This window comes from Salvelinus namaycush, chromosome 19 (genome assembly GCF_016432855.1).
Source record: "Salvelinus namaycush isolate Seneca chromosome 19, SaNama_1.0, whole genome shotgun sequence".
Lineage (NCBI taxonomy): Eukaryota > Metazoa > Chordata > Actinopteri > Salmoniformes > Salmonidae > Salvelinus > Salvelinus namaycush.
The window spans coordinates 21,250,586-21,394,764 of record NC_052325.1 but is presented as its reverse complement, the minus strand read 5'-3'; the positions used below and the strand labels follow the sequence as shown (position 1 = coordinate 21,394,764).

Sequence of the window (144,179 nt, the reverse complement as noted above, 5' to 3'; positions counted from 1 at the left end):
CCGCTAGCTTTCTGAACGCCGTGCCTCCCGCTCACCAACATAGTAGCGACTACCGAATGGCTCCCAGACTCACCTATTGCTGCTCATTGTACCCCACACACGGGGAGACCTCACCTGGCTTAGCTGGTGTCTCCAGAGATGCAAGCTCTATCATCGTCACTCAATGCCTAGGTTTACCCCCACCGTACTGTCATCCTACCATACCCTTGTCAGTACATTATGCCATGAATCTATTCTACCACGACCAGAAATCTGCTCCTTTTATTCTCTGTTCCCAATTCACTAGACGACCAGTTCTTATAGCCTTTAGCCGTACCATTATCCTGCTCCTCCTCTGTTTCTCTGGTGATGTAGAGGTTAACCCTGGCCCTGTAGCCCCCAGCATCACACCTATACACAGGCGCTCTCATTTGTTGACTTCTGTAACCTCCCTAAATTTGTTATATTCACTGCTTTAGCACACTCTGCCAAACCTGATGTCCTAGTCGTGTGTGAATCCTGGCTTAAGAAGGCCACCAAAAATTCTGAAATTTCCATCCCCAACTACAAAATTGTCCATCAAGATAGAACTGCCAAAGGGGGCGGAGTTGCAATCTACTGCAGAGATAGCCTGCAGAGTTCTGACATACTATCCTGGTCTGTACCCAAACAGTTTGAGCTTCTACTTTTAAAAATCCACCTTTCCAGAAACAAGTCTCTCACTGTTGCCGCATGATATAAACCCCCCTCAGCCCCCAGATGTGCCCTGGACACCATATGTGAATTGATTGCCCCTCATCTATCTTCAGAGTTCGTACAGTTAGGTGACCTAAACTGGGATATGTTTAGTTTAGCACCCCGGCCGTCCTACAATCTAAGATAGATGCCCACAATCTCACACAAATTATCAGGGAACCCTAAATCAGTAAACATGAGCACCCTCATAGATATCATCCTGACCAACTTGCCCTCTAAATACACCTCTGTTGTCTTCAACCAGGATCTCAGCGATCACTACCTCATTGCCTGTGTCCGTAAGGGGCCCGCGGTAAGATTACCACCCCTCATCACTGTCAAACGCTCCCTAAAACACTTCAGCGAGCAGGCCTTTCTAACCGACCTGGCCCGGGCATCCTGGAAGGATATTGACCTCATCCCGTCAGTAGAGGATGCCTGGTTGTTCTTTAAAAGTGCTTTCCTCACCATCTTAAATAAGCATGCCCCATTCAAAAAATGTAAACAACTAAGAACAGTTATAGCCCTTGGTTAACTCCAGACTTGACTGCCCTTGACCAGCACAAAAACATCCTGTGGTGTCCTGGATTAGCATCGAATAGCCCCCGCGATACGCAACTTTTCAGGGAAGTCAGGAACCAATATACACAGTCAGTTAGGAAAGCTAAGACTAGCTTTTCCAAACAGAAATTTGCATCCTGTAGCACTAATTCAAACAAGTTTTGGGACACCGTAAAGTCCATGGAGAGTAAGAACACCTCCTCCCAGCTGCCCACTGCACTGAGGCTAGGAAATACTGTCACCAACGATGAATCTACAATAATAGAGAATTTCAATATGCATTTTTCTACGGCTGGCCATGCTTTCCACCTGGCTACCCCTACCCCGGCCAATAGCTCTGCACCCCCCCGCAGCAACTTTCCCAAAACTCCCCCGCTTCTCCTTCACCCAGATCCAGATAGCTGATGTTCTGAAAGAGCTGCAAAATCTGGATCCCTACAAATCAGCTGGGATAGACAATTTGGACCCTCTCTTTCTAAAATTATCTGCCGTAATTGTTGCAATCCCTAATACTAGCCTGTTCAACCTCTCTTTCGTATCATCTGAGATCCCCAAAGATTGTAAAGCTGCCGCGATCATCCCCCTCTTCAAAGGGGGAGACACTCTAGACCCAAACTGCTACAGACCTATATCCATCCTGCCCTGCCTTTCTAAAGTCTTCAAAAGCTATGCAATCTGGTTTCCGAACTGGCCATGGGTGCACCTCAGCCATGCTCAAGGTCCTGAACAATATCATAACCGCCGTACATAAAAGACACTACTGTGCAGCCGTTTGTCGAACTGGCCAAGGCTTTCGACTCTGTCAATCACTGCATTCTTATTGGCAGACTCAATAGCCTTGGTTTCTCAAATGACTGCCTAGCCTGGTTCACCAACCACTTCTCAGATAGAGTTCAGTGTGTCAAATCGGAGGGCCTGTTTTCTGGATCTCTGGCAAACTCTATGGGGGTGCCACAGGGTTAAATTCTCGGGTCTACTCTTTTCTCTGTATACATCAATGATATCGCTCTTGCTGCTGGTGATTCTCTGATCCACCTCTACGCAGACTACACCATTCTGTATACATCTGGCCCTTCCTTGGACACTGTGTTAACAAACTTCCAACGGAGCTTCAATGCCATACAACACTCCTTCCGTGGCCCCCAACTGCTCTTAAATGCAAGTAAAACTAAATGCATGCTCTTCAACCAATTGCTGCCCGCACCTGCCCGCCCGCCTGCCTAGAATCACTACTCTGGACGGTTCTGACTTAGAATATGTGGACAACTACAAATACACTAAGTATCTGGTTAGACTGTAAACTGGTTAGACTGTTAGACTGTAAACTCTCCTTCCAGACTCACATTAACATCTCCAATCCAAAATTAAATCTAGAATCGGCTTCCTATTTCGCAACAAAGCCTCCTTCACTCATGCTACCAAACATACCCTCGTAAAACTGACTATCCTACCGATCCTAGACTTCGGCGATGTCATTTACAAAATAGCCTCCAACCTCTACTCAGCAAATTGGATGTAGTCTATCACAGTGCCATCCGTTTTGTCACCAAAGCCCCATATACTACCCATCACTGCAACCTGTATGCTCTCGTTGGCTGGCCCTCGCTACATATTTGTCGCCAAACCCACTGGCTCCAGGTCAACTATAAGTCTTTGCTAGGTGTAGCCCTGCCTTATCTCAGCTTTCTGGTCTCCATAGCAACACCCACCCATAGCACACGCTTCAGCAGGTATATTTCACTGGCGATCCCCAAAGCCAACACCTCCTTTGGCCGCCTTGCAAAAATCACAAAATAATTGCAAAACTCACTGAAGCTGAAGACTTATATCTCCCTCACTAACTTCAAGCATCAGCTGTCAGATCAGCTTACCTATCACTACTGTACCTGTACACAGCCCATCTGTAAATAGCACACCCAACTACCTCATCCCCATATCATTAAAAAATATATATTTTGCACCCCAGTATCTCTACTTGCACATCATCATCTGCACATCCATCACTCCAGTGTTAATTCTAAATTGTAATTATTTCGCCACTATGGCCTATCTATTGCCTTACCTCCCTAACCTTACTACATTTGCACACACTGTACATAGATTTTTCTATTGTGTTTTGACTGTACGTTTGTTTATCCCATGTTTAACTCTGTGTTGTTTTGCTTTCGCAGTGCTTTGCTTTATCTTGGCCAGGTCGCAGTTGTAAATGAGAATTTGTTCTCAACTGGCCTACCTGGTTAGCCCCATGTTGCAATTCCTGGAAGCTGAAAATGTCCCAGTTCTTCCATGGCCTGCATACTCACCAGACATGTCACCTTTTTAGCATGTTAAGGATGCTCTGGATTGATGTGTACTACCAAGTGTTCCAGTTCCTGCCAATATCCAGCAACTTCGCACAGCCTCTGAAGAGGAGTGGGACAACATTCCACAGGCCACAATCAACAGCCTGATCAACTCTATGCGAAGGAGATCGTGCTACATGAGGCAAATGGTGGTCACACCAGATACTGACTGGTTTTCTGATCCACGCCCCTACCTTTTTTTTAAGGTATCTGTAACCAACAGATGCATATCTGTATTCCCAGTGAGGTAAAATCCATTGATTAGGGCCTAATTAATTGATTTAAATGTACTGATTTCCTTAAATGAACTGTAACTCAGTAAAATCTTTGAAGTTGTTGCAGGTTTGCGTTTATATTTTCTTCCAGTATAGTTCGATTTAAACGTGTACATGCTTTGCAAGAACGATTTCCCTAATAATCTTGTTTACATGACACATCTGAAATCAGGCTACCTGATGGGATTTTGAGAAATGCACAAAATAGCCAATCAAAATAAATGTTATACTACAGCAACCATGTTATTTTGGGGAAGCTTATTTGATTCTGAATTCAGACATGTAAAGTTTGTATTTGAAAACAATTTCTGAAATGCATACTTTCAGAACTGACTTCACTCGCACATAAGCATAGAGGGAGTTTTGCGCATAAGCAGATGAAATACACCGCAGCAGTTGACATAGCCTACGTCGGTTGACGTAGCCTCGCAAGCCAATCGCAGAATGTGACGACGGAAATGAAGCATATCGTGCAATCTGGCCAGATTTTTATTTGGTAACATCGCACAGTGCGAGGTGATAATCGTAAAAGACTGAATCCAACATACAGTCTGCAAAGGACTTTACTTCAGTCTGGCTTATCTGGGTCTTGTCTAGGACCAACACACACACACACACACACACACACACACACACACACACACACACACACACACACACACACACACACACACACACACACACACACACACACACACACACACACACACACACACACACACACACACACACACACACACACACAGAAAACATGAAAACATCTCTTTGAAATGGGGTCCTTTGTTCCTGCTCGATTATTCTTTAAATAGTCAGTGATAACCACCTTCTTTTGGAAAACAATGTCACCTTTACATGTTGCAGTTTTACTGATACAGTCATACTGTGGTGGCTAATCTATCTTGAATCTCTCTCACACCCTCTTGGAGCCTATGCTTCTTTCTTCTTCCTTCTTTAACAATTACCTTTGGTGCTTTGGTTACTGGCATGGAATCAAGGAATGTTCAGAATACACCTGAGAATGTCAACAATCAAAGTATTTAGAAGACATAAAATCCCACACAATGGCTGCTTTTTACAAGAGATGCTTTTGTTGTGTGCTCTGCTCTTGCCCGGTGGTAGAGTGTGGGCATGTCTTCTCAGTTTCCGAGATAAAATAAAACATCTGATAAAAAAACTTTTGCAGAGGATTGGAAAACTGAAGATGGTATCGCAGCCTTTACATCGTCTAAGAAATCAGAGACCGTGTGTGGCATGGCACTCACTCTCTTCCCCTGGTCGCGATCAAATGATAACCACAACAAACTCTGGACTCCTGTCCACACCCAAAGGGAAACCACTCCAGTCAGCCTGCCAGACAGCCCCCCTCCCTGTATGCTTTGATTCCATGTCCTTTTCGGTAATGTCTCACAATGCCTAGTAAATGAATATGGAAAATCAAGCTGTATGTATACTCTCTCTGTGGAGCTATCTACCATCAGATACAGATCACAAGTAAACGTTCCTCCGTCATTATTCATCTTTCAGATACAGAGGATTTGTTTTTTCTCTCTCTCTTTCCTCCTAGCAGAAGGCAATCATGTGTTTGAAGAGCACTGTTGGCTTTTACCTACTGTCGCCGGAGAAAGAGAGAGAGAGAACGAGAGAGAGAGACTTCTGTTCAAGCCAGAAAAACTCAAACCAACTCAAGGAGCTGCGGTTTGTACAGTATAATATTGGTATTTGAGTAATCATGGCACCCAGGATCAAATCTTCTGCTATTAACATCTGTTATGAGAGTCTAGCATATGAGGGCATAAGATTTATTTTATTATATCAGTCAATACATCATTCATAACTGACTGCATGCCATAGGCCGTGCTGAAGGACCAATAGGACTTCACCATAAGGTCATCCATACACCAGGTATCAGCAGAACAACACCACAGCTCTCCTCTCCACATCAGATCAGTGCTGTGTTGTTGATACTGTCTGTTGGCTGGAATTATCTTGAGACATAGACATGTTTTGATAATCATGGTTGTATATTCCAATCATTCCCTGCCATAAAAAAGGACAAGTAGACAAGTAAACAACGAGTGAAGTGCAAAGGAATGGTGACTCCCCGTCTCTCTGTCTGACTCACTGAACCGATTTTGCTCTCACAGGGCTAATGATGAACCCTGATGCCCTGTTTAACACTATTATGCTCTCTCTCTCGCTCCTTCGCTAATACTATAATAATAATAATAACAACATATATGCTATTTAGCAGAAGCTTTTATCCAAAGCGACTTACAGTCACGTGTGCATACTTTTTACGTATCTCTCTGTCTGTCTCTTTCTCTCTCTTTCTCATTCTCCACCCAATGTGAGAAAATTGTCCGGCTCAGAATGTCCCTGCCTTTGTAGGTGTATGACTACAGAACCACATACAACATCCCAACTTTCTCTACCGTTTACATTTTTATCTCACCAGACATTCATACTTACTGGTAGGCCTAGCGTCCTTTTTCCCTTCTTTTGATGGGTCAAGTTACGTTGTGTTTTGGAGATGGGTGAGGATGAAAGTTAGGTTGTGTTTAGGAGAGGGGTGATGAAAGTTGTGTTGTGTTTTGGAGATCAGTCAGGATGAGAGTTAGGTTGTGTTGTGTTTTGGAGAGCGGTGAGGATGAAAGTTAGGTTGTGTTGTGTTTAGGAGAGGAGTGATGATTAAAGTTAGATTGTGTTTTGGAGATCGTCATGATTGTGTTATGTTAGGTTGTGTTATGTTTTGGCGAGGGGCAATGATGAAAGTTAGGTTGTGTTGTGTTTAGGAGAGAGGTGAGGGTGAAAGTAAGGTTGTGTTGTGTTTTGGAGAGAGGTGAGGGTGAAAGTTAGGTTGTGTTGTGTTTTGGAGAGAGGTGAGGGTGAAAGTAAGGTTGTGTTTTGGAGAGGGGTGAGGGTGAAAGTAAGGTTGTGTTGTGTTTTGGAGAGAGGTGAGGGTGAAAGTTAGGTTGTGTTGTGTTTTGGAGAGAGGTGAGGGTGAAAGTAAGGTTGTGTTTTGGAGAGGGGTGAGGATGAAAGTTAGGTTGTGTTGTGTTTTGGAGAGAGGTGAGGGTGAAAGTAAGGTTGTGTTGTGTTTTGGAGAGAGGTGAGGGTGAAAGTAAGGTTGTGTTTTGGAGAGGGGTGAGGATGAAAGTTAGGTTGTGTTGTGTTTAGAAGAGGAGTGATGATTAAAGTTAGATTGTGTTGTGTTTAGGAGAGCGGTGAGGATAAAAGTTAGGTTGTATTGTGTTTAGGAGAGCGGTGAGGATGAAAGTTAGGTTGTATTGTGTTTAGGAGAGCGGTGAGGATGAAAGTTAGGTTGTGTTGTGTTTTGGAGAGAGGTGAGGGTGAAAGTAAGGTTGTGTTTTGGAGAGGGGTGAGGATGAAAGTTAGGTTGTGTTGTGTTTAGGAGAGGAGTGATGATTAAAGTTAGATTGTGTTGTGTTTAGGAGAGCGGTGAGGATAAAAGTTAGGTTGTATTGTGTTTAGGAGAGCGGTGAGGATGAAAGTTAGGTTGTGTTGTGTTTTGGAGAGGGGTGAGGATGAAAGTTAGGTTGTGTTGTGTTTTGGAGAGAGGTGAGGATGAAAGTTAGATTGTGTTTTGGAGATGGGTGAAGGTGAAAGTAAGGTTGTGTTGTGTTTTGAAGATGGGTGAGGATGAAAGTTAGATTGTGTTGTGTTTTGGAGATGGGTGAGGATGAAAGTTAGGTTGTGTTTTGGAGAGGGGTGAGGATGAAAGTTAGGTTGTATTTTGGAGAGGGGTGAGGATGAAAGTTAGGTTGTATTTTGGAGAGGGGTGAGGATGAAAGTTAGGTTGTATTTTGGAGATGGGTGAGGATGAAAGTTAGGTTGTGTTTTGGAGAGGGGTGAGGATGAAAGTTAGGTTGTGTTTTGGAGAGGGGTGAGGATGAAAGTTAGGTTGTGTTTTGGAGAGAGGTGAGGGTCAAAGTTAGGTTGTGTTGTGTTTTGGAGAGGGGTGAGGATGAAAGTAAGGTTGTGTTTTGGAGAGGGGTGAGGATGAAAGTTAGGTTGTGTTTTGGAGATGGGTGAGGATGAAAGTTAGGTTGTATTTTGGAGAGGGGTGAGGATGAAAGTTAGGTTGTATTTTGGAGATGGGTGAGGATGAAAGTTAGGTTGTGTTTTGGAGAGGGGTGAGGATGAAAGTTAGGTTGTGTTTTGGAGAGGGGTGAGGATGAAAGTTAGGTTGTGTTTTGGAGAGAGGTGAGGGTCAAAGTTAGGTTGTGTTGTGTTTTGGAGAGGGGTGAGGATGAAAGTAAGGTTGTGTTTTGGAGAGGGTCAAAGTTAGGTTGTGTTGTGTTTTGGAGAGGGGTGAGGGTGAAAGTTAGGTTGTGTTTTGGAGAGGGGTGAGGATGAAAAGCACCACAAGGACAGAACAATGGAGCACCTGCACAATAATGAGCACTCAGACTGTACACACATGCAGATGGCTTGGCTGAGGAATCTCTCGCCACACACACACACACACACACACACACACACACACACACACACACACACACACACACACACACACACACACACACACACACACACACACACACACACACACACACACACACACACACACACACACACACAGACAGCTGGCTCTCTTTAAAGTGGTCAGAGATTATCCTCCACCACAACTTACCTTACATCTGCCTGGATGGAATTCCCCCTCTCACAACCACCCACACCAACGCTTCATTCTTCCCCTTTGTCGTATACTGGTATCTTCACAAAGGGAGAAACCGTATTTGTCTTTAGGCAGCCGGGCCATTCATTGGCGCTAGAGAGAGAGACAGGGCCTGAGCATGTTCATTCACACGTGTTGTCCGTGTCACTATCACTACCCACGCAAGTCACCCGTGATGCAAATCAGCATTCGACGTCCATCCACGTCTGAGGACGTCGGGAGAGGATGTGGAAACTGGCCACGAGGGGGAACAGTGAGTGCTGTTAACGGCATGTAGGTTTCGGTTTTGCTAGGGTGTTGTTTAATGGGGATGGCTGGTCGGCATAAGCATCTGCCTTAAGTTTCTAAAGGTTGCATGTTTGAATAGAGCAAAGTAGTTTTTATATATTTTCTGAGCCTATTCCAAACCTTAACCCTTACATTAACCATTTCGGAGTTAATGCCTAAACTAAACCTTAAACACTTAGAAATGTGATGTTTGGAACAACTTCGAAATTTGACGTTTGAGAAAATGAATGAACGTCTAATTCTGACGTTGAGGCTGTGAGAGCTTGTTGCACTACCAGCTATCAGCTTTCTATCACATGCACCACCTCACTTGAATGTCGTACAGAAACTATGTTCAGTTCAAGAGTGAACAAAAGACAGACTGTTTACTTCCTGCTTCTACTTTTAACTGCCAGCGAATGAGCGAGTCACCAAGAAGGATTTTCACTTTTAAAGGTAAAAAAAATCCCATCATCCAGAATACTGGGCTTTGAGCAGTTAAATTGACCCTGGCTGGTAAACAGGTCTCAGGCTAACAACAGCAAGATATCCAGACACGTGGATAACATAGATCGTATTGAAGGAATGAGGGGTGCCAGAGGGGTGACGTGAAGATAGGGCCGAGGGGTGAGGGGGAGTTGAGCGGCTCCCGGGCTCCATGGGGGCTCAGAGTCACAGTGAGGGAATCAGTCCTACCTGTCTAACCCTAATTCCCTGTCTAACCCTAATTCCCTGTCTAACCCTAATTCCCTGTCTAACCCTAATTCCCTGTCTAACCCTAATTCCCTGTCTAACCCTAAGCCCCTGTCTATGTGGCATATTGGACTATCAGCTCTTTCACAGCCATGGCCAGTGCTGTGGTCGGGGGGCTCCTGTGGAGGGTGGAGGTGATCCCTGAGCTGGCTGGTGCTGAGCTAGGCTAGCCACTGAACGACACACAAACGAAGGCTTTGTGGCCCTGAGTGTACCTCAGTGGTCTGGGAGTCAGGAGGTCAAGATGGAGGAAGGAGGGGGTGAGAGTTTAAGAGCTAGGGGGGGGTGAGGGGGAGTGGGGGATGGTTAGTGACAAGGCTCTAGTTGTTTTCCTACAGAGGGAAGAACCTTGACGTTATTGATTCACTGTGTCAACTCCCCCTTCAAGAAAATAACATTCCTGATGATACACTACATGACCAAAAGTATGTGGACACCTGCTCGTCGAACATCTCATTTCAAAATCATGGGCATTAATATGGAGTTGGTCCCCCCTTTGCTGCTATAACAGCCTCCACTCTTCTGGGAAGGCTTTCCACTAGATGTTGGAACATTGCTGCGGGGACTTGCTTCCATTCAGCCACAAGAGCATTAGTGAGGTTGGGCACTGATGTTGGGCGATTAGGCCTGGCTTGCAGTCGGCATTCCAATTCATCCCAGAGGTGTTCAATGGGGTTGAGGTCAGGGCTCTGTGCAGGCCAGTCAAGTTCTCCACACCGATCTCGAAAAACCATTTCTGTATGGACCTCGCTTTGTGCACGGGAGCATTGTCATGCTGAAACAGGAAAGGGCCTTCCCCAAACTGATGCCACAAAGTTGGAAGCACAGAATCGTCTAGAATCCTATTGTCTGCTGTAGCGTTAACATTTCCCTTCACTGGAACTAAGGGGCCCAAAACATGAAAAACAGCCCCAGACCATTATTCCTCCTCCAACAAACATTACAGTTGGCACTATGCATTGGGGAAGGTAGCGTTCTCCTGGCATCTGCCAAACCCAGATTCGTCCGTTGGACTGCCAGATCCTGAAGTGTGATTCATCACTACAGAGAGCTGCTCCAGAGTCCAATGGCGGCAAGTTTTACACCACTCCAGCTGACTCTTGGCATTGTGATCTTAGGCTTGTGTGGGGCAGCTCGGCCATGGAAATCCATTTCATGAAGCTTTCATGAATTCGGTATTGAGTGTTGCAACCGAGGGCAGACAATTTTTTATATGCTACGCGCTTCAGCACTCGGTGGTCCCATTCTGTGAGCTTATGTGGCCTACCACGTCGTGGCTGAGCCGTTGTTGCTCCTAGACATTTGCACTTCACAATAACAGCAGTTACAGTTGACCGGGGCAGCTCTAGCAGGGCAGAACTTTGACGAACTGAGCTGTTGAAAAGGTGGCATCCTCTGACGGTGCTACGTTGAAAGTCACTGAGCTCTTTAGTAAGGCCATTCCTATGCCAATGTTTGGCTATGGAGATTGCATGGCTGTGTGCTCGATTTTATACAACTGTCAACAACGGGTGTGGCTGAAATAGCCGAATCTACTAATTTGAAGGGGTGTCCACATACTTTTGTATATATAGTGTATCATGGTACTGCTGACCTGGCAAGGTGGTTCGTTCACTATCTACACCTGTAGGTCTCAAGAGGTCAGCCACTGTGGCGTGCTGATCTGGAGTGCAGCGTATATATTGTTTTTTGTTTCCTCCATTAACATGGTTGAAGAAGGGAGCGCAGGCAGCGCAGCCAGTAAGATGGATTTGATTAATGAACTTTCTGCTCATTAGCCGCTTGCAAATATGCTTTCAAGTCTCTTTTTCTCCGCTTTAATCCCCCTGTGAGAGTGTGCTAGTGGCTTTTAGTGCAGGTCGCTCCAAAGGTCACAATGTCACCCTGAGTTGGAGGGTGAGGTAAACAAGGGAAGAATAAGCCTTGAGGTTGATCCTATGGCCCTGAAGCCCAAATCAAACAAATGTGCGTGAACGAGTGTGTTCACACTGGAATTGCACTGTAGTGAATGAGATTAAACAGACGGGCCGCTAGCATCAAGAGCATCAACGGCGTCATGAGCTTCAAATTAGAAAGCAAGTCTATTTTCTCGCCTGTTTGCGAAGCAATGCTGGTAAATGAGTGGATAAATTGCCAGAATATAGACTCTTTGTGCATTGTTACGTCTGGATTTGTAACATGTATAGTTAAAAAGTTTATATTTAGTGTTGATAAGTTTAGCTGCCAGTGACAATAATATATATTTGAAAACAATAACTTTACGCCTACCTTTGTTGATTTCAAACACAGGCATATAGCTTAGGCAGGCTACGGCTGAGAAACTCCATTCAAGAGAGAATAGTTTTATGTAGAAAGAACGAGACTAGTTACATTTGTAATAAACTGCTAGGGTGTATTAGCTACAACTCTCCTCACATTTGTGAGCCAACATAACAGGAGGCAGGTACGGTGGCTCCCGTAGGACATATAAGGTGAGTCAAAAGGAACACACAACAATAATTAATATCGGCTACATAGTGAACACAACAAATACAACTGTTTGTTATGGATTCTCATGAGAATTAAGTTTGCATACGCTACGCAGTGTATGTGAATTGACACTCTCTACTCTTTCATACAAATTTTGACACCTGTGTGGTTTTGGCTTAAGACTGTTTATTCATGTCTGTGTTCTTAAGAAGAAAGGAACAGTTTATTTAAAGGGTATCTAAAGTACATATGTCCATCACACAGCTACACAGCTAACAAGCCCTAATATTACAGTAGGCCTAAGAAGAATCAGTTGTGAGAAGATCAGTGTTGCTCTATATAGTTATCCTGAGATCAAACACATTGGTGAACAGGCTGAGAATGGTTACTGTATTTTCACTGGAGATTATCTGTTGAATATTTGACGAAAAGCCAACACTGATAAAGTATGTTTCTAACAGGCAGGCAACTTGACCAACATAAAACTTGTATAACATAAAATGCTTTTACATGATTTCGTCAACAACAAAATGAATGCTCTGATCTCTACACAGCTGGGGAATGGTATGCCTCCTATTCCAGCCTATGCCAGGCAATGTATAGTCATTAATTTATTGGTGAATAATGTTGTCAAAGTCATTCTGAAGAATCATGTTTTTTTCACTCGACAATGAGCCTGTCAACAAGGCATCTGTCATGAGCACTGCAGGGTTGTGTTGTTGGAGTGAAAGTTGGCAGGGATAATATTTTGTTAGCTGATTGCTGAAGGTATGAGGTGTGTGTGTGTGTGTGTGTGTGTGTACTTGCGACTGCGTGTGTGTGTGTGTGTGCGCACACGTGTGTGTGTGTGTGCGCACACGTGTGTGTGTGTGTGTGTGTGTGCAGTACTACATGGCCCGGAGCGCTCCCCTGGTGTCATTAACATTCCTGTTGTGGCGGCTCCGCTAATATTGAGGTGCCTGACAAGACAGCTAACAGCTATAGCTCTTTCCCTGCAGCTTGCTGCTGTACAGAAACACATTCACTAAGTATTCAATCAATCATGGCGTTCTGTGAGCTTGTGTGGCCTACCACTTCGCGGCTGAGCCGTTGTTGCTCCAAAACGTTTTCCCTTCACAATAACAGCACTTAGAGTTGACCAGGGCAGCTCTAGCAGGGCATACATTTGATGAACTGACTTGTTGGGAAGGTGGCATCCTATGACGGTGCCACATTGAAAGTCACTGAGCAAGCCATTCTACTGCCAATGTTTGTCTGTGGAGATGGCATGGCTGTGTGCTCGATTATATACACCTATCAGCAACGGGTGTGGCTGAAATAGCCAAATCCACTAATTCGAAAGGGTGTCCACACAATGTAGTGCCATGTAGTGTATTTCTACTGTCTCTTAATGTGGCCCAGGAGTGACAGATCTGTTACTCATCACATTCACATTGATTCTACTTTTATTTCTTCCTCTCCCTTCTTTTTCTCTTTCTCTATTTTATTTTTCTCTCTTCCTCTCTTCCCCTCTCCCTCTCTCTCTCTCGCTCTTTCTTTCTGATTCATTCAGTTCAAGCAAAGTGTTAAATTGAACCGTCCCTCCCTCCCAGTCCCAAACATGTTATTCACGCTACAGGCCGGCGTCAGGTGTAGATATCTATCTCATCCACTTGGCACATCCACATGGACACATTTCAACCAATTATCTCAAGCAATGTTTTTGTGAACGTGTGGTTTGTGTTTGTGTATGTGTTGCTTGTGTTGCAAGAAGATTGTTGCATTGCAGAAACACTTGACGGGTTAGTAGGTGTGCAGGCCGCCCATTCTGTTTGCACATGGTATTTAGAGATAAAGGATCTTCATTTGATCACCCTGCTGCAATGCAAGACATTTAAAACTTGTAGTGTATCTACAAGTTTAAAAAGGCTTCTAAAGTTTGTAATTTCCACTTTGAAATTTCAGACTTGATTTTCCCTGACAAATGTTTTTTCAACCACTCCAAAAATGTCCATTAATTATAATCCACATAATAATTCACATTTACTGTTGCTGCAGGATTATTTTCCTGCTGTAGCTAACTGGCTCGAATTAAGATCCTACAAATGTACACATAGCTACAACTGTCATTCTGGCAACCTTAGCCCGTGGCTCTGATAAACAGCAACAGTCAAATAAGACTCTTTCAGGGGAACCCGTTGGCTGTAATGTAATAAGGCCATGTGGCTACACGCTGCTGCCCCTAGGATCTCTCAAATCTGTACTGTTCCCAAATGAAACCTACCCAACCCACCAGCACAGCACTGATCGGGGAGCATCAGGAATTAAGATGATATGTGACAGTCTGTCTCTCAGTTGTATTACATTCAGCAAATGACAGACAGCTAGGTACAACTAGTACTGTTCTGACAGACAGTTACATGCTTACCAGTTAGCGTTTTCACCACTTCAGCAAATGATGAGGAATAGTACAGCTAGTAAGCAAGGGGCACAGTCCTGACACTGACAGTGAGATGTTTTACATATATGGAGCAGTATAGATGCAGATTGCTATTGAAGTTCCTTTGTTTTCTTTCCACCTCTAGAAGCTGCTGAATGTTGAGTGCCTGAAAGGACTCACTAAAAGGATTTCGACCACAACACTGGAGAATACAATAATAATGCAGAGTAAGAATTTATTTTAAAATTACAAAATATTTTAAGAAAACACATTTTATTTTACATAAACTGTACAGATGACATTTACATGACTAAATTATTCTGAAACAGGAACTAAAAATATATTTTTATTAAATAGAAAAACTGAAAAAATAGAATTAAAGATGAAAAATTAAGTGTTCCACATGTTTATTGTACAAAATAGACAGAGAAAGGAAATAATAGAACTAAGAAATGGAATCATCATAGTGTACCCTGATACGTAGATTAGGCCTCTTATGATCAAGCTAAAATAATCTTGGCCTCTTTGGTTCCATTATTACACAGCAAATTCCCCAGAGTTAAATTAACACTGAAAGTGTGGACCCGTATAGACACTGAACAGTGTTGAATTAACACACTGCTTAGTGTAAAGCTTGATTTGCATATTTCCCAGAGTGCTTTGCATTTCGAGTGAATTGTGGAGTTACCACCCATGACTGAATTTGTTAGTGACAGAGACAAGATTGTTGCATTCATCCACTTACAACCCTATGGTCTTAACCAAGTGAAATCCTAAATTAAAATACCATTATTAAAATGTAATTATTTAAAAAATACAATATGTATATCATGAGTCCTTATTTTGAGGACATAAACAAAAGAATACTGGATTGTTTGCATGAACCAACTGCTGGGTTGCAGGCATTGGGTCACAGTTATTTTCTAAAAAAAATTAAGACATAGTTTGGTTTGTTGACGCTTGTTTATTGAGATATGACCCAGCAGGTCAGATCACAAGACAAGGAGGCTTGGCTTTTTAGGGGCGTGACTTTCAGCAAGTTATTTTTGCCACCCATGAGAGTAAATGTAATTCCAGTTAATCTGTTCTGTTGAATTGTTATTGCATGTTATGGTTGAACACTAACACTTTGGTAGCTTTAATGAAGCGTACAGAAATGTGTGAGTTCCTTAACAGCCTATGCAAATGTGATCTTCCCAGTAGGATAGTTAACACTTTCTTGCTATATGTATATCATAATGTTAATATTTTTGTATTAAAATATGTAATGTACAATAATATTTATAGAATTGTTACATTACAGTGTACAAACTTACATTATCAACAGGAATTACATTTAATCTCACATGACCAAAAATAACTTTCTAAAAGCCATGCCCTTAATAAGTCCTGCCTCCTGAAAATAACCGATAGATTACATTCAAAAAGACAGAGCTGTTTGGTCAACCCAGCATGAAGGTGAATAAAAACTAAATTCATGGTTAAATTAACCCATGTTGGGTAATCCAAACAACCCAACATTTTTGCCTTATTCATGCAACCTTGCTGGCTTGTATAATGCTGTGTAATTCCGATTGAACTCTAGCCAGAGTGGGGATATCCAACGTTCTGCATTTTTTATCATATGCAACTACCAGAGTTGGGAAGACTGAAATATGAGACTACCTAAAGCATCTAAACTGGAACAACCATTTCAGTAACAGGTGCAACAAATCCAAGTAACATATTGAATTAGTTAAGAAAATGTATCTCATTTATATTTGAGAAGCATAGGATTAATCAATCAATTAATGTACATGCAAAAACATAGATATTGAAACAAACAATTATTCAAATGAACCCGCAATAGACCATGCTGGGAAATATAATAATGATGAGCGCGGTTTTGGTTAAACTCCGGTTATTAACACCAACACTGGGTGTTATTTTAAACCAATAAGTGTTATAGAGTTAATTGTTATGTTTAGAGTGTAGTCTCTGAAATTAAGGCCTTATGAAATACGCATTGTATTGTGTTAAATACTACCATTTTAATCAAATATTCTCTCAGGATCTCACTTGCTGAAGTCCAGAAGACTGAAAATGGATGAATGCAACAACCATGTCTCTGTCACTAACAAAGACAGTCAGGAGTGGTAATTCTATAATTCACTCAAAGGCAAGGTATTCTGGGAAATTAGGCTTTACACCTATCAGTGTGTTAATTTAACACTGTTCCAGTGCCGATACGGGCCAACACATTCAGTGTTAATTTAACACTCTCAGTGTGGATTTAACACTGGAGAATTTGCTGTGTAGGTAAATTACTTTATTAAACAAAAAATGTAAATTTACTTCTATAAAAATAACTTTTCAATGGCAGTTTGTTTATTAACTAATCTCGCAACTTTTCAGTGCAAATGTCATAACAATCATTCGCTTTGAAAAAACGGAAGCGAAAGATCACATTTCAAGTATTTGATAGGAGATGCATTAGCATAGGAGGAGGAGAAAGTTCAGTTCAGTCTGGTATGTTCAGTTGTATGGGTGGGCATGGGTGGGTTACTATACATTGCATAGATCATGTGGCACTTATTTATGACAGGACACTCAGTACCACTTTGAAGGCATTTCAATATGCAAGTGCTATTAGGAGTGGGAGTGTGCATTTAAAGAGTTTAGTCTGCAAGTGCTGCACTGCACCATCATGCCCTGTTGGGCCCTAACAAAAAACTCATCACCACTTCGAGGTCCACTTTATCGGAACAAGTAGGGTCAGTGGGGACTCTCCGTTCTCAGGATTAAGTGTATGTAGTGCAGTTTGCACAAAGGTCCATCTTCACCTTTGAACTCAGTGAGCGATTGCTTGCAGCATGGTCACAGACAGACAGACAGACAGACAGACAGACAGACAGACAGACAGACAGACAGACAGACAGACAGACAGACAGACAGACAGACAGACAGACAGACAGACAGACAGACAGACAGACACTTACACAAGCAGGAGGAAAGAACGTGGTCCAATGTCAACAACAATATGTCAATGTTGTGTCGTTACCTCACTTGGACATGAGTGTAGTCCTGGAAAAGCTTAATTCAATAATAAGCACTTGCTGATACAGTTTATGTTATAATTCCACAGGATCAGACAGTCACAGTGTCTTTATGACTTTCTTTATGGAAGTGCTGGTGTTTCTGAATTATATAAGCTGATGAATTGTCATTGTCAGTGCTTTTGTTTTGTCAATGTCCTGGTGTGCTGTTTCCTTAAGCGCTTTTCTTTCCATCTTCATCGGAGAAGAGATGAAGGACCATTATTTTTCCTCTAGAAATGGCAAACTAGAAAAATGTTATCATTTGGTGATCAACCATTTCCTTCTCTTCCCAAAACTCTGGAACCGTTCTGAAGTTCTTAATATGGAATGGACAGAACCTGGCCTCACTCAGCCAGATAAATACAACAAACCATAAATACATCTTGTTTGTGTGTACCTGTTGGTGTGCTTCCATATAACTATATATTTATATGTGTGTCATACAAAAAGGTATTTTTGTACAAGACATTTTGACTATCGTCGTTTGATTTAACTTTCAAAGTTTAAAAAGTCACAGACACTCAGGCACAGCCACACTCTTCCACTATCATATTGGGCACGTCTCGTTTTACTATGTTGTACTCATCGTCGAAGTACAGCATAGACATGGTGCTGAGCTTGGTGGGGATACAACAGGAGTTGACCGAGCCGGGGCTCATGCCCCTCATCCGGTACTGGTTGACCACCGCCGTGTGGAACGATGACGCCGACCCCGGTACCCCCGCCATGTACGCCGGGCAGCTTCCCTCGCAGTAGTTACCGTAATAACCCGCGGGTGCGATGATCCAGTCGTTCCAGCCAATGAGGCGAAAGTCTATGTAGAACTGTCGTCTGCAGCACAGGCCTCCACTGCTCCCGTCACACTCCAGCCCCCTCTTCCTGATGCGGTGGTTCCCTTCCACCTGCCGTGCCCGGACCACCAGAAAGGGCCTGTGTGAGGGTTCTGCTGGGTCAACTAAGATAGGAACCACTTTGAATGCCTCACAGCCCTCACAACGCACCTCCAGGTCCTGCCGCCGGCCGCCCTTACCAAACAGGGCCCTCACTGCCTCTGACAGAGGGAAGGTGTGCCAGCCGCTGCGCTTTAGGTCCACACGCTTCTCCACTAGGGTCCACCGACCTCCTCCCCCTGCCCCTGGCCCTGTTCCTCCCCTGGCTCCACCTGCAGCTCCAGTCCCTGCCTCATGGTAGTGGATTTTAACTGTGACTCTCCGTCGAGGCCCTTTCTCGGAGCCGGTGGGCAGCAGCCTGAAGTAGAGCCACAGGTTGGCCTGAGACACATGCAGGTTCTGGTTCCCTTCACTGGAGATGAGGAAGTGGAGGCTGGACTTAGAGGCTTGAGAAGAAGCCAGCTCATCTGATCGAGAAGAGAGAGAAACGTGGGTTTAGTGATATATACCGTACAGTCAAGGGTCAAGAGAATAAACTGACCATTTTAAAGGGCAAGTTAGAAAAGCTGACAAGATTCACAAAGTAAAACAGGACAGGAGGATGAAATCCACACAGTTTTCCAACTTGTGTCTCTGTGATTAAAGTTATGTCACACTACATATGAGTGTCATTTGTAAGAGGGAAGAAAAGTGGACAAACATTCACAGGGAGCCCCAAGCAGGGAGACAGAAAGAGAGTACTTCAGTCACTTCTGTCCATCCTCTCCTCCATCACCACTCTCTTTCTCATACATCACATGCCGTTAGCCTAGTTCCTTATAGTCTGTTCCTCCTGACAGCCCAGTTCTGGGAGCAGGCCCAGTTGGCCTCAGGTCTGATTGTGAACACTATGAGAGTGGAGGAGGGGGGTGGACAAGGCCCGGGCCCCAGGGGGTTAATTGAGTTTGCTGTTTGTGTGTGTGCGTGCGTGCGTGCGTGTGTGTGTGTGTGTGTGTGTGTGTGTGTGTGTGTGAGGCACTGCTGTGAAACCCCCTGAGCTCCCCGGAGCCTCTGAGACTGACAGCATAAAGACTCCATTGAGGTATTAGGAGACAGCCTCGCTACTGCCTGGCATTGAGCGCGTGGCCCAACTAACCAATAGCATGATGAGGCAAAAATAAAATACATTTGCATGACATTGGCCACTTTCTAAAATGACACAATGAAGAGATTCCAAATGTCTACAGCATAATGGAGTTTGGAGTCGGCCGTATCTTTTTTGAAGCCTAATTATGTCTTCCAAATGACTGTGAAAACCGAGAGGGTTCTGTCTGGGGGTTAGCCAGGATCGGCTTCAGCTGAGCACATGTTGAAGCGGCCAAATTTCTTTGTTTACACACTGATTAGCGTGAGTTGGTGTCAACAGCTGACCACCAAAGATGGTCCTTTTAAAGCAATCCTACGTTTACAACGTACTCCAGTAACAGTGATTTTACATTCATTTCACCCAGACCTGTTCAGACTAGTTCTGCCTCCCGCTACAGTATGTCAGCTGGGAGCCAAAGTAACACACACACACACACACAAACAAACACATCCCTGTGGCAACAACAAAAGCACAAGGTGCATTCATTTCAGCAACATCGACATCGAACCCTCAGGGTGCAGTATCAAGAACGTAAGAAGAACTGTATGTATGGAAATGCATCAGAAGTGTAGATATAAAGGTATTGACTCAATAACAGTTTTCCCCTGTTTTAACTGCTGTCATGGCCCGAGGTAAGGAGTATCTAACCTCGCCTCATTTACTACCATGCCTTGCTGCTTGCCTCAACAGCTCCCAGTGATCAACAGGGGAGCTTCTAGGCCAGGGCGTTTCTCTATCTGTACCCTGAGTGACAGTGTATGTGAGGCAATGAAGTGCTGGGTGGGAGAGATGGCAGTCTGAATCTCTGACTACAAAGATACTCCAGTCTAAAGCATGGTCATATAGTCTTGTAAAAAAAAAATGTGGTGGAGTGTATCTGTAGCTTTATATCCCATCTGGGAAAAAAATAACATTTTTAATGACCCACAAGTTAGAGTATCTGAGACTGCCCACTGGCCACAGACGTAAATTCAACATCTATTCCACGTTGGTTCAATTTCATTGAAAAGCTGTGGAAACAACATTGATTCAACCAGTGTGTGCCCAGTGGGTGGCCACATTAAAATGGATGCTGAAGTGGATTGAGAATCATCCTTCTAGAAAACACTTCAACTATTTAGCTTTTCATTCATTTTCTAAAATACCACAAAAACACATAGCCAGGTGCTTTAACCCTGGTGTGCACTGACTGCAGGCTGTGGGAAGGTGAGGGGGGAAGCGAGGTGAGGAAGGAGGTTAGGGAGGAGACCAGTTAAACCAGGAGGTGTGCTGCCTGACTCGGAGTGTGCCTGGGGTCAATGTGCTCCTGGGCCAGGCATGGTTAGGGCAGGGCAGGTGAAGGGAGGGTGACATCTGGGTGGGCCTCTCTCTCTCTGGTGGAGCTAGCGCTGCTGGAGCTACAGCTGCCTCAGCGTGTCCCCACCTGCGCTATCAACACCAACAAGGCAGGCCGACAGGCAGACAGGTCGGTAAGCAGGCGGGAAATCAGGCAGACGGGTATGTAAACAGGCGGGAAATCAGGCAGACAGGTAGGTAAGCATGTGGGCAATCAGGCAGACAAAAAAATCAGGGAGGCAGGGAGGCAGATGCGCCGGCAGTCAGTGTGTGTATGTGTGTTTGTGTGTGCATGTGCGCAACATAGGCAGGGTGTATGTAGCAGGGTGCTATGCTGATTACTCAAAGTCTGTGTCAACAGAGACCGCACATCGCGGAGCACCGCTGCTTTGACAGGAGCCTCGCCTCGCAGTGACACACACACACGGCTCTGACAGGCATCCCTTAGGCTGCTGGAGCACAGCGCTCAGCTCAGCACTCCAGGAATTCCACACAGGGAAATAGGAGAGGGGGAAAGAGCACAGCAGGTCAGGGTGAGCTCCATTTGGCCAGCAGTTAGTAAGCTGCTTTGGTGGTAGTGGTGGAGAAATGACACACAGGGAGGGGGTTGGAGGGGGGGGTGCATGGATTGAGTGTGATGTGGAAAATGCCTGGAGCGGCTCCAGACAGGGCATGATTGATGTTTCTTCATGAAAGACTGTGTCCCAGAGTAAACCCAGAAGCCAGCCCTATAGCCCTGCAGGGTTGCATCCCAAATGGCACCCTATTCACTCTATAGTGCACACATTTTTACCAGGGCCCATATAGCTCTGGTCAAAAGTAGTGCACTATATAGGGAATAGGGTGCCATTTGGGATACAACCCGGGGACTGGGCCAGAGTTAATGACATCCAATAATGAAGTCTTAATTCCGTTACTTGGACCGGAGTCACAGGGAGTTCAACCGGTCCAAGCGGCTATACCAACGACAATCGAGATGCTCACATCTCCCCCTGCCCTCCGCTTCGCTCCCGTGGTTACGGGACACCGAATACCGCCGCCAAAGCGAGGGCCCGCGGGACCGTGTCATAAGAGACGGGAGGTTGGCACTGTTCCTTACCTGGAACGTTGGCAGTGAGCTCAGTCTCAGCCTCTGCTCCGCTATGCAGTCTAAGACTGATTGGTGACTGAGAGCAATAGCTGCCTCCTAGCTCCTAGCTTGCTGAAAACAATACAGTTAAAACTATGTGAATTAGACAGGACAGCGTCCCACACACCTCACAAAATACTTTGGCCTGATACTTCGCAGTCATCCAGTAATGTCCAGCACAAACTCCTCTCAGCCCCTATCAGTCATCCAGTAATGTCCAGCACAAACTCCCCTCAGCCCCTATCAGTCATCCAGTAATGTCCAGCACAAACTCCCCTCAGCCCCTATCAGTCATCCAGTAATGTCCAGCACAAACTTCCCTCGGCCCCTAAGCAGCACACCTTGATCTTTGACTGTGACATCACCCGGCCTGTGCCTGGGCCAGGTCTAGCTGCCTCTCTCCAGGTCGCTCTAGGGGCCTTGTCCCTCTCTCCATGCCCTGGCTGGCAGCCTGGACTCTGGGCTCTGGGGGTGAGTGCCAGCTGGCCTGAAGGCAGAGGGGGTCTACAGAACAGGGAGCAAAGCCAGTTCCATGGCACAATGCTGCACAAAGGCTCAAAGGTGTCGTGAATAATGGCAAAAGCAAAGAGGCCTGGTTGGTGAACCATTATATGACAAAAACATTCTTTAGAAAACTGTGATATGGGCACACCATGCACCCTCCTCCTCCACCTCTCCATCACCCGAACCCACAACCGGGGGTGCTCTCCTAATAATTGCCTTGCGTTTAACATGGACTCAGAGGTATATGTAACATAGTAAAATGTAATTCTGGCACACTCCAATTAGTATGTTACGTTTCATATGGTATGTATTAATTTGCAATTCGTACAATTTGTTACAAATTGCAATTCCTACAATATTTTACGAATTTGCGAAATGTATGATATGTCACAAATTCCAATTTGTTGTGGCTAACGTTAGCTAGGTCACTAACACTAATGTTAGTTGGGTGGCTAATATTAGCTAAAGGGGTTATGGGTAAGGGGTTTTAAGGTTAGTGTTGGGGTTAAGTTAAAGGGTTAAGATTAGGGTTAGGGGAAGGGTTGGCTAACATGCTAAGTAGTTGCAAAAACACGCAACCTTTGGGTTGCTATACGTTCGCGTAACCTGTCCCATAGGGCGGCGCACAATTGGCCCAGCGTTGTTAGGGTTTGGCCGGGGTAGGTCGTCATTGTAAATACGAATTTGTTCTCAACTGACTTGCTTAGTTAAATAAAGGTTAAATAAAATAAAAACATTCCTATTCGAAGGCAACAGCTAGGAATCCATCCAAGCTGATTGTACTGTTTGTGCTGCAGCTTCGTACTGTGGGACCGGCATCTATGCTTCCTCTGCTAAAAAAACTTTTTTTTTTTAAACAGTTAAATAGGACGTTCTCACCTCACTAACCTGCCAATTATTGATTTCAGTTATCTAACTGATGATAGATTAGAGCTCACAGAGTGTGTGTGTGTACAGGGCCGGATTAATAAAGGGGCTTACAGGGGCTGAGGCCGAGGCCCGTAGTGTGCCCAAGAGGGAAACAAAATAAAGAATTAAAAACTAAATAGACAGTTTACTGTATATTATATATGTAGTATATATATTTATTATATTTAAAAAAAAATGCAAACACCAACCACAGGAGGACTCAGGAGCCCACTCTCAATAAGTCATCAGATGGGGGAGGAGAGGAAATGGAGGGCCCTGCCTTGGTTGTGTAACGTAGAGAAAATATTGCAGTTTTAAAGCAAGTTTTCTGCAAATTATAAATATTTTCCATGGGGCAGGGAGTAATTTTTGCAGTTTTAACGCTAATTACCTGCGATTCTACACATTCTGCCATGACTTATGGCATGTTAATGATATCTGAGTGAAAGTGACAAACAAAATGAATTGGGGCCCCCTGGGGGTCAGGGCCCCTGGGAACCTGCCCTGCGTGCCTGGTCGGTATTCGGCCATGATTACTACAAGTTTAGATAGCTGGCTAGATTAACTTACCAATCAAAAAATTGGTAACTGACATGGCTAATTGAGTTACTGTCAGTGTCTGACATAACAGGAGAAAAACTGTTGATCCACAACCATCTATGATTTGCTCATCTGGCCTTGTGTGTGAGTCCACTGTAAACCCCAATGTGCTGTTATTACTCAAATGTTTTGTACAGAAAAACATGCTGATTGTCTACACTGTAACGGAAAACTGTAATTTATCCGGTAATTTGGGGTATTATCAACAGAAAAATACTCTGAAACATTTTACTGCAGTATGCTGCAAATTATGGTGCATTTTGGGAAATGTTATGGGCAGGGAAATATTTCCAATGGTACTGTAATTCCACCCCAAAGAAGGTCACCCGTGATACAAGTCAGTATTAGAAGTTCATCCATGTCTGAGGATGTCAACTGGCCACTAGGGGTAACAGTGTGTGCTGTTGCCTTCAAGTAGGTTTCAGTTTTGTTTGGGTAATATGGAAAGGGATGGAGGATGGGCGTAAGCCTCTAATGCAAAAGGTTGCATGTTCAGTGACAGAAAGTTGTTTTGTAGATTTTTGTTTTATATCCCAAACCTTAACCCTTACCTTAACCATTCAGAGTTAATGTCTAACCTTAACCCTTACCTTAACCATTCAGAGTTAATGTCTAACCTTAACCCTTACCTTAACCATTCAGAGTTAATGTCTAACCTTAACCCTTACCTTAACCATTCAGAGTTAATGTCTAACCTTAACCCTTACCTTAACCATTCAGAGTTAATGTCTAACCTTAACCCTTACCTTAACCATTCAGAGTTAATGTCTAACCTTAACCCTTACCTTAACCATTCAGAGTTAATGTCTAACCTTAACCCTTACCTTAACCATTCAGAGTTAATGTCTAACCTTAACCCTTACCTTAACCATTCAGAGTTAATGCTTAAACTTAATCTTACATTTGAGAAACGTGAATGAACGTCTAATTCTGACGTGAGAATGTGCGAGCTTGTTGCAGAATACAGTACCATACCATATCTTTGGAGTGCCAAAAACTTTTTGACCTCTAGTGGATGCATGGTATTGTTGTTTCTGGCTTATTAAGATATTATGAGGTGTGCATTGTAAGAGGCTATATTTGTTGCACCTGTGAGTCAGAATGCTGTTCCAATTTAACTCCTATGTGGTTATAGTGCCCAATGAATTTAAAATGTATGAAAACAGATTCGAGTGGCATCAAGTCTTAAACCTTAAATAGTTGAGCATTTTGCCATGTCCTTTTGGTCTGTTTTGTCCTGTAGTTGCTGCCAGTTTGGAAGCCTTTGTTAAGACCTCTAGAAGCGCAAGTGATATAAAATACCAACTATTAATTAATATGTTGTAATGTTGAAACAATTTACCTAGCAAAAAAAACCTTGTAATTACAGTAAAATCATGTCAAATACAAACCCCTCCACTCAATTAATGTAATTCATTCCGATAATGGTAGCATTTACTTTTTACAGTTTAATATAGAGAATTTTACAGTAATGTACTGTGTGTCACTGAATGAATCATAACTCAGAAATAAAGGGAGATAAAAGGAGTGATCAAATTAGTGATATGAATCATACGATTATCGATAATTACCTGATTCTGCAAAACTGATTATCTCCGACGTCTCCCCATGCACCTCGTTACTGTAGGAAGCTTGTCCATCAAGGTTGGGGATCTCAACCCTCCCGTCTTCCCGTACCTTACCGGCGTGAAGCCTCCTCAGCGCTGTTACCATTGCAGCCTTGGGAATAGGATGAGTGATGTTGGGTCTTTCTCTCATTTGTAATCTGTTCAAGATGTGCCTCTTAACTGCTTCCAAAAGGTCTATGTCCACCCGTTCTGACGCCTCCGGCAACCCACACGATGCGCACGACTCCTGGGTGACGGTTTGAGTCTCTGCCCCTGTTATGCGCGCCCGCGTTGACCCCAAGGTACCGCGGATTGAAAGTATGCAAGCCATTAAACAAGCCAGTGTGAGATTATATCTTCTCATTTTCTATTTTTGAGACTGGAATTCCAAAGCACGCTGGAAAGGAATTGTGGTTCGTGAATACAGAGATTAAAGTTAGAGGGTTAGGCTATTTCACAAGTATCACGGTAATGATCCTACTATGCGCCACCGGGAATACACATGGAACGATGATTGATTCACAAGTTATGGTAATCCAAAACAGTCCATGTAGTTTTTGCATTCCAAAAGATCTTGCTGTCAAGAGCTAATGATTATTGCAGATATTATGTTATTTGCTTAATCTCCAGCCCTGTTAGGCTTGGGTCCTTTTTGTCCAAAGCTCACTATCAGTCCAGTTCTCATCTAAAGCACAATTCCAGAGGTTTTGGTCTTGACCGGCGAACTTGAAATGATCACTAAATGAATGGCTCTACCGCGTTTTCAAACGTATCAAAACGAATTATTACAGTCCATATCCTTTGCAAACCACTCATAGTTATCAAACGTATCTCACCGGTACGCTGGCTTTGTATTCGAAACGTCTGATGTGAAGTTCCAAATATGAGGTTACCACTGCTCTTTACATTCAATTCACTCATATAAGCGCAACTTTAGGAATCCAACTAAATTGCAATCCATTTCATACCAACTGATCCCTTGATCACTGTCTTCTCTGTCTATTGGTGAGTTGGTTATGGGACGTATCTGCGCCCAGTAAGAGATGCTGTTATCTTTACAGTTTTCTCCTTTGCAATCACGACACGGAGCCACCTAACACCGAAAGTTTTTATACAGGAGTTGAAACCACGTGGGGAGTTCCACCAACAGCGCGCAAGGGATAGTGCTGCTGGGAGAAAAGCGCAGCGCAGGATGGAGAGAATACTGGTGACACCTTTTAACCCCGAATATCAATTTGTCTGTTATAATTTTACACTAAATTACCTCATAAACAATATATTTTATTATAGGCCTAAAACAGATTGTCATTTTAATAAATATGGAGCTATATCTACAAGATTCCTCATACCCTAAAATGTGAAGGATTTTATCGATATTTTGAGATTATGGTGTAAACACACACACACACACACACACACACACACACACACACACACACACACACACACACACACACACACACACACACACACACACACACACACACACACACACACACACACACACACTGTAGTTTTCGGAGTTGATTGAACATGGTACTTTTTAATTCTATTCCAATGTGTTTAACCATCACATTTTTGTAAGGTATTCACAAGTTCCGACACTCAGTGAACGACTCGGTTTTGTCGATAACTTGGAATTGAAAGACAAATTCCTGGAAACTCGTGCCATCGGTGCGTTTTTACGCACAAGAAAAAAGAAAACAAACAGCGCCATCCTTTGTTGAAACAACTTCACTACACTATTGGCCCATTAATCTGAAAACTCTGTTAATTATTTCTGAGTAAAGTGCCAATGCATGCAACAGTTTGTCAAAAAACACCAACACCTTCCGATACCTTGATGTAGGTTAGTAGGACAAGTGAAATGGCGCATTAGCCAACGGTCAAGCGTGGTCGTGGATTAGGCTACAGTACTTAGTTTCCCTGGCACAAGCTTTGTTAGTCACATAAGGACACCAGAGAGAGAGAGAGAAAGAGAGAGTTAATAGTAATTTATATATACTGAACAAAAATATACAGTGCATCCAGAAAGTATTCAGAGACCTTGACTTTTTTCACATTTTGTTATGTTACAGACTTATTCTAAAATTGATTAAATTGTTTATTTCTCTCATCAATCTACACACAATACCCCATAATGACAAAGCAAAAACAGGTTTTTATAAATTTTAGCAAATTTATAAAACATAAAAAAACTGAAATATCATATTTACATAAGTAAATGCTCAGTACTTTGTTAATCTAATTTACAGTGTATTACCGTAATTACCCATGCAAGTTTTCATTTTTATATTTAGATGTTGGTCATTTAGCGGTGCTCTTGTCTTTAGCAACTTACAATCAGTGCATCCAACTTGAACGATTCATTGACGAGAGATACTTACGAACTCAAAGAAACATGTCGCTGGTTTTGGAGGATTCAAGCATTGTTAAGGACAACCAACCCAATCAACAAAACAAACCAAAACCAGGTTGTCCTTTATTAGGTATCAACGATGGAACCAAACCATCCCCTAGTAAGAGGGCGCGTGTGGCGAGAGGTTTACTGATATGGATGTGGACTTGTTAAAATCCATCAATGAAAGGCTTGCCAAACTTGATATCTTGGATATATTACGAGAGGACATCAATGCATTATGTGCCAGTCTAGAATTCAGCCAATGTCAGATTGATGATCCAAGGAAAGAGAACACGGCGCTGAAAGGTTCTGTAGACTCTATTCATAGCAAGGTGGAGGTGGTGCAAAGGGAGAACAAACAACTTAAAGAAACCTTGCTTGATGTACAGTGTCGATCAATGCGGAACAATCAAATTTTTTCAGGGATAACGGATTTTCAGGGATAACGGGATTTTCAGGGATAACGGAGAATGACAACAGCAGAGGCTGTGAGGACAGAGTCCGAGACTTTGTGTCAACTAAACTAAAATTGCCCACTGATGTTGTGCGTAATGTCACTTTCTCGAGAGTCCATAGAATAGGTAAGGCCTCTGGAAATAAATTTAGACAAATTTAAGCAAAAGGAAATGACGAGGAACATGGGCAGACAACTCAGAAACACTGATTTTGGAATGAATGATCACTTCCCCACCGAGATCAATGAAAGGAGAAAAAAACTATATCCCATCATGAAAGAAAAGCGTTGCCTGAATCAACGAGTCTCCATGGTGATGGATAAACTTTATATCAACGGGCAATTGTATCGGGACTCTGGAGTAACTCCCTGGCTATTTTAATTTAATGTTCAAATGTGAGTTTGTGTGTTGTGTATCATGACAACTTCAACTATAACGAATACATGCTCTATTGATCTCCACTTGACAAGGAAAGGGCTGCATATAGCTCAGGTTAATGTATGTAACCTTCCTAACAAAATACATGAGGTTTTTAACTTGGTCGACATAAATAATATTCATATTTTGGCTTTGACCGAAACACATTTAGATGCATCTGTAAATGATGGGCAAATTAACATTCAAGGATATAGTCTACTGAGAAGGGACAGGAATAGGAATGGTGGGGGTGTAGCACTGTACATTCAGAATCATATACCTTTTAAGAGAAGGGATGACCTTAATGTATGTCAAGTAGAGGCACTATGGGCTCAGGTACATCTGCCTCACCAGGCACCCATATTGGTAGGATGTGTATATAGACCTCCTAGCTCTAAGGTGTCCTATCTGGATAACTTATGCACTGGTTTTGACCAGGCCACAGATAGCAACAGAGATGTATTTATCTTGGGTGATTTTAATATAAATTGGAAGGATCATAATAATTTGAATAGAACAAAATTGATGAGATATGCCAAGAACTGTGGTTTGAAACAAATGGTTAATGATACTACTAGATCATCAATTAAGTTGGGTCATCGTTCAGACACATGCATTGATCTGATTTTCTGTAATATACCATTGCAATGCTTAAAAGCCAGATCAATGCCAGTGGGCTGGACAGACCATAATATTGTGACCATAACCATGAACACCAAGGTTCAATTAAGTATGGGAGGAGTACAAATTGAAGAAGAGGCAGAAACCAAACTATTGGGAGTGCAGCTAGACAACTGCTTATCATGGTCGTCTCAAATAACTAATCTATGTAAAAAAAAATATTAAAACAGCATGCATAATCAGAAGGATAGCTAAATATTTACCAGGAAAACTTCTTCAGCAAATAACACAAGCATTAATTGAGAGTCAGGTGAACTACTGTTCTGTGGTCTGGGGAAATGCAACATCAAGTGAAGTTAGGAGGCTGCAGAATGCACAGAACAAAGCAGCAAGGATTGTTTTAAGGTGGAGATATGGTTCTTCTGTTGCAGTCATGCGCAATGTTCTTGGTTGGTCATCAATCGATAAGATAATTGAAAGGAAAATGCTTATTTTATTTCATAATATACATCATTTAAAACGGCCAAGTTCTATTCACAAAGGTATTCAGTTGGTAAGAGACAGACATTCAGTAAATACTAGGAATAGATTGTCCACCATCTATGCGTTGTACAGACAGAAAAGAGAAATAGGCAAAAGAACATTTCGATTTAGAGCAATAAAGAAATTGAATAAATTAACTGAGCAAACCAGAAACCTTTGAATATATACGTTTAAACATTATTTTAAAACGATTTAAATATAATACATAGAAATGTTGTGGGACTATAGTAGATGAAGAATCAATATTTTTTTAGATTGAGTATTTATTGGGTCATTATGTTAGTATATTATATATGTTTGTAATAGTGTGTTATATGTGGAAATGTGTTCGTATTATAAATAGTATGTTAATGTTTAAGGACTCTTGGAAGATTAGTCCGAATGGGGACTAAAAGAGATCCCCCAAAAAATAAAAATCTACCAAGGTTGATTTAAAAAAATACTTAAAACATATCAGTCATAGCAAGTAAAATGTTTCTGTAACCGTTACTGAAAATGTTGTTGTAGCATAATTACAGCCTTGCATTGATGGACTTGGTTATAATAAAGATAAGTTTGGTCCAGTGGGAGTGAGATTTTTTAAGAGGGTGGAACCAGGCCTTTTGGCTGATCAATGGATGGTTTCAGGTTGGGTGGAAAAGATGGTGGGTGAAGATAACCCGCATTGGTGAAGATAACCCGCAGTGGACTTGTGATGTTTGTTTGTGTTTCTTCAGATCAGAGGGAGCAGGCGCTCCGTGCGACACAACTTGGGGGAACGACCTGTATCTTGCTTTGCGCTTAGGAACAGGGCACCATTGAAGGGAGTGATTTCTGGGGTAGCGTTAAGTGTGGAGGTGGAGCAATTGAAGTTGAAGATTTCTGGTGTTTGTGATGCCCGCCGCTTGGTGCAACGCAGACCCAGTGGAGAGCGTGGTGAAACAGAGTTGGCGCAGTCTGTTCTTTTGAGCTTTTATTTAGTATTTTCCTGCCAAAGTAATGTTATTATATATCAGTTATGCTGTTAGAGCTTTTGTGTCCGAATCCATTGCAGTGTTCTAGGTGACACGTTTATGGGCATGTTGCAGCAGTGTGTAGGAGGGAGATTCCAAAATGTGGGAAGTGTGCAGAAGGACATGGGACAGAGGAATAGTTCAGTGGATAAAATGGTGTATGTCAACTGTAGGGTGCTCATGTATCTTTGGATCAGAGGTGTCCAGTGTGAGAGAGGCAGGTTGAGGTGGCCAGGGTCAGAGTAGTGCAGAAGATGTGGTATGTTGAGGCAGTGAAGAAGGTAGAGGAGGGTGGATGAAGGGTGAGGGATTCTGAGAGGATCCATGTGAATAGTAGATATATGCCAGAACAGAGGAATAGGCCAATGAGTGATATACAGAGTGGACAAAACATTAAGAACAACTTCTCTTTCCATGATATAGACTGACCGGATTGTGAGACATGGATTGTGTATGTGTACCATTCAGAGTGAGAATGGGCAAGACAAAATATTTAAGTGCCTTTTTATTTTTATTTATTTAACTAGGCAAGTCAGTTAAGAACACATTCTTATTTTCAATGACGGCCTAGGAACAGTGGGTTAACTGCCTTGTTCAGGGGCAGAATGACAGATTTGTACCTTGTCAGTGCGGGGATTTGATAATGCAACCTTTCGGTTACTAGTCCAACGCTCTAACCACTAGGCTACGCTGCCGCAATGGTCTATTTGTATATACATTATAGGGATATTGCAGCTCTGATTCGTTAAGCTGCACCGGGGTCTATAGAGTACGGGCTGAGTCATGCCTGTCAATGCAATAGAATTCTACTCCTGTTGTAAGAACCGACGCTGGAGATGAGAAGCAGGTTCAGGGAGTTGAACATTTAATGAACAGACAAGTGACAGAATAGACAAGTGACAGAACAAGACCAGCGTCCGTACAGGGGGGACAAAGCGACAATAATGTTGAAGCGGGGAACAACCTCGGGAACAGACAGATATAGGGGAGGTAATGAAAGCAGGGGATTGAGTCCAGGTGAGTCCAATGAATCGCTGATGCGCGTGTCGAGGGAAACAGGTGCGCGTAATGATGGTGGCAGGAGTGTGTAGTGCTGTGCAGCCTGGCGCCCTCGAGCGCCAGGGAGGGAGAGCGGGAGCAGTCATGACAACTGTGCATTCTGCCTACAAGAAAATCCCTTGCATAGTTAGTTTTGTTTCGGTATGTTACATTGAAAGTGGCCAATATTGGCAATTCCCACAGTAGAAGGAAACGTTGATAGTGTTAACTAAAGGGGAAAACTAGAATGTTGAATGAAGTTCAATCTCAATCTCAGCTTCTCTGCGTGGGCTGATATTTCTTCTGCTGCTGCAGTCCCAGGGGAGCTGCACAGCTTAAAGGGAACATTGCCCCCAAGTACTTCTCTGCAGCTGCCACCACAACATTTATTTCCTGTGACTCACGTTCCATCTCTGCGGAACAGTTGATAACATTTACATTTTTACATTTTTAGTCATTTAGCAGACGCTCTTATCCAGAGCGACTTACAGTAGAGTGCATACATTTTATTACATTTTTATTTTTTTTACATACTGAGACAAGGATATCCCTACCGGCCAAACCCTCCCTAACCCGGACGACGCTATGCCAATTGTGCGTCGCCCCACGGACCTCCCGGTTGCGGCCGGCTGCGACAGAGCCTGGGCGCGAACCCAGCCCAGCCTGGGCGCGAACCCAGAGACTCTGGTGGCGCAGCTAGCACTGCGATGCAGTGCCCTAGACCACTGCGCCACCCGCTATGATAACCATTGCTATGAAGCCAACCTTACTGAAACATACATTGAGTGTACAAAACATCAAGGACACCTTCCTAATATTAAGTTGCACCATCCTTTGTCCTCAGAATAGTCTCAATTCGTTGGGGCACGGACTTTACAAGATGCCGAACGCATTCCACAGGGATGCTGGCCCATATTGACTGTAATGCTTCCAACAGCTGTGTTAAGTTGGCTGGATGTCCTTTGGGTGGTGGACCATTCTTTATACACACAGGAAACTGTTGAGGGTGAAAAATTCAGCACTGTTGCAGTTGTTGACACAAACCAGTGCGCCTGGTACCTACTACCATACCCCTTTCAACGTTACAGCTTTATTCTAAAATGGATTAAATGAAACCATTTCCTCATCAATCTACACACAATACCCCATAATGACAAAGTGAAAAACAGGCTTTTAGAAATGTTTACAAATTCATTACAAATAAAAACTGAAATACCTTATTTACATAAGTATTCAGACCCTTTGCTATGAGACTTGAAATTGAGCTCAGGTGCATCTTGTTTCCATGTATCATCCTTGAGATGTTGCTATAACTTGATTGGATCCACCTGTGGTAAATTCAATTGATTGGGCATGATTTGGAAAGGCACACACCTGTCTATTTAAGATCCCACAGTTGACAGTGCATGTCATAGCAAAAACCAAGCCGTGAGGTTGAAGAAATTGTCACTCCTCAGTAAAAGGCACTTGACAGCCCGCTTGCCGTTTTCCAAAAGGAACCTAAAGGACTCTCAGACCATGAGAAACAAGATTCTCTGGTCTGATGAAACCAAAGATTGAACTTTGCCCTGAATGCTAAGTGTCACGTCTGGATGAAACCTGGCACCATCCCTACGGTGAAGCATGGTGGTGGCAGCATCATGCTATGGGGATGTTTTTCAGGGGCACGGACTGGGAGACTAGTCAGGATCGAGGGAAAGATGAACGGAGCAAAGTACAGAGAGATCTTTGATGAAAACTTGCTCTGGACCTCAGTTTGAGGCAAAGGTTCACCTTCCAACAAGACAACGACCCTTGGCACACAGCCAAGGCAACGCACAACGGACAAGTCTCTGAATGTCCATGAGTGGCCCAGTCAGAGCCCGGACTTGAACCCTATCGAACATCTCTGTAGATACCTGAAAAAAGATGTTCACCAATGCTCCACATCCAACCTGACAGAGCTTGAGAGGATCTGCAGAGAAGAATGGGAGGAACTCCTTAAATACAGGTGTGCCAAGCTTGTACCGTCATACCCAAGAAGACTCGAGGTAGTAATCGCTGCCAAATGTCTTTCAACAACCTACTGAGTAAATGTTCTGAAAACTTATGTAAATGTAATATCCGTTTTTTAAAATGTTTTATAAATTTGCAAACATTTCTAAAAAACTGTTTTTGCTTTGTCAGTATGGGGTGTTGTGTGTAGATTGATGATAAAATACAATTATCAATTTTAGAATAAGGCTTTAACGTAATAAAATGTGGATAAAGTCAAGGGGTCTGAATTCTTTAAGAATGCACTGTACATTATGATCAAGTAGCCACAGTTGTCTACTTGGCCACTGTTATAACTGTAATTTAAAGTGAGTACAGCCTCAGTGTTCACAATAAGCGAATGCAAGAAGTTGCACAGAATTGCCCGGAGTTGCACAGAAGTTTGAGCTCAGCAGACCTGGAATTTGCTCAGTGCATTGCTTGGGGGTATGAGATTTGACTTCAGAAGAGTTACAGCATGTGTTAAGTGGTGGTGTCACATCCTCTCAGTCTGTTGGCCTGGGGTAGGATCAGATAGGGTTTAAGTAATGGAATAAGGTGATGGACCGCAGAGTGAAGGAAAAGCAGCCAACAAGTGCTCAACCTATGTGGGAACTCCTTCAAGACTATTGGAAAAGCATTCCAGGTGAAGCTAGTTGAGAGAATGCTAAGAGTGCGCAAAGCTGTCAGCAAGGCAAAGGGTGGCTACTTTGAAGAATCTCAAATATTGAATATATTTTAATTTGTTTAACACTTTCTTGGTTACTACGTGATTCCATATGTGTTATTTCAGTGTTTTGATGTCTTCACTATTATTCTACAATGTAGAAAATAGTAAAAATAAAGAAAAACCCTTGAATGAGGTGTGTCCAAATAATATGACTGGTACTGTATATATCCAGCTCAAGTCGGAAGTTTACATACACTTAGGTTGGAGTCATTTAAACTCGTTTTTCAACCACTCCACAAATTTCTTGTTAACAAACTATAGTTTTGGCAAGTCAATTAGGACATCTACTTTGTGCATGACACAAGTCATTTTTCCAAAAATTGTTTACAGACAGATTATTTCACTTATAATTCACTGTATCACAATTCCAGTGGGTCAAACGTTTACATACACTAAGTTGACTGTGCCTTTAAACAGCTTGGAAAATTCCCGAAAATGATGTCATGGCTTTAGAAGCTTCTGATAGGGTAATTAACATCATTTAAGTCAATTGGAGGTGTACCTGTGGATGTATTTCAAGGCCTAACTTCAAACTCAGTACCTCTTTGCTTGACATCATGGGAAAATCTAAAGAAATCAGCCAAGACCTCAGAAAAAAATGGTAGACCTCCACAAGTCTGGTTCATCCTTGGGAGCAATTTCCAAACACCTTAAGGTACCACGTTCATCTGTACAAACAATAGTACGCAAGTATAAACACCATGGGACCATGCAGCCGTCATACCGCTCAGGAAGGAGATTTGCCAGTTCTTGCTGTGAGATGTTACCCCACTCTTCCACCAAGGCACCTACAAGTTCCCAGACATTTCTGGGGGAAATGGCCATAGCCCTCACCCTCTGATCCAACAGGTCCCAGACGTGCTCAATGGGATTGAGATCCGGGCTCTTCACTGGCCATGGGAGAACACTGACATTCCTGTCTTGCAGGAAATCACGCACAGAACGAGCAGTATGGCTGGTGGCATTGTCATGCTGGAGGGTCATGTCAGGATGAGCCTGCAGGAATGGTACCACATGAGTGAGGAGGATGTCTTCCCTGTAACGCGCAGCGTTGAGATTGCCTGCAATGGCAACAAGCTCAGACCGATGATGCTGTGACACACCGCCCCAGACCATGACGGACCCTCCACCTCCAAATCGACCCCGCTCCAGAGTACAGGCCTCGGTGTAATGCTCATTCCTTCGACGATAAACGCGAATCCGACCATCACCCCTGGTGAGACAAAACCGTGACTTGTCAGTGAAGAGCACTTTTTGCCAGTCCTGTCTGGTCCAGCAACGGTGGGTTTGTGCCCATAGGCGACGTTGTTGCCGATGATGTCTGGTGAGGACCTGCCTTACAACAGGTCTACAAGTCCTCAGTCTAGCCTCTCTCAGCCTATTGCGGACAGTCTGAGCACTGATGGAGGGATTGTGCATTCTTGGTGTAACATGGGCAGTTGTTGTTGCCATCCTGTACCTGTCCCGCAGGTGTGATGTTCGGATGTACCGATCCTGTGCAGGTGTTGTTACATGTGGTCTGCCACTGCGAGGATGATCAGCTGTCCATCCTGTCTCCCTGTAGCGCTGTCTTAGGCGTCTCACAGTACAGATATTGCAATTTATTGCCCCGGCCACATCTGCAGTCCTCATGCCTCCTTGCAGCATGTCTAAGGCACTTTCACGGAGATGAGCAGGGACCCTGGGCATCTTTCTTTTGGTGTTTTTCAGTCCGTAGAAAGGCCTCTTTAGTGTCCTAAGTTTTTATAACTGTGACCTTAATTGCCTACCACCTGTAAGCTGTTAGTGTCTTAATGACGGTTCCACATGTGCATGTTCATTAATTGTTTATGGTTCATTGAACTAGTGTGGGAAACAGTGTTTAAACCCTTTACAATGAAGATCTGTGAAGTTATTTGGATTTTTACGAATGATCTTTGAAAGACAGGGTCCTGAAAAAGGGACATTTCTTTTTTTGCTGAGTTTATACATATACACATGTATATATATATATATATATATATACACATAAATCTGAAGCAGCCTATACTCATACTTAAGATTAATAAAAAGTATAGTGAATCTGACATTTGCTAATCTCAGAAGGAACCCAGAAGAAAATATAGCTGGTCAACATGCCCGCAAGACTAACAGTCTGTCACCAGAGACTAGTTACTTACCAACACTATACCTCCAGAAGTCCCTAAGCGAGTGGCACGCTCTCCCTCCCAGAATGAACACATTGCCCCCGTAGGAGCAGCAGGCGTACTGTCGTGGTAATTTCCTGTATTACTACGTGATGAGAGAGCAAACCACACACAAAAGTCAGAGTTATATTATAAAGTCCATCTTTAATTATATGAGCTTCACCATAGCCCTTTTGACTCTCAGATCAATTCAGTGTCTATAAATGAATTCTCTGAGAGTCCTTACAAAACAATTCTTAGTATCTTTTATAGCCAAGATACACCCCTCTCAACTCACATGACGAACCACAGATCTTAGGAACATTACAAAGAACCTTTTACTTGAAAGAGGAGTATCCCATAGCTAGATAGCATTAGCTATAAATTATCGTTCAGTTTGATCTCCTAAGACGAGGTTCTAATCTCATGCTTGGTACTTCTTAGTACGAAAACATTACCTCATCCAATGGCATATATCAATTGTCAATTCTAGATCCTCCCATCTCAAATACACCCCTTCCTGGACAAGCTCAGAAAGGGGAGTGATTCTCTAGGTCATATACCAGGTCAAGATTCATACAACATCAGAGGGGTAATACAATGATTCCAGACAGTGCCATCCTCCTCCCCCCAATGGGGAAAGAAGGGAGTGACCAGCGTACAGACATAGTGGAGCCCTTCTCCCTTTCTGATATTCTGCAAGAAAATAAAACATCATATTTATCTATGTTACCTAACTAATTCTGATTCAGCTACGACATTCCCCTCTCAAGGGACTCTGTCCCTTCTGGAGAATCAGAACAGTAACTTTACTAACAGTAGTTGCAGAGTATATGAATATTTTTTTTAATCAATATTTAAAAGAAAATAAAGAATCAAATCCTTTCAATGTCAAGTACCTTAGCTTATATGTAAGCTTTCTTCCTTCTGAAACTAAGTTTACAACCTTTATTCTACAAGACAGACTTGCACAGTTTTAATCACACAGAATAATCCATTGTTGAGAAAAATTAAAATAAAAAACAGAACATAGAAATGCTCCCTAAGTTACATGAGAACCAGTATCTAAACACAGGCCTCATCACAACATATAAGTCCTTATGCTCAGAATAGGTCAGGGAAATCATTCATATTCCAAATCATAATTAAAAACCCAACCAAAATTTAGAATGACATTCCTCAGTGATTCAAATTGGTCTTATCACTCAAAGTAAAAAACTCAATTTAACACATCAATATTGGCAGAATTTACATTCATATTTACATTCAGTATAATTATCCCATAATTCTACAATTAACTTTTTAATCATGATTATAATACAGATCAGTATCTCAATGCATTCCTTATCTAAATTACTATAATTTTACGTGGTGTAGACCTCTACAATCAACCTGATACCCCAAAAGTCTAAAACAATTTATTGGCACAGTTGACCAACCCCCTCCTTCAGCCACTGATTCTTCTGGCGTCCTTTACATTCTTCTTCAGATAACGTTACAGTTCAAAGTGGATGGCCCATGATAATGTCCCAATTTCAATGTCTCACCTTTACCACTTATTATGTCTTGTCCATTCGTCATCCAATATACCAGCAACATAAGAAAAGTTTAGAACAGATCTCTCTCCATGCTCAATCCACGTGGACTCCTCTCACACTCCTGAGAGAAACATGAAAGAAAAGCAGTTGATAGCTTAGATCGGATACTGTACACCGATTTCTGGCTTGGTTCCTTTCTCCGGTAGAAGTGGTCCAGACAGGGCCTTATTCAACGCCTTTGTCACTCTTCTTCAGCCAGTTAGAGGGGGTTTTGAGGTACACACACTGTTCGGTCCAATTATCTCTTCCATGCATTAAGATACCGTCTGATGTCACTTTTCATGATAACCTCGGAAGAACAGATCAGAACAACAGTTTAGTTCATTAACTACATGATAAATTATTACTTTTAACAATTATTCTTAATACACATTCTAAACATATTTCAAAGAGAATATCCACACATTCTATTGAAACTATTCTTTCAAATTGGCTTATACTCCCCATCACACTGTCAACTCCATCGTAGAGCCAATGATCAGGAAGTTAGACCTATACCCCCTCGGGAATAGAACAGAACAAACACAACAATACAATACACTCCTTCACATATCACTCAAGGTGTATAAACTTCAATCCAAAACCTCAAAGAACTGAATCCTCCCCCACTTTTAACACATATCTCTCAGTATGAGAGTAATGTATAAAACAAAACTACTACTGGTGCAAAAGATAAAACAAAATTTCAAATAACATAATCAAATCACTAAACTGAAAAACTCCAAAGAAAATTGATTTAACCCATATGGTCATAGGAAAATAGAATTAAAACAGCCTTAGTTAATATGGCTAAGAACTATATTTTTCAAATATACAAATTACCTTGAAATCAGTATTACAAATGACCATAAATTCATTATCCAACTGGCTTTTCAATGAGGGTGATCAAGCCACTATGGAAAGTAATGTTAGAGGTCAAGAGTCGTACCATCCTTTTACAGTCGTGTTACTCAATTTATATTATACAAATTAAAGAAAAACACTCAAACATTTTCTACATGTTGTATCCCAGATTCCCAGAGCATTCCCTCAAAAGAATTCACGTGTTTAATTAAAACTCAGAAAATAAAAACTCAGAAAAATTCCATGTGCGTGTGTGCCCCTTTAAGATACTTTAGCACTAACACAAATTTTAACACAAATCAAACATAGTATTTTAAAAACACCAACAACTAGTCATAACAAATGTTTTGTGTGTGTGTGTGTATTTGCAAACCTAAAGGTAACAACACACAAAAACTTAAGTTAACTATAAACAAAACCTAATAATAAATGATAAATTCCATTGTACTTCCTCCAATCATTAATCATACATTTTAATCTACACCAATGTATATGTATGCTTAAGTAAACATGCTACCCTTAGATACAATTATCCCGATATCATTACTATCTAAATGTAATTATTTTTCCTCTGTCCCAAATGTAGTACATTTCTCAGCGTAAGAAATCAGTGATATTTAATCCCAGGCATTTAATAAAAATGTAGACGTGTTCTCCCATGTCTCCTTTAACTTACATACTTTAGATAACTTCCATCCGTCCTGGAAGAAAGAATCCTACTCAAACACATCAGATAATACAATGTTTAATTAAGTAAACTCAACACCTAAAATAAACAATAAACAGTAAACAAATAAACAAACCCATAACCCCTTTAATCAGCAATCTAATCATTTCAACCTGTTGATATGTTTAGTAAAAACTAGCCTGATCTTTTTAACAAATCAAAAATCTTTCAAAAGTTGGCGCTGTCTCATCAGCGTAAAAATCAAAACTAACTTTTTCCACTCATATCCACAAGGTTTGCATTCCCCAAAGGTCAATGCTGTTCAGCTCGTACATTAATGATCTTCCTTCTGTCTTTACAGGGTCTGAAGTCCCAAAGTATGCAGATAATACAGTGATAAATTCATGCAAATAACAAACTACACAAGAACACACTACTATAATGGTTCAGATGACAAAATTGCTCAGAGACTCATGTTTGCATCTCAATAAAAAAATATTTTTAAAAAAACACATTCTGCATGTTCCTCACAAAGAAAACAACTGATGCCCCTGATGAGACAGATGTCTATGTATCAGGGGAAAAGCTCAAATAACCAAATTCAACCTAGCTAATTTTCCAAAACATATGAAATTGTTTTGACTATAGAGGTAACCAAACTATAATAAAACCTTATGGCAACAGATCCACAAGATCCGCCATGAGATATGACTGTATAGTTCCCTAAGGAAAAGTACCTTTAGTCAATCTGCTTTCAGTGTGAGAGCTTCCCATGTCTGGAATACCCTGCCATTAGACACACACACACACAACTGTGATTAATGATGCACTGTCCCTGAAAAAATAAAAACTACTCAAACTGCAATCAACTTTAATGACCTGACATTGTTCCACGTGATGGAAACAGATTTCAATGTTAGAATACATTAACTTTTCCAGCTCAAATTCACTGGTGTTACATTATCACAATGTTTCCTTACTCACATCTGAATAACTTTCAGCTTAACATATCCTATTTTTCTTTCTTTCTGGTGGGCAAAAATATAACCCCTCTCCAACAACGTTTTTGTCTTACCTCTTATCGTAAGATTAAAACCAAACCTTACAACTTTCTCTTCTCTTCCTCTTCCCACTTATGAAATGTCCAAGACTTTAAAAATAACACGTACTACTAAATGTATAACATATGTCAGTCAATCCATAAGAATGAAAAACATTTCGGTGGGCACCACTCTATCGCCATTATCTCTCCGCTATTATTTAGAATTTCTTTAATTTAGGTAACTGTCTCCTATGATACAGTAATTTAAATACGACTCAATACATTATTCCAGCAGATCATTTAGGCAACAGACACCGTCTTGCATTGAAATTAGCTTCGCTATTATTTTGAATGAATTAGTCTATCAATTTAACCTAAACAATTAAAAAGTTCAATTCATCCCTTCTTTCAATTTGAACCAAACAAGCTATTAAAACGTTCAGTTTATATCTTATACAAACACTAGCGACCATATCTTTCCAGGCAAAACATACAATTATTTGAATTACAATCAAAAACTCCGATTTTAGTTAGTGCCTTTGCCGGGAACCGAACTCGGGTCTCAAGCTTAGAAGGCACTATTTAACCACTGAACCACCAATGCTATTTGAATGACTAAGACTCTCCGCAAGTAAACCCACTTTACAATTGTCTGTATTCGTAAAAACAAAACACTTCCTAGAAAAATAGCCCTAATTTAAAGGTCCAATCGTTATTCCAGCTATGATTCTCATATGCCAAATTAATAAATTAGCAGTCAAAGAATAAAATCGACATTTATAGACTAGGAAACAGATCTTGCGCCTTTTAATAAAAAAGTAGATTATGTTTACTCATGCAACGTTACTTTACTACATCACATTAATCACGCAATGATAATTCATTTGATGGAAACCTTAGGCTTTGTACGACATTATAAATTACGTTGAGATTCCCTCTTAATTCGCTCTAATTTATGGAAAACGGTTTATTCAATAAATCCCGCAACTCCTCTCATACTGGGAAGAAAAAACAAAACAATTTTAGACCTTAAGGGCAGTTTTATTTCAATGGTTGTACCCAGACGGAGATAATCCAATAAGCGTTTTATAGTTCCATCGTTAGGGTAAAATAACCAAAAGTGGTGAAATGGAGAAAGGTGGAGTCAGGCGCAGGACACAGAGATGAGTTTAGTCCGATAGTTTACTCAAAAAATGAGAGAATAACGTTCCAAACACGGAACACAAAATCCAAAGCACAAATAACACGAACCCACATGACAAACAATAACGCACAAAACAGAGCGGGAAAGAAGGGGGTTAAATAAGGAACATAATTAATGGAATAAAAATCAGGTGTGTAATAAGGAAGACAAAACCAAACGAAAATGAAACATGGATCGGTGGCGACTAGAAAGCCGGTGACGTCGACCGCCGCCCGAAAAAGGAGAGGGACCAACTTCGGTGGAAGTCGTGACAAGAGCTCAATTTCCCAGATTTTGTAGACTAGTTTAATAGTGCTTAAAACCTCATCTTTATCAAATTATCCATTAAAGATACCAACTCAAAACCTACGTACGTCTACGAATGGGTGGTTTAAATTGTATCTAATTATATTCTCAGCATTACTTTATCAAATCTCTAGTAATCGATTATACACACATACAATTTATCATGTTTTCATATATTCACAGAATCCATATAAAACGTAAGAAATCTTAGGTACTCACACAGAACTTTAAGGATCCCCCACACAGGATTGGTCAGATGTTCACACAGAACTGGTCCGATGTTCACACAGAACATAATTAAAAGGTTACCCACACAGTCAACCTATCCCGCTCACACAGAACGCTCCTACAAATATTACCTAGTGATCCCATAACAAAATACTCACACAGAGTAACCCAGGGCATATGGCTAGCACATTTAAAATAATTGGAATTCACCACCTCTGAGGGTCACTTAGACAGTCACACAGACACTTTCAGATTGAGGTCCTTCTTCCAATAGGGCTTCACCAAGTATTCTTGGTCAATACTTTAAATACGAGGTGCTTACAAGGTGCTTATCTTGACAGCACCCAACTTTAAGTTGACCATGGAACTCCTGACTGAGTGGGGAAGTCAGTGGGGAAACCCACCCTCTGCAGGCAATTAAAACATATCAAGGTATCATTTATAACTCCTCTCACTCCTCTTGTGACTCCATACAGGCTTGAGCCTAGCTCTGTTTTGTTGTCTTGCCAAGTCGTATGTCATTCTCAGGCCAAACATAGACAGCACAAACAGATCTGGGACACACTGAATACAAGTATGTTTCAATAGTTAGCTGCCCAATAAAACCTTTTCAGTGGTGATTTTTTGCCATGTATCATAGACTTATAAGATAACGAGCACCAAAGAATAGTTGATTTACCAAATTACAAAGGACAAACCACTTAGGGTGATTCCTCTCAAAACAGGACCATGATTTTTGTGATATTCACTCAATTGAAAGTCATAGAAGGGTCTTTTGGAGGAAGGATTGTTGACATATTTGACATTTGTACCTTAAAGCAATTGAGCAATTAAAGCAATTGAATAATTCATTGAAGTTGGACATTTTGGCCTTATCCTGTCCTCCTTTAATCTCCATAATGTTTCATCTGTATGTGCTTGCTCTGTAATATGAGTAGTATTTTGATTTCAATACCAATTTTCTTACATTATTATATAAATATTGAAAAATATAAACATGAATATTGAAAATATTTTTGTATATATTGTTGAAAATAATATAGTCTACTGGCATATCAAAGTTACAGAGTGGGATCTCTGCTAGTTTTTGAGTTATGATCCAATTTGTAAGCATTACAAATGCAGTTAATGTAAAAATTCATTAAAATTGGTCACCCTCTGCTGGTTTATATTTTTCTATATATGTCAGAAGATTGTTATTGCAAGCAAAATACTACTCATATTACAGAGCAAGCAGTAAAGCTTCATATGACACCAATCTTTCCTTGGTAGGACATATGCTGCGTTTAGATGGTACGAGGTAGACGGTAGGCAGCAAACCAGATGTCATTATTTTGAATGAGAGCATCACGGTAAATGCCATTGAGGCTGGCGGTGGCGGCAATTGCCGCCAGAGTTCAAATATTAATATAATCATTTTCATTTTGACGTTTGCTGTAGCATTGTTTTCTTCCCGATGTTGATTTGCACTGTTTGTTTACTGAAATCCCCATAGCAATGCATACCGTCTAAATGCAGCACTACAGATAAAACATTAAAGGAGGCCTGGGTAATTTATTTTTTCTCAATTATGCTTTAAGATACAAATGTCAAAAAACCTTCCTCCAATGGACCCTTCTATGGATAACATTTCGTGAAAATCCCCAAATCATGGTTCTCTTTGGTTCTAGTTTAGTGAGGAATCACCCTTTAGAACTCTAAGGGAAGAAGCAAAGCTTTTTTGTATGACTTCTTTCTATCTTTACTCTCTCTGATATCAACGGAGCCATTAAAATAATCTCACCTTCAGAGCACCTTTGGTTTCTTTATTATGAGATTGGTCAAATGAGTAAATACTTCTGTAACGCCATTTAGGCAACAGGTTTTGTCCTGCCTTGATAAACAACTGATGTGTTCTAAGAATGTTTACTTACTGAGAAATGGCATCTTGAATTGACAATTTTGATAACTGCAACTAGAATGATTGCACATATACAGAATATACACACACACAGTACCAGTCAAAAGTTTAGACACACTCATTCAATTTTTTTATTTTTTATTTGGACTATTTTCAACATTGTGGAATAATAGTGAAGACGTCAAAACTATGAAATAACACATATGGAATCATGTGGTAACCAAAAAAAGTGTCAAAACTATGAAATAACACATATGGAATCATGTGGTAACCAAAAAAAGTGTTAAACAAATCAAAATATATTTTTTAGATTCTTCACCTTTTGCCCGAATGACAGCTTTGCACACTCTTGGCATTCTCTCAACCAGCTTCACCTGGAATGCTTTTCCAGCAGTCTTGAAGGAGTTCCCACATATGCAGAGCACTTGCTGGCTGCTTTTCCTTCACTCTGCGGTCCAACTCATTTCAAACCATCTCAATTGGGTTGAGGTCTCGCGATTGTGGAGGCCAGATCACTCTCCTTCTCGGTCAAATAGCCCTTACACAGCCTGGAGGTGTGTTGGGTCATTCTTGGCCCAAGCAAGTCTCTTCTTCATATTGGTGCCCTTTAGTAGTGGTTTCTTTGCAGCAATTTGACCATGAAGGCCTGATTCACGCAAAGTCTCCTCTGAACAGTTGATGTTGAGATGTGTCTGTTACTTGAACTCTGAAGATTTGATTTGGCTGCAATTTCTGAGGCTGGTAACACTAATGAACTAATTCTCTGCAGCAGAGGTAACTTCCTTTCCTGTGGCAATCCTCATGAGAGCCAGTTACATCATAGCGCTTGATGGTTTTTGCAACTGCACTTGAAGAAACTTTAAAAGTTCTTGAAATTTTCCGTATTGACTGACCTTCATGTCTTAAAGTAATGACGGACTGTTTTTTCTCTTTGCTTGTTTGAGCTGTTCTTGCCATAATATGGACTTGGACTTTTACCAGTGGTACAAAAAGTACCCAATTGTCATACTTGAGTAAAAGATACCTTAATAGAAAATGACTAAAGTAAAAGGGAAAGTCACCCAGTAAAATACTACTTGAGTATTTTACTGGGTGAGTCAATGTAATTGCTAAAATATACTTAAGTATCAAAAGTAAAAGTATGAATAATAAACAATTCCTTATATTACAGAACAATTCTTGTTTTTTAAATTTACGGATAGCCAGGGGCACACTCCAAAACTCAGACATAATTTACAAACAAGGCATTTGTGTTTAGTGAGTCCGCATGACCAGGGGTGTTCTCTTGATGAGTGTGTGAATTTAATCATTTTCTGTCCTGCTAAGCATCCAGAATGTAACGAGTACTATTGGGTGTCAGTGTCAAGATCGTCATAACATTGTGGAAGAGAGGAGGACCAAGGCGCAGCGTGATAACAATACATCTTCCTTTTATTTGAAGACGAAAACGAAACGAAGAACACTGACAAACTATACAAAACAACAAACGACCGTGAAGCTATAAAACGAAAGTGCAGACACAAGCAACTAACGTAAAGACATACAGAATCACCCACCAAACTCGGACCAAGCAGCGTGGTAACGGGCAGCAGCGGCAGCAGCAGCAGCGATGTCAAGACTCCTGGACGTGGGAGGAAATCCTAGACGGGAGAGGACCCTGGGCACAGCCAGGGGAATATCGCCGCCCCAAGGCAGAGCTGGAGGCAGCGAAAGCAGAGAGGCGGCGTTTTGAGGAGCTAGCTCGGCAGCAGAATGTGGACTGTGTTACAACTTGGGAAGAGATAGAGAGGTGGTCGGTCGACCCAGGGAGAGTGCCCGGAGCCCGCCTGGGATTCTATGGAGCAATGTGCGGAGGGATACCGGCGAATGGAGGCAGCACAACGACGCAGTAGGAAGCCCGAGAGACAGCCCCAAAAAATTCTTGGGGGGGGGGGGGGGCTAAAGGGGAGTGTGGCGAAGTCAGGTAGGAGACCTGCGCCAACTTCCCGGGCTTACCGTGGAGAGCGAGAGTACGGGCAGACACCGTGTTATGCGGAAGAGCGCACAGTGTCTCCTGTACGTGTGCATAGCCCGGTGCGGTACATCCCAGCTCCACGTATCGGCCGGGCTAGAGTGGGCATCGAGCCAGGTGCCATGAAGCCGGCTCAACGCATCTGGTCTCCAGTGCGTCTCCTCGGGCCGGTGTACATGGCACCAGCCTTACGCATGGTGTCCCCGGTTCGCCAGCACAGCCCAGTGCGGGTTATTCCACCTCCCCGCACTGGCCTGGCTACGGGGAGCATTCAACCAGGTAAGGTTGGGCAGGCTCGGTGCTCAAGAGCTCCAGTACGCCTTCACAGTCCGGTCTATCCAGTGCCACCTCCTCGCCCCAGCCCAGTACCACCAGTGCCAACACCACGCACCAGGCTTCCTGTGCGTCTCCAGAGCCCTGTTCCTCCTCCACGCACTCGCCCTGTGGTGCGTGTCTCCAGCCCGGTACCACCAGTTCCGGCACCACGCACCAAGCCTCCTGTGCGTCTCCAGAGCCCTGTACGCCCTGTTGCTGCTCCCCGCACTAGCCTTAACTTCTTTGGGCTGCAGGGGCAGTATTGAGTATTTTGGATGAAAGGTGCCCATTTCAAACGGCCTCGTACTCAATTCTTGCTCGTACAATATGCATATTATTATTACTATTGGATAGAAAACACTCTCTAAAACCGTTTGAATTATATCTGTGAGTAAAACAGAACTCATTTTGCAGCAAACTTCCTGTCAGAAAGTGAAAAATCTCAAATCGAGGCTCTGTTCCAGGGCCTACCTAATCTTTTGCTTGAAATCTATTAGTATACATGCACTTCATACGCCTTCCACTAGATGTCAATAGGCAGTGAGAGAAGAAATGGAGTGTATAGCTTGATCTGAGGTCGAATAAGAGCTCTTGGCATGACGTGACACCAATTTCCTGGCGCGAGAAGGAACCGGGGATTGCCTTCTGAAAAGCTGTCGTTATAGACGGCTACTATCTCCGGCTTTGATTTTATTTGATAAATGTGACAATATCATCGTAAAGTATGTTTTTTCAATATAGTTTAATCAGATTGTTGAATTTTTTTTCCGGGAGTTTTGGCGTGTTCCGTTCTTTGCGTTTGTTCACGATGGACAGCTTCGCGCCACTTGGCAAGTTTTGCTTGCTCATTCGAGAGGGAAAAATTACATTCTAAATCCAAACAACGATTGTTCTGGACAAAGGACCACTTGTACAACATTCTGATGGAAGATCAGCAAAAGTAGGACCCATTTATGATGTTATTTCCTATTTCTGTGGAAAATGTGTCGTTGTGTTTTCCGCTTTGATTTTGGGCGCTCTCTCGCAATAACGTAAGCTGGATGTCGTACTGAAGTTCTTTTTAGAATTCTAACATGGCGATTGCATTAAGAACTAAGCTATCTTTAATTTGCTGTCCAACATGTATTTTTTAGTAACGTTTATGAATAGTTATTTGATTAGATTAGGTGCCTCTCCAAGATTTCTCCGGACATTGTTATTGCATTTTGCCTAGTATTCACATTGTATAACCACGATTTGTGCCGCTAAATATGCAAATTTTTGAACAAACAATATATGTATTGTGTAATATGATGTTATAGGACTGTCATCTGATGAATTTTGAGAAGGTTAGTGAAAAAATTAATATCTTTTGCTGGTTTATTCGTTATCGCTACTATTGGCTTGAATCAATGCTGTTGTGTTTTTGGCTATTGTGGTAAGCTAATCTAATGCTATATTGTGTTTTCGCTGTAAAACACTTAAAGAATCGGAAATATTGGCTGGATTCACAAGATGTTTGTCTTTAATTTGCTGTACACCATGTATTTTTCATAAATGTTTTATGATGAGTATTTAGGTATTTCAATTTGGTCTCTGTAATTGTTCTAGCTGCTTCGGTGCTATTTCCGATTGTAGCTGCAATGTAAAACTATGATTTATACCTCAAATATGCACATTTTTTGAACAAAACATAGATTTATTGTATAACTTGTTATAAGACTGTCATCTGATGAAGTTGTTTCTTGGTTAGTTTGGTTGGTTCTTGGTTAGTTAGGTTGGTTTTGTGCAAGCTACCTGTGCTGTGAAAAATGTCTGTGCTTTTTTGTATTTGGTGGTGAGCTAACATAAATATACGTGGTGTTTTCGCTGTAAAACATTTTAAAAATCGGACATGTTGGCTGGATTCACAAGATGTGTATCTTTCATTTGCTGTATTGGACTTGTTAATGTGTGAAAGTTAAATATTTCTAAAAAATATCTTTTGAATTTCGCGCCCTGCACTTGGACGGGCTGTTGTCATAAGTGTACCGACACCGGGCTGCAGCCATAACAGGTTAAGGTGCGTGTCCTTAGCCCGGTACCACCAGTTCCGGCACCACGCACCAGGCCTACTGTACGCCTCAGCAGGCCAGAGTCTGCCGTCTCTCCAGCGCCGCCTGCGCTGCCCATCTGCCCAGCGCCGTCTGAGCTGCCGCCTGCGCCGCCCGTCTGCGCTGCCGCCTGCGCCGCCCGTCTGCGCCGCCCGTCTGCGCCGCCCGTCTGCCCAGCGCCGTCTGAGCCGCCCGTCTGCCCAGCGCCGTCTGAGCCGCCCGTCTGCCCAGCGCCGTCTGAGCCGCCCGTCTGCCCTGAGCCGTCTGAGCCGCCCGTCTGCCCTGAGCCGTCTGAGCCGCCCGTCTGCCCTGAGCCTTCTGAGCCGCCCGTCTGTCCTGAGCCTTCATAGCCGCCCGTCTGTCCTGAGCCTTCAGAGCCACCCGTCAGTCAGGAGCCGCCAGAGCCGCCCGCCAGTCAGGAGCCGCCTGAGCCGCCCGCTAGTCAGGAGCTCCCTGAGCTGCCCTTAAGTCATGAGCTGCCCCTCAGTCCGGAGCTGCCCCTCAGTCCGGAGCTGCCCCTCAGTCCGGAGCTGCCCCTCAGTCCGGAGCTGCCCATCAGTCCAGTGGGGTTAATTTGGAGGGTCGCCGTTGAGAGGAGGCCACGGAAGCGGGGATTAACTATGGTGGGGTGGGGGCCACGCCCAGCGCCAGAGCCGCCACCGTGGACAGATGCCCACCCAGACCCTCCCCTATAGGTTCAGGTTTTGCGGCCGGAGTCCGCACCTTGGGTGGGTTGTACTGTCACGTTCCTGACCTTATTTCCTTTGTTTAGTCTTTGTTTAGTTGGTCAGGACGTGAGCTGGGTGGGCATTCTATGTTTTGTGTTTCTATGTTGGGTTTGTTGTTTGGCCTAATATGGTTCTCAATTAGAGGCAGGTGTTTGTCATTGTCCCTGATTGGGAACCATATTAAGGTAGCCTGTTTTCACTGTTTGTTTGTGGGTGATTGTTCCTGTTCGTGCGTTCATGTGTTTTATGTTCTCAGGTTCAGGACTGTAGCTTCGTTGGTTTTCGTCTGTTTATTGTTTTTTGTTCGTATTGAAAGTAGTATTCTAATAAATATGGATACATACCACGCTGCGCCTTGGTCCGATCCTTGCTACACCTCTTCAGAGGAAGAAGAGGACGACAGCCGTTACAGTCAGGGAAAATGTATGGAGTAAATAGTACATTATTTTCTTTAGGATTGCAGTGAAGTAAAAGTAAAAGTATAAATAGTAAAGTACAGATGCCCCAAAAGACTACTTAAGTAGTACTTTAAAGTATTGTTACTTACTGACTACCAAATAGGGCTGTCTTCTGTATACCACCCCTACCTTGTCACAACACAACTGATTGGATCAAACGCATTAAGAAGGAAAGAAATTCCACAAATTAACTTTTAACAAGGCACACCTGTTAATTGAAATGCATTCCAGGTGACTACCTCGTGAAGCTGGTTGAAAGAATGCCAAGAGTGTGCAAAGCAGTTATCAAGGCAAAGGGTGGCTACTTTGAAGAATCTAAAGGTAAAATATATTTTGATTTGTTTCACATTTTTTTGGTTACTACATGATTCTATATGTGTTATTTCATCATTTTGATGTCTTCACTATTATTCTACAATGTAGAAAATAGTAAAAATAAAGAAAAACCCTTAAATGAGTAGGTGTCCAAACTTTTGACAGGTACTATATATATATATATATATATATTAATTATCATATTCATTACATAGATATGAAGCTGATTATATTGAGATGCATCAACACATCCCAGTGACTGTGTGAAGGCCTGCCCTATACAAAAAAGGCTACGGATATTTACACTGAACAAAAATATAAACGCAACATGCAACAATTTCAAAGATGTTACTGAGTTACAGTTTATATAAGGAAATCAGTAAATTTGAATAAACCCATTAGGCCCTAATCTATGAATTTCACATGACTGGGAATACAGCTATGCATCTGTTGGTCACAGATACCTTCTTTTTTTTTAAAGTAGGGGCGTAAAATCAGAAAACCAGTCAGTATCTGATGTGACCACTATTTGCCTTATGCAATGCGACATCTCCTTCGCATAGAGTTGATCAGACTGTTGATTTTGGCCTGTGGAATGTTGTCCCACTCCTCTTCAATGGCTGTGTGATGTTGGTGGATATTGGCGGGAACTAGAACACGCTGTAGTCTGGCGAGTTTGCAGGCCATGGAAGAACTGGGACATTTTCAGCTCCCAGGAATTGTGTACAGATCCTTTGCGACATGGGGCTGGGCATTATCATGTTGAAACATGAGGTGATGGCGGCGGATGAATAGCATGACTATCGGCCTCAGGATCTTGTCAAGGTATCTGTTCATTGAAATTGCCATCAATAAAATGGAATTGTGTTCGTTCTCCGTAGTTTATGCCTGACCGTACCATTACCCCACCACCATGGGGCACTCTGACCAAAAGGACATGGCAAAATGTTCAACCGTTTAAGGTTTAAGACTTGCTGCCATTCCAATCTGTCCAGCTTACATGGTGCACTACAATCACATAGGAGTTAAATTGGTGCAGCATTCTCACTCACGAGTGCAACAAATATAGCCTCTTACAAGGCAGGCCTCAAAATATGTTAATAAGCTAGTGTAACGGCTGATTTCCTCCTCTTCGTCTGAAGAGGAAACCAACAGTGAAAACAGGCAACCTAAATATGGTTCCCAATCAGAGACAATGCAAAACAGCTGTCTCTGATTGAGAACCATATCAGGCCAATTGACAAACCTAAACATAGAAACACATAACAGACTGCCCACCCCAACTCACCCCCTGACCATACTAACTAAAGACAAAACAAAGGAAAATAAAGGTCAGAACGTGACAAACAATATGGTACGGTACTGTATTCTGTAGGTTGGAATTGTAGTACAATTTGAAATAAAGCAATTACTTTCCCCGCCCACAACGTTTTCACACAATGCACCAGAATTTACAGTATGCTGCAGTAAAATGTTTCAGAGTATTTTATAGTTGATAATACCCAAAATGACTGTATAATTGACATGTTTTCCAATACAGTGTACATTTCCCTACTACATCAGTACTATAACCTAGTCAGTAAAATCTCAAGTTGAAGGATAGGCTACTTACTGTTCAAATCTCCTTTGCCAACAGGCTACTACATTATAGTAAGTGCATTTTACCGAAGTGAAACCCAAAAGTGACTAAAGTTGAGCAACAGTGTGAGTACCAGAAACTTTTCACAGTTCAAGATGAGATCAAGAGATGATTTGCGTTGCCTACTCATTACAATGCAATAATTTTTGCTTTATAATGTCATATATTATGATTTTAAAATAGTTTACTAAACACCACAATTGCAATAGCCTAATAAAAACATATTACATTTTAGGCTACATTTTACATAGCCTAGGCTACTGTAACGTCTGCTTCCAACTCACTCTCAAACACATAGATCCCCTGAACGCAGCTCACTCTCCAGATCCCAATCACCTGAATTCTGATCACCTGTTCACACACCTGTATGTCATTATCACACACTATTTAGTTCAGTTCTTTGCACCCCATTACTGTGGGGGGCATGGCTTGTTTTGTGGCACACTGCTTTTGGAGTGCTGGGTTTCCTGTGATGCACTCCTCCCCTGTATGATAGTGAGGCAGGCAAAAACTAACGGCACCTATTGCCTGCCTGTACTTTAGCCTATTGGATTTCCTGTTATCTACCTATTGCCTGTGTATGTCCTTCTGCCTGCCCTTGGATCCATCTACCTGCCTCCTCCTGTGGTCCTTTGCAATAAAAACCTGCTGCGCTTGAAACCAGCTCTCTGTCTCCCCTCCTGTTCATTACAGCTACACAGCCCAAGCTGAACCCACTTACTGCATCGTTGAATAACCTATACATTGATACTTAGTTTTAAGTTACATAATAGAGAGCATACTTACAGATTTGATATCCCATCTGTTCCTCTTCGTTAGGTTTTGCTGCTCTTCTGTGAGCAGCAAAGGCTTTTAGAACATTTCAGAAGGAGGGGCATTGTAACGCTTGTCGTCTGGAGGAGAAGAAGAGGACCAAGGTGCAGCGTGGTAAGTACTCATAATTACTTTTAATGAAATAAAAATGACAAACTAACAGTCCAGAAAGGTACAAACAAACACTAAACCGGAAACAACCACCCACAAACACAGGTGGGAACAGGCTACCTAAATAGAGACAATGAATGACAGCTGCCTCTGATTGAGAACCATATCAGGCCAGACATAGAAATACAACACAAGGACAACATAGAACACCAGACATAGAATGCCCACCCAAACTCACGCCCTGACCAACCAAAACAGAGACATAAAAAGGATCTCTAAGGTCAGGACGTGACAGGCATGTTGTAGTTTGAGCAGGAAGGGTGGGTGTCTCTCAATTGATAATGAGAAACCATTGCCCAACACTAAAAAGCATGTGATAGCCTACAATTTACAGTTGCATATAGTCAAATGGAAATGTTGCCTGTAAGTGTAATTCACTTTATGACTATATAGGCTATAGTAAAAATATGTCCATGACATAAAAGGAAAAAGACAACATAGGCTTTTAGCCAATCCATCTGGACATTAAACACTTTAAACACTGTGAAAAGCATGATTATTTACGATACTGAAATATTCCATTCAACATCGGCCTTGACACTATAAAAATAACTAAATGACAATTATGCTACTCTGATTCATGTTCCTTATCAAATCACCAGTCAATCAAATTTCAGTCGAATATCTTCTGTCATTGTAAAACTATCAAAAATAAATGTTTCTAAAATAATTAGTCAAATCTTATCTGTCATCTCCATAACTTGAATTCAAATCAAATTTGATTCGTCACGTGCCGAATACAACAGTGAAAGCCCCTAACCAACAATGCAGTTTATTTTGCCCCTATAATTTGTGTAAATATACCAATTAGAGACAAAGAGCTGCTTAATGCAATGTTAAATAATTATAACACATTATTTTCTTGGAGGGATAGAGTGTGATAATTTATTTTTATTATTCCCCTTAATAGGTCATGGCATTTTTGTCTAATTTCCTTTGACATGTCAGTCTATTCTACTCTGTTCTATTCTAAGATTCTATTCTATTCTAATATTGTATTCTAAGATTCTATTCTAAGATTCGATCCTATTCTATTCTTATCAACAGGTGGCACTATAATACAAACGTATAGGCCTTGGCCAGGGCTCTTCAACTCTCCTTCAAAATCTAAAGGAGGGTAGCTCTCCAGAAACAGGGTTGGAGAGCCCTTGCCTAGGCTATCTCAGCAGAGACATCCTACACATCTTATTCAATCATCTACCATATGTAATCCATAAAGAAAGACAGACAAAATATAACCAATCATTTATGAACACTCAAAAATATGTGCAGAATTAGTTATACACACACGAAAGATAACTAATAATATCAATATTCATACAACAGAGTGCTGTGTGCCTATTCAAACGCTTTCAAACACAACCCTCACTTCCATAAAATAGATAGATTGGTGAAATGAGAGATTTAACCCATAGCCTTGACCCATCCATGTCACGCCCGATCAGAGATAACCGTACTACTTCAAGTAATTAGGGAAGGAAGGATGTATCTAATTGTATTGAAACGGGCCCATTTGGAGAACGCCAGCGCCTGAGCTGGTTTCCAATAGTTACCACAGCCACAAAATTGGGTATATCGTAAAAATTCAAGAAAACTAAAATTACGTTTTTGATTAGGGTTAAGGTTAGGGTTAGGCTTGAGTTTAGCAGTGTAGTTAAGGTTAGGGTTAGGATTAAAATCACATTTTAACAAGATAAATTGTGAAAATAGGCGGGGTTTATGACTTTGTGACTGTGGTAACTACTGACGACGATGGGCTCTCTACATCATATCCTGTCGGGTTTTTTCCTCCGTGCACGTCCGGAAGGTGGGGTTTTGTGTTGTAGCGGACAGTTAGTCATTCTGTGTTAAATCAGTGGTACTTAGCAGCCCTATGCCTCGGTATGCACCATTAACGCGCTTATCAAGATAGCAGCAAGAAAGGGGAGAGGTCAAAATCCTGCTTTGGTAAGCTTTCATAAATATCTCATAAATATATATTTATTACAGTATATTTATTTAGCCATAGGCTTTGGCTACTTCTCTGTACTTACAGAGTGAGAGGGAAGGAAGATCTGCCTAGATTGAATCTGAAAATCTTTTGATTTACAGACTATATAATACATGTCCGTATTTGTGACTGCTCTTTGAAACGAAGAAAATACAATAATTAAAAATAGTGGTAGGGCCTTTCCCAGTTGCACTGATCCAACTGAAAGCACACTCCCCGAGGCAGGCGGTAACGGATATGTGGCACGAGTATAATATACGTTCTTTGGAGACAGCCAATATGTTCTTGTATTTTGATACATTGTTGCAGTCGGCGGTATTATGAACTAAAGCGAACAATATTGCTATAATATTGCTCTTGTAACAAGGCCTAAACAACGATCATTGATGGGTAGGTTACTCTATCACTGCAATATTTTCTTATGTTTATTTTTTTGTCTGGTAGTCAGCTGTTTTAATAACCTCAACTAACAAATCATATTAATCATAGTCTACAAATGTTATGTTGATTGATGCTTTCCCAGTGACGCTCTGTGGCCAATACAGCCTTCATCCTGTAGAGGTCACTGATATTTTTTCCTTTAAATAGCCTACGGTAACAGATGCAGTAGGCCTATTAACTAGGCTACACATTAGATACAGTAACAGTGTGTTAGGCAATTCTATCTGTGATGACTTCCCCAGATAGAATATTTCATTCATCTCTCCTACCATGGATGATTTTAACTGACCATGCTGTAGATAAACACTGTTAACATTTATTTAGGAATACTCTGACTGCATCTACCCGAGAATCTGTAGAAGTGGACACTTCACAGCTTGTTCCTTATTTGCCTTATGCACGTAAACACTGTGCTGCCGACATGGTTTGTATCATGCATACATTGATTTTACCCATGTCTAATGAGGTGGACACACCCAAGGTAGCTCACATGCATGTGTGTTTAGTGAAATCTGACCAGTCAGCAAAACTCTATTTTGCTCATCTTGTCTGTATGTTAGGACACACCTATTAATCATGGCTTAGTATCTTGGCTCTCTGAAAAGGAATGATGTGTACTGCCTGGTCAAAATATGTTACCAGGCCAACAGAGCAAGGCTACTTAGGCCCTTTAAGTAATGGCATTTTAATTTGGTACTGAAATCGATGCAGAGTGTTTATGGTCCTAATGGTGAATTATGTTAGGTGTTGAAAGTATGTAGGCTAATAATAACACAGATCCTTCCTGGGTATGCCCAACAACAATCATGTCATGTAACCTTTAGGAAGTTTAGAAATTACTTCAATATTGCTTTTTTGTTGTGTTTTGATCAGTGCATGTGTGTTATTTTGCGGCTGCTTGTTACTGTTGTTGTTAGGGTTGAGTGTAACCTTTACATGTGGCCTTTATCACATGATATGACAGTCTGAGGGACCGTATGGTGTGGAACACCACACCAGGGTGTGAGGGGCACACACACACACACACACACACACACACACACACACACACACACACACACACACACACACACCTTACTGTGGTATGGTAATATAAGACACTGAGCTGTGTAATAGTAACATTCCCTATGAAGCTCTCTGTGGCTCAAAGTGGAGAAAGTTTAATTTGGTCCCTGAAGGAATACAGCCTGGAAAAGACCCAGACATTTTTACTAGGTTATGTGTTCCTCTGTTCTCTCATGTGCTAGTGTCACATTGGACTCTGGAGCGCAGCAACCTTAAAGGATACTCCACCCCAAAAGCAAGATATTTTGGGACTATATACACTGCTCAAAAAAATAAAGGGAACACAAAAATAACACATCCTAGATCTGAATGAATGAAATATTCTTATTAAATACTTTTTTCTTTACATAGTTGAATGTGCTGACAACAAAATCACACAAAAATGATCAATGTAAATCAAATTTATCAACCCATGGAGGTCTGGATTTGGAGTCACACTCAAAATTAAAGTGGAAAACCACACTACAGGCTGATCCAACTTTGATGTAATGTCCTTAAAACAAGTCAGAATGAAGTCCTCACGAACAACTACAGGCCCATCTAAATGTGCCCTACTTATTCAAGCCTTTCTTCAGAAATATGCCATGTTTGAGGCCTGGCGTTTCCTACATCCTACAGATAGACAGTATTCCTTTTATTCTCATGTTCATCAAACATACTCCCGGATTGATTACTTCTTTTTGGACAAAAAACTTTTGCCTAACCTTCGGCAGTGTACTTACAAGAGTATTGTTATTTCTGACCATTCACCATTAGTGCTTGAACTAGAGTTTCCCCAGCGACCTCCTATGTGTTATCAATGGCGTCTTAACCCCATTTTACTATCAGATAAGGAGTTTGTCAATTTCATTTCTTCTGAAATCACCTTATTCCTAGAAACTAATTCAACACCAGGTATGTCCTGCTCTACCATATGGGAGTCTCTCAAAGCATACCTACGTGGCCAAATTATTTCTTATACAGCCAACCAAAACAGAGTTCGCTCTCAGCGACTTCGGGACCTGAGCGAATCCATAGCCACATTGGATGAGAAGTATGCCACGGTTCCTTCCTCTGATCTGCATAAAGAGCGCCAACTACTCCAATCTGAATTTGATGAGCTTTCTACCAGGCAAGCTGAACAGTTACTCTTGCGAGCTCGGTACAGAGTGTATGAACAAGGCGACAAGGCCAGTAAACTCCTTGCACATCAGATCCGTAAATCTGAGGCCTCACGTTTAATCCCACAAATAAGGACCCCGTCTGGTGCCACCACAGTTATACATAAAGAGATCAATGATCAATTCAAACAATTTTATTCTGCACTATACACCTCTGAATCCCCTCAAGACCCTTTGCTGATTGATTCCTTCTTTAATGGCCTGAATATGCCTTCAATTGATACAGACACCCATGACTGTCTAGAAGAAGAATTTACACCTGAGGAGATTGCAACAGCAGTGTCCGCAATGAAAAGTGGTAAATCACCGGGTCCGGATGGTTTTCCAACCGAATTTTACAGGACGTTTTCTGGTCTGCTTTGCCCATTCTTGTCTCGACTATTTGCAGAGTGCCTTAATACCTCAAAGCTACCGCCTAGTCTTTATCAGGCTTCAATTTCATTACTATTAAAGAAAAACAAAGACCCCCTGGAATGTGGATCCTATCGCCCAATCTCGCTTTTAAACTGTGATTACAAAATCCTAGCCAAGCTTTTAGCCATCCGTATGGAAGGCTCGCTGCATCAAGTAATACACTCTGACCAGACTGGCTTTGTGAGAAATAGGCATTTGTTTTTCAATATTAGGCGCCTTATGAATATACTGTACTCCCCTGCGTCGGAGGACCCAGAGGTGGTGGTCTCACTTGATGCAGAAAAAGCGTTTGACCGCGTTGAGTGGGATTACCTAACAGCTACCCTTTATAGATTTGGCTTTGGCCCCAAATTCATTGCGTGGATAAAGATTCTTTATTTTTCCCCCATGGCTTCGGTACGGACTAACAACTTGTCCTCTGACTATTTTCCCTTGCACCGCGGATCCAGACAGGGCTGTCCACTCTCCCCCTTGTTGTTTGCTTTGGCAATCGAACCTCTCGCCATTGCACTACGCTCTAATGATGCCATTCAAGGAATAATCCGGACGGGCTCAGAGCAGAAAGTCTCGCTATATGCGGATGACCTCCTTTTGTTTATCTCTAACCCTGATACCTCATTGCCACGCGCCTTATCTGTTCTTAAAAGGTTTGGATCAATCTCAGGGTACAAGCTGAATCTAGGCAAGAGTGAGCTTTTTCCTGTAAACAAGGCTGCTTTAAAGTGCTCTTTTACAAGTTCTCAGTTTAGGATTGTCCGGGATCAATTCACCTACTTGGGAGTTAAAGTGACAAGGAAATATTCAAATCTGTTTCAGGAAAACTTGGTTGCTCTAGCAGACAGTTTGAAACAATCTTTTACTTTTTGGAATGCGCTACCTCTTTCTCTTATCGGAAGGATTAATGTCATTAAAATGAGTGTGTTGCCCAAATTTCTATATTTATTTCAATGTTTACCCATTTTTATTCCAAAATCTTTTTTTATTTCACTGGATCAAACATTCATGCATTTTATTTGGGATGGCAAGGTACCACGGATTGGTAGAAAACATTTACAGAAGCCTAAGTCATTGGGGGGTTTAGCTCTACCAAATTTTCAGACATACTATTGGGCTGCAAATTTCAGAGCCCTTCTGTACTGGCTGCAGACTGATCCTACTGGCCCTAGACCAATCTGGGTCCAGATGGAGTCTGAATCGTGTAAACCTGCTGCACTTTCTTCTGTGTTGTGCTCGTCTCTCCCAGTGTCCCTAGGCAAAAGGTGTGTCAACCCAATTGTAAAGCAGTCTCTTAAAATTTGGAATCAGTTCCGTTTAGCCTTTGGCCTCCGAGGCTTTTCTCTATCAGGCCCAATCAATCAGAACATTTTATTTCCTCCATCTTTGAATGATGGGGCTTTTGGCATCTGGCACTCACTAGGCCTCTCCTCACTAGCCCAATTATTCTTTGATGATACATTTGCCTCTTTTGCTCAGCTACAGGAAAGGTTCAACCTCCCCCAATCCCACTTTTTCCGCTATCTCCAGACTAGGAACTTTGTCAGAGCTAACACACCTGAATTTCCCCATAGGCCTGTGAATACAGCTATAGAGAGCATCCTGGAGCTGAACAAGCTTCCTAGGGGCGCAATTTCAGATGTATATGCAATCATTCATGACTTACAGAACCCTTCTTTGGTGCCTTTAAAGACTCGATGGGAAAAGGATTTGGGGGAGGAACTTGGGGAAGACACCTGGGAATCTGTGCTGCGCAGGGTGCATTCGTCCTCTTTTAGCACTAGACACAGCCTCATTCAATTCAAGGTGGTTCACCGTATCCACTGGTCTGGGGCCAGACTTGGAAGAATATTCTCTGATTTTGATCCTACCTGTGTCAGATGTAAAATTGAACCAGCCACACTGTTGCATATGTTCTGGGGCTGTCATAAACTGTCAGGTTTCTGGGAATTAATATTTAAATGTTTCTCTGATATATATAACACTGTTATAGATCCCTCTCCCCTTACAGCCCTTTTTGGAGTACTGCCCATAGGCACCCCCCTGTCAAGAATCCAGTCAGACACTGTTGCTTATACAACTCTTTTAGCTAGACGGCTAATACTACAGAACTGGAAGATGGCAGCTCCCCCATCTTATAAATATTGGGTGAGAGATGTGTTGTGCTCTCTGAAACTAGAAAAAATTAAATTAAATTCACGTGGGAACCCCAAACTGTTTAATGAGGCTTGGGCTCCATTCCGGTCTTACTTTAAACAGTCCATCCTCTGATGGCATTCCTATTAAAACCAAAATAAGTCTGTATTTGACCCCCCTGTGACTTAGAGGTTGGATGAGCATTTCTCTGTTTTTTTCTGGGGTGGGGGGCATTAAGGTTGATGTGCTTATTGATTGTGACCTGCGGATGCCTTGTTCATCTTGCCCGGGCAGAGACTAAGGTGTGAGCTTGTTTTTCCCAGTTATTTTTTATTTTTTAATTCTGTTCACGCCTACATAAAATTATTATTATTCATTTTTTATTTTAAAGCATTGTAAACTTTTTATTTTTGGTCCAGTGGATGGTTGGTCTGTGGCCTTGACTGTCTGTGAGTGGTTGCATTTCTCCACCCCATCCCTTGACTGTTTACAGGAACAATGGTGAGGTGTTTGCTCTGTCCCTATACTATAGATTGCCCTTTAACCTTTTGTAGCCTTCTGCCTGGTGTGTTTAACTTGTCTAAAGTATGGTATCTTTAAAGTTATTTTTTTTATATGTATTATTTGTATTTTTTTCTAGTTGAGTATATTATTTATATTGCTTTGTCTTGTCTTTGTGTGTGTAAAACTTAATAAACAGAGTTTTCAAAAAAAAAAAAAAAACAAGTCAGAATGAGGCTCAGTAGTGTGTGTGGCCTCCACGTGCCTGTATGACCTCCCTACAACGCCTGGGCATGCTCCTGATGAGGTGGCGGATGGTCTCCTGAGGGATCTCCTCCCAGACCTGGACTAAAGCATCCACCAACTCCTGGATAGTCAGTGGTGCAACGTGGCGTTGGTGGATGGAGCGAGACATGATGTCCCAGATGTGCTCAATTGGATTCAGGTCTGGGGAACGGGCGGGCCAGTCCATAGCATCAATGCCTTCCTCTTGCAGGAACTGCTGACACACTCCAGCCACATGAGGTCTAGCATTGTCTTGCATTAGGAGGAACCCAGGGCCAACCGCACCAGCATATGGTCTCACAAGGGGTCTGAGGATCTCATCTTGGTACCTAATGGCAGTCAGGCTACCTCTGGCGAGCACATGGAGGGCTGTGCGGCCCCCAAAGAAATGCCACCCCACACCATGACTGACCCACCGCCAAACCGGTCATGCTGGAGGATGTTGCAGGCAGCAGAACGTTCTCCACGGCGTCTCCAGACTCTGTCACGTCTGTCACATGTGCTCAGTGTGAACCTGCTTTCATCTGTGAAGAGCACAGGGCGCCAGTGGCGAATTTGCCAATCTTGGTGTTCTCTGGCAAATGCCAAACGTCCTGCACGGTGTTGGGCTGTAAGCACAACCCCCACCTGTGGATGTCGGGCCCTCATACCACCCTCATGGAGTCTGTTTCTGACCGTTTGAGCAGACACATGCACATTTGTGGCCTGCTGGAGGTCATTTTGCAGGGCTCTGGCAGTGCTCCTCCTGCTCCTCTTTGCACAAAGGCGGAGGTAGCGGTCCTGCTGCTGGGTTGTTGCCCTCCTACGGCCTCCTCCACGTCTCCTGATGTACTGGCCTGTCTCCTGGTAGCGCCTCCATGCTCTGGACACTACGCTGACAGACACAGCAAACCTTCTTGCCACAGCTCGCATTGATGTGCCATCCTGGATGAGCTTCACTACCTGAGCCACTTGTGTGGGTTGTAGACTTCGTCTCATGCTACCACTAGAGTGAAAGCACCGCCAGCATTCAAAAGTGACCAAAACATCAGCCAGGAAGCATAGGAACTGAGAAGTGGTCTGTGGTCACCACCTGCAGAACCACTCCTTTATTGGGGGTGTCTTGCTAATTGCCTATAATTTCCACCTGTTGTCTATTCCATTTGCACAACAGCATGTGAAATTTATTGTCAATCAGTGTTGCTTCCTAAGTGGACAGTTTGATTTCACAGAAGTGTGATTGACTTGGAGTTACATTGTGTTGATAATTGTTTGTGTTTCTGCTGGTCAGAGGGAGCAGGCGCTCTGCGCTAAACGAATTGGGACGGGATGTGACTTGTTTTGCTCTCAAGAAAAGGGCGCCATTTAAGGGAGTGATTACTGGGGTAGTGGTAAATGTGAAAGCGGACCAACTGAAGGGAAAGATTCCCTGTGTTTGTGATGCTCGTCGTTTGGTGCGACGCATACAGGGTGTCGTGAGTGGTGAAACAGAAGAGTCAATGTCTGTTCTTTTGAGTTTTGATGTTGGTTCTTTGCCTGACAAAGGGATGTTAGGATATTTCAGCTATCCTGTACGAGCTTTTGTGCCGAACACATTGTTGTTACAGGTGTCAAGCTTATGTGGATGTGACAGCAGTCTGTAGTTGGGAGGTTCCTAGATGTGAAAAAATAAATAATAATAAATCAATATTGATCACAAGTATAAGGGAGTTATACTCCAGTCTAGTTGGTGGTGATAATGCAACATTTAATTTATCGGATGCCAACCGCCGTTAAACCTCATCGAAGAAGAAGATCTTAAGTTTGAACACTGACAGTTTTGTAGCTTCAATGAGGCTAACAGAGATGTACGAGTTCCTCAAGAGCTTATGCAAATCTCAAATATGGAATATTTACCACTATTACTGTATGTAATCAGCAATATTAATATAATATTAGAATATGTAATATGCATAAATATTCATAGGCACCTCCTTCGGGCTCCCGAGTAGCGCAGTGGTCTAAGACACTGCATCTCAGTGCAAGAGATGTCACTGCAGTACCTGGTTCGAATCCAGGCTGCATCGCATCCGGCCGTGATTGGGAGTCCCATAGGGTGGCACACAATTGGCCCAGCGTCGTCCGGGTTTGGCCGGGGTAGGCTGTCATTGTAAATAAGAATTTGTTCTTAACTGACTTTTCTAGAAAAATAAAAAATACTATTAATAGTGTAGGAAATAATCATGACAAAATCAAGGAAGTCAAAGGAATCACAATGAAATTAAAGAAATAAGAAGTGTATCTGGCTAGATATTGCATATGTAAACAGGCCTGAACACATATAAACTCAACGTTCAACAATTTCAACGATTTTGCCAATTGCACGCTCCCTCAGAACTTGAGACATCTGTGTTGTGTGACAAAATTGTGTGACAAAATTGCACATTTTAGTGGCCTTTTATTGTCCCCAGCAGAAGGTGCACCTGTGTAATGATCATGTTTAATCATCTACTTGATATGCCACACCTGTCAAGTGGATGGATTATCTTAGCAAAGGAGAAATTCTCACTAACTGGGATGTAAACAAGTTTGTGCACAACATTTGAGAGAAATAAGCTTTTTATGCATATGGAACATTTCTGGGATCTTTTATTTCAGCTCATGAAACATGGGATCAATACTTTTTATATGTTGCGTTTTATATTTTTGTTCAGTATATTTGTACAGCTGGTGTCGTCTTGTGTGTCCCTTCCTTGTGTTCTCTAGGTTTCAGAAAGCACCCAAAATAAGGTTGCATTCTGAGCATTCATCTGTCTTTGAAGGCGGAGTGTAGAGGCTGCACTATCAGATCCTCATTTAAGTCCTCTTAACAAGATAACACATCTTTTTACAGCAGGTGTCGTGTCTCGTCTTAATTCACATCTTTTGGAGTAACTTCAGACAACCAGTCTGACAAAGCATTCACATTCTCATTCCCACAGCTGGAGTGTTCGTGCTAGGTTTGTTTGTCCCTACCTGAATATACAGTTTTGTTTACATCCCATTAAAGTTAAAGGATTATGAATGTCTTATGAGAAGGATTATGAATTGGTAATGGCCTTGGGTATGGCATGGTTGTCAGAAAGGAATGACATTTTCAGAAGAGAAACTGTCAAGAATTCGGACTTGACATTCTGCTGCTGTTCTATCTCAGAGAAGCCGCTTTATTTAGCTGACTGCTTGTGAAGGACTGGCTGCATCTCTGTTTTTAAGAGGTGGAGAAAGGTCCTGAGAATGGGACTCGACTGGCCCTGAATTTCTTCTCTTCCCCCGGACCCCAAGGCACTAACTCAGTTACTGGATGTTTATTTTCACAGTCTCTGAGTTACTCGATGCTCTTTCGTTTAGAATGTTACTTTCTAATGTAATCCCTATGGTTACTTTCTGTTAAAGCAGAAAGAATATGAGGAGTATTATCTGATATACAAGTAGCAGGAGAGCCAAAACGATAGGTTTCCTCCAGGGTGCTTTCTTTCCAGTTTAACCTAACCACGGTTCATTTAGCTCCGATTCGAGACCAGGAACCTCATGCACTTTTAACAATCTTCCTAGGGACGTTAGATAGCTTACTCTGGCCTGTTTTCTAAAAAATCATTCAGAATGTAATGTCATCTGAGTTAGAAGACCATCTGCTAATGGTCTTGGCATTGAAGGTTGGGTTATACTGGCACCAATATACAGGTATTTTATGACATCTTGGGATGAGCTCCATTTTTCAGAGACTGATTCAGAAAGAGACCGATCATTATGCCATCAATCAACTGCTCTGGTCGGAGGGAATGCTGTATATTCTCTCTGCAGGAGTGTCAGCTCCTATCAGTGACCTGGTGATTAATGCCCTGTTGGCTGCCCCTTGTGCCTACTGGAGAGATAGGGGTCTTGTGGGTACCCTCTACACCTGGGTGCAAATACTATTTGAAATTCAAAATACATTAGCTGTGTTCGATTTGGCTTGAGCTTGGTGAAATGTAACCAAACCGCCTGGTACTCCAGGTAGACTAAAGCAAGCGATCAGTGTTTTAAATGATTTCAAATATAAACTGACCCCAGGTCTGGGTCTTAGATGGTACTAGAGGTCGACCGATTATGATTTTTCAACGCCGATACTGATTATTGGAGGATCAAAAAAAGCCGATACCGATTAATCGGCCGATTTTAAAAACAAATAAATAAAATTTAAAAAACAACAACATTTTTTTGTATTTAGTTATTTGTAATAATGACAATTACAACAATACTGAATGAATACTTTTATTTTAACTTAATATAATACATCAATAAAATCAATTTAGCCTCAAATAAATAATGAAACATGTTCAATTTGGTTTAAACAATGCAAAAAAAAGGTGTTGGAGAAGAAAGTAAAAGTGCAACATATGCCATGTAAGAAAGCTAACGTTTAAGTTCCTTGCTCAGAACATGAGCACATATGAAAGCTGGTGGTTCCTTTTAACATGAGTCTTCAATATTCCCAGGTAAGAAGTTTTAGGTTGTAGGAATTATAGGACTATTTCTCTCTATACCATTTTGTATTTCATATACCTTTCACTATTGGATGTTCTTATAGGCACTATAGTATTGCCAGTGTAACAGTATAGATTCCGTCCTTCTCCTCGCCCCTACCTGGGCTCGAACCAGGGACACATCGACAACAGCCACCCTCGAAGCATCGTTACCCATCGCTCCATAAAAGCCGTGGCCCTTGCAGAGCAAGCAACAACCATTTCACATCGGTTACACCAGCCTAATCTCGGGAGTTGATAGGCTTGAAGTCATAAACAGCTCAATGCTTGAAGCACAGCGAAGAGCTGCTGGCAAATGCACGAAAGTGCTGTTTGAATGAATGCTTACGAGCCTGCTGCTGCCTACCACCGCTCAGTCTGCTCTATCAATCATAGACTTAATTATAACATAATAGCACACAGAAATACGAGCCTTAGGTCATTAATATGGTAAAATCCGGAAACTATCATTTCGAAAAACAAAACGTTTCTTCTTTCAGTGAAATACGGACCCGTTCCGTATTTTATCTAACGGGTGGCATCCATAAGTCTAAATATTCCTGTTACATTGCACAACCTTCAATGTTATGTCATAATTATGTACAATTCTGGCAAATTAATTACGGTCTTTGTTAGGAAGAAATGGTCTTCACACAGTTCGCAATGAGCCTTGCGGCCCAAACTGCTGCATATACCCTGACTCTGCTTGCACGGAACGCAAGAGAAGTGACACAATTTCCCTAGTTAAAATAATTCATGTTAGCAGGCAATATTAACTTAATATGCAGGTTTAAAAATATACACTTGTGTATTGATTTTAAAGAAAGGCATTGATGTTTATGGTTAGGTACACATTGGTGCAACGACAGTGCTTTTTTCGCGAATGCGAATGTTAAATCATCACCCATTTGGCAAAGTAGGCTGTGATTCGATGAGAAATTAACAGGCACCGCATCGATTATTTGCAACGCAGGACAAGCTAGATAAACTAGTAATATCATCAACCATGTGTAGTTAACTAGTGATTATGTTAAGATTGATTGTGTTCAGATAAGTTAAATGCTAGCTAGAAACTTACCTTGGCTCCTTGCTGCACTCGCGTAACAGGTAGTTAGCCTGGCACGCAGTCTCCTCGTGGAGTGCAATGTAATCGGCCACAATCGGTGTCCAAAAATGCCGATTACCGATTGTTATGAAAACTTGATATCGGCCATTCCGATTAATTGGTCGACCTCTAGTTGGTACCAGCACTTCACTCTCTCGGGCCCATAAACATGTCTACTAGCAGAGCCTCTCTACGGAGGCTGGGCTGAGGCAGACTCTCCTCTCCCTATAACGTACCCCTGTCTGTCACCTAGTCAGCTCCTCCACCTCTCCTCTAGCTCTGCTCAAATTCACCTAGAACCCAGACCAATCATGGTCGGGTGACTTTGACAAGGAAAAAGTAGGTCTACATGAGGAAAAAGGGTTCTTCTAACTTGTCTTTTTGGCCCTGCTTAACTTATCTGCCAGCTACTTTGTAGTTTTTGTATCCATCTTGCCTTCTTTCCCCCTCTCCCTTCTCTCCTTCTCTCCTTCATTTCACATCTTTCTCTCTCTCTGGGTGAAGCTGAGAATCTCTTCACAAAATGCTTGTTTTCAATTCAATTTCAGATTAAGGGCTTTATTGGCATGGGAAACGTATGTTTACATTGCCAAAGCAAGTGAAATAGGTAAAACAAAAGTGAAATAAACAAACAATTAACAGTAAACATTACTTACAAAAGTTCCAAAATAATAAAGACATTTCAAATGTGTGAACTGTGAACAGTGTTTTAATGATGTGCAAATAGTTAAAATAAGAAAGGGACAATAAATAAACAAATATAGGTTGTATTTACAATGGTGTTTGTTCTTCACTGGTTGCCCTTTTCTTGTGGCAACAGTTCACACATCTTGCTGCTGTGATTGCACACTGTGGTATTTCACCCAATAGATATGGGAGTTTATCAAAATTTGATTTGTTTTCAAATTCTTTGTGGGTCTGTGTAATCTGAGGGAAATATGTGTCTCTAATATGGTCATACATTTGTCAGGAGGTTAGGAAGTGCAGCTCAGTTTCCACCTCATTTTTTGGGCAGTGTGCACATAGCCTGTCTTCTATTGAGAGCCAGGTCTGCCTACGGTGGCCTTTCTCAATAGTAAGGCTATGCTCACTGAGTCTGTACATAATCAAAGATCTCTTTAAGTTTGGGTCAGTCACAGTGGTCAGGTATTCTGCCACTGTGTACTCTCTGTTTAGGGCCAAATAGTATTCTAGTTTTCTCAGTTTTTTTGTAAATTCTTTCCAATGTGTCAAATAGTTATTTGTGTGTTCTTATAATTTGGTTAGGTGTAATTGTGTTGCCGTCCTGGGGCTCTGTGGGATCTGTTTGTGAACAGAGCACCAGGACCAGCTTGCTTAGGGGGCTCTTCTCCAGCTTTATCTCTGTAGGTGATGGCTTTGTTATGGAAGGTTTGGGAGTTGTTTCCGTTTAGGTGGGTGTAGAATGCTATGAGAGCTATGAGGCTCTTTTCTGGATTTTGATCATTAGCGAGTATCGGCCTAATGCTGCTCTGCATGCATTTGGTGTTTTACGTTTGTACAAGGAGGATATTTTTGCAGAATTCTGCATGCAGAGTCTCAATTTGGTGTTTGTCCCATTTTGTGAATTTTTGGTTGGTGAGCGGACCCCAGACCTCACAAGCATAAAGGGCAATGGGTTCTATAACTGATTCAAGTATTTTTAGCCAGATCCTAATTGGTATGTCAAATTTTATGTTCCTTTTGATGGCATAGAAGGCCCTTCTTGCCTTGTCTCTCAGATTGTTCACAGCTTTGTGTGCTCCAGGGCAATGGTGTCCAGATGGAATTTTTATTCGTAGTCCTGGGAACTGGACCTTTTTTGGAACACCATTATTTTTGTCTTACTGAGATTTACTGTCAGGGCCCAGGTCTGACAGAATCTGTGCAGAAGATCTAGGTGCTGCTGTAGGCCCTCCTTGGTTGGTGACAGAAGCACCAGATCATCATCAAACAGTAGACATTTGACTTCAGATTCCAGTAGGGTGAGGCCGGGTCCTGCAGACTGTTCTAGTGCCCTCGCCAATTCGTTGATATATATGTTGAAGAGGGTGGGGCTTAAGCTGCATCCCTGTCTCACCCACCGGCCCTGTGGAAAGAAATGAGTGGGGGGTTAGTGCCAATTTTAACCGCACACTTGTTGTTTGTGTACATAGATTTCATAATGTTGTATGTTTTTCCCCCAACACCACTTCCCATCAATTTGTATAGCAGGCCCTTGTGCCAAATTGAGTCGAAAGCTTTTTTTAAATCAACAAAGCATGAGAAGACTTTGCCTTTTCTGTGGTTTGTTTGTTTGTCAATTAGGGTGTGCAGGGTGAATACGTGGTCTGTTGTACAGTAATTTGGTAAAAAGCCAATTTGACATTTGCTCAGTACATTGTTTTCGCTGAGGAAATGTATGCATCTGTTGTTAATGATAATACAGAGGATTTTCCCAAGGTTGCTGTTGACGCAATTCAATTTCAACACTTTATTGGCATGGGAAACATATGTTTACATTGCCAAAGCAAGTGAAATAGATAATACAAATGAACAGTAAACACTACACTCACAAAAGTTCCAAAGGAATAGAGACATTTCAAATGTCATATGTCTATATACATATTATGTCTCTCTCTCTCATTTTCTTTCCTTCCATGTATATCTCTCTGACTGAAGCTGGGGATGTATTCACAAAATGCTTGTTTTCTCACTGCGTGTCCCAGCAAGCCCTAGGAGGTGGCTGGTCCCCCTGAGGCAGTGCTCCTAACACAGAACGTTAAGTCTAAGCATAGGCTCACTACCATAGGAACAGGCTTCGACAAGAATCAGACATGTCCTCCTTAGGCCTAAATGGTATGGAATCCAATGTAACCTTTTTGTGATTATTTTCATTTTAACACCAAGCAAAATTACTAAAAAGCAAACAGGGACGTATTTTGACGTAGGTCGGTGCAGAACCGTCATTGTGAAACAAGGCTAGCTCTACCATGCTACATTCTAATTTCTCAATGAACAACAATGTCACATAGCCTAGGCCCACCTTTACATTTTTGTCATTTAGCAGATGCTGTTATCCAGAGTGACTTACAGAAGTGAGTGCATACATTTCCATACTGGTCCACAATGGGAATCGAACCCACAACCCTGGTGTTGCAAGCGCCATGCTCTACTGAGTGAGCCACACGGGAGCCATTCCTCTGTCCTCTGCCATCAGTCTGTCCCTGACTGTGTGCTTTGTTGAGGTAGGCCTCAATCACATTTGTATGTTAGACTGTCTCTCTTTGTGCCTGCTTTGTATGGTAGTGTCTCTGTGCCTGCCTGTGCTCTATTGAGGTAGTTGGCCTGAATCCCATTTGACTGACTCTGGCTGTGTATCAATGTCTCTGTGCCTGCTTGTGCCGGGAGACGCTGCTCGAGTGCCTCTCAGGCTGATTACAGTACATGCCACTGCAGATGTGTGACATTCTCCCGGTCATGTCGAGCGCCAGCGGCCCCTCTCTCTATCATGATAATGGAACTGTGGTTTATGGTGCCAGAGCTGCACTAGCAGCGTGTTATAAAGCAGTAGTGGGAGACAGACAGACAGAGACAAAGGGGTCTGGATCCTGCTCAGTGCTATGAGAGCCCAGACAGAGAACCAGGAGCCAGTAGTCTGGAGTCTGCTCAGTGCTATGAGATCCCACACAGAGAACCAGGAGCCAGGAGTCTGGAGTCTGCTCAGTGCTATGAGATCCCACACAGAGAACCAGGAGCCAGGAGTCTGGAGTCTGCTCAGTGCTATGAGATCCCACACAGAGAGCCAGGGGTCTGGAGTCTGCTCAGTGCTATGAGAGCCCAGACAGAGAGCCAGGGGTCTGGAGTCTGCTCAGCGCTATGAGATCCCACACAGAGAGCCAGGGGTCTGGAGTCTGCTCAGTGCTATGAGATCCCAGACAGAGAGCCAGGGGTCTGGAGTCTGCTCAGTGCTATGAGAGCCCCGGCTGTGTCAGTGGGATGTGGGGCTGATATGTCTGGGATGGTTTGATTTCAAGCCACTATGGCCACATAGCATCTGAGTGAGTGGGATGTGTGAGATAGATTTGAGTGTCACAATCAGTTGTGGTTAGAGAGAGAACTGGCATTCATAAAATGATAGATCTTGTAGCACCATTAGGAAATGTAACTTTGTATGTCGTCAGACTTCTAGGACCTATGAGTAGTCATGTATAACTTACACTACTAACGGAATTATTTATATGTTACAGTATTCTTGTAATAAGATTTATATTGGGAAAAACATCCAGCGCCTTGAACGTACGTCTTGGAGAGCATAAATTCACTTTTAGATGTCAAGATATCACCCTTCGCCAGTTGCGAGACACTTTAAAGAACAAAATCATTCTATTAATTAATTGCGTTGCGTCAGGATCGAAAAAGTTCAACCACCACGTAGAGGAGGTGACTTTGACAACAAATTACTCCAAAGAGAAGCCATGTGGATATACACTACCATTCAAAAGTTTGTGGTTCCTTAGAAATTTCCTTGTTTTTGAAAGAAAAGCAATTTTTTTTGTCCATTTTTAAACTAACATCAAATTGATCAGAAATACAGTGTAGACATTGTTAATGTTGTAAATGACTATTGTAGCTGGAAACGGCAGATTATTTTATGGAATATCTACACGGGCGCACAGAGGCCCTTTATCAATAACCATCACTCCTGTGTTCCAATGGCACGTTGTGTTAGCTAATCCAAGTTTATAATTTTAAAAGGCTAATTGATCATTAGAAAACCCATTTGCAATAATGTTAGCACAGCTGAAAACCTTTGTCCTGATTTAAAGAAGCAATACAACTGGCCTTCTTTAGACTAGTTGAGTATCTGGAGCATCAGCATTTGTGGGTGCGATTACAGGCTCAAAATGGCCAGAAACAAATAACTTTCTCCTGAAACTCGTCAGTCTATTCTTGTTCTGAGAAATGAAGGCTATTCCATGCGAGAAATTGCCAAGAAACTGAAGCTCTCGTACAACGCTGTGTACTATTCCCTTTACAGAACAGTGCAAACTGTCTCTAGCCAGAATAGAAACAGCGGAGGCCCCGGTGCACAACTGAGCAAGAGGACAATTACATTAGTGTCTAGTTTGAGGAACAGATGCCTCACAAGTCCTCACCTGGCAGTATCATTAAATAGTACCCTCAAAACACCAGTCTCAACGTCAACAGTGAAGAGGTGACTCCGGGATGCTGGCCTTCTAGGCATAGTTGCAAAGAAAAAGCCATATCTCAGACTGGCCAATAAAAATAAAGGATTGGTAAAAGAACACAGACACTGGACAGAGAAACTCTGCCTAGAAGGCCAGCGCCCCGGAGTCGTCTCTTCATTGTTAATTAATTAAATTAATTAAATGTAATAATTAAAATTATTAATTAAACTTTTGAATGTAGTTTTTATAACGGTGCGTGGAGCTACTGCTGTGCATTTAAGCCCTATTGTTTATTCCCCAGTTGAAATAGCAAATACAGAATCAGTTCTATCATAGCGGAAATCAGACTTTTCTTTCGCTGTTACTGTTGGCCAAATTACCAGAGAAAAGCAAGCAGCCTGTCCGATGTTTACCTCTGCCATGTGGATTTGTGCCATTCTGATTAGGCAAGAGTTTAAGCACATTTTTTTTGTTGTTGGGGGAAATCTGAAAAAAAAGTCCTATTATTCGAATAGTAAAATAATTTCAAATGCCCATCCCTACTTGGGAGGATGAGTGTGTGGCAGTGTGTGACAGTAGTTTGGGATTGGGTGGGGGTGAGTGTTTGGGAATGTAGGAGAGTGTTAGTCATTGGGAGGTTCCTTGTATCCCCCTCTATTAGTAACTCCCTTAATCATTTCCAGATGACTCAGAAGAGCCATTTCTCTAATACTGGCCCCCAGCTGAACGACTACTCCACTCTGATGTCATCACATGGTGTTTTTGCTCTATATATTCCAGAACTTTGTGCATTTACTATATCTTTCTCTAAGACAGGGGGGGGGGGGGGGGGGGCAATTCCAGTCCTTGAGGGCCTGATTGGTGTCACAGTTTTTTCCCCAGCCCCAGCTAACACACCTGCCTCTAATAATCACCTAATCATGATCTTCAGTTTAGAATGCAGTTTGATTAATCAGCTGTGTTTGCTAGGGATGGAGAAAAAGTGCGACACCAATCAGGCCCTTGGACTGGAGTTGCCCACCGCTGCTCTAAGACATATATGTGCAAGTGTGTTAGATCAGCCCTTATCTATTCCCTCAATTTAAATACGAGGGAAGGCACTTAACAAGGGAATTTATGAATGAAGTGAATTAGGGGTGTTAAGAATTCGGAAGAGTGAATCTACTATTAAGCGACTAGGGTGGTTGGCTCAGGTTTGAAAGAGAGACAGAGTTTAGCATCCTGCTGCCAAAATTTGTCAAAGAGTCCTTTGTGTGTCCCTCTGCTGAAGATGGTTAGTATGCATTGTGGGGTGTCCGGCGGCACAAACTAGCTACAGAATCTGTATTTTAACCGAATGGACCTTACGTACTGTTTCAAACATGATCTTTAAAGAAAGTAAACGTTGACAAATATGCAATTAATGTAAAAGTAAAACCCTTTTCTCTCCTACGTTATTAATACCTACTCCATGATGATAAACAAGGGGTGTATCCCAATAATAGTTTATCTTCTCCTTAGGGCTGACCCCATTTAGTCCACTGGTCGATTTGTTTGGTCGATGGGCTGTTGGTCGACCAGGATTTTGCATGAAAGCGAGAAAAAGAATGTAATGCTCTGATCCTGTCGAAACGTCATAAAATTGCCTACCTGATTACTTCTTATCTGTTGCGCAAATAGCCTACAGCTGTGTTTGTCTGTCCGGTACTCACTGGTGCAGGAAACTATGAGGTCCAAGAATATTTTACATAATGTTGCAAGTTTGCTAGCATGAGCAGGCTGGACCAAGTTAATAGTTGATACAATGTTTCAAGTTCCTTGCAGACAGACCATGCATAGCCAATGTGATTTAAAGGATATATATTTTTATCAGGATATTTTCTACCTGTGGGCTGCAATGTTTTTATTTGTTGGCTTTATGTAGGCTATATTTACATATTGGCAATAGAAGTTACTTTTAGATTTGTATCATTTTCATTTAGATATAATTTTTATTAACCACATGACATTGATTTTGAGATATGAAGACTATTATAAATGAAACTCAACTTCCACGAAAATATACATATGAAAATCTTGGCACTCCAAATGGAAAAAATGTTACAGACCACTGGTGTAACTTACTACCGTTAACTTCAGGAGCTTAACAAGGCTAGCAGCAGAGGGCAGTGGGGAGGAGGGTCACAGGTTTTTTTCTTCTGGTTAGGCTATATGATCTCTGGCTCCCTCTTTTTAGTAATTTGTCTTCATTTTTAATGAAGAAAACATGGTGTCTATATTTCAAAAAATACTCGTTTTCAAATTCCATCGCTCTCGGTCGACCAAGATTTTTCTTTTTTTGGGGAGAGCCCTACTTCTCCTGATGTGTGCACTAATCCACTACTTCATACAAATCTAAAAGCATGGACATTTCCACCATATATCTTATACCAGTCATTCCCTTTCAAATCAGGGTAGTGTACACTTTTGAAGGAAGGGGAGATAATTGGGGAAAAGCCAGAGTCTCTCTGTACAGGGTGCTGCTTAGGTAACAAATGGAATCCCCTTTCCCATAAACACATGCCTTGTGGCTTCAACTGTAGCCCACTCTGACTACAATCAATACAACACTAGTCCATAAGCTATCTACGATACTTATTGTAGAGAAAGACTAGAAGGGAACTTCCTGCTAGTACCATTCACTGTGTTGAAATAGGACAAAAGAGAACAAGAAACTCTCTCATCAGTGCGGTATCATGGTTGACAGTCCTGTGCCCCTAGTGCATGGTATACTGAACAGGTGATGAGGAACTGGCTAGTCCTGGTATTGTTCTGGAATGATGTGAGCTCACCCAGAGCAAATGCATACTGTAGCTTGGAGTGAGAGCCAGGGTTTTCAGAAAGTTGAAGGGAAGAGAGGCCTCCTAGCTGGTGGATGTTTTCTGGGCCTGTAATTCCCCACAAAATTTTTCAGGAAGTCCCCAACTGGCCTCTGAGGTGAAAGCAGGGAGAGTCATCTGGTTTCCTGTAGATTCATTACTCATATCTAGAACAGTAATCTCTCTCTCTCATATTTATATAACTGGAATCTAGCCAGCCAACTGCATTCTGAACACTTTACCAGAGCTGATGTTGAAATCGAACAGCAGTTACAGTATGCTAACAAACTGGTCCCATCACGGCTCATGTGCTGAAACTCAGCAGGTTTTATAGCTTCAACTCATTTTTATGTTAAAGAAAGAAGGAAGGACTGACCCAAAATTTGTTGACGACATCGTAGCATGACTAATTGAATTAACTGATTAACTGATCTGATGTTGATCACGTTACATTAAATTAAATACTGTGCTGTGTCCCAGTACTGTACACGTCTATTTCAGTTGGTGTGCTATTGATGAGTCAGTGTAAAACTTAATTTGTAATTGGCAGGATATATTCTGTATCACATTAATATGTATCACCATTTTATTTAGGGCTTTATTTTTCGGCTGGCGTTGGGCCAGCACAATTGTCAAATGCATGCTAGTTGGTAATTTTGACCTGTTAAAGCCGGTGTTGTGCAGAAAATCTCCCCCCTGACAGAATTCCCCCACCCCCTTTCGTGTGAACGCGCACACACTCAATTCTTCATTGCTGCGACTTGCTTGCTAGTTGAGCTTTATGACCATGTTAGGCTGCCTTTCATTTGTATTTTTTATGTCGGTTTGATCGCGGGGGGGGGGGGGGGGGGGGGGCACTAGTAATGTCTGCAGTTTTTGGTTTGGCTATTTGTTTCAAGTGTATTAGGCTATAAATAAATCTCTTTGCCAAAATTCGTCATCTCTCAATCAATCACATTTATTTATAAAGCCCTTCTTACATCAGCTGATGTCACAAAGTGCTGTACAGAAACCCAGCCTAAAACCCCAAACAGCAAGCAATGTAGGTGTAGAAGCACGGTGGGTAGGAAAAACTCCCTAGAAAGGCCGAAACCTAGGAAGAAACCTAGGATGTGCGTTTTAAACATTTAAAAAAATACATGAAGACTATGGAACGAGAGATTGGATAATCCGGTGATGCTCATATTTAGAAACATTTAAATTATTTTCCTTTAACAATTGCTTGTTTTCTGTTTGTTTGATTAGAAAACAAGCCCTTACAGTAGCCTATAACGAAAACTGGTTCAACAGCAATGAGTCTGGTGTCTTTCTTATCCTAGCCATGCATTACCCAAGTATCCTATCCATAAAATATTTCTAAATGGTCTACTCATGAGGCTTCTGCATTATTCCCAATTCACATAGACCTACCTGCAGTACATACTCCATTCGGCTTGTACCCATCCCCATTTCCCAAGAGCGCCTCATGTCCGGTTAATATTCATTAAAGCCAGTTACACCAATGTTGACTGTCAACACTCCAAACATATGGAGCAAACACTGGATGTTATTTTATTTTTTTTACAGTTGCTATCGCTTGTTACAGTATTTTATGTTACTTAATAAACTGTAGTATCAGTCCACAATGGACTAGGACGAGAATATTATGTGCCCCCAGCTCAATTGGAGTTAATCTACAAAATTTGAGACTAACTAGTGCAGTATTAAGTAGAGGTCGACCGATTATGATTTTTCAACGCCGATACCGATTTTATTGGAGTACCAAAAAAAGCCGATACCGATTAATCGGCCGATTTTTGTTTAATGTATTTGTAATAATGACAATTACAACAATACTGAATGAAAACTTATTTTAACTTAATACAATACATCAATAAAATCCATTTAGCCTCAAATAAATAATGAAACATGTTCAATTTGGTTTACATAATGCAAAAACAAAGTGTTGGAGAAGAAAGTAAAAGTGCAATATGTGCCATGTAAGAAAGCTAACGTTTAAGTTCCTTGCTCAGAACATGAGAACATATGAAAGCTGGTGGTTCCTTTTAACATGAGTCTTCAGTATTCCCAGGTAAGAAGTTTTAGGTTGTAGTTATTATAGGAATTATAGGACTATTTCTCTCTATACGATTTGTATTTCATATACCTTTGACTATTGGTTGTTCTTATAGGCACTTTAGTATTGCCAGTGTAACAGTATTGCTTCCATCCCTCTCCTCGCCGCTACCTGGGCTCAAACCAGGAACACATCGACAACAGCCACCCTCGAAGCAGCGTTACCCATGCAGAGCAAGGGGAACAACTACTCCAAGTCTCAGAGCGAGTGACGTTTGAAACGCTATTAGTGCGCACCCCGCTAACTAGCTAGCCATTTCACATCGGTTACACCAGCCTAATCTCGGGATTTGATAGGCTTGAATTCATAAACAGCAGAGCTGCTGGCAAAACGCACAAAAGTGCTGTTTGAATGAATGCTTACGAGCCTGCTGGTGCCCACCATCGCTCAGTCAGACTGCTCTATCAAATCATAGACTTAATTATAACATAATAACACACAGAAATACGAGCCTTAGGTCATTAATATGGTCGAATACGGAAACTATCATCTCGAAAACAAAACATTTATTCTTTCAGTGAAATACGGAACCGTTCCGTGTTTTATCTAACGGATGGCATCCATCAGTCTAAATATTCCTGTTACTTTGCACAACCTTCAATGTTATGTCATAATTGCGTAAAATTCTGGCTAATTAGTTCGCAATGAGCCAGGCGGCCCAAACTGTTGCATATACCCTGACTCTGCGTGCAATGAACGCAAGAGAAGTGACAGAATTTCACCTGTTTAATATTGCCTGCTAATCTGGATTTCTTTTAGCTAAATATGCAGGTTTAAAAATATATACTTCTGTGTATTGATTTTAAGAAAGGCATTGATGTTTATGGTTAGGTACACGTTGGAGCAATGACAGTCCTTTTTCGCGAATGCGCACTGCATCGATTATATGCAACGCAGGACACGCTAGATAAACTTGTAATATCATCAACGTTGTGTAGTTAACTAGTGATTATGATTGATTGTTTTTTATAAGATACGTTTAATGCTAGCTAGCAACTTACCTTGGCTTCTTACTGCATTCGCGTAACAGGCAGGCTCCTCGTGAGGCAGGTGGTTAGAGCGTTGGACTAGTTAACCGTAAGGTTGCAATATTGAATCCCTGAGCTGACAAGGTAAAAATCTGTCGTTCTGCCCCTGAACAACGCAGTTAACCCACCGTTCCTAGGCCGTCATTGAAAATAAGAATGTGTTCTTAACTGACTTGCCAGTTAAATAAAGGTGTTAAAAACATTTTTTTTTTTTATCTGCAAAATCGGCGTCCAAAATTAACGATTTCCGATTGTTATGAGAACTTGAAATCGACCCTAATTAATCGGCCATTCCGATTAATCGGTCAACCTCTAGTATTAAGCCATGGAATGCCTTGATTGGTCAGTGAGTGTCCAAGCCCTTGTCACACCTAAAAGTTGATCATTCATCAAAAACCCAACATTTTGCGCCACCACCAGCTATTGTGCTCATAATAACGGCTGTGAAAATAATTTCTGACACCCCCCCGGATCTATAGTGCTACTGTCAGGGCTTAGATTTACAATTGGGTTAGGTTTGTTAAAATATAGTACTTCATGTTCTATTCGGTTGACTGCTGTTTAATTTGTATCAAACACCACAGTAGCTTATGTGCCACTTGCTAGGCTGTACTATGTGTCATGAGTGTAGTAACCAGTAAACAGCATGGTGCCTGCTGCCTGACTTTACCTTCACCGATCTAACTTGGCATGTCTCCAGCAGCAGTCACCTGCTCTGCTCCTGCTCTTCCTGCACCCCTTCCTCTCCCCCTGTGTCCTGGGCTGAGCTCCTGTCCTGACATGTGCCTTGATCGGCCCCAGCCCTCCCCCTTATCTCCTCTCTGCTATGGAGAGGGTGTGAGGTCACCCTGTTCAAGCACCTCTCATCCAACCCTGCACAGATCCAGAGATAAGCATTTAGTAGTAGAGTATTGGTGTCTCTGATGGGTCTTTGGCATGGTTTGCTAACTACCTCTCTCAAAGAGTGCAGTGTATAAAGTCAGAACATCTGCTGTCTCAGCCACTGCCTGTCACCAAGGGAGTACCCCAAGGCTCAATCCTAGGCCCCACGCTCTTCTCAATTTACATCAACAACATAGCTCAGGCAGTAGGAAGCTCTCTCATCCATTTATATGCAGATGATACAGTCTTCTACTTAGCTGGCCCCTGGATTTTGTGTTAAATGCTCTACGACAAAGCTTTCTTAGTGTCCAACAAGCTTTCTCTACCCTTAACCTTGTTCTGAACACCTCAGCACATATCAAAGCTGCAGGCGAAAGTTAAATCTAGACTTGGTTTCCTCTATTGTAATCGCTCCTCTTTCACCCCAGCTGCCAAACTAACCCTGATTCAGATTGCCATCCTACCCATGCTAGATTACGGAGACATAATATATACAGTGGGGAGAACAAGTATTTGATACACTGCCGATTTTGCAGGTTTTCCTACTTACAAAGCATGTAGAGGTCTGTAATTTTTATCATAGGTACACTTCAACTGTGAGAGACGGAATCAAAAATCCAGAAAATCACATTTGTATGATTTTTAAGTAATTCATTTGCATTTTATTGCATGACATAAGTATTTGATACATCAGAAAAGCAGAACTTAATATTTGGTACAGAGATCATACGTTTCCTGTAGTTCTTGACCACACTGCAGCAGGGATTTTGGCCCACTCCTCCATACAGACCTTCTCCAGATCCTTCAGGTTTCGGGGCTGTCGCTTGGCAATACGGACTTTCAGCTCCCTCCAAAGATTTTCTATTGGGTTCAGGTCTGGAGACTGGCTAGGCCACTCCAGGACCTGCATATCCTTGCTTCTGGGCCTGAGCTACAGGCAGTTAGATTAGGGTATGTCTTTAGGTGGAAATTGAGAAGAAGGGGGGGTACCCCAAAGAAGTTAACTCACTCGCCTAGTTAAATATAGGTTAAATAAAATTAAAATAAATAGTGTACAGTGTAGTACACATGCAAATGAATGCTGACTGAGACATGTTTTATATGCTGATACTACTCTGCATATTACACTAATAAATAGGCCTACAGGGACTGGCTGTGGAAGACTATGGCTAGGCTTCGGATTTTTACATATTTAGCTTATATATTCACTTTCTGCTTGATTAAAAATAACTTTGCCTTGGCAGGCTTGATTAATAAGGACTTTCCCCATTTGTGAGGTGTGTCGTCGACTGACATGACTGTAAATCCTGTGTACATTAGTGTGTAGGCCCATCTTGTCTCAATATATCAGATTCATTAATCATCACCCTGCTTTGAATGTATGAAACCCCTGTCGCTGTTGAAGAGTGAACATGCGTGTCTCACTGTCTGGTAGGCTATTCCAGGTGTCAGGGAGGAAGACAGTGTACTAGAGAACATGGGCTGCCTGGCTCTTCTATGCTGCTATATGGACTCACTGTGCTATCTGTTGTATGTATGTGATGTGGAAGGGGGGAAGGCAGTGGAGAACACTGGCTGCCTGGCCCTGCGCTAGGCTGTGATGTATGGGCTCACTGTATCATCTGTGTAGAGAACATGGGCTTTCTCCTAACTGCTATATGGACTCACTGTTTCATCTAGGGCAGTGGTTCCCAAACTTGTTAGTCCCGTACCCCTTCAAGCATTCAACCTCCAGCTGTGTACCCCCTCTAGCACCAGGGTCAGCGCACTCTCAAATGTTGTTTTTTGCCATCATTGTAAGCCTGCCACACACATACTATACGATATATTTATTAAACATAAGAATGAGTGTGAGTTTTTGCCACAACCCGGCTCGTGGGAAGTGACAAAGAGCTCTTATAGGACCAGGGCACAAATAATAATAATTAATAATTTTGCTGTTTTATTTAGCCATCTTACATATAAAACTTTATTTGTTCATCAAATTGTGAATAACTCACCACAGGTTAACGAGAAGGGTGTGCTTGAAAGGATGCACATAACTCTGCAGTTTTGGGTTGTATTGGAGAGAGTCTCAGTCTTGAATAATGTTCCACACAGTCTGCCTTTATTTAGTTTTAATGCTAGTGAGGGCCGAGAATCCACTCTCACATAGGTACGTGGTTGCAAAGAGAATCAGTGTTTTAACAGCGCGATTTGCCAAGGCAGGATACTCTGAGCGCAGCCCAATCCAGAAATCTAGCAGTGGCTTCTGATTTTAAATTCAATTTTCACAGAACCGCTTGTTGCAATTTCGATGAGGCTCGCTTGTTCAGATATCGGTGGAATGGAGGCAGGGCATGAAAGGGATAATGAATCCAGTTGTTTGAGTCATCCATTTCGGGAAAGTACCTGCGTAATTGTGCACCCAACTCACTAGGGTGCTTCACTATATCACATTTGACATTGTCCATAAGATTGTTCATTTGCACACACAAAAATCATACAATGATGGAAAGACCTGTGTTGTCCTTGTTAATGCAGACAGAGAAGAGCTCCAACTTCTTAATCATAGCCTCAATTTTGTCCCGCACATTGAATATCGTTGCGGAGAGTCCCTGTAATCCTAGATTCAGATCATTCAAGTGAGGAAAAAATATCACCCAGATACGCCAGTCGTGTGAGAAACTCGTCATCATGCAAGCAGTCAGACAAGTGAAACGCATAGAATTCACTGGCTTGTATGCGAAGCAGTAATTGTTTCAAAACATCTTCTGCCATGCCACTGATGCATCGTGAAACAGTGTTGTTTGATGAAGACGTTGTCTGTATAGTTTTTTTGGGGCCTTTTCCCCCATCATTGTCCCAGCCATATCTGGTAGCAGGAAAAATTAAGTCCTCCCCAATAGTATGAGGTTTGCATGTCCTAGTCACTCGGTAGCTCACCATATAAGACTCTTCTAGCCCCTTCTTATTAATGGTATCTGTTGCTTTTATACATGTCTTACTACTCGAAAGTCGTCTTCATTCTCGCTCCAAAAACTTCCGTGGCTTATTTTTCAAATTGGCATGTTTTGTTTCTAAATGTCTGCGCAAGAGTGACGGTTTCATCGAGTTGTGAGATAGTACTTTTGCACAGACAGTGGTTGCTCCTTTAAAAGTTGCTTCATGCTGCAGCACACTTTGCGGGGTGCTGCAGCATTCTGTGGCACGTTATCTAATTGTCAGCCATTTTTTCTGTTAATGTGAGTTAGAGCTAGTTTGACCACCAGAGGGCATCTTTGAGAAGCATTTGATAGTCTTCCATATTGGCATTACAAGAGAATTTAAAACCTTTTTTTATAACAACATAGTATATGGGATTGATTTTAAGAAATTTGGCTTGATTAATTTGATTAATATTATGGTGTTTCTATTCCGCGAAAAACGAAACCCTCTGGGTTTCCGTTAGGATGGAATGGAAAATATGACGCTATACAGTGTGACGGTCGGGAGTAGGCTACAGCATAAGAGGATTGGGGGATTCTAAATTGTTTGCCTTCATTAGACAACTTTGTTCCAATATTTCTGTAAATCAGTGATATTTAAAGCATTTTGAAGATAAGCCACCTGCATTTGTTTATTAGGCTACTGTGCAGTCTGACAAGTAAACATAGCCTACAATACATACTGTAGTAAACATGGGAAAATTCCTTACATAAGGGAGAGCAGGCCATGTCTGTACTACAAAATGCAGGCACGCAGGAGACTGGGGTTCAAATCCCTGACGGGGAGGAAGGAGTAGGCTGTCTTTGTAAATAATAAACTGTTCTTAACTGCTTCCATATGTGTTATTTCATAGTTGTGATGTCTTCACTATTATTCTACAATGTAGAAAATAGTAAAACTAAAGAAAAATACTGGAATGAGTAGGTGTGTCCAAACTTTTGACTGGTATTTGCTTAATTAATTTGCTTAATATTATGGTGTTTCTATTCCATGAAAAACCCTCTGGGTTTCTGTTAGGATGGAATGGAAAATATGGCGCTGTACAACGTGGTGGTCGGCAGTACAGTACTGAGCTATTTCGCTAAAGAATCCCTGTGTCGTGCGGGCAGGGCACGCAGAAGACCGGGATTCAATTCCCCGATGGGGAGGAAGGAGTAGGCTGTCCTTGTAAATAAGAATATGTTCTTAACTGACTTGTCTAGTTAAATTCAATCTGGCGTGCCTGTGCTCAAAGCATTGTCAGAGCATTGTCAGTTTGTGAATTCAGACCGTTTCACTCTTGGAGTGCACACTGGACGTTCGAGCCGAGGAGTAGTGTTGATTTGAGCATTCTGGCCTTACAACTGCAGTCAAGCACCCAAGCTAACGTTGGCTAGCTTGCTAGCTACTTCCAGACACAAATGAGGCCACTCTGACCATTTTACTTGCCCTGTTAACCAGAGCGTTTGTGACGTTTACTGACACCAGCCATATTCAACGGGTGTATAAATTCATTATTCTGCTCTCTGGTACACTGAGGAGAGTGCTCTGAAATCGGAGTAGATAGCCAGAGCGGATTTACGAAAGCACCCAAATGTCCATTGAGAACGCACAACGACTATACCATTTAGCTAAGCTAAGAATGACGGGAATAATCAAGTCAATAAACATTGGGTAGTTAGCCTATAGTTAATATACTGTCAAGTTTGATGCATAACTACTAACGTTAGGTAGATAGCTAACATACCGGTACATACTGCTGTAATGATATGCTACATGGTTCGTAAGGACAGCATAGCTAACATTGTCAGCCAACATAATGTGTAAGGTAACTTGTTTGAAAAGTCATTACTTTATTACATTGAGTAGCAAGCTACCGCGAGGACGCGCTCTATCAACTCTGCGGCTTGAGCATGCTTTTGGTGCACAGTCGATAGCGCGCTGGACTTCGTGCAAGAAGGTTGAGGGTTCGAAACCTGCTCCCTACTTGTTTCATTTGAAGTCATGCACAATTATCAATTTATTATTTGGTTTATATTTCCCATTCATTGTCAGTTAGAGACACAGTAGTGCCTTGGGACCCAAAAGCATAATCAGTGCTCTAACTCCCCCTTGGTCGTTAGGGCAAATCTGATCTGTGATAGGAGAGGGGTTTTTCACAACTAGCTCGGCTATTTAGACTATTCTTTAGTAAGGTTGAATAGTCTATTGTTCAGCTATTAGCCCCCCTCCCCAACTTGCAACAAATTGTTGTTACTCCCATCTTGTCCTTGCCCTCTTCCACGCGTCATTCTCCGCCTGAGTGGCTCGCTTGTGCCTGTGCTGGCAGGAAATGGCAGCATCTTCGATTGTGCGTCAAGACTTCTGGATAGCAAGTTTGTATGAAGGTCTGGTTATTCACGGGCAAGTTGTTATATGCTATGTAAGTACATTTGTGTCTTATTTTCAATCAAAAATAATTGTTCTGAAAGGAAAAACGAGGCTTCAAAGTAAAAAAAAAATATTGCAATCAAATATTTTGTAATAGAGCGCAAAATGTTATGCATTTATATATTTTGAGAACAAAACATTTATTTGAAAACAAAACTCCAATTTAATTTCGCTATCAACCACCCTCCATTTTGGCAATTTGAGTGTCGGTTTGGCTACAACCAATACTGTTCAACCTTTCTTACCAACACAAAGGAAGTCATAGCGGACACCTACGAAAGACTGTGATGATGGCATCTCAGGTAAGCAGCACTGGGCGTTCTTCCATCCAACTTCTATATAGCTAGTAGTTAGCTCCTACGATTCAGTGCCGGTTCATAACATTCTACTATATTACATACATACATACATACATACATACATACATACATACATACATACATACATACATACATACATACATACATACCTTAGAATGATAAATCATGCAATTATTATTCTCAAGCTAACCAAAAACATTTTAGCTACGAATGCCTATTCTCACCATTTTCAGTTGAAATCTAACTTTCTTGCAACTCATAAGCAGGCCATGTCCTATTTGTTTCATAGTCGATATATTATCATATTTCATGACAGTGTAACGGTTAGCTTTTTTTTACAGAAGGATGAAAGAACACAATATGTCTGTCAGGGAATGCTATTCTGATATGTCAGATGAAGAGTTAGACCAGAAAGTCAGAGCCATTAGGCAAAGATGCCCCATGCAGGCTTTAGAATGGTCAAAGGAAGTATCCAAGCCATGGGCCATTGTGTACAATGGCGAAGAGTTAGGGAGTCTTTGCAGCGTGTAGATGGTGCAGGTATCATTGCCAGAATGATCCAGCTTCGTTGCATTGCTCGGCAAAGATACTCTGTTCCTGCTCCCCTGCCTCTCGTCCACATTGATACAAATCATAAATTGATAACGTACTAAGATGTATAATATCTCCATAAAATCTAAGAAGTTATTTAAACTTTTTTATTCGTAGTTATTCGTAGACAAATGTTCAATGATGTATTGGAGTTGATCTTCATCAACTGGTAATACATAAATAATGAAGCAGGTTAATACGTTAAACATTTCACTTTTAATTCCAATGCTTTTTTTTCAAGATACAACATTGTCATCTTTGGCGGTATAGATCGATTTTCAAGGAAGGTAAGTATATTATTTTGTATGCATATTTCCCATCACCTAATGAACAACCACAATACCAGTCTGGTGTTAAGCACAGGCTAACTATTGTATAGATGTTCTATCTGGACACTGCGGCCAATAACAGCAGCAACTGCTTTTGGATACTTTATGGATGGAGTCTGCAGCAATGGATGGCCTTCAAGGTAAATATTGATATAGTAGAATGAAAAAAATTATTACTTGTATTATGCATATTGTAACATCTTGTGAGGAGTTAATTTCTGTATAAAAACCCTTGACATCTTCCTCATCAAACCTCGTAAGATTGCTTTCTGTGTTGTATTGACGTATCCTGAAAATGACATCTGCTCCTTTAGATCGAATGGTCATATGAAAACAATAACTGAGATATCTACAAACAAATAAGCTATTTTCTTTACTTTCAGAGTGTGCGCTGATCAAGGGGTCGGAAATGTAGATATTGCCAGATGTTCACTGTCCGAGGAACAGGCTGTGGAAGCTTTATTGCTGACAAAAGTGTCCATAACCAGAGGTAATTAAACTGTTCTGTGTTCTTTTTCTCTTTTCCTCTCTGCCTGTCTTGTTGTACATGGAACCTGTCTCACATGCATTCATTAAAAAACCCTTAAGATGTCAGCTGCTAATTTTAAGATTTACACCACATAAACATTGTCATTGTCACTGGACTATCAAGCCCCTGTTGCTGCCAAATTTATTGCCACTAATACAGATTTGTTTCTCTTGAGCATTCCAGATTCAGCAGCCGGAGGACCTGCTTTATTGTAAACATAGAGATTTTCAAAAAAAATGGATCTACATGCACACAAAATAAAAAATGTTTTGCATTTCACCTCCTGATGATTATGATGACTGACCGTGTTAGAATAAAAAAAAAGAAGCTTATTCATGCGCTCTATCTCTATCCGTCTGTCTCTTGTCTACAGGTATGTTTTGATGTGAGAGAGGAAGCCAGTCCCGTCATCGCCACCTTACCCACTCTTAAGATTCGGGCCGACTGGGAGCCCAAGGCTGATTAGGAGACACCGCTAGAGACACTGTGGAATTGTGATGAACTGAGAGAATATTAGGGTAGCACTGTAATTCATTAATCATATGCTTTCTTCCCTGCTCCTCTGTTTTACCTCTTTCCTTTTCTGTCTTCTACACCTCTCTCCCCACCTTTCTTCCTCTTTTTTTATAATGCACACCATATGTGCATTGAAGTACAGATTGAAATTGTATTTAGAATATTACAATTATAATATTTATAATTAATGTATTATGTATTTATAACACCTGGATAATGAACTTTCAATAAAGCATTTCACATTCTCCACTGGTTGAAATTAAGTATCTCATTAGAATAATACACCTATTCTGTGTCCTCAGATTAATGCAGGATTACATCACTCTTACAAGTTACAATGTGTAATCATTGATGTCCCAGGAGCAGGAATGGTAAACACTGTTGAATTGTATAATTGTAATACATACATGTATACACAGCATCATTCAAAGAATGGAGTTTGATACACCTGGTATTGGATATGACTGAAAAAGAATGTCTCACAGAGATTCATACCTGAACCGCACCTTTATTTGCCAAAGAAGAGTACATGATCAGTGAATATATTCAATGTACAGGCTACAATGTGGGCATCTCATGCGTGGGAATAACTACAGTACATGTATATAGGACTTGCATCCTTGGCACAATAAAGTTATTATATTCTACTCAATCCATAGGCTTCCTTAACCTTTCTGCGTACAGATCCCGATTACGGGATCATTTCCCTAAACAACCGCTGAATTGCAGGGCGCCAAATTCAAAAATATTACTAAAAATATTTATAATCATGCAATCACAAGTGAAATATACAAAAACACAGCTTAGTTTGTTGTTAATCCACCTATCGTATCAGATTTTGAAAATATGCTTTACAGAGAAAGAAATCCAAGCTTTTGTGAGTGTATCAATCAATGCTACAACAGCTAGCCCCAAATTAGCATGGTCACGAAAGTCAGAAAAGCAATAAAATTAATCGCTTACCTTTGATAATCTTCGGATGTTTGCACTCACAAGACTCCCAGTTACACAACAAATGTTCTTTTTGTTCGATAAATATTACTTTTATAACAAGAAAACGCCATTTGGGTTGCACGTTATGTTCAGAAAACCAAAGCCTCGTTCCGTTCGACGAAAATTCCAAAAAGTATCCGTAATGGTCATAGAAACATGTCAAATGTTTTTTATAATCAATCCTCAGGTTGTTTTTAACAAACATAATCGATAATATTTCAACCGGATCGTAACCTATTCAATAAGAGAGAAAAGGAAAATGGAGAGCTCCCCTCTCGCGCGCAGGCACTATTCAGAGGACACCAGACTACTTTTGAAAAATCTCGTTCATTTTTCAAAATAAAAGCCTGAAACTATGTCTAAAGCCTGGTCACAGCCTGAGGAAGCCATTGGAAAATGAATATGGTTGATACCCCTTTAAATGGAAGAAAGACTGTCCAGGAAACACAGATTTAAAAAAATATATCACTTCAGGGTTATATTTTTTCTCAGGTTTTCGCCTGCAGAATCAGTTTTGTTATACTCGCAAACAATATTTTGACAGTTTTGGAAACGTTTGAGTGTTTTCTATCCTAATCTGTAAATTATATGCGTATTCTACGATCTGGACCTGAGAAATAGTCTGTTTACCTTGGGAACGTTATAAAAAATAAATAAAAAAAATGACCCCTAGCGTCAAGAAGTTAATGCCATTCAGATTTGAAGTCGATACAACAACTATGATAGCTGAGGTTCATAGATAGGTTCTGAACTAATATTCATACCAACATTTTTAGGGTCCATACACAGATCGGCTACATACTGTAGCTAGCTACACATCCATAGGCATACAGTTATTTTTTATTCTCCACTACACAATAAGCAAATGAATAGTTAGCTAGCTATGTTACTTCAGCTGCATTGCATGGCAAATGTAAGCAAGGCATGCCAACACAATTGTACATTCAATTTGCAGTAAATGCTTTAACTAGCTAGAATCTTTTCATCCACTGTTTCACAAGACGACAGCCTGGTTTGCTGGTTTTCTCAGGAGTCCCTAAAACATTAAACAACACGAATTACAAATCCATACTAATGTCATAACACTAGCTAGCTAGTGTTAGCTAGTCAGCTAACTTGCTAAATAGCGATTTTCATAAATTAACTTTATGACAAAAAAATGCACAATTGTTTGTCTCTACATTAACTAACATATTCCTCTCAATTGTAAATGTTTTGCTTGACTCATTATGACGTTATAACTGCTTACATTTGCTTCCACTGTAATGTTTTGTCAGCCATCTTTGCTGAAGAAAGTCACCAGGGACTCATGGCCCGCGTCAAATTAGTCATTGGAACCACTCGATATGATTGGTCATATAAAAACCTTGGGACTCAAATGCATAATGAGTGCTCTAACTCCCCCTTGCGGTGGTCTGGAGCAATGAAGCTGTGACGCTGGGTACTTTTAAGTCCCGCGGTGTAAGCTTGCCACTTTTAAAGGAGGAACTACTGTATAACACACTGGCTGAGGAAAGGCACTACTCCCAATATAAGTGAACCCCAAATCAATGTAGTTCTCATCATATTTGCGCCTCGTCGATGGTCCAATGTCCCTGTCTGTTGTTCGGTGCTTTCCCCGGTAAGGGGGCAGTAGCTCTTCGGCTGCATCAGATTCACAACTGTCAGTGTCCATGCTAGGTGAGCTAACAACAAATGTAGAATTACTGATGCTAGCATTGGATGTGCCCGTGGAACCAGAACAACTTGTGTCGTTGACAGGTGCCAGTGTAGTACTGCTGGTAGTAGCAGTTGGACTTACTTTTTTTTAACCATCCATTTTCAAGCAAACGGAATGAGCAGCAGCTACGTTTGGCTATTAGTGGAATTCATTGTGTTGTTATTTCGCTGAACACTAGATGGTTTAGTTTTATCTTTGGCAGTGAAATGAGAATACTCATTTAAAAAAATGTTAATCACATTTTTTTGGGGCGTATCCCTGATGGCATTGCGCGAACCCCTGGGGTGTACCCCAGTTTGGGAATACCTGGTCTAGGGAATCCTAATGAATTCCTCTAGCCTGGCTGTACACTCCGGTCATTTATATTTCCACAGTCTCTAGCTGCCAGACACAGACCGACCAGTCAGATAGGCCTAGTACATCCTTACAGCCCTGTACTGTACTAGGCTGTATATATAGGTCAAGTAGAAGGCAGTGATTTCTGCTGGGGCCTGGCACGAGGGACCGCCCTCCATTTTAAACTTAGCTGAGACTTTCACTGACTGGCTGTGAAGTTAGAGGACATGATGAAGGGATCCCATGACTCTGACTCATTCACAAGCGATTCAGGGTTTGTTCTTCAATGAGCCTACAATGACATTATCCGTAATGATACTATTAAAGTACTGTAATGTAGATTAGGCAGTAGCATTGTATTGGTACAACATTTTAAACTGAGACCTAACTGAAAGTGAATGAGTGATAAACTAGGTTGAGTTGTAGTGTAGCAGGTCCGCTTCTCTTTCCCTGTCTTATTGTGTGTTGGATGGAAGTTAATAACACATGTACCTCCTGTTTAAAAGTGCTGAGTTCTGCAGTCAGCCAGAAGGGCCTGATGACTGCTGCCAGCCGGGGTGTGTCCTTCCTGTCAGTTCAGGGCTGCCTCTGTCAGTCGGCCTCCACGTTGCCATGGTTACTAGAAACAAAGACGACGTTACACGGGGGTAAAATAAGTTACATCCGATAAATGTAATAATGGCACCATAGGAGATGGCTGCCGCTTTACGGTCTCCTAACCAATTGTGCTATTGTGTGTTTTTTCGCTTTATTTGTAACTTATTTTGTACATGTTTCTGCCACCGTCTCTTATGAACGAAAAGAGCTTCTAGATATCAGGACAGCGATTACTCACCTCATACTGGAAGAATATTTTTTCTTTAATATTTTTTCTCATCTGAATCACAAGAATATTTCTTGTCGGGTGTCTGAAGGATTTACTTCAGACACCCGACAAGGCTCAAATCCCCGTGATTCAGATGAGATGGAGATATCGGAGACGTACGTCGGGGTACGGATCTGACGGCGAGTGGGTAATCTGCCTCTACCATCAGTACTATTAGCCAACGTACAATCATTGGATAACGAAATAGACAAACTACAATCACAAATATCCTACCAACGGGACATTAAAATAATAATATCTTATGTTTCACAGAGTCGTGGCTGAACGACAACATCAATAACATACAGCTGGTGGGTTTTACGCTGCATCGGCAAGATAGAACAGCCGCCTCCGGTATGGCAAGGGGTGGTGGTCTGTGTATATTTGTAAACAGCTGGTGCATGAAATCTAATAGTCAGGAAGTCTTAAGGTTTTGCTCGCCTGAGGTAGAGTATCTCATGATAAGCTGTAGACCACACTATTTACCAAGCAAGTTATCTATATTCTTCGTAGCTGTCTATTTACCACCACAAACCGATGCTGGCACTAAGACCGCACTCAATGAGCTGTATACGGCTATAAGCAAACAGGAAAACGCTCATCCAGAGGCGGCGCTCATAGTGGCCGGGGACTTTAATGCAGGGAAACTCATCCGTTTTACCTAATTTCTACCAGCATGTTAAATGTGCAACCAGAGGGGAAAACAACTCTAGACCACCTTTACTCCACACACAGAGACGTGTACAAAGCTCTCCATTTGGCAAATCTGACCATAATTCTATCCTGCTTAAAGTTTTTTTTTTAAATCAAGAAGGAAACACCAGTGACACGGTCAGATGACACAGATGCTTAGTTACAGGACTATTTTACTAGCACAGACTGGAATATGTTCCGGGATTCTTCCGATGGCATTGAGGAGTACACCACATCAGTCACTGGCATCATCAATAAGTGCATTGATGACGTCGTCCCAACAGTGGCTGTACGTACATACCCCAACCAGTCAAATAAAATTTGATTTGAAAAGAACTCTACTTCTGCCCTAGCTCCCGAGTCAGTGGAGTTTTACCTTGACATTAGGCCTAAATGTCCCAGCAGTATAGCCTAGGCCCAGCTGACCGTAGCCCGTAGCTGACTGTGATGCCCCACAGCAATACATCTGCTCTAATCAATTTATTATGGAGCCTGTGTGTGTCAGTGTTTCTCATGTATCACTTTGGTAATAATCAACTAACCTAATGGAGTTATTCGTTTTCTGCTGTAGATAAGTTATAATTTAACTGTGGCCAAGTGTGCATGAAAACAGATGCATGTTAATCAATATACGCAACAGTAATGAAACATTTGTTTTGTGTCATTTTCACCATTTGGATTTAAAATTCTCTATCCCGAATCCCATTCGTTTGACTGGCAGCTAGTCAAACAGTAATATGCACAGTTTAGTGAAATAGTGTTTGTGTTTGTTTATGTTGCGCTGACATGTTTGCTGATGACATTCACATGAAGCTGCGAAAGATGTGACTGAAATCCCCCGAGGCAGGACAGAGAAGAGAGAGGGGATGGGGAGGGGTAAAGATATGACAAAGTGGGTCGGGTGACATGCAGAGGCTTTGGAAATAGACTTAAGACTGGCTTACTGCTCTGCCTTAACAGGGACAGTTGTTTCTTATCTCTGTGTGCTGACTGTATGATGAATTGATTCCTGTTGTTCTTTTCTTCTGTCTGTCTGTCATGTGCGGGTAGTGTGCTCAGTTTTTGAATGGAAATGTCTGTCTTTAGGGCTCAGACACACCAGTAGCATTTGCTGGCCGAGAGTACTTAGCACCTCTGAACGTAATTTGCGAACCGAGTGGGCACCGATTTCATGATGTGGAATCATGTTTGGCAGTCAGCCAACAAGTCTGCAGTGGGTGGTCCCTAAAACACAGAGCGCTGAACAATCGGCAGAAGAACGCTAGATCCACATTCAGTGCGATGTGTGTGAGCCTTTACTCAGAAACCAAGCTGTAGTAGCAAAGTGTCATGTCAAGCCTGCACATTACCCATAAGCACTCAATTACGTTGCGCCGGATGTCATGCATTTCAAATGGGGACGTCCACAACCGAGTGGAATTGCAATGCCCCCTTGCGTTTGAAGGATCCGTTGCGAGACGGACTCCATATATTTCCAAAAAAAAAAATACTTTACGTTGTCTTCAGTCCAGCCAGAGTCTGTCGAAGAACAGGAAGTTACCAAACCATAGAAGAAGATGTAAATGTGGTTTTCGGTGAAGGCTTAATGGGATAGCTAGCAACTTGTTAACAATTACCCATTGCTACAAGTGAGTACTATATTAATAGTAGTATTAAATAATACACTTTGGTTGTTAAGCCAATTACATTATGACTGTTGCCTCACTTGTTTTCTCCCTAATATCCAATTGGTAGTTAAAGTCTTTACCCATCGCTGCAACTCCTGTACGGACTCGGGAGAGGCTAAGGTTGAGAGCCATGCGTCCTCCGAAACACGACCCTGCCAAGCTGCGCGGCTTCTTGACACACTGTTCACTTAACCCGGAAGCCAGCCGTACCAATGTGTCAGAGGAAACACCGTACAACTGGCGACCGAAGCCAGTTTGCAGGCGCCCGGCCCGCAACAAGGAGTCGCTAGAGCGCGATGGGACAAGGACATCCAGGCCGGCCAAACCTTCCCCTAACCTGGACGACACTGGGCCAATTGTGCGCTGTCTCACTGTTCTCCCGGTCATGGCTGGCTGTTACACAGCCTGGGATCGAACCCAGGGCTGTAGTGACGCTTCAAGCACTGCATTTCCTTAGACCTCTGCGCCACTCAGGAGGCCGTGATGTTTGTTTTTGATGATAATTATTAGATATAGGTCGTTAGCTACAGTGGTATCTTCAACCTAGGCTAGCTTTTAGGTAGCTAGCGGGACTTGCTTTAAAGTTAGAGAAAAAAGTGGAGGAAAAATAAACAAAACATGTTTTAATATCACCTGAAACAATCTATTATATATCATGTCTTGAATAAAAAGGTTGTATTTTGCAATCTCCCAATATAAATGCGATCTCTGACGAGACATGGGCTCACCTCCATTTTGTTTTACAAACACTACACTTGTTCGTTCAGTAGCGGGGCAAGAATTTGTGATGATGTGACGCATTTCATTAGGCCGTACAATGTAAACCGGGCATCAATTTTACAGCAGTTACAGTTCATGTGTTTACCTGTACACCCAGAACAAAATGTTTTGCATAATTGTGTCAGATGTTCGATTAAATTCTTCGGGAAGATGTGTTAGAAAATGTACTAATGAGACTAGTGAAGTCTCCACCCTCTAAACGGAAACATTTCTGCCAGTTTGGGGCAAGTCTATGGCAAGTCAATGGGCTAAATGTCCCCTTGAAATGATCAGTGACAAAATCAGCGTACTGGAACAAAGTTCCTTAGTCTTGCATCACACAGTCGGTCGACAGATGCTACAACCATTTATGTTATGTGCATGTGTCAACAAGACATTACCTGTACTGGGGTGAGGTGGGGGTTGTCATGGTAACCAGCTACGCTTGGCTGTGGCCATGCCTGGAGGGAGGGAGGGGTAGAGTGGAGAGAGAAAGATGTGTCTCAGTAGGCTATGCTACACAGAAGCAGGAAGGACAGGGCTTGGTCAAGACAAGGCCTTCACAACAGTGTGAAGGGAGTTGTTACAGTATGTTACAGGTTGCAGTTAATTTTCCAGATCCAATTTATCATCATTACAGTGACTCTGTACATAGCCGCTGGAAGTAGTTTGGGGTGGGGGTGCTGTGTTTGTTTTGCTCTAAAATGCTATTTGGAGAACAGCAAAAACACAACCAAAAAAGGTCCCCCAGAGAGTATCACAGTAGTATTAGGTTTACAGTATATTAGGTTTAAAGGTCTGTGGAATGGTGTGTACAATGTACTACTCAACCTCGTCATACAGAGGCTACATTGACTACTTGTGGAACAGTGCATACAATGCAACATGAAATAGATGCATAATACTCGCTATCAAGGCCAACATCAAATACCGACGTCAATGTAAAAGTAACCAGAGCATAAAACAGCTGACTGCAAATGCAAACTATGCCAGATAAATCCTACACATGCACTGAAATAAGGCATACATCAAAAGGAATGACTAAGGCCTACAATTGACAACGACAAGACAAACAAACTCGACCAAGGAATGAAGACAAATCTACACATTAAGGCCGCACCCGTGATTCAGTACCGCAGAATGGACAGCGCCTCGGTACAGGTAGGCATAGTGGAGCTCCGTGGGGTGTGGCTGAATGGACAGTGTCTCTGTCTAGTACCCAGCAAGAATTAGGCTATTCAGTTTGTGGGCAATTAGACATTTTCTGGGCACAGTTGAGTAGCCTACAATGTTTCATATGAAAATCCTGACTGCACACATCTTTAGAAATGGTAGGATCAATTGTAAGTTGCAGACCCCCTGCTATATGAAGTCACCCTTGTGGAACGGTGCATACAGTGTACTATGACAGTGTAATTGTCTCGTGCGCTTCCCACCAAAATTGTTGTTCTGCATTCAGAGAATTTCATTATAATGTGCACCCAGTTCATTTTTGTATTTTCCTGTCTGCATTATTCACTAGAAAAGGGAAACATTATGAGAATATTGAAACATTGTATAAAGGAACAAGGCGGCTCAGAGAATATTGAAACATTTGTATCAACAAGACCACTCCGAGAATATTAATATTGCAACATAGTAGCCAACGCAGAGTCAGCTTGTCTCTTTCTGATAGTATTGTGTTACCTACACAGCATCTGGGCGCTCACTATATACAAAAAAGCCCTACATCCACACTATAGCTAAATTATGTTTAATGACATTTTGCCAGCAAGATTGATCTGTTAGAATATCTCATTTTAATTCAGGAAGATGGACAAGCGAGACTAAGAGGTGGAAATGCATTATACCAGAGGCAGGTATACTACAGTGGCAAGAAAAAGTATGTGAACCCTTTGAAATACCTGGAATTCTGCATAAATTAGTCATAAAATCTGATCTTCATCTAAGTCACAACAATAGACAAACACAGTCTGCTTAAACTAATAACACACAAACAATTATACGTTGTTATGTCTTTATTGAACACACCAAGTAAACATTCACAGTGCAGGGTGGGAAAAGTATGTGAAACCTTGGATTTATAACTGGTTGACCCTCCTTTGGCAACAATAACCTCAACCAAATGTTTTCTGTAGTTGCGGATCAGACCTGCACGACAGTCAGGAGGAATTTTGGACCATACCTCTTTACAAAACTGTTTCAGTTCAGCGATATTCTTGGGATGTCTGGTGTGAACTGCTCTCTTGAGGTCATGCCACAGCATCTCAATCGGGTTGAGGTCAGGACTCTGACTGGGCCACTTAGGGAGGCGTATTTTCTTCTGTTGAAGCCATTCTGTTGTTGATTTACTTCTGTGTTTGGGGTCGTTGTCCTGTTGCGCTTCAATTGGCGTACAGATCGCCTAACATTCTCCTGCAAAATGTCTTGATAAACCTGGGACTTAATTTTTCCATCGATGATAGCAAGCTGTCCAGGACTTGAGGCAGCAAAGCAGCCCCAAACCATGATGCTCCCTCCACCATACTTTACAGTTGGGATGAGGTTTTGATGTTGGCGTATTATGCCTTTTTCTCTCCACATGTTCCACAGTGTTGTGTGTTCCTTCCAAACAACTCAACTGTAGTTTCATCTGTCCACAGAATATTTTGCCAGTTGCACTGTGGAACATCCAGGTGCACTTTTGCAAACTTCAGATGTGCAGCAATGTTTTTTTTAGACAGCAGTGGCTTTTTCCATGGTGTCCTCCCATGAACACCATTCTTGTTTAGTGTTTTACATATCGTAGACTCGTCAACAGAGATGTTAGCATGTTCCAGAGATTTCTGTAAGTCTTTAGCTGACACTCTAGGATTCTTCTTAACCTCATTGAGCATTCTGCGCTGTGCTCTTGCAGCCATAATTGCAGGACGGCCACTCCTAGGGAGAGTAGCAACAGTGCTGAACTTTCTCCATTTTCAGACAATTTGTCTTGCTGTGGACTGATGAGCATCAAGGCTTTTAGAGATACTTTTGTAACCCTTTCCAGCTTTATGCAAGTCAACAATTCTTTATCTTAGGTCTTCTGAGATCTTTTTTGTTCTAGGCATGGTTCACATCAGGCAATGCTTCTTGTGAATAGCAAACTCAAATTCTGTGAATGTTTTCTATAGGGCAAGGCAGCTCTAACCAACATCTCCAATCTCGTCTCATTGATTAAACTCCAGGTTAGCTGACTCCTGACTCCAATTAGCTTTTGGAGAAGTCATTAGCCTAGGGGTTCACATACTTTTCCCAACCTACACTGTGAATGTTTAAATGATGTATTCAATATAGACAAGAAAAATACAATAATGTGTGTTATTAGTTTAACCTCTCTTGGGCACGTGAGACGGTAGCGTCACACCTCTTCAACAGCCAGTGAAACTGCTGGGCGCCAAATTCAAATACAGAAATACAGAAAAAATCATTACAAACAGTAGCCAGCCAAGTAGAACAGTTATACATGTCAGAAATAGAGATAAAATTCATCCCTTACCTTTGATGATCTTCATATGGTTGCACTCAGCAGACATTCATTTACTCAATAAATGTTCCTTTTGTTCAATAAAGTCTCTTTCTATCCAAAAACCTCACTCGTTTTCTTCAGTAATCCACAGGCTCAAACGCAGTCAAAACAGGAAGACAAAAAAAATCCAAATTGTATCCGTAAAGTTCATAGAAACATGTCAAATGATGTTTATATTCAATCCTCAGGTTGTTTTTAGCCTAAATAATCGATAATATTTCAACCGGACAATAACGTCATCAATTTAAAAGGTAAACAAGAAAGGCACTCGGTCTCGCGCATGAAAAAGCTCTGTGACACTTTAGGGTCCACTCATTCCGACTGCTCTTACTTCTTCATTTTTCAGAATACAAGCCTGAAACAATTTCTAAAGACTGTTGACATCTAGTGGAAGGCATAGAAACTGCAATTTGAGTCCTAAGTCAATGGATACTGTAATGGCATTGAATATAAAACTACAAAACCAAAATAAAAACTACTTCCTGAATGGATTTTTCTCAGGTTTTCGCCTGCCAAATCAGTTCTGTTATACTCACAGAAACTATTTTAACAGTTGTGGAAACTTTAGAGTGTTTTCTATCCAAATCTACCAGTTATATGCATATCATATCTTCTCGGCCCGAGAAGCAGGCAGTTTAATTTGGGCATGCATTTCATCCAAAATTCCGAATGCTGCCCCCAACCCTAGTGAAGTTAAGCAAACTGTTTGTCTCTTGTTGTGACTTAGATGAAGATCAGATCAGATTTGATGACCAATTTATGCAGAAATCAAATAAAATTGTATTAGTCACATGCGCCGAATACAACAGGTGTAGACCATACTTACTTACGAGCCCCTAACCAACAATGCAGTTTCAAAAAAATAAAAGTAACTAAAAGTACTAAAAGTAATTAAAGAGCAGCAGTAAAATAACAATAGCGAGACTGTATACAGGGGGGTACCGATACAGAGTCAATGTGCGGGGACACCAGTTAGTTGAGGAAGTATGTACATGTAGGTAGAGTTATTAAAGTGACTATGCATAGATGACAACAGAGAGTAGCAGTGGTTTAAAGAGGGGGTGGGGGGGGCACTGCAAATAGTCTGGGTAGCCAGTTGACTAGATGTTCAGGAGTCTTATGGCTTGGGGGTAGAAGCTGTTTAGAAGCCTCTTGGACCTAGACTTGGCACTCCGGTACCACTTGCCGTGAGGTAGCAGAGAGAACAGTCCATGACTAGGGTGGCTGGAGTCTGTCAATTTTAGGGCCTTCCTCTGACACCGCCTGGTATAGAGGTCCTGGATGGCAAGAAGCTTGGCCCCAGTGATGTACTGGGCCGTACGCACTACCCTCTGTAGTGCCTTGCAGTCGGATGCCGAGCAGTTGCCATACCAGGCAGTGATGCAACCAGTCAGGATGCTCTCAATGGTGCAGCTGTAGAACCTTTTGAGGATCTCAGGACCCATGCCAAATCTTTTCAGTCTCTTGAGGTGGAATAGGTTTTGTTGTGCCCTCTTCACGACTGTCTTGGTGTGCTTGGACCATGTTAGTTTGTTGGTGATGTGGACACGAAAGGAACTTGAAGCTCTCAACCTGCTCCACTGCAGCCCCGTCGATGAGAATGGGGGCGTGCTCGGTCCTCCTTTTCCTGTAGTCCACAATCATCTCCTTTGTCTTGATCAGGTTGAGGGAGAGGTTGTTGTTCTGGCTCCACACGTTCAGGTGTCTGACCACCTCCCTATAGGCTGTCTCTTCATTGTCGTTGATCAGGCCTACTACTGTTGTGTCAACGGCAAATGTATTGATGGTGTTGGAGTCGTGCCTGGCCGTGCATTCATGAGTGAACAGGAAGTACAGGAGGGGACTGAGCACGTACCCCTGGGGGCCCCTGTGTTGAGGATCAGCGTGGCGGATGTGTTGTTACCTACCCTTACCACCTGGGGGCGGCCCCTCAGGAAGTCCAGGATCCAGTTGCAGAGGGAGGTGTTTAGTCCCAGGGTCCTTAGCTTATTGATGGGCATTGAGGGCACTATGGTGTTGAACACTGATCTGTAGTCAATGAATAGCATTCTCACATAGGTGTTCCTTTTGTCAAGGTGGGAAAGGACAGTGTGGAGTGCAATAGAGATTGCATCATCTATGGATCTGTTGGGGCTGTATGTACTTCCAAAGGGTTCACATACTTTTCTTGCCACTGTACATGTAGGGATGATGACGTAGGCCTACAGCAAGAAGTTAAAAAAAGTTAGGTAATCATTCATTGTTTGCATTCTCAATTATCATTCTGTCACTGCATGGGAATGCACATTTGTTATAGCCTAAAATTGTTATTGTCTTTGAAGCCAAAAACAAGACATGTATTTTGGGGAAATGTTCTAAATAGCAAGTTGTTCAGTTTATTTTCATACCAATAGGCTTAGGTTGCAGTAGCTCATTGGGTGAATAAATTAAAATAACAATTAGGCTCACAGCTATCACAACCTATATTTTAATAGCAAATAAAACAGCGTTTGGTTTTGAATGGTCACCAAAAAGGAGGGCTCCCCACTTCCCAGTTAAATTAACCCCTGGCTATCACATTACAACAAGGTTTGCTAGGCCAAGTTCAAATGCTGACATCAAATTCAAAGCAATTGGCACACTGCCTAAACCTCTAAACCAGTAAATCAAATGGAACTGTCTCTGCCCTCTAAAAGTGACAGAAAAGGGGCACAGGCTGGCAGCAATGCTCCGCATGGTCCTAAAGTCAGCCAATACGGTAAACAGCCATTGAATTTTAAATCGTGATTGGAATTTTTTTTGTATACTTTTTGTTGTTGTTGCCTACCCACATGACGCCCTTGCTGGGGGAGGAGGGCGGGGGAGCTGAGACAATGTGTTGTTGGGGGGGTGGGGCTATGATGCTGTAGGAGGGTATGACTCTGTATGAGAGTAGTTGTTGAAACATTTGGAGATTACTTCACTTGTGCTTGGTCAATGTGTGTAGGAGAGTTGCCTAAAAAAAAAGTTTAATCAACTATTTCCATGACTCTTTCTATTGATAACTCCCAGTTTGACACTGCTATAAGAATTTCTGAAACTGTTCTCACTGAAGCTCAAAGGCCATGATTGTTAATATATATGGCAGACGATATGTTATTAAACAGCCTTGTCAAGGGATATCAGTTGGCCAGAGCATATTATAATTTCACCCACTGAACTAGTTTGACATAATGTCTCTTGGCACTAAAAGTCACCTGACAGCAACTGCACAGTGTTCTGTGTATGCAAAGCTATTGCCCTGCCCTAAAGGTGTCTGTCTCTTTCTGAGGTTTTCTATGAGTTAGGCTGTCCTTAAGAGGGATTTATCGTATTTCAAAATGACACCCAACAGTAGTAGGCATGATGGCTTCATATCATCATATAGATTTTCATATCATCATACCGTCTTTCACAGTATTACCAGCATACCATACAAGGGGGTGCTAAAAAGGCAAGAAATGCCCATTGGGCCTAGATTACCAGAATGCTAACACAATTAGAACAAACTAATAGCGAAATCACAAATGCTAACGAGCAAAAGCGAAAATAAACAAAATTGCAAAGACAGGCAAATCCAGTTTATATACACTGCTCAAAAAAATAAAGGGAACACTTAAACAACACAATGTAACTCCAAGTCAATCACACTTCTGTGAAATCAAACTGTCCACTTAGGAAGCAACACTGATTGACAATAAATTTCACATGCTGTTGTGCAAATGGAATAGACAAAAGGTGGAAATTATAGGCAATTAGCAAGACACCCCCAATAAAGGAGTGATTCTGCAGGTGGTGACCACAGACCACTTCTCAGTTCCTATGCTTCCTGGCTGATGTTTTGGTCACTTTTGAATGCTGGTGGTGCTCTCACTCTAGTGGTAGCATGAGACGGAGTCTACAACCCACACAAGTGGCTCAGGTAGTGCAGCTCATCCAGGATGGCACATCAATGCGAGCTGTGGCAAGAAGGTTTGCTGTGTCTGTCAGCGTAGTGTCCAGAGCATGGAGGCGCTACCAGGAGACAGGCCAGTACATCAGGAGACGTGGAGGAGGCCGTAGGAGGGCAACAACCCAGCAGCAGGACCGCTACCTCCGCCTTTGTGCAAGGAGGGGCACTGCCAGAGCCCTGCAAAATGACCTCCAGCAGGCCACAAATGTGTATGTGTCTGCTCAAACGGTCAGAAACAGACTCCATGAGGGTGGTATGAGGGCCCGACGTCCACAAGTGGGGGTTGTGCTTACAGCCCAACACCGTGCAGGACGTTTGGCATTTGCCAGAGAACACCAAGATTGGCAAATTCGCCACTGGCGCCCTGTGCTCTTCACAGATGAAAGCAGGTTCACACTGAGCACATGAGCACATGTGCACATGAGCTCACATCCTCCACGTCTCCTGATGTACTGGCTTGTCTCCTGGTAGCGCCTCCATGCTCTGGACACTACGCTGACAGACACAGCAAACCTTCTTGCCACAGCTCGCATTGATGTGCCATCCTGGATGAGCTGCACTACCTGAGCCACTTGTGTGGGTTGTAGACTCCGTCTCATGCTACCACTAGAGTGAGAGCACCGCCAGCATTCAAAAGTGACCAAAACATCAGCCAGGAAGCATAGGAACTGAGAAGTGGTCTGTGGTCACCACCTGCAGAATCACTCCTTTATTGGGGGTGTCTTGCTAATTGCCTATAATTTCCACCTTTTGTCTATTCCATTTGCACAACAGCATGTGAAATTTATTGTCAATCAGTGTTGCTTCCTAAGTGGACAGTTTGATTTCACAGAAGTGTGATTGACTTGGAGTTACATTGTGTTTTTTAAGTGTTCCCTTTATTTTTTTGAGCAGTGTAGTTATACGAGCATAGCCAGTAGCTACCGAATGTCATTTTCGGATAGTGTGGACATTTACAAGCGAAAGTGAATGAGAGAAATTGCGCAAATGAACAAAGTTGTGATGCAAGCTTTTCTGAAGGAAGAGCAGCATGTGCAGAGGGGAGAAGACAACACTAGTAGGAAGCACAGGGAAAAAATGGCATTTGTACAGATAACTCATCCACAGCTCTTTGACTTCTGGCAGAAAGCCATTATAAGTTATCTGATGGCAAACATTTAGTAATGAATTGCATACGAGTGTAACTTCATCACTTCATGTGCACCGCACAACAGAGACACGCCTATAGATATAGAACGCTATGGACTCACCAGCTCCCGCTTTCTCTTGTTGTGCTATTTACAAACACGTGACTGGCTCAACTGTTCTGTGGAACTACGGTAAGCTTCATAATGTAAAATAATGTGACGGGTGAAATGAAGAACGTATTCTACTTTCTCTGTTAACGTATTGCACAAGTTGACTGCGGGTATTAACTTAAAAAGTAGCTACGAATATTGACATTTATTGGAGAACTTCAGAGAAATAGTTTTGATGGTATTGAAAAACCATCCTGTGTCTTTTTCCAGATACCACAGTATACGGTATATACAATATACCGCCCAAGCCTTGTAGACTGTTGACTGGGGCTTGTTTGTAGTACTGTGTGTAATATCAGTATTGTTTGTTTGTGTTTTACTCACTGTCTAACTGGTGTGCCCTCTGTGTCCACAGGTGGTGTCAGTGAGTGTTTTGAGCATAGTGACGGTGTGTGTGTGTGTGTGTGTGTGTGTGTGACGGTGTGTGTGTATGTGACGGTGTGTGTGTGTGAGACAGAGACCAGCGATGGCTGCCAGTAAGAATAAGACCCAGAGTTCTCTGGCCCTGCACAAGGTCATCATGGTGGGCAGTGGTGGTGTGGGCAAGTCTGCACTCACACTGCAGTTCATGTACGACGAGGTGAGAACATGCGCACACACACACTTAGCTCAACTCATTGCATAGCTACAGCAGTATTGACACGGTTCATGCTCACACAAACTGAGCATTCCATGTTTGCTAGCCTGTCATACATCATTGTTACATTGTGTTGAACCCTGTTATCTAACTTGACAAGAATTAAATAAAAATTCACATTACCCAAAGTTCAACTGTTTCCCGTTAAGTACTGTGACACAATGACTGTGTGGTTGAGGTGTTCGTCTTGGTCCTCTGTCCAATTTGTGGAGACACCAAGGCAGACAGCTACATACTATCTGCCTAACGTAGTCTTGTCTGCTGGAGACATTCTGACGGTTCTGTGGTTTCCTCCTCCTAGTTCGTAGAGGACTACGAGCCCACCAAGGCAGACAGCTACAGGAAGAAGGTAGTGCTGGATGGAGAGGAGGTCCAGATCGATATCCTGGACACGGCTGGACAGGAGGACTATGCTGCTATCAGAGACAACTACTTCAGGAGTGGAGAGGGCTTCCTGCTAGTCTTCTCCATCACAGAACACGAGTCTTTCACAGCCACTGCAGAGTTCAGGTTGGTGATCCTTCATTAGTTAGCATGTATGGCAGTGATGACAGTCATATGGCGGTGAGTCAGATTGGAGAGTCACAATGATGACAGTAACGATAGAAGACCCAAGCTGTGATTAGTGTGTGTGTGCGTGTGTGTTTGCCTGTGTTTCTATGATTTCCTACTTGCAAGAAGAGGTGCATGCATCTAGGACCTGTGTACCTTAAATGCTTGTTTGTGGATCTACAATCCTAATAAGTCTTTATAATGTGTTTTCTAGGGAGCAGATCCTGCGTGTGAAAGCGGAAGAGGATAAGATTCCTCTGTTGGTGGTGGGGAACAAGTCTGACTTGGAGGACCGCAGACAGGTGTCTGTAGACGAGGCCCGAGCCAAGGCAGAGGAGTGGGGGGTGCAGTACGTGGAGACATCAGCCAAGACGCGAGCCAACGTCGACAAGGTACAGTCACTGTGTGTGTTTGTGTGTATGGGTGGGTGGGTGTGTTTATAATTACATATTGCAGACAATTCTCTTCTATATGTAATTTTCAAGGTGGTCAAGTGATTCAGAAATAGTGGTGGACTATCACTTGAGTAATTGTCTGTTCAGGTAAATGTGTGTGGTAACATGGTTCCTTTTCATTCTCAAGGTATTCTTTGACCTGATGCGGGAGGTGCGGGGAAAGAAGATGTCGGAAAACAAGGACAAAAACGGCAAGGGGAAGCACAAGAATAAGAACAAGAAGAGTTTCAAAGAGCGATGCTGTTTACTCTGAACGCAACATGGACCTTTACAACACAAAACACCACAATCTATCGTTACGCTGAGGAACCAACTTGATCAGAATCACAGAGCATCCATCCTCACGTTGAGTTGAAATATGTGTCTGTTAGTATTGAATCTGGCCATATTAGTGTTGTTTAGCAGGTTTGGGGTCAGTTCTATTTAAACTGTCAATTCCAGAAGTTAACTAATATTCCAATTGCAATTTTGCTCATTGCTTTTCAATACAGAAAATTGGAATTTGGCATTTCAGTTTACTTGTTGAAGTGAAATGGAATTTTTTTCCCAAACGAGGTGTTTACCACATTCTCAACCACTGTTTTTGCATCTAAAACTTAAGCTTTGATAGATATTCTGACTGTTTATTGTTTTTAATGGAAAGTGACCACTGTTCTGCGACTTGGACTGCAATGCTTGACCTCTCCCCTGATGACAACCCAATTACCAAACTGCCCCAAACACTAACTTCAGTCTGCTTGGATCTTGTTCTGTCTATCTCAATATATCTGTCCTTTATGATCAACATATGGTCATGCCATTTATTTTAGTCTAGAACGTGCATGGGGATTTTAATCTAGAATGTGAATGGGGATAGGTTCAGTCAAGGACAGAAATGTAGCGAAACTCTATTCAATGCTTTTCACTGATGTCTGTTTATGTGGTATGGACATCAGACTAAGCTTTGTTTGTTAATGAACAAAAAAAGTATATTTACTAGTTAGTAAGAGGGACTAGGACTGAACGTGTCATTGTTTCCTCTACAATAGGATAAAGCAATTGTCAATCAAGAAGGCTCATCGTCTTATGATTCGAAGCACATGTGATATTATTAGGGCCAGTCAGTTTACATTGTCAGGAAAAACTCCTGGCCCTGGTCTAAGTAGGATGGATGTTGAAGTGTGAAGTTGTAAGATGTTGTAAGATGTTGTAAGAGCGGTCCCGTGTGGCTCAGTTGGTAGAGCATGGCGCTTGCAACGCCAGGGTTGTGGGTTCATTCCCCACGGGGGGACCAGGATGAATATGTATGAACTTTCCAATTTGTAAGTCGCTCTGGATAAGAGCGTCTGCTAAATGACTTAAATGTAAAATGTAAATGTAAGAGTTTACTAACCAGAGGTCCTGTGGTAATGGACAGGCAGTGTTTCTGGAGCCCCCTGCTGGCATTCCTTGGTAAATACAGGAACTAAAAATGGAACTGCCGCCACATCCATTAGTACTTTAGATATGGGTCAGTTGGCACCATAAGAGTTGGCACCATAACTATCAGCCAGTCACCTTCAGCTTTGGGGTATTAATATTTTAACTTATTTGGGGTTTTATTCAAATGCTTTTTTTGTAGAAAGTGCACTACATTGTTGCCAATACCTTAAAAAAATAACTGTTCAGAGTTCCCAAGCTAGAGAATGCTAAAGCAGTTTGTGCCATCAACACAAGGATAACATGATATCGCCTACCAACTAATCACTCCTCTCTATATAAATAATGTTTGTTAATTAACTGAGGGAATGTATGTGCATCAGACTACAGTTGATACTTCTGGTTCCTTTGTGTACGTGTGAATGAAACCTGGGTCATGTTATTTGGCACAAAATGGAAGAAAATTGACAAACAGGAAGGGACTTTTTTGTTGTTGCTGAAAAACATTGTGCCCTAATGAACGCCACTCTGGTGAGGGACAGTTTGTTTGCTGTTATTGTTGGATCAGTCACTCTGTTCTGCCCTACAACAGTAAAGTAATATTTTCAACAACTGTCCTAACTGTTCTGCTCTTTTATAAAAATGTGTGTCCTCTTCTGTTGTTTTAAAGCTAGTCTACTATTGCTAGGTTTTTCACTGTCTTCTGAACAAAAAAAAGACTTCAAAATGTTGCCAAATAAATGCTTTTTTCTTTGTAATATTGGTGGTCTTCTTAAAGTAAAATTGCCAATACAGTGTGTAAAATGTATTTGATTTAACCAAATGGGAGTAGACAATATTTCCTTTTGATGTACTTTTTTTTAATGTATATTTGGAAATGCATACTAGTATTCCAGTACTTGATAAACCTCTCAACTGTGTTTCTGATTGCATGCATGTGCAGTAGCCTACAGTTACCCTCCTAGTGTAAGTAAAGTAATGGTTTGCATCATGTCGTCATGGACCAGGGAAGCAAAAATACCATACGGTGGGTGTCCTTAGCTGGTCATTTGCTGTTATTTCGATGGATACATGTCACGTGTTATGATGGTGCAAAAAAAAACAGGGCTAATCTAGCAAACCTAATTTGAATAATTAGCTGGTTGATAAACTGAATCCGGTTAGTTACACCTGGGGTTGGATTGAAAACCTACAGGAGGTTAGCGCTCCACGAACGGGGGCCAGAGAGCCCTGGCATGCTCCGGTACTTTGGTGACTAAGAAAGTAATTTTTTTAACCTCCCACTTTGGGCTGGACGTGTCAATGTGTAGTTCATACTTGCTTAATTTATGAGTAGAATTACTGTTGTACCTCAATTAGCCATGAAATCCTTAGTTTGAAAGTGACTGTTTTCTTAAAGCTGTGTCATGCCATTTTCCCTACATTTCCCCCCACGGGGAAGCCAACAAGCTTGAGCCAATGAGCTTCAGCCTCTCGCATTTGAGTGACAGCTAGCAAGAGGCCTGCCCAGTGTTACCCAATGAAGTTGTAGGGCGGGCCCAACGGCTCAGTGGACAAAGCAGAGAGCCCAATGACATGGTGGACATTTCTGCACATATGTGACGTAGTATGCAATTGTCGGGGACCACTTTTGTCTCGTGAGTGCTACTTTCAGAACAACTGGCTAAAAAGTATACAAGAGTACCAAATAATCTTTTTAAATGCTGAAATATTGTAGCCATTAAGCATTTATGTTATGTTAGTTTATACTTGCTTGTTTCATTACAGTCATAAAGCATACAGATGTTATTAAGATATTGCCCCGGAGTTTACAGAAATAGTTATTAGGGCCCTTGGCTTGACAGCTCAATACCCCTAAGACTGCAAGCCTTACAGCTCTATATCAATAGCTAGCTTGATATTCCAACCAAGTCTATCTAGATTTTGATGGTTATATTGTTAAGATTTTCAGGTGAATTTTTTATTAACTAATACTTATTTTTATTCGGATTTAGCTGGCTTTAGACTGGCATGCGCTGTCTAGCTAGCTAGCTTGCTTATATATATCAATTTGAATGATTATGTTGGTAAATAAAAGTGCATTCATTTCGGGAGATGTTTTAACAAACATTTATTCAGATACGGTATCTTCTCAATTTTACCAATATTTCGGGACCGGGTGGATCTTTTTTCTTTCTCTTACCGGCTAGTTCGCTCGCTCCCTGATAAATTCCGTTCTTGTTTTGGGCATATTCGAACATGTGAAGGAGAGGATTGGAGAAAATAGCGGGTGCTTGGGCTGCTCGGATGATCTGTTAAAGGATATTTCATCTCAACCTCACATGTAAGCCATGCACATGTGGATAATATTGTAACAACTGAGCATATTTCCATGAAACTTTGAACACCAGAAGGTTAACTGGCTAGGCGTTATAGCGCTCCTTCTTGCCTTCCACGTTCACATTGCCGACTCAAAAAAGTGACCGGACGGCGCGACAACTCGTGGGCTAGCTAGCTGGTTTGAAAACACAAGTTTTGCTAGCTACATCCGGAATTTCAAACATAATAAATACTGGACTTTGAACCCCAAGACTTTGGTAATTTTCCTAAACATATCATGAGAATAAAATTGCAATTTACACAGTTTTATTGTTAGTAAGAGAGGAAGAGGTGGTTATATACACACGGAGTATACAAAACATTAAGAACACCTGCTCTTTCCATGACATAGACTGACCAGGTGAAAGCTATGATCTTTATTGATGTCTACTACCATTTTTAAGCCTTGAGACAATTGAGACATGGATTGTGTTTGTGTGCCATTCAGAGGGTGAATGGGTAAGACAAAAGATAAGTGCCTTTGAACCGGGTATGATAGTAGGTGGCAGGCACACCAGTTTGAGTGTGTCAAGAACTGCAACGTTGCTGGGTTTTTTCACACTCAACAGTTTCCCGTGTGTATCAAGAATGGTCCACCACCCAAATGAAATCCAGCCAACTTGACACAACTGTGGGAAACATTGGAGTCAACATGGGCCAGCATCCCTGTGGAAAGCTTTCGACACCTTGTAGAGTCCATGACCCGACGGATTGAGGCTGTTCTGAGGGCAAAAGGGGAGTGGGGTGCAAAAGGGGAGTGGGGTGCAACTCAATATTAGGAAGGTGTTCTGAGTTACAGTTCATATAAAGAAATCAACCAATTGAAATAATTTCATTAGGCCCTAATCTATTGAGTTAACATGACTGGGCAGGGACGCAGCCAGGGGTGGGCCTGGGAGGGCATAATCAGCCAATCAGAATGAGTTTTTGCCCACAAAAGTGCTTTATTACAGACAGAAATGCTCCTCAGTTTCATTAGCTGTCCGGCTGGCTGGTCTCAGACAATCCAGCTGGTGTGGAGGTCCTGAGCTGGTGTGGTTACACGTGGTCTGCGGTTGTGAGGTCGGTTGGACGTACTGCCAAATTCTCTAAAATGAAGTTGGAGTCAGCTTATGGTAGGGAAATGAACATTAAATTCTCTGGCAACAGCTCTGGTAGACATTCCTGCAGTCAGCATGCCAATTGTACGCTCCCTCAGAACTTGACACATCTGTGGCATTGTGTTGTGACAAAACTGCACATTTTATAGTGACCTTTTATTGTCCCCAGCACAAGGTGCACCTGTATAATGATCATGCTGTTTAATCAGCTTCTTGATATGCCACACCTGTCAGGTGGATGGATTATCTTGGCAAAGCAGAAATGCTCATTAACAGGGACGTAAACAAATGTTTGCACAAAATGTGAGAGAAATCAGCTTTTTGTGCGTATGGAAATTCTGGGATCATTTATTTCAGTTCATGAAACATGGGACCAACACTTTACATGTAACATTTATAATTTTGTTCAGGTTAGTTTAGTTAAAAATGTGACCTATTTATGAGGGCTATACATCCAGTAGCGCTCCTTTCTACTCTTTGAAAACTGACATCCAGATTCATCCTGCTGTTCAGCAGGGATGTGCAAAATTAAACAATACCATAAAGATCAATGTACAGTATCAAAATAAACAAAATACATATTGTATTTTCTGATTTAGGTTTTCCGAACAGCAACACCATTCTCAGTAACAGTTACAAAAATGTTTTACTTGCTATGACTGTGATGTTGTTTAACTACCTTAGTTGAGCAAGTCACTCTGGATAAGCGTGTCTGCTAAATGACCGAAATATACATTTATATGTGAAAAAGAACATACCAAAATGAACTGCAAAATACACTGGGTATTATTATTGGCCTTGTTTTCTGGGCAGAGCTCATTAGAATTATACTCAGCATGCTTTGCAGTTGTACATTTTTACATTCACATTTTAGTCATTTAGCAAATTTTCTTACAATTAAAGTGATTGAAGGGAGCTTGGGTGAGTTAGAAGGGGAGTTTTGTGATTTGGTGGTTAAAACCGTAGAGAAGAGGTTACCACTTACAAATAAGTGCATTCATCTTAAGCTAGCTAGGTGAAACAACATCGCATCAAGTACATTTTAACCCAACAAAGTATTTATCAAAATATGTTACATTTATGTATAGTTAATTTAGCAGATGCTCTTATCACACCATAGTGCGATCAGACTGCTGATACCAGTGTAGGGTGAAAGGGAGGCCACAAAATGTGAACATCTTGATAAAATGGTATGAAAAGGTATTTTGAAAATACTAATTATAGTGTTTTGAAAATACAAAAAAAAATTGATTGGAGTGAAAATACATTTCCCTGAATTAATTCATATCCACATTTCAAATACCTGTAACAGAAATACTCCCCATCACTGGTAATGTGAATGCTGGTTTTACCAGTAGACTTGTGTTTATTTTATTTAACCAAGTAAGTTGACTGAGAATGCATTTTCATATTGTCTGGTGGCTGATTAGTTTAGGTGGCTCTAGGCTTATTACCCTCCCTGACATCCAGCTCTGATACATATTTTTCTTATGCCCCTCTTAAGCACACAGATTAGGTGTTATGTTAAACTCAAAGCTTACTTATTTAGAAATGTATGAAAAGGGCAAACTGAGGAAGGCTAATGACCAATGCAGTGTCATCAGCACACTCCAAAGCCTTTTATCATTCCACAGAGTGGCTCGTCCTCTATAACCCTCGTTATATTTAAGCTAATGTTGGGGATGAGTAATGGTCAGTGATAAAGCACCCTCAGTCATTTTACTACACAGAAAGAGAAACAGACTCAGTGTAATTGCTCTGGAACAAAACATAAATATAATGGACATAAAGGACATTTTATTAGGGCACCCCACTATCGGCCTACTATTGGATGTTGGGGGGGGGTATAGTTGTTGGCCACAAGGTGGCGGTCACACCATTAATAACTTTACATGTCTGTTTGTATTCAATGTTCTCTTCTAGTCCTGATAATAGGATGGACGTGTCCATACCGCTGATTCGCCCTTTTCATATAGCCAGTAAATTATGTTTGATTGCACAGTACAAGAGACTCTTGTCAGTAAGACAAATTTCTATTTGAGTAATTGTCTCTTTGTAGATGACTGATGATGTATGGTGGATCCCCACGCAAACAAACCCCACATTGTGTAAAGGCCTGGATCCACATAGTGAGATGGGATAGACTAAAGGAGATATGAGCGAAATGGCGGTGGCAGAGGTTTAAGTAAGTGAGGCTTTATATACAGACGTAGGATCTTCATTTTATCACCCTGTTGCAGGAGAACTTTCCTGTAATGCAGGAAATTAAAAACGTGGGAGTGTATTTGAGTTTTAAAAAGGCTTCAGAAGTTTGTAATTTTCACTTTTGAAATTTCAGATTAGATTTTTCCTTATGAAAAATGTATGAACCTCTACAGAAATGTCCATAAATTAGAATCTACATAATAATTCACATTTCCTGTTGCTGCAGGATTATTTTCCTACTCTAGCAAATTGGCTCAAATTAAGATCCTACACCTTGCTTGAGAGTAGGCCTATCATTTTAGTACCTTATATGGCTGGTTTAATAGACCCAGATAGCCCGGAGTTTGGTGCCAGGACAACAACCTCTTCCTCAAAGTCAGCAAGACAAAGCAGCTGATCATGGACTACAGGAAACGGTGGTCCGAGCACGCCCCCATTCACATCGATGGAGCTGTAGTGGAGCAGGTCAAGAGCTTCAAGTTCCTCAGTGTCCACATCACTAAGGATCTATCATGGTCCAAACACATCGACACAGTCATGAAGAGGGCACAACAATGCCTCTTACCCCAGAGGAGGCAAAAAAATGTGGCATGGGCCCTCAGATCCTCAAAAAGTTATACTGTTAGAAGTTATACTGCACCATTGAGAGCATCTTGACTTGCTGCATCACTGCTTGGATATGGCAACTGCTTGGCATCTGACCGCAAGGCGCTACAGAGTGCAGTGTGTATGGCCCATTACATCACTGGGGCAAAGCTCCCTGCCATCCAGGACCTCTGTACCAGGCGGTGTCAGAGGAAGGTCCTAAAAATGGTCAAAGACTCCAGCCACCCAAGTCATAGACTCTTCTCTCATGGCAAGCAGTACCGATGCACCAAGTCTGGAACCAACAGGACCCTGAACAGCTTCTACCCCCAAGCCATAAGACTGCTAAATAGTTAGTTAAATATTAAACCAAATAGCTACCTGTACTAACTTTTTGACTCATCACATACGTAGCTGCTACTGTTTACCTCAATTACCTTTGTACCCCTGCACATCAACTCGGTACTGGTACCTCTTGTACATAGCCAAGTTATCGTCATGCATTGTGTATCTATTATTACGTGTTTTACTTTATTATTTCTCTATTTTTTCTCTCTCTGCATTGTTGGGAAGGGCCGTAAGTTAGCATTTCACTGTTAGTCCACATCTGTTGTTTACGAAGCATGTGCCGAATAAAATGTGATTTGAGTAGGCTTAATCTTGGTCTGTAAAACCAGTCCATTATAATTGCTGTCCTGTTGTGTAGCCATCAGGGAGAGGGGATTTGGGACCATAAAGGTCTCCATTGTATCACAATAGATGACCCAGAGAGAGATGCCACCTTAAAGATCAGTGTAATTGTCTTTCTAAATGGCTGAACAGAGCCAAGGGGAGTACACTGCACTGGGAAATGTTAAATAGGCCACTTGATGATTCAAATTCAACAGCATCTCAGACAGTATCTGGCCTCACCTTTCAACAACCCTGTAGGTCTAGAGAACAATACATACCATACAGAGTTCAAACTATATTTTTTCATCAGAGCTAATACTTCACTACTTTGCAGATGCAGTGAAGAGAGAATTCATATACACAGTGTACAAAACATTAGGGAACACCTGCTCTTTACATGACATAGACTGACCAGGTGAATCCAGCTGAAAGCTATGATCCCTTATTGATGTCACTTGTTAAATCCACTTCAATCAGTGTAGATGAAGGGGAGGAGACATGTTAAAGAAGGATTTTTAAGCCTTGAGGCAATAGTATTGTCTATGTGTGCCATTCAGAGGGTGAATGGGGAAGACAAAATATTTATGTGCCCTTGAATGGGGTATGTTAGTAGGTGCCAGGCGCACCGGTTTGAGTGTGTCAAGAATTGCATCGCTGCTGGGTTTTTCACACTCAACAGTTTCCCGTTTGTATCAAGAATGGTCCACCACCCAATCGACATCCAGCCAACTTGACACAACTGTGGGAAGCATTGGAATCAACATGCATCCCTTTGGAATGCTTTCGACACCTTGTCAAGTCCATACCACAACGCATTGATGCTGTTCTTCGGGCAAAGGGGGGTGCAACTCAATATTAGGAAGGTGTTCCTGATGTTTTGTACACTGTAAGTTTTATTATGTGTTTACCATCATGATCTGCTGAAGTTCATGAACCTGTATTGTTTATCACCATACCTGACATGAACTATTTCCACAACCTCTACTTATAGAACACTGTTGGACACCAGAGAGGAAGAGGCGGGGTGAGAGAATTTACTCTGCCCAAAATCTGTTCGCATGGGATAAGCCCTCTTTTGTATGGAGGTCTATGAGAGAGTGTCGAATTATGTGAGGCTTATTTGATCAAATAGAAGTTTTGTAATGTTTTGGCTGTTACAAATGTACTGATATAAGTGGATGCATGTGGTATTCCAGACATTTTGAGAAAAGCAGCTTAGTTGTGCCTGTTGTTCACGGCTAGAATGGTCCCACTTGACTTCACTTGTGTTCACTCATTGAGGACGTGCATTTCAGTTGTTACAGCGGTCACTTGCTATCTTGTCAATATAATAGATCATCTTTGTGGACACTTAGTACAAGGACAGCCTGGAGGAGAGAGAGGGTAAAGAAGGAAAAAGTAAACAGCATGATCACACTTGTCAAGGTATTAGGCCTAATTTATAATTAATTAGGCATCATTTATATGTGTGAAGTGTAAAAATTATCCTGACAGCATAATTACATTTCTAATCATACTCGGCCATGACAGCCTACTTTTTACATAGTCATCAGATGAGGGGTGTGTCCCAATAATATCTCCTTTCTCCTAAGTGTACACATACCTAAAAGCTTTCATCAAATTCCTTATACCAGTCATTTCCTTTCAAATCAGTGAAGGGAAGTAAACAATTTTTTCCGTACACTTTCGGCAGAAGGAGAGATAATTGGGACGTAGCTGGGATGTTGTATAGGGCAACAATTTATTTATGATTATGCGTTTGACCCTGGGTGTCAGAGGGCTTTGTGATGGAAGGGACTCAGCATGGAAGGTGAGAGAGGAAACCTCTAAGTCATGGTAGACTGCAGGGCAGTGAGAATGAGAACAATGGCAGGAGGCATAGGAATACTATCCTATCCTACTATCTGCATTGATCTGCATGAGCTGTGTGCAATGATTGCATCAGGAATTCAGTGTGCTTTGTCTGGATGGAGCTATAAAGTAGGGAATGAACCAGAGAGAGTGCAGTGAATTGAGGGGTGAATTGATGGAAATCCTCTAACAAAATGAGTAACGTGTGAAATAATATTGTGTTTCGACATAAAGATGAGATATGGCCGAAACGAATGATTGATTGTGATTCTGATCTGCTATTTGTAACAACTGACTAATAATTTTACTGAGGAAGGATCTTGTACAGTACGCTGGTGGTACATAAACTCAGCAAAAAAATAAACGTCCTCTCACTGTCAACTGCGTTTATTTTCAGAAAACTTAACGTGTAAATATTTGTATGAACATAACTGGATTCAACAACTGAGACATAAACTGAACAAGTTCCACAGACATGTGACTAACAGAAATTGAATGTTTCCCTGATCAAAGGGGGGGGCAAAATCAAAAGTAACAGTCAGTATCGGGTGTGGCCACCAGCTGCATTAAGTACTGCAGTGCATCTCCTCCTCATGGACTGCACCAGATTTGCCAGTTCTTGCTGTGAGATGTTACCCCACTCTTCCACCAAGGCACCTGCAAGTTCCCAGACATTTCTGGGGGGAATGGCCATAGCCCTCACCCTCCGATCCAACAGGTCCCAGACGTGCTCAATGGGATTGAGATCCGGGCTCTTCACTAGCCATGGCAGAACACTGACATTCCTGTCTTGCAGGAAATCACACACAGAACGAGTAGTATGGCTGGTGGCATTGCCATGCTGGAGGGTCATGTCAGGATGAGCCTGCAGGAAGGGTACCACATGAGTGAGGAGGATGTCTTCCCTGTAACGCACAGCGTTGAGATTGCCTGCAATGACAACAAGCTCAGTTCGATGATGGACCCTACACACCGCCCCAGACCATGATGGACCCTCCACCTCCAAATCGATCCCGCTCCAGAGTACAGGCCTCGGTGTAACGCTCATTCCTTCGACGATAAACGCGAATCCGACCATCACCCCTGGTGAGACAAATCTGCGACTCATCAGTGAAGAGCACTTTTTGCCAGTCCTGTCTGGTCCAGCAATGGTGGGTTTGTGCCCATAGGCGACGTTGTTGCCGATGATGTCTGGTGAGGACCTGCCTTACAACAGGCCTACAAGCCCTCAGTCCAGCCTCTCTCAGCCTATTGCGGACAGTCTGAGCACTGATGGAGGTATCGTGCATTCCTGGTGTAACTCGGGCAGTTGTTGTTGCCATCCTGTACCGGTCCCGCAGGTGTGATGTTCGGATGTACCGATCCTGTGCAGGTGTTGTTACACGTGGTCTGTCACTGCGAGGACAATCAGCTGTCTGTCCTATCTCCCTGTAGCACTGTCTTAGGTGTCTCACAGTACAGACATGGCAATGTATTGCCCTGGCCATATCTGCAGTCCTCATGCCTCCTTGCAGCATGCCTAAGGCACTTTCACAGAGGTCAGCAGGGACCCTGGGCATCTTTCCTTTGGTGTTTTTCAGAGTCAGTAGAAAGGCCTCTTTAGTGTTCTAAATTTTCAGAACTGTGACCTTAATTGCCCACCATCTGTAAGCTATTAGTGTCTTAAAGACCGTTCCACAGGTGCATGTTCATTATTTGTTTATGGTTCACTGAACAAGCATTGGAAACAGTGTAAACCCATTACAATGAAGATCTGTGAAGTTATTTGCATTTTTATGAATTATCTTTGAAAGACAGGGTCCTGAAAAATGGACTTGTCTTTTTTTGCTGAGTTTAGTAACATCCAGTGAAGGAGATGACCGGTTACATTCAAAGATACATTTACATTCAAATGTATGCATCAGCATGTTCTATTTAAGACATGTAAACCAGTGATATTCTGATTCCCTCTCTGTGACTGGCTAAGCATACAGTATATATGCTTTGAGGTGTAGACAGTGCCAGTAGCACCCTTGGGGATAGCGTTGGGACTTTGGCCTGACACAAGATCACTTTTTATCTCCATGCTAATAAGCAGTCTATTCCATTTCCATTTGCTTTGCTGTTGTGTGGCCTTTTGCACACGGGTATAGTGATGGACTGAGAGAAACCAGGGATATTTACATATGCATTCATTGACTCTTCCCGGAAAGGTAGGTGGCAATTATATTAGTAAGGACCATACATAATATAAGACATTCAATACAGTTACTTAAATAATATTAACATCTATCATGGCAAATTACATCTGTAATGTAGACTATAGAAAAACTCCTTCTCCTCTGGTTCGTGCTTTACTCTCCAAAATGAGTTTGTTGTTTTTGTTTTTTATTTCAATTGAAAGTTATTATAGTGCAGTATTTCATATTGTATGGAGATGAACAGATAGAGATTCACTGATAATCATCTTGTTTTAGAGGATGTGTTAAATTGCTAAGATCATAATAATCATTTTGCTGCCTTATTTATAGACGTTTCCAAGGCCTTCGACACTGTTGACCATCACATTCTCATTCAAAGGTTGACTGAAATAGGCCTGATCAGGCTTCTTGCAAGTGGTTTGAGAATTATGTCACACAGGATACAATGTTTGATTTCTGATGGTGTTAACTCTAGTTTCCTGGAAATTACAAAAGGTGTAATTGGTAGGTATTGGGGCCTCTTCTCTTTGCTATTTATATAAATACTGTTGGTCTATCTGTTAAAACTTGCAATATTAATCTGTATGTAGATGATACTGTTAGGTATGTCACTGCCCCAACTGCAGACCAGGCGCTGTTTGAGCTGCTATCTGAATTTGTTGCCTTACAAAAAGCCCTGGTTAGTTTCATACCTGTACTTAATGTAGGCAAGACTAATTAAACAGTACCAGTCAAAAGTTGACACACCAGATGGGTGTTTTCTTAATCAAATAGAGCTATCTTCTGTATACCCCCCTACCTTGTCACAACACAACTGATTGGCTCAAACACATTAAATAGGAAAGAAATTCCACAAATTAACTTTTAACAAGGCACACCTGTGACTACCTCATGAAGCTGATTGAGAGATTGCCAAGAGTGTGCAAGCTGTCATCAATGCAAAGGGTGGCTACTTTGAAGAATCTCAAATATAAAATATATTTTGATTTGCTTAACACTTTTTGGGTTACTACATGATTCCATATGTGTTATTTCATAGTTTGGATGACTTCACAATTATTCTACAATGTAGAAAATAGTACAAATAAAGAAAAACCCTTGAATGACTAGATGTGTCCAAACTAATGACTGGTAGTGTTTGTAGTTCTCTAATTCTCACAAAATATTTTCAGATGGACTGCATATTTATTCATTGAATGGTTCTCCCATCGATCAAGTTCACATCTATAGGTATCTGTAAATTTGGATTGACAAGGATTTATCATTTAAAAAACATACCGATGAGCTAATTAAAAAGCTTAGATTTAAAGTGGGCTTCTTTTTTTTTTACAATAGATCTTACATTGTGCTTAACAGGAGGAAGCAGATTGTACAGTCAACTTTCATGCTAGTTCTTGAGTATGGTGACACCATTTACCAGAATGCAACAGCCACTACTCTTAAAACCTTTGGATGCCGTCTACTATAGACCTTTTCTTTTCCACAGGTGACAGTTTTAATATGCATCACTGCATCCTGAATCAAAAGATTGTCTTGTCCTCATTAAAGTCCCATTGATCACTTCCCTATTCCCTTTTTGTTTACGAAGCCCTACTACACAAGCTTCTGACTTACCTAACTTCATTAGTGAAGCATAAAAAACCTGAGATACCTAACCTGTTCACAGGGTTGGTTAACTCTTGAGGTTCCTTCGGTCTCCACCAAATTAGGTAAATCCACCTTCAGTTTCAATGCCCCCCATTTTTGGAATAACCTGCAGAACTCCCTAATTGTTGATGTCCTGGTGCCGTGTGCGCAGTTGAGGAGCTGTTACATTTGTTAAATGAGAATTGCATTTGTTTTGATTTCAATGTAAAAATGTATTGTGGTGTTGAAATGTTTGTTTTTGAAATTGTAACCTGTATTCTTTTTATAAATGTTTTATTGGAACGTTCGTGTTGTTGTCCTCAGGGCACCATTGAAAATGAAATCGTTGTCTCAACAGGCTCCCCTGATTAAATAAAAGTAAAATAAAAAAAATAAAAAAATAAGGGCTGCCTGCTGAAAAGGTCTTGATGCAAAAAGGTCACTCACTGTCAATCTGCTAGCTGTCATTCAAGCCTAGCCAGGGGCAATGATGACGCCCCTCAGAACCGTGTCATGACTTCTCAAAGTGCAATCTCTTATCTGAAAGTATATTCAGCTTTTTTTATTCAGACATCATAGTCTATAATTACTCATTTAGTGGAAATAGCCTATTAGCAACACACACACAGCGGTTACTACTTTATGCCTCATTTGATCTGGAAAAACACTAATTAAGGAAATGTGGGCGTTTGACAAGTTAAAAAGCATTTGGACTGACGGAGGTGAAGGTTTATTAAAAAATAACCTTATTTGAGGAAGAATGAAGCCTACAGTAAATGAAATAAGTGGATGGGGTATACTAATTAGACTTGAGATTGGCTCTTGATTGATGTACTGCTACTAGTGATATCATATATCATGGATCAAGGCTAGAGTTGAAGGGTCACTTTTGAATGAATGATGGTTGCAGATTGTTCTGATTCATAGACTTTCTGTTTTTTGGAAGACAGACGCCAGCTAAAGTTAAATGGAAACAGAAAACTAATGTTATATTGAAAAGTAAGACATACTTTGAAACTACATCGGTAGGACTATGGCTACTTTAAAATATGCTGGTACTTACTCTTACCTGATTTAAAGATGACATTATCTAGACATGAACCAACAATTGTCAGTTTCAATTGGTACTGAACATTAATATCTACATGAAGCCCAAAATGAATAGAACAGTAACTTAATAAAATGAAACATCAACTAATTTACTGGGCATTTTGAAAAATAAAGATGTTTATTTTTCTTGCTCACTTGGCAATAGAGTTCAAGAGGGTGCTTTGCTTTAAGGCATTTGACTCGAAATGAAGGGGCAGACATTTAGACACAAAGGAATGCTTTCATGTTTTCTACAGATATGACATGCAAGCTCGCATCTAGAAGCAATTATTAAAGTAAAAAACAATATTTGACAGTGCAACAGCTCCTCATTCATAGTGTCACTTTGGCTTCAGAGTACAACATAGATTCCCGCTATGCTACTGTCACATGTCCACACAAAGCAAAAACTGAAGTGGTTTCCTTAGATCCAACATTTTGTCAATGTGTAGGGTTGATCAATAACACAAGCCAGGGACTGTCCTACTGTATGTCTTTAGCCAACATGAAAAGGACCAAAGGCTTTGCATTGGAGATGCTTAATGCTCATTAAAAGATTACCAGAACAGAATAGTGAATTTGTGTGGAAACGGCCCTTTGCAGAGTATTGATTATACAGTGGAATTAAGTTGTAGTTATGAGCAGGATTTAAACCCTCTATCCTTCAATGTTACAAGTCCTCTCACGCCCCAGAAGACTTAGGTAGTGGCTTTTACAGCTGGCATGTGAACATACGTGAGTTAGGAGACAGGATCAATTCTGCCTCATCTCACAACCTGATCACTTGGGCTGTGTCCCAAATGGCACCCTATTCCCTATATAGTGCACCATGTTTGACAAGAACCCTGTAGTAGGGCCTGATCAAAAGTACAGTAAGTAGTGCACTACAGCCTTTAAAGCAATAACTCCTTCATTGCTCTTCACTACTCACCTTGCACTCTGTACTCATTTCCTTTGAAAAGAAATACAAGTAAATATAAAGTTCAGTGTAGAATAAAAATAAATGACCCACAGCACCACTAACATTGCAGCGTAGCTGGGACTACCATAATTCAAACATCCACGCACAAAGCTTTTTATCGGTCACAGTTTCCTGTCACTATCCTAGCCTGTCAATTAAACCCCAAGTGTGATGGAGAAGTTTTAAATAGATAACTGTGTGTTTGAGACTAACACTTGGACAGACAGAGGAAAGGAAAAGATGGATACCAGACACAAACTATATTTAGATGATATTAGATATCATTTGTTTTTGTGGAAAAAACATAAAGAGGAACCTGTATTCATTTTTGTCATAATACCATGTTAGTTGTTCTTGGCTATAATTGCCATCAGATAGATAAGAACAAGAGACAATAAGGTTTACATGCACATAATAATACAGTTATCGTGGATAGTCAAATATGTTGGTTCAATTATAATGTTTACATTCTTTCCAAAAATAACTATTTCCCTAATATGCCTGTTTAAATTGACTGATATGAAATGAGGCTGCCTGATAAATGCAGAAAATCGCTTAATCAAAATAAACATTCTACCACAGCGACCATGTTATTTTTGCGAAGCCTATTTGATTCTGAGTTGGGACATATAATGTTTGTATGTGAAAACTTCTTCTAAGTTGCATACTTTCAGGTGTTCCGAACTCACTTTACTCGCCCTAAAGAGAGAGGCTCCCTCGGCTGCACATGTGCAGATGAAATACACAGCTAGAACTCCGATTAAGGTGTTTACATGACTAATTCCATACTCGGCCCACTGACAATCAGTTAAATATCGAATTTTTAGTGTGCATGTAAAAGTACTCAAACCTAATTTCCTTTTATTTCTATTTGGCATTATTTTAGATGAACGAACCAACTGACATTCTGAAGACAGGGTGCACTGTGCATCCCAAATGGCACGCAGTACATCATAAAGGGAACAGGGTGCCATTTGGAACAGACACGATCACTAAAAGTGCATGGATTTTTCCTCACTTCATACCTCATGAAGTGGTGGATGCAGCCAGGATTTTTTATCTTCATAGGGAATACTACTAGGTTGCTTATCAAATGGCACCCTATTCCCTACAGTGAACTTTGTTTGACCAGAGCCCTATGAAATAGGGATGATGGTGTCATTTGGGACGGACTCTTGGAATCCTGCTTAGCTTTTGATAGGCAGGTATTTCACCCACAGACAGCACTTTTTTAAATGCACTTCAGCCATTGCCTGAGCATCTCTGAGCTCATTTTCTGTCTCAGTGCAGGTATGGACAAAGCCAAATCAAGAAGTAATGATGAAGCTAAACCATGTCTAAGCACTAAGAAAAACACTGAGGGTGATTTCCAAATGGCACCCTATTCCCTACATAGTATGGGCAAAGGTGACAAGTAGTGCACTATTTAAGGAATAGGGTGGCATTTGGGAAGCACTCGGAACAGTCTGCAGGTGTCAGGGAAGCAGATTCACACTCTTTCCCTAGGAACCTCATTAGCCCACAGCTGATTGACTCTCTAATGATTCATATAGAAGGGGGGGGGGGGGGTATTCATGTATTTTTAATACATAAAACTTCCTTATAGTTAGTACTAGGACATGCATTAGAAGGGGACAGCTCTCTACGGAACAAACTAGATTAGGGACATCCTTGTCCCATTCTTTTGGATCACTTAACAGCAACTTTCTTTGAGTTCAGGGGGAGAGGAACATAATTGTGTTTTTATGATGGATAGTAGAGAGTGAGAACCATGATTTGAGTCTCTGGGAGAGCTGTGGTTGTGACCAGTAGGTCAGCAATCGATTCCCAGCCACCTCTACTGAGCCACTAATAAGACACTTGGCATTTTCCCTCATGTTAGATTAGCTACTCCCCGTGTGTGTGTGTGTGTGTGTGTGTGTGTGTGTGTGTGTGTGTGTGTGTGTGTGTGTGTCTCTCCTCCACCCTGCCAGTTATACAGCCTCACTATGGCGAGTATGGAGTCGTGTGCGTGTATACCAGGAATACATTAAGTCCTCTGTGGCTCTATTTATGCAGTATTGCTGGCATAGGACTATGTGACTACAGTATGTACAGAATTGTTGTGTATGTTGGGGTTTGAAAAACGTTGAAATGTCACTCCTATCTGATTCCCATGATGTAATGGTCTCAGTGAAGTTGATGCCTACTGTGAGAGCAGGATCAGTGGTCCCACTTTAAGTATGAATTACTTTGTGCCTTATATCAAATAACAAACCTCGCTAGTGACCGTAGCAACTGGAGAAAGTTTGTGGTCGACAAGGAGGATGACTATGTGCCATAGATCCAAATGCCAATCATTTCCATCGAACCCCTCCTTTCCATCGAACCCCTCCTTTCCAAAGTGAAATAGATATACAGTACTTTGACACCAGCCTGGATACCCCAAGGTCCAATTGGTCTGATGGTAACAAATCTACGTGGACAGATGATAACAAAGCCCGTTAAATGTTCCCATTTTCTCTCCATGTCAGTAGAAGTTTATGTATTGCTACAAATTAGCCAGAAAGAGAAAATAATGCAATGCCAGTTGAGTTTCAGTCTGGACGGGAGGATCCCTTCTCTGGAGATGTACTTATAGGTACTTCTGTAATACATTTTCAATACAGCTACTGTAATACATTTTACGGCAATCCATTTACATTACCACAAATATTACTGTAATCTAATTTACAGTATAACACTGGAATTGCCAATGCAGCGACATATTGCCCAGTGTTCTTGTTAGTTTTAATTTACATTTAGGTAATTTAGTGAGCGTTCTTGTCCTTAGCAACTTACAGTCAGTGCATTCAACCAAGTTTGATACAACAAATCATATCACAGTCATAGCAAGTAAAACGTTTCTGTAACCATTCCTGAAAATTTTGTTGTAGTTAAGGATACATTGGTCTTCAAAATAATTTTAATTACAAGATATCTTATTATATATCTCTGGATAAGGCCAATACAATACTGAGATATTCACAGCAACTTGATGCCAGAGTGAATTACAAGGGGTAAGAGAAAGCAGATTGGCTGTATGCATTTGGATATTACAGCACATTAATAAATATTCTGTGTTTCATGTCACTCGTACTTCTAGAGGCATAAACAAAGGCTTCCAAACTGGCCGTGATTACAGGGCAAAACAGACATGAGTCGAAAGGTTTGAAAGGTTTAAGACCCACTACCACTCTACTCGCTATATACATTTAATTGTTAGATAACTACTACCACAAATAACTTAAATTGGTACAGGATATTCAATAAATATAACCACTTATAAGGCACGACTTAAAATATGTTAATAAGCCAGTGATTCTTTCACCTCCCACAATATTTCTCCACAATGCACCATCATTTACAATATACTTAAGTAAATATATAGCAAAACAGCAATACAGTACTTTATTGCTGAATTGTATTGAAAATGACATCTGCAATTGCTCATGGTAAATATACATTACATATTACAGCATACCAACTCATAATGGTGTTTAATATCACTTCCCTTTAAGGCGTAACAAAGGCTCCTAACTTGACAGTGACTACAGGGGAAAACAAATGAAAATGACATTGTTAAACACTCAACCATTGAAAGTTTGCGACTTGCTGTCAAACTTAGCTGTTTCCTGTATAAATATACTTGTCATGGAACTACTACCACATATCACTTAAATTGGTACAGCACTCTCACTAACAGGTGCAACAAATATAGCTGCTTACAAGACACGCCTCAAAATACATTCATTAATTTAGGGGCGGCACGTAGCCTAATGGTTAGAGCGTTGGGCCAGTAACCGAAAGGTTGCTAGATTGAATCCCCGAGCTGACAAGCTAAAAATCTGTCGTTCTGAACCTGGCAGTTAACCCACTGATCCTAGGCAGTCATTGTAAATAAGAATTTGTTCTTAACTGACTTGCCTGGTTAAATAAGGGTTAAAAACATTCTTATTTACAAGGACGGCCTACACCAGCCAAACCCGGACGAAACTGGGTGCCACCCTATGGGACTCCCAATCACAGCCAGTTGTGATACAGCCTGGATTCAAACCAGGGTGTCTGTAGTGACACCTCTAGCACTGAGATGCAGTGCCTTAGACCGCTGCGCCACTCGAGAGCTCAATGTGTAAGAAACAACAACACCATGTTCACTAATGTTCAAAAGATTTTTGGCACTCTAAAACTGCAGTATGGTACTGTTTTCTGAATTACAGTAAATCACTGGCAGCAAATGGTCAGTAAGTTACTATAGAGTTTCAGGACAAGGTTTGTAGAATTCCTAAATTACAGTATATTACCATATTCTGTGGGAGTACAGCATTCTCACTCACAGATGCAACAAATATAGCCTCTTACAAGGCACGTCTTTAAATATATTAATGAGCCAGAGACTCCCTGCCCACAACATTTTCCCACAATACAACATAATTAATACTGTAAAACACAATTACGGTATTTTACTGTGCATTCGACAGTGTTTTACTGTTGAAATTACAGAAAGGTCTTACAGGGAGCTGTAAAACAAATGTATGGGAGTTTACATTCTATGGTAATCCACTGTATTCAGTTTATCCAGTATCATACTTGATTAGTTGATTAATACAGTAAGTTACTGATAAAATTACAAAAACGGTTAACAGTGTAGGTTAAAGGTAGTGCTCGATATAGGGAATCGGGTGCCATTTGGGACTCAATCCTAGACAGCCCTGAATGGGCAATCGTCAACTAACTGCCTGCCCTTTCCCCCACAGAGGTCAGCCTGTTGCTTACTGTTTTTCGTGAACACTGCACCTTAGGGAATGCATCGACTGGCTGCCATCTTCAATGTTTTTCATAGTATGTATTTGGCAACTCAAGAGAAGCGAGAGAGGAATTCCTGTAGCTATAAAAAGCATATGTTGATGTCAAAAGGTTAAGAAAAGCTTAATAAACAAAAAGTTTAATGTCATCAATAGTTACATAATATTTACCATTTCAATTTGACACACACTGGGGCATAATGTAAGATTTCACTAAGCCTGATGCTCTGAATGATAGCTGAGCTGAATCCCTGTCCATGGTGCCGGAATCCTAAATCCCTTCTCCGTCCACCACATGGTGACCTCTATCCTCCAGATTGGTTGAGCAGAGCTCCACAGGTGCAAAGCCCCAGCATGGGCTTCATTAACTGATAGCAGCAGAGATGGAGACAGCAGCAGGGGAATGAGACTGGGAGATAGTGAGGAGTCAGATAGAAGATTGTCACCCACCTGAGACAGGGGGATGCGTCCCAAATGGCACCCTATTCCCTATATAGTGCCCATAGAGCACTGGTCAAAAGTAGAGAACTGTATAAGTAATAGAGTGCTATTTGGGATGCACAGAGGGAGACAGGGGCACAGTTTGCTGTTGGGACTTGCATCCACTCACCGGGACTCTATTTCAGATGTCGGATTCCGCTCATTGCCTCTGCTGACCCCTGAGGGCAGGGTATCAGCATGATGGGAGTGGCATCAACAGTATAAGAGTTGAAATATCATGAACCTGATCAAATGTAGGCCTTCATGTAGTCTTCAAACAGTCTAGTCTAGTGAGTTGTTTGGACTCATAATGGCTTCACTTCACTTTAATGTAATATATTAATATGATCGTACACTACTTTTTACTAGGATTCAGAGAGCCAGAGAACCTGTATAGAAACTGATCCCATATGAAAACATACTACATTATAATGTGGTACAAATACTATAGTATTTAATGTAGTGTTTTGCTGACTCTACTGTAGTATTCACTGTGGTGTTTTTTGCAGATTAAAGTCTGAATACTATAGTATTTACTGTAGTATACTGTAGTATTTACAGTTAACTATAGTATGAATACTGTAGTAAAATAACTGTAGTATATACTATAGTATTTACTCTAGTGTTTTTGTAGACATTACTGTAGTGTTTTTGTTTTGTCATCTTCAATACAGAAGTGCAGGCTTTCTCCTTGAGGAAACCTAATGGAGATATAGTGCATGTTTCACAGTCCGGAACCTCCTGAGACGGTCGGCGGTCCGGAACCTCCTGAGACGGTCGGCGGTCCGGAACCTCCAGCGACGGTCTACGGTCCGGAGCCTCCTGCGGGGGTTCCCAGTCCGGAGCCTCCGGCGACGAACCACGGTCCGGAGTCCCCGGCGACGACCTACGGTCCGGAGTCCCCGGCGACGACCTACGGTCCGGTTCCTCCGGCGACGATCCACGGCGACGATTCACGGTCCGGTTCCTCTGGCGACGACCCACGGTCCGGTTCCTCTGGCGACGACCCACGGTCCGGTTCCTCTGGCGACGACCCACGGTCCGGTTCCTCTGGCGACGACCCACGGTCCGGTTCTTCTGGCGACGAGCCACGGTCTGGTTCCTCCGATGACGTGTCCACGAGCGGAGTGGGTACTTCGCCCCGCACCGGAGCCGCCCCCGACGGTAGAGGCCCACCCGGACCCTCTCCTATGGAGTCAGGTTTTGCGGTCGGAGTCCGCACCTTTGGGGGGGGGCGGTACTGTCACGCCCTGACCATAGAGAGCTTGTTATTCTCTATGTTGGTTAGGTCGTGGTGTGATTAGGGTGGGTCATCTAGGGGTTTATATGTCTATGTTGGCCTGTTATGGTTCCCAATCAGAGACAGCTGTTTATCGTTGTCTCTGATTGGGGATCATATTTAGGCAGCCATTTCCCCTTTGTGTTTCGTGGGATCTTGTCTATGTATAGTTGCCTGTGAGCATTATTTCTAGCTTCACGTTTCGTTTGTTCGTTTTGTTGTTTTGTAGTTTTCTTTTCCTAAATTAAAGGATGGAAACATACAACGCTGCATCTTGGTCCACTCCTTGTAACGATCGTGACACTTTTTCCACATATTGTTACGTTACAGCCTTATTCTAAAATTGATTAAATTGTTTCCCACCCCCCCTCAACAATCCACACACAATACCCCATAATGACAAAGAAAAAACAGATTTCTTTGAATTTTTGGCAAATATGTAAAACTGAAATATCACATTTACGTACAGTGGCAAGAAGAAGTATGTGAACCCTTTGGAATTACCTGGTTTTCTGCATAAATCTCATTTGGGATGAGGTCAGGACTCTGACTGGGCCACTCCAGAAGGCATATTTTCCTTCTGTTGAAGCCATTCTGTTGATTTACTTCTGTGTTTTGGGTCACTGTCCTGTTGCATCACCCAACTTCTGTTGAGCTTCAATTGGCGGACAGATAGCCTAACATTCTCCTGCAAAATGTCTTGATAAACTTGGGAATAATTTTTCCATCCATGATAACAAGCTGTCCAGGCCCTGAGGCAGCAAAGCAGTCCCAAAGCATGATGCTGTCTCCACCATACTTTACAGTTGGGATGAGGTTTTGATGTTGGTGTGCTGTGCCTTTTTTTCTCCACACATAGTGTCGTGTGTACTTTACAAACAACTCAATTGTAGTTTCATCTGTCCATAGATTATTTTGCCAGTAGTGCTGTGGAACATCCAGGTGCACTTTTGCAAACTTCAGACATGCAGCAATGTTTTTTTTGGACAGCAGTGGCTTCTTCCATTCAACAGAGATGTTAGCATGTTCCAGAGATTTCTGTAAGTGTTTAGCTGACACTCTAGGATTCTTCTTAACCTCATTGAGCATTCTGCGATGTGCTCTTGCAGTCATCTTTGCAGGACGGCACTCCTAGGGAGAGTAGCAACAGTGCTTTCTCCATTTATAGACAATTTGTCTTACTGATGAACATCAAGGCTTTAAAAGATACTTTTGCAGCACTTTCCAGCTTTATGCAAGTCAACAATTCTTAATCTTAGGTCTTCTGAGATCTCTTTTGTTCTAGGCATGGTTCACATCAGGCAATGCTTCTTGTGAATAGCAAACTCAGTGTGTGTTTGTGTTTTTTATAGGGCAAGGCAGCTCTACCCAACATCTCCAATCTCGTCTCATTGATTGGATTCCAGGTTAGCTGACTCCAATTAGCTTTTGGAGAAGTCATTAGCCTAGGGGTTCACATACTTTTTCCAACCTACACTGAATGTTTAAATGATGTATTCAATAAAGACAAGAAAAATACAATAATTTGTGTGTTATTAGTTTAAGGACAATATGTTTGTCTATTGTTGTGACTTAGATGAAGACCAATTTATGCAGAAATCCAGGTATTTCCAAAGGGTTCACATACTTGTTCTTGCCACTGTACGTATTCAGACCCTTCACTCAGTAATTTGTTGAACTATCTTTGGCAGCGATTACAGCCTCCAGTCTTCTTGAGTATGATGCTACAAGCTTGGCACACCTGTATTTGGGGAGTTTCTCCCATTCTTCTCTGCAGATCCTCTCAAGCTCTGTCAGGTTAGATGGGGAGCGTCGCTGCACAGCTATTTTCAGGTCACTCCAGAGATGTTCGATTGGTTTCAAGTCTGGTCTCTGGTTGGGCCACTCAAGGACATTCAGAGACTTGTCCCGAAGCCACTGCTGCATTGTCTTGGCTGTGTGCTTAGGGTCGTTGTCCTGTTGGAAGGTGAACCTTCCTGAGCGCTCTGGAACAGGTTTTCATCAAGGATCTGTCTGTACTTTGCTCCGTTCATCTTTCACTCGATCCTGATTAGTCTCCCAGGCCCTGCTGCTGAATTACATCCCCACAGCATGATGCTACCACCACCATGCTTCACCTTAGGAGCCAGGTTTCCTCCAGACGTGATGCTTGGCTAAAGAGTTCAATCTTGGTTTCATCAGACCAGAGAATCTTGTTTCTTATGTTCTGAGAGTCCTTTAGGTGGCTTTGGCAAACTCCAAGTTTTTTTTGGCAAATGGGCAAGTCCTTCGACCTCATGGCTTTGTTTTTGCCCTGAGAATATAATTATTTAGATTTTTTTTTTTTTAATTGAACCTTTATTTAACTAGGCAAGTCAGTTAAGAACAAATTCTTATTTACCATGACGGCCTAGGAACAGTGGGTTAACTGCCTTGTTCAGAACGACAGATTGTCAACTCAGGGATTCGATCTAGCAACCTTTCAGTTACTGGCCCAACGCTCTCACCACTAGGCTACCTGCCGCCCCAAAATGTGAATATGTACATGTAATGTAAATATGGTATTTCAGTTTTGTTTTTATGTGCAAAAAATTTGAAAAACCTGTTTTACCTTTGTCATTATGGGGTATTGTGTATAGATTGATGAGGATTTTTTTTTATTGAATCAATTTTAGAATAAGGCTGTAATGTAACAAAATATGGAAAAAGTCAAGGGTCTGAATACTTTTCCAAATGCACTGTATATTAAAATAGCACATGTTCTATAACCTGTAAAGAAAATACAAAATAAAATGGAGGAAGAGGGGTTGGGTAGAGGGTACATACCCAGTTTAGGGTAAGGGGCTTGGGTTAGTGAAGGGGGTAAATAACTAACTAAGTAGGAGATGGAAACTTGTTCTTCAGGATACTGGGAAGGGGGTGGTGGTTTGTAATTTTTGAGTGGTGGGATGAATGCTTGTGGTTGTTGTTGTTTATGTTTTTTTATGTTTGTATCGTCCTCTACGGGATCGGTGTCCTTAAACAATTCCGGGACATAGACATGTCTTATATGGGCAGAAAGCTTAAATTCTTGTTAATCTAACTACAGTGCCCAATTTACAGTAGCTATTAGAGCTAAAAAAATACCATGCTATTGTTTCAGGATAGTGCACAACAACAAAACACTTATCACGGCAACTGGTTTGATACATTCACCTCTGAAGGTAAATCATGTACTTACATTCAGTAATCTTGCTCTGATTTGTCATCCTGAGGGTCCCAGAGATAAAACGTAGCATAGATTTGTTTGATAAAATATGTTTTTATATTCAAATGTTGGTAACGCTCGTTATTAAATGATTGCCTCAGACCACTCATAGAACAGATAAGTACGTTGTTAGATGCTTTTTTCCCCTTCCACGTCACTTTATGCACAGAAGATCTCTGCTATACACAAAAATCAACATGATTATCTGCCTTTCTGTGACCACCATTAACTTCAGAATGAATGTGACTGTTTTTGTTTTTCCATCTATTTTTTGAGACTTCAGCACGTATAGCGCTAGGGTGCACCAATTGGTGTCACCTCATTAGTCAGTATGTGTTACACCTGTGCTGGTTGCCATCTTGTTAGTGGGAAGGTGTTTAACCTGTGCTGGCCCAGGTGCAATTTAAGAGTGGTTGGCCCTGCTTCTGGCTGTTCTTGGGCAAATTTTGTGGAATAATACTAATGTTAAGGTAAGATTGGAAAGGGAGAACACTGATCCGAGAGCAGTGATTTCTTTCTTTCGATGCTATCAGTATCAACACATGCCTCAACGACAAACTTAGCGAATGTTCTCTCTGCTTCGTTATTTTGGAAAACACAAGTTATATCTTCGGCCGTTGTAGGAAAGATACATTGTTAAAACACTCCTAAACCTAAATTCCATCACTATCTGGAAACTGAGCCCTGGACAGATGAGTTTTAATGGGTATAATGGTTTAAAGTAGGTCCAGGGGTTAAAAACCAGGTGTTAAAACTTTCAAATATCAGCGGGAATAAGAGTGGATAAATCATAATAAAATGTATCATATGTCCACTCTAAAATGGTTTTAAAAGTGTTGCACAATATTTCAGAAACACGGAGAGGGGCTGCTGGATAAAAATCTGGGTGGGTCAGCCTGTTCCTCCTGAATCATGGACTTCAGAGATGGGTTGTCCACCGCAATGAGGGTAAACCTGCGCCCCAGACCAGCCATCTTCTCCTCTAATGTTCTCAGTCCTGAAAGTTAATGTATGTAGTGTGTGTTTGTGTAGATGGGGAGTCTTTATGCCATCTTGATGGTAAGGTTTTGAATGGTCTCAAGTTTTCTGACAGGAGACCTCCCCAAGTTACACCAGGCTTGCGTAGCACACTAGCTCAGTTCGCAAACAATTCGTTCTTTTTGAAAGACTCTTATACTGACTCGACAGTCATGATTCGTTTTTCTGAGTGACTACAGCAGGACTAAAGGCTCTGCATGGTCAATCCGACATTTGCAGTGGCCATAAAGCATTCTTGCTTCTTGGCTTCGGGGCATCCATATGCAATCAACCTGGTCTCAGAGCATTTTGTATTATTCTCTACATAAATCCATTTCGTATTATTCTGTAAGTAAATCCCAGACAATCCATTTAGTATGATATGTTATGTTTCATATTGTATGTATTAATATGTGGATGTCCATCACCCATTTTGTATATATTACTAATTACAATTCGAAATTTGCAAAATGTACAATATGTTACAAATTTGCAAAACATACAATGTGTTACGGATTTGCAAAATGTATGATATGTTATGAATTCTAGCTAGGTGGCTAACGTTAGATAGACTAGGGGTTAAAGTTAGGAGTTAAGGTTAGGGTTAGGTTACAGGGTTAGGGGTGGGGTTAGCTAACATGCTAAGTAGTTGTAAAGTAGCTAATTAGCTAAAGTTATCCATGATGAGATATGAACTCGCAACCTTTAGGTTGTTAGACGTTTGCGTTATACGCCCACCCATCCACCCTACTTTCATTTTCCCCTTAAGTAACCATCTGTCTTATGCAACCATACCCAACGTAACATATCATACTAATTTGAGTGTTCCGGATTTACATTTACTATGTTACGTCTGTGACGACCCTCCCACTCTGTCTGCCGAATTCTTTCTTTTTAGCTCTTGTTTTCCTTAATAGGATGTCGGTGGGTGGAGCCAGGAGGGTCTTCAGCGAAATGGGACACACCTGGGCTCGGGTGTGTCCAAGGATAAATGCACCACTTTCCCATTTATTGAGGACACTCTCTCCATGCAGACACACTGATAGATATTTGTTGTGACATTTTTTTGTTGTGGCTGTTTTGTTTGTTTGCTTTGGCACCTTTCAACACCCCTCATTATTACATTTGTGCATGCAAACACTCACACTACTGACTACACACACCATTGTTAAATGTATTGAGTTTCCTTCAGTTAATAAATATATTTTGTTATTCCTAATCTCCACGTTGTCTCCCTTTTTTGTTAAGAACTTCGAGCTGGTTCGTGACAAGTATTTCATTCGGTGATGTCACTCGCTCTGAGACTAAGTAGTTTCCCTTACTCTGCAAGGGCCGTGGCTTTTGTGGCACAATAGGTAACTGATGCTTCGAGGGTGTCAGTTGATGTGTGCAGAGGGACCCTGGTTCGAGCCCAGGTAGGGGTGAGGAGAGGGACGGAAGGTAGACTGTTACATTGATGCTGTTGACCCGGATCACTGGTTGCTGCGAAAAAGGAGGTCAAAAGCGGGGTGAGTGTAACCGGTGTGAAATAGTTAGCGTTTCATTCGGTGATGTCACGTGCTTTGAGACCTTGAAGTAGTTGTTTCCCTTGCTCTGCAAGGGCCATAGCTTTTGTGGAGCGATGGGTAACGGTGCTTCGAAGGTGATGGTTGTCGATGTGTGCAGAGGGTCCCTGGTTTGAGCCCAGGTAGGGGCGAGGAGAGGGACGGAAGCAACACTGTTACACACGGCACATTGTACAGTGCTCGATTTGGCCTCCGCAGGCTTCCAGAGGCTCCACAATTGCATCACACCCTCTGTACTGAGCCTCCTAACCACATTGGCTTTAGTACAAGTTCCTCCGGCACAGCGGCTCCAGAGAGGTGCTCCGACCAACCACTAACAGCATAAAGAAGAAAAATCAATTTTTAGAACTGTTAATTGATTGCATTGTATAAGAGTAAATGCAATTCAATTGATTATTGAATGTTATGATGGACACAGCTTTGTATTATCAAAACATACACTCAGTCTCTGCTCAATTTTTTTTTACTCGAGAACGAATCATTTGGGGTGATGCAGTTCGTGAACGATATTGTGCTTATCACCCTCACAGTAGTCAAGCATGCATTCCGCCAAGAGGTCATTCACAATCTAGTCTGGTTGCGGCCACGACTAGACCTAATTTCAAATGTATGAGGAAATAATCAAATTTGTATGCCTAGCAATTAAGAAATGTAGGCTACATTGTTTAAAACACACATTTACACGTATCAGTCACAAATGAAAGCTCCAATAAGCCTCTCATGGTGAATGACATGTGAATGAGAGGCTTGTAGAATCATGACTCTTTCAAGTTTTCAGTTCATCGTTTGCTGGTAGGGGGTCCTGCGTGCTTTGGGCATTACTGAGTCAAATGAATGAAGTGAGTTGAAAGATTTGTTATTTTTACTGAACCTGTCGAAACGATCTGAGTCAGTAAAAAGAGCTGAACTACCCATCACTATAGCATATTATAGAAGACTCAGAGAGCGTCTGGATGTAGCTCGGGTACACTCTGATGGTTGTTCTGGGTGTGTCTCCTCCTTTTCTTCCTCAGGCGCTTCCTTCCCCCCTTCTCCAGGCACTCTATGTGGGCACTCCCAGACATGTTTTCTTGGAATGGGACCCCAAGGAACTTGACCATTGGGGTATTCTGGAGTGCCTGACCATACAGTTTAAGATTCACTTTCTTGGTTCTTTTGGTGTGCCTGTAGAAGCGAACACACTGGGTTTTCAGGGGGGTTGAGCTTGACACTCCACAGATTGGCCCTGTAGGGAACACAATATATTGTCCATACTTGTTATGTAGGTTTCTCACTTATGAGTAGCAGAAATTGAGACATGGGAAGAGGAATTTGCAAGGTATATGCAAATTAAATACTGTAGTATTTACTATATTTAAAAAAGGTGTAGTATTTTTACAGACTGTAGTGTTTTGGCAGACATTACTGAAGTATTTACTACAGTGTTTTTCCCCCCGGATAAAATTTGTATTTATTATAGTATTCTACAGTATACTACAACACTCTATAGTAAGCGCTACACGATTGAGGGATACTACAGTGTGTAGTACAGTATTCTACAGTTTACTACAGAATTCTATAGTAATTACTGTAGTATTCTATAGTAAACTGTAGTATGTTTTCATGTGGGATGATAAAGAACATATTATAGAATGTGATTATGTCTGTCTATTGGTCTGAGCAGAAGAAGATTATCAGAGTTTATGGTGTCTTTTTTTCTGGGCTGGAGGGGATTCTCTCATCCTACTGCTGCATATTCATGATCCTGTCCTCTTTTGTTGGGAAAACTAAGAGAGTAACATCCTGATTACAGCTCTGGGAGCTCAGCCCTGTTAATCTATCCATAGAGGTGCGCTAGAGGTACACTAGAGATGCACTGGTAATTATGAGGAATAATTGGCCAAGCAGGAATCCTCTAATATAAGATGAAAGACATAAGTCCAGGTGTACTACCCTAGTAATGACCTTGAAATATAGACAGTGTTGATCCAATGGTACAGTGAATGGTGAAGTTAGCTGGTGGTGACTATCAAACACACAGTGAATTGTCACGACTCCGACTGAAGGTGACTCCCCTTCCCGTTCGGGTGGCGCTCGGCGGTCGTCGTCACCGGCCTACTAGCTGCCACTGACTCTTTTCCTCCCCCTCCTTATGTGTTTATTGGTTACACCTGTGTTGAGGTGATTGTAATTAGTTGGGCTTTATTAGTCAGCCAGCCCGCCCATTTCTTTGTGCGGGATTAATCATTTTGTACCTTGGTATCGGGAGTAGACGAACGTATTGTTTATTCGTTCGTAGAGTGTATTGGACTGTTTTTTCATCCCCCGTGTATGGGGCATTTGTTTGTACACCCAGTGTTTTCGGGGGGCCGTTGTTTACCGTGTGTGCATTAAAAGCACTATATTGAACTCTCTGTTGTTCCTGCGCCTGACTTCACACTCCCGACACCCAGAGCGTTACTTGAATATGCCGTTGATTCAATATTGCTAGACAAAATGACCCATAACAATCAAAATTATTTAGCAAAATAATTTTTTCTGTGATGAAAATACAGTGGACATTGAGGCTGCATGCACTTGAGACTGGACATTGAGGCTGCATGCACTTGAGACTCCTGAGTGGCGCAGCGGTCTAAGGCACTGCATCTCAGCGCTAGAGGCGTCACTACAGACCCTGTTTCGATCCTGCCTAGTTAAATAAAAGTAAGAAAAGTAAAAGGTTGTTGTACTGTATATCATGAATACTGTCATAGCTAGAGGGGAGTTGCCTGGCATGAGGCTAAATATTTGCAATACATATACCACAGCATCTTGTGTATTATCTCTTTATTGATTTATCTCTTATGTGGACAGGATCTGTATCTCAAAGCAAAAATATGATACCCTGTCATGATTCTGTTGATAGAACAGTAATGACTAGTTTTAGTAATAACCTTATACTGAACAAGATGACTCTATTACCATAATGTAAACTATCCAATCTGGAGGGATGTCAGAGGGGGTTTACAAGAGGCAGACAGATGACAGGACAGACATTATTCTAATGGTTTCCAATGACTCTGTTAGATGTGTTTTTAATCAACATGGAAATCCACAGAGAGGAGAGGAGAGGAGAGGAGAGGAGGGGAGGGGAGAGGCGGGGAGAGGGACTGGAGGATGCAGTTCTGTTTCAGAGTTATCAGTGTTTAATATAATCTAATGTCTCTCAAGAAGTGTCTCTCATGTGGTGTGTGACATATCATTAATGGAGGATACAGTGGCTCTCAGGACTGCTGGATAACTAAAAGCTTCATGTCACAAATTGTCCCTCTTGATTCACGTGTGCTCAGAACGAGAGAGACTGAAGCTCTATATGTACAATGCATATTTATCAGGTCTATTGTTTAATCATCTGTGGATGGTTTTGGTGACTAATGATATATTCCAAAATTGTAATACTAAAATATTTCAGTTGTGAACCAGACACATTTTACAGTGTAGAAACAGTACTGTCAGATATTTGTCCTGCTATCCATCCAGTGTACAGGGTGTTTGTAATAATGTATCCTAATGTGGAGGTCTCTGCTGTGAGATCAGAGCTTTTAAACAAGGGGCTGGTCAGTCAGCATACTCCACCATGTTACAATCCTTTATTGTTCCACATGAAGGGGTGAACTCCTCCTCCAGCAAACAGGCCAGCAGCATTACATACATACATACATACATACATACATACAGCCAGCCAGCCAGCCAGCCAGCCAGCCAGCCAGCCAGCCAGCCAGCCAGCCAGCCAGCCAGCCAGCCAGCCAGCCAGCCAGCCAGCCAGCTCCACAAGTCCCTGAGGGGGTCATTACGATGAGGATGAGAAGCTCAGAAGACACAACTCATATTGACAGATAGAAAGAGAGAAAGATAGAGAGTGACAGAGAGGAAGAGGACAGAGAATGACTCAGAATAATCAAACTGGAATAGATCAGTGTCTCATGCATTCTGGTAAAGCATAGTTTAAAAAAAATGTTTGACGGAAAATAATCTTGTTGTTTCAGCTAACCACTTGTCATGTTAATATTATCTTAATCTTCTCTCAGAATGAATAAATATTGTACAATCACTATTAAATATGGATGTCGCTCCCACTACCTGCTCCCCTCCCCCCCAGTTATATCTTTTGATACTATGACTAGCTTTTTGTGCTCTCAAGATTACTTACTGAGTTGCCTTTTATGGATTACTTAATTTACATACAGTACATGTAAGGTGAGGTCAAAAGATGTAAAATATTAAAATGTTCAACGGCTCTTCAGTTAGCTTAGAATCAACTAACTTCGTTCACACTTCTCTCTAAAATTTGAATTAAGTGGCTGTCCCTAAAACAAGACCCTTGTACACAGCGATCCAAACATTAATACTGTAGTGACCCACTGTATCCCTTCACTAACAGCTAATGTTATGGGGTTGTGGAGGAGACATGTCATTTCTAAACATATAACTTACCTTGATTGGTTTCACTCTTTTCTAAAAAGGAGGAATTAGTCAAATAAACAAATAACGTATCCAGCAGGTTTAGAATCAAAAGTTCAGAAAAGTTCAAAGTTCATAACAAAAGAAATACTAAACATGTTTATGCCCCAGCGTAGTATACCTGGGCAGAAAAGAGTTGTATTTTGTAGTTTATTTGAAAATGTAAACTTTTCAAATACTCAAGGTAGTCGAATATAGTTTATATAGAGTTAACTAAAAGGCAACTCTTTTCTTTGATATCCAAATGTGGTGTCTCAGAAAAACTAATTATATTTGAAAGTATTTTGAATACCTCCTAGAAAAGGTTTTTGAATATATGCAATTTATTTGAAAAGACTAATAACTATTTAGTTGATGTCTGCCACATATTTAATGAAGAATCAAAAACTACAACAGTTGAATTAGTCTCAATATATGATCATAATCACATGGTTTGGAGGGCTCTGAGATATTAATCTTAATATAGCCTATAGCTAGAATTAAATACTAGGGACATGGAGTCATCTCAACATTAGAGTAGACCACTTTCGCAGCTTCAAAATGAAGTAACACATATATTTTCGTAATAAGTGAGACACAAGGTAATGCAGTAACACTTGACATAAAGTTCTTACACGTGTGTAGTAACTTTGATTATTACAATAGCAACATTGTTGTTCCATAGGACTTTGGAAATTGCTTTATAATTGAATAACAATGGAGTTATAATATAAACTGTGTGGATGAAAATGATCTAAGGCATTTAACAATTCAAAAGATCTACCTGCAAAAGAGCCTGCTGGGAACTATCATAATGATGGGCATGATTTTGGTTAAAAGAGATGTGTATGAGTTTTAGGCCCCTGTACTGCGTAAAACTAAGCCCTCAAAATTAAACATGATGAAATACATATTCACACAAAGAAATGCTTGGATAAAAACAACCCAATTTGGGTGAATGTTGAACAGAACACACGTTGGGATATTTTGATCCAGCCAGTTGGAACAGGACAGAAAGTAACTCTCCCAACATTGGGATATGCATTACCACTTGTGTAAGCATTATAAAAGCTACACAAGTCTCAGTACTCAACATGTAATGACAATACAACAGAACATGAACTGGAATTAAATTTACTCTCACAGGTGGCCAATAAAAACGATTTGAATGCCACACCCCTACTAAGCCACACCTCCAGTCTACTGCTGCATTGGCCTATAGGCTATCTCTTAGTTCTATGCTCTCATTTCTTTAGCCTTCAATAGATCACAGTGTATGAATGTGTCCACATAGCAGAGGCTGGTGCTCTTGCCATAGTTAATAATTGTACTTGAGATTTTTATGACTAACAACGTGACAATGATTTTGAGAAACAAAAACAATATTATTGAAATAAAACTGTTCCTCCAAAATGCGCATATAAAAATATTCATAACTGGCATGCAGATCGGTAAAAATGGTAGGATAAATTGTAAGCTTCCACAAACTTGAAACTCATGAGATACCTATTTTCTTTACTATTACACCCATTAAAAAATTGTGAACATGAAAGCACGTGCACACATAGGAGGTCCCGTGAAAAAATCTGCCTGCCTATGGAAATCAAAGGCCCAACCAACTGATTAGTTCTGGCGTCGGCGCTGCAGTAATACTACATCTCAGTGTCGAGGCCATCAGCTGTTTCAGCACAGCTCATGACTAATGTTGGCTAAAATAGAAACTGGTACCAGTTTTCCTCTGTTACATCCATTCCCACATGCTTGTGAGTATAGCCAATATGTTTCGAGGTTGAATATTTACAGGAGTTAGGCTATTTCGTTTGGAAATGTGGGTGTAAGCTAGCAATATTTGTAAGCAGTGCACGTGCTGTGTTGACAATAGCCCCACCTGTTGGAAAAATGACACTATGCAACTGCAGTAGCCTATGTAGAGAGTAGGATTGTTCATCGAAGAGAGGGCAGACGCTCAATACAGTTATTATTCAACTAAGATATTCTTCATCCAACTTTTCTTTCCAATTATTTCTGCAATACTTACATCAACTGAAATGATTTTCCCCCAGTATCTTGACGGTTCAGAGATGAAAATTCAAGGCTTTGAGCTCCTCTGAAAATAGATCAAGGCTTTAGAAAAAACAAAACAGAACAGGACAGGGTCGACTTACCATGTTCTGACAAGTCTGAAAGGGGAGGATTGTATTGTCTCAGACAGCGTTTTGATAAACTGTCAACCGAACGCACAGTGCCGAGAGAAAGTGTCAACTCTGAAAAGCTTTGGACAGATCTGTCTGTGTCCCAGACACCATTTAAGGAAATACATAACTATTTGAATCGTGTCATGTTTTCATCCAGAAAGGTTACCTCTGACTTTAGGCTATTTATTAGTATGACCAGATAAAGGTCACCAGGAGCCAGTTGTTATAAGGTGGTCAAAATACATGTATTTATTTGGAAAGATGCCTCTATCCTTTTGAAAATGTTTGGTCTAGCTATTCTCTCTAGGGGCTAGATTCAATCAAACATCACCTGCCATAACAATGCTGAAGAACAGTGTCTTTGTTGACAAACTACTGCCCATGGAAGCATTCACTTCACTGGAGGAGGATATTGTATAGAAGTATTACCATTGCATCATGAGATGTCTGTTATAAATCTGGCCTCGGGGTGAGTCTCCCCCTGTGGATCTGATTGGCTCCCTGTCCTGGAGAAAGGGCCCGTGTCACATCCTGTGAAGTGTTTCAGGAAGGAGACAAGTACCCTCCTGTGAATGGTGCATGGAGAAACAAGACCCCTGAGCTAGAGAGAGAGGTGTCACACTGTTTAGTCCTGAACATCTATTGAGATAAGTCTGTAGTCCTACATGGAGGAAGAGACAAATACATATCCTTAACAGTATGTATATCCATATTGTTCAATGGTTTCTCTTTGAAGTTGATGTTGTCTCAGCAAGATAATGGTGAAGTGATGCAGAGTAAAGTCAGGATTAAAGTAATCTATTTACTTTAGTGGACAGGCTGTCAGGGGGAGTTTTTCCTCAGAAAATAAAGTTTTAATACACGTACTGTAACTATGCAACAAAAACAATGGTTTATGTAGTCCATTCCTTTCAGAGAAGGCAGTAGGTTTTTGTAATGAATGCATTCAGAACCATCTGTTGAACATTTGCAATTGAAATCAAGTCAGCTTCTTCTTTTAGCATTAAATTCAGCATAACCATTGTCAATACAGAAAGGAAGTGCATAGTCATTGTGGGTTTCTGGGGCTTGGAACTGGATGGAGAGTATATTGTTCAGTTGCACTAAGCTTACCTGTCCAGTGGCGGACTGGCCATCTGGCATTTCGGGCAAATGCTAGATGGGCTGGTCCATTTTTAGCCCAGTGGGTCTGTCTAACTTGTTTTTTTTAGTGTTAAATTATCTTTAACTGGCTAATAATGGGTGTGGGGGCCTCAAGGAAAGAAATTGGCTGGTGTTTTACAAATGCCTGGGGCTGCTTTCTGGTCCAGGTCCGTCCCTGTACCTGTCATATGTTGTATTCAATTTTTATTGCATACAATTTAAAAGGCCTGCTTGTTAGTAAAATCTTCTTAAATGTTATCAAAATGTGCTACATCATATGCAAGACCTTGGATTCAATAACATGGAATTTTCTCCCAGAACCAGAAAGCGGTTATATAATTTCAGGACGTTTTAAATCACCAACAAATAAAGCAATTTGAATTACAGGCCAACTTGTGAATCATCTCACAGACGCTAAGCCTGTGTTTGCAGCCAGGTATTATATCCAATCCATGCAAATGCAAACACCCACCCGCTAGTCGAGACCCGTGGAAATATTTGTGGAAATGCCATTGTTTGGGAGATAATACTGTGGCTGGAAAACAAAGAACTTAGACACAATGATGAAAATGGAGACTGTGTTTCATTGAGCAATGTGGCAACAAGGGAAGTTGGGGAGCTCCCACTTTAGACATACAGTTGAAGTTGGAAGTTTACATACACTTAGGTTGGAGTCATTTAAACTCGTTTTTCAACCACTCAACAAATTTCCTGTGAACAAACTATAGTTTTGGCAAGTTGGTTAGGACATGTACTTTGTGCATGACAAGTAATTTTTCCAACAATTGTTTACAGACAGATTACTTAACTTATAATTCACTGTATCACAATTCCAGTGGGTCAGAAGTTACACTTCTGTTATACACTAAGTTGACGGTGCCTTTAAACAGCTTGGAAAATTCCCAAAAATTATGTCATGGCTTTAGAAGCTTCTTTTAGGCTAATTGACATCATTTGAGTCAATTGTAGGTGTACCTGTGGATGTATTTAAAGGCCGACCTTCAAACTCAGTGCCTCTTTGCTTGACATCATGAGAAAATCAAAACAAATCAGCCAAGACCTCAGAAAAACATTTGTAGACCTCCACAAGTCTGGTTCATCCCTGGGAGCAATTTCCAAACGCCTGAAGGTACCACGTTCATCTGTACAAATAATAGTACGCAAGTTCAAACACCATGGGACCACGGAGCCGTCATACCACTCAGGAAGGAGACATGTTTTGTCTCCTAGAGAGGAACGTACTTTGGTGCGAAAAGTGCAAACCAATCCCAGAACAACAGCAAAGGACCTTGTGAAGATGCTGGAGGAAATAGGTACAAAAGTATCTATATCCACCGTAAAACGAGTCCAATATCGACATAACCTGAAAGGCCGCTCAGCAAGGAAGAAGCCACTGCTCCCAAACCGCCATAAAAAGCCAGACTATGGTTTGCAACTGCACATGGGGACAAAGATTGTACTTTTTGGAGAAATGTCCTCTGGTCTGATGAAACAAAATTTTTACTTTTTGGCCATAATGACCATCATTATGTTTGGAGGAAAAAGGGGGATGCTTGCAAGCGGAAGAACACCATTCCAACCTTGAAGCACGGGGGTGGCAGCATCATGCTGTGGGGGTGCTTTGCTGCAGGAGGGACTGGTGCACTTCACAAAGTAGGTGGCATCATGAGGAAGGATAATTATGTGGATATATTGAAGCAACATCTCAAGACGTCCGTCAGAAAGTTAAAGCTTGGTCGCAAATGGGTCTTCCAAATGGACAATGACCCCAAGGATACTTCCAAAGTTGTGGCAAAATGGCTTAAGGACAACAAAGTCAAGGTATTGGAGTGGCCATCACAAAGCCCTGACCTCAATCCTATAGAAAATTTGTGGGCAGAACTGAAAAAGCACGTGAGGGCAAGGAGGCCTACAAACCTGACTCAGTTACACCAGCTCTGTCAGGAGGAATGGGCCAAAATTCACCCAACTTATTGTGGGAAGCTTGTGGCAGGCTACCCAAAACTTTTTACCCAAGTTAAACAATTTAAAGGCAATGTTACCAAATACTAATTGAGTGTATGTAAACTTCTGACCCACCGGGAATGTGATGAAAGAAATAAAAGCTGAAATAAATCATTCTCTCAACTATTATTCTGACATTTCACTTTCTTAAAATAAAGTGGTGATCCTAACTGACCTAAGACAGAGAATTTTTACTAGGATTAAATGTCAGGAATTGTGAAAAACTGAGTTTAAATGTATTTGGCTAAGGTGTATGTAAACTTCCGACTTCAACTGTACACTACCGATAGAAATAACCTTGTTTTTTTAAAGAAAAGCAAATTTTTTGTCCATTAAAATAACATCAAATTGATGAGAAATACAGTGTAGACATTGTTAATGTTGTAAATGACTATTGTAGCTGGAAACGGCTGACTTTTTAATGGAATATCTACATAGGAGTATATAAGCTCATTATCAGCAACCATCACTCCTTTGTTCCAATGGCATGTTGTGTTAGCTAATCCAAGTTAATCATTTTAAAAGGCTAATTTATCATTAAAAAACGCTTTTGCAATTATGTTAGCAAAACTGAAAACTGTTGTTCTGATTAAATAAGCAATAAAACTGGCCTTCTTTAGACCAGTTGAGTATCTGGAGCATCAGCATTTGGGGGTTTGATTACAGGCTCCAAATGGCCAGAAACAAATAACTTTCTTCTGAAACTCGTCAGTCTATTCTTTTACTGAGAAATGAAGGCTATTCCATGCGAGAAATTGCCAAGAAACTGAAGATCTCGTACAACACTGTGTACTACTCCCTTCACAGAACAGCGCAAACTGGCTGTAACCAGAATAGAAAAAGGAGTGGGAGGCCCCGGTTCACAACTGAGCAAGAGGACAAGTACATTAGAGTGTCTAGTTTGAGAAACAGACATATCACAGTCCTCAACTGGCAGCTACATTCAATAGTACCCGCAAAACACCAGTCTCAACGTCAACAGTGAAAAGGCGACTCCGGGATGCTCGCCTTCTAGGCAGAGTTGCAAGGAAAAAGCCATATCTCAGACTGGCCAATAAAAAGATTAAGATGGGCAAAAGAACCAGACACTGGACAGAGGAACACCTTGATTGTGTATATCAAGGTGATGTGTGATGTGATGAATGTTGGAGAGCCAAAGCAGTACTGGGTTCAAACACTACTTGAAAACATTGATTGAGCTTGCCTGGAACCAATAGAATATTCACACAATGGCAAACCCTGCCCATCTGGCACTCCAAGCAGGCTAAAGCAAATGCTAAAAAGCGTTTAAAAGATTTCAAATAGTATTTGAACCCAGGTCTGAGCCAAAATTTTAGAAACTGGGAGAGATGAGAGAGAGGGAGAGGGCATAAATGGAAGCTTCTGTGGATTTTTCTACTTCGTTTAATTTCTACAGTTTATTGTCAAAGGATTATTAACACGTAAAGCACATCATTCTCTCTTTCTCATTATTTTTCCCTATTTCTAAGCCACCAGTTTATAGTTCAGTAAGGAGTTCATGCTGGGCTAGCGTCGTCAGCTGTATTTGCCGACTGTGACAACCACAATCATGTCTTGTCTCACTTTAAGCTGTCTCTAGGCTCTCTGTTGACCCTACAGAATTACCAAATAATGGATCAAAATACTGTTGTACATGAAGAGAATAATCATAAAGTTGCTGAGTGCACTATTTTATATAATCAAGGATATGGTTTAGGTATGAAGCGAGAGAGTACACCTGCCTGAGCTGTGTAATTCTCACCTGATTCCTCATTGGCTTTCCATAAAAAATTACATATTTGAGGTCAAATTCCCAGTGTTGTTTCTCTAGTCTGAATTTGGTACTTTTTGGAGACCGTGAGGTTCTTGGA

The 144,179-nt window shown here is 41.6% G+C and overlaps 2 protein-coding genes across 2 annotated transcripts; one reads left to right on the top strand and one right to left on the bottom strand.

The window, feature by feature from the left end:
- Positions 1-18,097: 18,097 nt before the first annotated feature.
- LOC120063761 (inhibin beta B chain-like) lies at positions 18,098-26,040 on the bottom strand. The gene is made up of 2 exons (XM_039014054.1): positions 25,641-26,040; positions 18,098-18,933 (listed from the first exon to the last, which is right to left on the bottom strand). Exons 1-2 carry the CDS (start codon positions 26,038-26,040, stop codon positions 18,098-18,100), a joined length of 1,236 nt encoding a protein of 411 aa, XP_038869982.1.
- Positions 26,041-55,158: 29,118 nt separating this feature from the next.
- On the top strand, positions 55,159-106,249 carry LOC120064214 (ras-related protein Ral-B-like). Its single transcript, XM_039014619.1, has 5 exons — positions 55,159-55,287; positions 102,805-103,029; positions 103,388-103,596; positions 103,853-104,030; positions 104,221-106,249. Exons 2-5 carry the CDS (start codon positions 102,916-102,918, stop codon positions 104,344-104,346), a joined length of 627 nt encoding a protein of 208 aa, XP_038870547.1. The 5' UTR covers positions 55,159-55,287; positions 102,805-102,915; the 3' UTR covers positions 104,347-106,249.
- The last annotated feature ends 37,930 nt before the right edge of the window (positions 106,250-144,179 follow it).

What these genes read in the sequence shown, in the direction of transcription:
- LOC120064214 (XM_039014619.1), top strand. Translation starts at nt 102,916, where the DNA reads ATGGCTGCCAGTAAGAATAAGACCCAGAGTTCTCTGGCCCTGCACAAG. An exon ending in TGCAGTTCATGTACGACGAG is followed by an intron (nt 103,030 to 103,387) that starts GTGAGAACATGC and finishes TCCTCCTCCTAG; the next exon opens with TTCGTAGAGGACTACGAGCC. An exon ending in ACAGCCACTGCAGAGTTCAG is followed by an intron (nt 103,597 to 103,852) that starts GTTGGTGATCCT and finishes TGTGTTTTCTAG; the next exon opens with GGAGCAGATCCTGCGTGTGA.
- LOC120063761 (XM_039014054.1), bottom strand. Translation starts at nt 26,040, where the DNA reads ATGAGAAGATATAATCTCACACTGGCTTGTTTAATGGCTTGCATACTT. An exon ending in AATCAGTTTTGCAGAATCAG is followed by an intron (nt 18,934 to 25,640) that starts GTAATTATCGAT and finishes CTTCTCGATCAG; the next exon opens with ATGAGCTGGCTTCTTCTCAA.